The 144,179-nt window shown below is 34.8% G+C and overlaps 6 protein-coding genes across 9 annotated transcripts in view; 3 read left to right on the plus strand and 3 right to left on the minus strand.

The window, feature by feature from the left end:
- Positions 1–11,857, minus strand: part of LOC113514916 (glutathione S-transferase 1-1) — a 15,452-nt gene extending 3,595 nt beyond the window's left edge. Inside the window, exons 1-3 of the mRNA XM_052898561.1 lie at positions 11,700–11,857; positions 4,467–4,611; positions 16–216 (exon numbers count right to left, since the gene is read on the minus strand). Of these exons, the coding sequence (XP_052754521.1) occupies positions 16–216; positions 4,467–4,607 (342 nt within the window). The 5' untranslated portion in view covers positions 4,608–4,611; positions 11,700–11,857. The remainder of the gene's footprint in view (positions 1–15; positions 217–4,466; positions 4,612–11,699) is intronic.
- Positions 11,858–17,515: 5,658 nt separating this feature from the next.
- On the plus strand, positions 17,516–50,581 carry LOC113517762 (WD repeat-containing protein 44). 3 transcript variants are annotated; one of them, XM_052898495.1, is made up of 20 exons: positions 17,516–17,728; positions 18,758–18,899; positions 19,308–19,435; positions 24,449–24,537; positions 25,500–25,598; positions 26,383–26,583; positions 28,940–29,076; positions 29,736–29,850; positions 30,249–30,338; positions 31,060–31,156; positions 31,961–32,136; positions 33,471–33,594; positions 34,596–34,724; positions 37,921–38,037; positions 41,295–41,496; positions 42,006–42,137; positions 43,479–43,862; positions 44,675–45,271; positions 46,378–46,534; positions 47,058–50,581. In XM_052898495.1, the coding sequence occupies exons 1-19, from the start codon at positions 17,664–17,666 to the stop codon at positions 46,516–46,518; spliced, it is 3,165 nt and encodes a 1,054-aa protein (XP_052754455.1). In that variant the 5' UTR covers positions 17,516–17,663; the 3' UTR covers positions 46,519–46,534; positions 47,058–50,581. The 3 variants fall into 3 exon arrangements, with proteins under 3 accessions (XP_052754455.1, XP_052754456.1, XP_052754457.1); XM_052898496.1 differs by lacking the exon at positions 34,596–34,724; XM_052898497.1 differs by lacking the exon at positions 26,383–26,583.
- Positions 50,582–51,761: 1,180 nt separating this feature from the next.
- LOC113518984 (repetitive organellar protein) lies at positions 51,762–61,354 on the minus strand. Its single transcript, XM_052898536.1, has 9 exons — positions 59,858–61,354; positions 58,959–59,192; positions 57,992–58,246; positions 57,438–57,641; positions 56,830–57,056; positions 56,100–56,202; positions 55,329–55,488; positions 53,660–53,787; positions 51,762–52,784 (listed from the first exon to the last, which is right to left on the minus strand). Exons 1-9 carry the CDS (start codon positions 61,181–61,183, stop codon positions 52,602–52,604), a joined length of 2,820 nt encoding a protein of 939 aa, XP_052754496.1. The 5' UTR covers positions 61,184–61,354; the 3' UTR covers positions 51,762–52,601.
- A 512-nt stretch (positions 61,355–61,866) lies between these two features.
- Positions 61,867–63,477, minus strand: LOC113518880 (trafficking protein particle complex subunit 1). The gene is made up of 2 exons (XM_026903903.2): positions 63,213–63,477; positions 61,867–62,591 (listed from the first exon to the last, which is right to left on the minus strand). The coding sequence occupies exons 1-2, from the start codon at positions 63,309–63,311 to the stop codon at positions 62,253–62,255; spliced, it is 438 nt and encodes a 145-aa protein (XP_026759704.1). The 5' UTR covers positions 63,312–63,477; the 3' UTR covers positions 61,867–62,252.
- Positions 63,478–63,671: 194 nt separating this feature from the next.
- On the plus strand, positions 63,672–66,133 carry LOC113518868 (mitochondrial import inner membrane translocase subunit Tim17-B). Its single transcript, XM_026903891.3, has 4 exons — positions 63,672–63,825; positions 63,912–64,075; positions 64,148–64,325; positions 65,070–66,133. The coding sequence occupies exons 2-4, from the start codon at positions 63,932–63,934 to the stop codon at positions 65,243–65,245; spliced, it is 498 nt and encodes a 165-aa protein (XP_026759692.1). The 5' UTR covers positions 63,672–63,825; positions 63,912–63,931; the 3' UTR covers positions 65,246–66,133.
- Positions 66,134–68,612: 2,479 nt separating this feature from the next.
- LOC113513246 (filamin A-interacting protein 1-like) lies at positions 68,613–87,215 on the plus strand. Of its 2 annotated transcripts, XM_031907281.2 has the most exons (11): positions 68,613–68,781; positions 74,076–74,147; positions 74,406–74,477; positions 74,869–74,940; positions 76,357–76,602; positions 76,686–76,721; positions 81,999–82,097; positions 82,533–82,664; positions 84,961–85,125; positions 86,121–86,258; positions 86,975–87,215. In XM_031907281.2, the coding sequence occupies exons 1-11, from the start codon at positions 68,779–68,781 to the stop codon at positions 87,062–87,064; spliced, it is 1,125 nt and encodes a 374-aa protein (XP_031763141.2). In that variant the 5' UTR covers positions 68,613–68,778; the 3' UTR covers positions 87,065–87,215. The 2 variants fall into 2 exon arrangements, with proteins under 2 accessions (XP_031763141.2, XP_031763147.2); XM_031907287.2 differs by lacking the exon at positions 76,686–76,721 and having other exon boundaries at positions 68,615–68,781.
- The last annotated feature ends 56,964 nt before the right edge of the window (positions 87,216–144,179 follow it).

Consider the following 144,179-nt stretch of genomic DNA (forward strand, 5'->3'; position numbering starts at 1 on the left):
AGGATTTAGACTTACGAAATAATCAGCAAATCTCTGGTACAGGGTGCCAATATCGAAGTACAGCCTCTGGTCAACGAGCGCACGCGCCTTCGGGTCCTCAGGGTACAGCGTGGAGCCCTTGCCATATTTGTTGACCAGGTAGGTTATGATAGCACGGGATTCCCATAGGGAGAATCCATCGTCAACCAGTGTGGGGACTGTGTGCTGGGGGTTGATCTGAAATTAAAAGAAGCATTTCGTTAGTGTTTTTTTTCAAACTAGCTATTTGAATTATAAAAATATTGAAAGAAGGTATTATTTTTATTTAATAATTATTTTTATTTAATTAAATTTAAATTTAAGTATTTTTAATAGTAATTTTTCAGCCAAAAAGAACAGACATGAAACTCAGCTGTTGTTTATATGTTTTACAACCTGTCAATCGCAACCCCAAGGGAGGGCCCACTATTGTTCTTAGCAGGTTACGATTACCTATAAAAAGCTAAGTAAAACCACAGATAATGTAAAACTAACAAACGCTGTTTACTGGTGCAATAAAGAGTTAAATAAATAAATAAATAACAAACGCTGTTTACTCAATTAATACGAAGTGGTAGACAATTAAAAATGTCGACGTCGAAGTCATTGGTATACTGAGACTGGGGGTCATCTGATTTTATTTATTAGTAAACGCTTGTTGTATTCAAAAAGTTTGAGGAACACTGGTTTATTCGAAGTCGTTTTCAGATTGTTTACAGATACGTATACAGAATGAAGAAATATTTTATTATTTAAATAAAATAAATATTATACGGTACAAAAGTTCATAAAAATACCTAATTAGAGTTTAAATTGGTATGGCAGTCTGTGTACACGCTTAGGGTCACTAATAATAGGTACAATACTGTAAGTACTTAGGTCGCTGCGTACCGGGCGTGACGAGGTCGGAACTGAGTAATTACGTTTTGTAACTTTGAGAACCGGTTCAAGGGATTTTTGTTACTTGTGGTACTGAGATGCAATGTACAACTGCAAGAATGTTAGATATGCTTGGAATTGTATTTGATTTATAAGCGACTTCACAAAGAAGAGGTTCTCAAACTGATGGTATTTTTTTTATGTGAATGAATTACGTTGAATAACTTGATTTGATGCTTTTTTTATACTACTTAGAATGGCAAACAAGCTGACGGCCAAGCTGATGGAAATCGGTAACCGTCGCTTATAGACATGAATAGTATCATGGACTTAACAGAGTATACTGTTTCGCCCATGATACCCCCCATGCGTTGCCATTCCTGAGGACTCAGGTATTATTCCTCTATACCCAGTAAATTCACGCCATATCCCACCCTTCAAACTGAAATACAGCCATGCAAACACAACTGCTTCACGGTGGAAACACAAATGGGACAGAAGTACCCAAACAATCAACTTTTGTACAAAGTCTCCCTCTTAATAAATAAATAAAAATTCAAAACTAGCTAACTGAAAAAAACTCTCGCTCACTAAAAATTTAAATCGAACGAACGGTTAAATCATTCTAGCCATTATTATATGATACACTTTCACACTTTAATGTAAACAAACAAACAAACAAAACAACAACTTCAGTAACAAATATGAGACTAGCGCGGGAACAAACCAAAACAGTACCAAAATCGGTTAAATATTCACTAGACTTCATATAACATACACAGAAAAGAAATAACACGTGTAATGATAATTCCCTCTATTTGGAAGTCGGTTGAAAACAAACATTAGTAATAAACAGCAATTCCAGTCCCCTTCAAAGTTCAACGCTCCGCGGCACACTATCGACTGAGTTACATCATCAGCATTTGGCCTTCAATAATACAAATAAAGAATTTAGAATGCAATATCATAGCGAATAGAGTCAAAAATTGCGTAACTGTATATTGTTATTTGGTCGTTTCGCAGTTAAGTGTCGACGGGAAACTGGCCGAGTGCCATAGATTCCGGGTCTAGGAAATATCTATCTTGGTAACGATTTTAGTATCCGAATCGCCGAAAGCATTGAAGAAGTAATTAAATATAATTTTTAAGAAATTTATTCCTTTGCCGAAAAAAAGACTGGTAGAATTAAAAAGAACATATAATGGTATGCCAGGTTTCTTAAAGCATGCTGGTACATCTTTTATACTAGATAAAGTTGACCGAGTAGGTATTTTTTTTTACAGATGGGAGATTTTAATAAAAAAAGAAATTGTCTTCAGCATGTAAATAAAGGAAAGACCACTACCAGAGGGAGACTTTGTGCAAAAGTCGTTTAGGTGTACAAAAGCTGTTATGTTTGCATGGCTGTGTTTCGGTTTGAAGGTACGAGTATAACACCTTAATCCTCTGCAATGGCAACTCATAGGGGGTATCATGGGCGAAACTGTATTCTCTGTTAAATCCATGGTATTGTTCATGTCTATAAGCGACGGTTACCGCTTTCTATCAGGTGGGCCGTCAGCTTGTTTGCAATTCTAAGTTGCATAAAAAAATCTGGTACATATTTTTTACTAGATAAAGTTGATCTAATAGCTATTTTTTACAGATAGGTAGATTTTAAGGGGACAAAATGTAAATAAAAGAATGATAAAACAAATTAACAATGTTTAATCATAAAGTCATCGTTATATTACGTAAGGAAAATATTTTGAACAATAAATATTATTATATTAATCTCCTTCGTTTAATTAAATCCTTGTAACCATTAATTACAGTTTAGAAGTTTAAAATAAGTTTCCTGTTGTTTTGTGATATTATTTATTTTTCTATTAACTACTAGCAAGTAGAACTTAGTATGTATTATATAGGTATATAGGAAAATTCCGTTTAACTTTTAATTAATTTATGGGGTCATGGCAAACATTGCATGGAATTGTTAAGACTAATGAACGCCGTCGTTTAAAAGGGTTGTATTACTTTATCATTGCGAATTTATATAAGTTTAGTTTCCGATAAAGAGAAAATATGAGCGGGTCATCGTGCCTCTATTTACCAGGGGTACCATGACCCACACTTTGAGAAACCCTGGACTAGGACTTAGCTCTTTCTGTGAAGGGCATTTATATTTGAAATAGCACATTGTACCTACCATTAATGGCTAATAAATGAATCATTAATCGATTCTCTGAATATCTGTGTGTGTTTGACATCATTAATCTACAAAAAAACCCAAGATGTACAAGAAGATATTAAAAAAATTGCTATTAAAATAAAGAGTCTTTGACCAGATTATTAATACATTTATTATTATTTCTTTTCTATTGTTTATCGATCTTACTAATTTATTTTATTTATTTATTATATATATAATAAATACTTACATATATAATACAGTTGTAACCAAACGATTACTATACAAGGAAGATATTTAATAAAAAAATAAATATATGAGTGTATTAATTACATTAGAAACCAAAACTATTACATTAAACAATTTTTAGAAATTTTGTCTGTTTGTAAGTTTGTTTCGGCAACACGTAAAAAGTATTTCACTAATTTGGATATAGTTTTCAATGTTGTGTTATTGAGGGTCTAATAAAAAATAAAATTGTTGTTTTATCTTGCGATACGCTATCTAAAACTAATCTATTTTATTGATTTTCCTCCTTCTGAAAGCCACACGTATAACGTAGGAGTAGTGGGCAAAAGCCAGTACACACTAGACAGTTTGGTATTTTTCAAAAAAGGAATAAAGAGGGTCAGCAACGCGCATGTAATACCTCTGGTATTGCGGGCGTTCATAGGCTACTGTAACCGCTTACTATCAGGTGGGTCGTATGCTTGTTTGCCACCTCAGTGATATAAAAAACAACCAATTTAATAATAAACCACATCATGAAAGAATCATTTTCTAAAAAGACTTTCTGGGGTCATCAACTTATATGAAGAATCGAAATTGAATAATTCACCAAATTTAGACATAAAATACTCCAATATTTACTAAAAAATAATCCAATCAAGTTCTCGTATATATCGCAGTGTAGTTCCAACATAGAATCGGCCAACCCTTCCTGTCCCGTGGGTGTTGTAAGAGCCGACTAAAGGACGACGAGAGATGGGCAGCAGCGTCTCTCTTAAAACATTACAAATAGCTTGCGGTTGCCAACTCGCTTGCATAGGGGGAGGCCTATGTTCAATTGTGAAAGTGAAGTGAAATAGTGCTGCTGTGATGGTTTGTTTTTTATACAACTTAGAATGGCAAACAAACTGACGGCCCACCTGATGGAAAGTGGTAACCGTCGCCTATAAACATGAGCAGTACCATGGACATAACAGAATATACTGTTTCGCCCATGATACCCCCCATGCGTTGCCATTCCCGAGGACTCAGGTATTATTCCTCCGTACCCAGTAAATTCACGCCATATCCCACCCTTCGAACCGAAACACAGCCATGCAAACACAACTGCTTCATGGTTGAAACACGGATGGAACAGAGGTACCCAAGCAATCGACTATGTTTGACATACCTTCAGATACTCAGGCTTCAAATGCTCGCCGTGATGCAAGTCAACCAGTTTCAAGTTAAGATTTAGGTTGAGAGCCCTCGCTGTGAGCAAGACAGCCCTGCACGGCGCGGAGCCAGGCACGTAGTAGAGATCGATGGGCATTGTGCTGCAAATTATGTCCTATTAATATAATAATATTATTCATTTTGTTTGGTTACTTTTTTGTATTTACTGTGTCTGAATAGCGCCATCTACCTTTCTCTCTGTACTTATCTACTGTTTATGCCAGGTCGTCTGTAAGAGATTGCTTTTAGTAATAAGGCCGCCTTTTGTATATGCACATTCTGAGGGCCAACCATTAAATATTTTCCAAGACACCCCCGGATTAGACACCACGCCGGCATACACAGACCACCAGTGTATGCCGGCTGAAGAACCCAGTGACCCGGAGGTCGTAGCCTCCGGAGTTGAAGCCGGGGTAGAGGGGTTTACCCCGAGGCCCCTACCTCGCCCGCTTACACAACAAGGTGGACTAAAAGAGAAGACCACGTACTACTAATGTTTTCCAAAATTTCGGAGCCAAACGAAACAGAAATTTGATGTTGAAATTACATAATACATGCTATTTGGAAATATTACAAATGTTAAAATATTGTTCCTTTGGACTTTTATGATAGTATGTATGACGAACGAAATGTTAAACTCCATTTATTGGTCCGATTTTGGTATAAACAAAAACACGAAATTGAGGCCGAAATTTCGGAATTTCATTTCATAATAGACCCGCTGTATAAATACACCTTGTATACATCTCTACTGTGCGCAATAGTTTATTATTACTATTAATAGGTACGATGTACCTACCAATAAACATATAAATATGTATGTAAATAATACATATATACATAATATACGTATATATATCGCAAAACGTGCGTGAACAAATGGCAGTCGGAAATTGATGTCTAATATGGAAGGTTGTGGAACTTCTGGTAGTAATAGTGGTAGTCAGCACTACATTTTGGAAAAGGTTGGTCTATAAATAGTCATTGGTAAGTTCATTGCACTTATAAAGGTCAAACATTTACAAAACGTTATAATGTAATTAAGGAAATAGTTTATTTTAATAGCTATATTCGTGATGGACTGGGCAGATATTTTAATCGTGGGTTTTGGTACCTACTCTGTTAACTAGGGGGGAAAGGGATTGTTAGTAATGATATTTAACAGCCTCATTGCTAGCAATACACCCCATCAGGTCGACTTCCACACGGTTCCCCTTGAAACCATAGTGATTAATTCTTATTCAATTGGCCAATAGTCTATGGGCCAACTGATCTGCCTTCATCTTCACCTGTCACCCTTCACTGGTGCCTGCCAGCGTTATACTAATAGCGGAGGCGGGATTACCCTCCCATCTTTACCAATTAAAAAAAAACACTGTTTACTATAGTAACTAAGTACCTATATAACTATTTAAAGGTTCTATAATAACTACCTTTAACATTACATCACGTTGGTAATTACTTAAAAAGGTCATATTGAATAATTCGTTTTGTTATATCAAGAAGTACGTGCCAGTGTTGGCACGTTTATAACAGGTTTCCGTAAATATTTTTGTTTTTTAAATCGACTCCAAAATAGGTGATTGTCAATTGGGTTGTATTTTGGTTGTATTTTTTTTTATATTGGTTACGTCATAGGTGATTCCGTCAGTTATAAACAGATTTGAAAATTTCTTTTTCATCTAAAAAGATATGCCAGAAAAATTAATAGATACTTACTAGTATTAATACTTCCTATTACCAGCAAAATTAATTGTTTTATTTTTCTTTTTATTGTTGTTTTTTTTTTTTATTTTTATTACTGGTAATAAAGATTATCTATCTATGCTTTCAATTTGGTTTTCAAATTTAAATAACTGGTTTTGCCATAATTCAATTACCGGGTTTTATGGGACAAAACTTTTTATCACGTTTCCCATTTCTGTGTTATTTTTTTTTATATAATATAAAATAATTTAGTTAATATTTATTTATACCAATAAGTATTTACATATTTATATAGAATTAATGTGGTCGTGATTGTAAAAAAAAAAGTAATTTTGGTGTATTTTATTCATTTGTAAATGTAGTTTTTAGATAATAATAAAATTTTGTTAAAAAGTTTCCATATCTTAGTGTTAACACATGAAAACTTTTTTGTTATTTATAATAATTTGAATATAATAAAAAATAAAAAAAAAAATCATTCTTTTTCTAGCTGTCAACATGTATGTGTATTCATAAAATTTAAAATATTTAATATAAAGCAAAATACAGTTAGAACACTAACACTGATAACTATAAGTGTGTATTGTGTGCAGTTACCACAGAACCCTAAAAGCGGCTTGCATTTGTTTGAAAGTGAATAATGTAGAAATAGGAAGTAATTGGGTATTGAATTGTTTCTGTTAAATTGAGTGAAAAGGTCGCACTGACCTTCGATTTGGTGGACGATTAGAAGTTTTATTAGTGTTAAAGTTTTAGTTTGTCCATTCAATTATAATATATTTATATTATTGATTGTTTTCAATTATATAATATATATTTTTTCTCAAATATGCTTGGAAATGTGAGCATTATTTTAACAATCTTCTTGGAGATAAATCAAAATTGCCGTACTGGCCAGAAACAATGCGGGCAGCGGCCGGCAAAAGTTGTATGAAAATCCATATCTGTTGTTTTGCGGCCAGATAAATTACTATGTAAACTCATATCTGTCATAATGTCATAACTATTAAAAGGTTTTATTTAAATTTCGAACTGGCTTGCAAATAGAAAGCTGTTTATTGAAAAAAAAAAAACAAAGGAACATTATGGCGCGTGAAAAATTATTATTGTTCGTTATTCGTCATTGAGCTTAAAAAGTAAAATTGTGTTTTTGATTTCCGCGCATTGTTTGAGAAAAGTACTATACAAACCTTGGCCACAACTAGGCATCGATGGTCTCACGTTTGTGTGCCTCGGCTACGCCTCGGCCCACATTTGCACGTTCGTCCATTAATGCCTCAGTTGCTAACCACTGCAGTAATGTACTATAAAGTTTATGATCTAATACTGCTTCTTAGTTTGTATTCACACAAATTCATTATTTATATATTTAAACTTTTTGAAAAGAGCAACAGCTGAGTTTCTTGCCCGTTCTTCTTGGCGGAAATTACGTTCCGAATAGGCGGTAATGAAAAATTTACTATTAGAAAATGCTCAAATGTGATTTACTTGATTATAAATATTCCTTTCTTTCTTTCTTTTTATATATTTAGTAGTGTCAAATATTTAATCCTCACTAACATCATAAAGTAAGAAAATATGTTTGTTTGTTTCTTTGATTAGTTGCGAATTTACTATCAGGCTGAGTAGGCTCGTGTGGTCCCGGCATAGAACAGGCCACCCCTTCCTTTCCCGTGGGTGTCATAAGAGGCGACTAAGGGATGGCGAGGGATGAACAGCAGCGTTCCTGTTAAAACATCTTCAAAGCCTAACTGCGGTTGCCAATCCGCCTGCCATACGTGGCAACTATTGGCAATACAGATTAGATTTATTCGCAACATTGTATGTAATGCGAGTATTATTTTTTTATACAACTTAGAATGGCAAACAAACTGACGGCCTACCTAATGGAAAGCGGTAACCGTCGCCTATAGACATGAGCAGTACCATGGACATAACAGAGTATACTGTTTCGACCATGATACCCCCCATGCGTTGCCATTCCTGAGGACTCAGGTGTTATTCCTCTGCACCCTGTAAATTCACGCCATATCCCACCCTTCAAACCGAAACACAGCCATGCAAACACAACTGCTTCACGGTAGAAACACGAATGGAACAGAGGTGGCCAAGCAAACGACTTTTGTACAAAGTCTACCTATGGTAATTTTAATTTCTATAATTTTTAATTATAGAAATTATAATTAAATGGTTTAAAAAAACCGACTTCAAATGTGGTAAAATCAGAACTTTTGATTTAAAAACAAAATAACTGAGCGGATTTTGACAAAATATCTATTGGACCAATCTGTAAACGTAATCTTTAAAATAAAAAAAAGAAAAATCCAAATCGGTTTACATCTGACGGAGTTTTTTTTTGATGGGTGAAAATGGTATGATAACCCCCCACCTGCGCTAACGGTATACGCTTGCTGAGCACCAGTGAAGGATGATCGATGAGAATGAAAACAGGCCAGTTAGCCCGTCACTATGAATTCATCAGGAATTAACCATGATAGTTTCCAGGGAGAACCGCGAGGAGGTCGAACTGGTTGGGTATATTGCTAGCAATGGTACTCTCAGTCTCCATTACTAACAATCCCTTTCCCCTCAACTGACGGAGTTATGAGGTAACAAACATAAAACAAAATACAATCGAGTTGAGAACAAACGAAAAACGAACAATAGAAATGCTCACGTAATATTTTTTTATTTACATTATACAGGTGTATCGACTATGCTAAGCTTTCAATTTCATTTAAACTGCTAACCCATATTTATCCACCATTACGTTCACTGCCTTTTTTGCGGCAATTCAATGCGGAATTACAAGCGACTGGGTGTTATAGAAATGGCCTCAACTATAACCTACCTACCATTCAAGCAGTACCAAGGTCGTCGATCAGGCGATTCTGACAAAATTCTAACAAGTCACTGTTTTTTGTGGCGACTTTATCATCCGCGTTTGTTGCAACGAAAATTCTAGTTATATCGCTTGATTATTTATTGTCAATGTAGGTATATAAAAAGGAACATATGTATATATAAAAAAAATATTATAGAGGGGCTTTATGAACGCAATAGGACCCAAAACAATGATTTTTAGAATTTTTGTCTGTTTATCTGTACATTTGTGCACGTTAATCTCAGAAACAGCTTAACTTAGATGAGTGAAAATGGAATGGTTACCCCGCTTGCGCTAACGGGATACGTTGGCGGAGCACCAGTGAAGGGTGACAGGTGAGAATGAAAACAGTCCAGTTAGCCCATCATGATGAATTCATCAGGAATTAACCATGATAGTTTCCAGGGGGAACCGCGAAGAGGTCGACCTGGTTGGGTATATTGCTAGCAATGGGATTCTCAGTCTCCATTACTAACAATCCCTTTCCCCCCCCCCCCCCCACTGACGTGTGGTTTATCTTTACAAGTCATTTTGAAAAAAATATTTCATACATTTTTCTAATTACATTTATACACACGCGTATAATGTAGCAGGCAAAAAGTTCGTAAATAAAAATACAACAGGAGTCATTAGACATTTGATATTTCAACAAATATCGAGAATAACGTTAATTGTTAGGATTATAAATAAAAAAGAATAGACTCGTGGCCTTGTTCGAACAAAAACGATGAAATAATACATACTTAGTTGCAAATCTGTTTATAAAAGGTACAATGTATAAGTTTTATAAACGAATATTGAAAATGAAATAATTTGCTCCTGTAATCCTTATACAGCCACAAAATATATTACTAGTATTTAATGTCGAAAACAATTGTTTAGGAGTACCCTAACGATAGGGTCCTTTCCGACATCATAGTATAATAAAGGACCCTAGTCAGTTATTACCCTAACTTGTTTTTATTACTACAATTGCTATAAATAAGAGTATTATATCAAATGATAAATAAATTCTTTAAATAAGAAAATATTTACCATTCAAGGTAGATAAATAAAGTACCTGGCTGTCAACACACATTCAATAACAATATTTATATTATCACATTGTGTATGTACTTTAATAACTTGATAACTTTACGTGTCTTGAGTCGACTCAGTATATTGAACACGGCTATTAAAATGCCGGCCGGTTACAGTCATCAACAAATTGCAATAATTATTTTAGTGGCGTAATAGATTTCTTTTAAAGGGTGATAATGGAATGGTAAGCCCACTTGCGCTATGGGTATACGCTGACGGGGCACCAGTGAGGAATGATAGTGGACGATAAAAGTAAATCTTCTTCAGTTTCTAGGGGGAATCGCGTGGAAGTAGACCTGAAGGGTGTATTGCTGGCAATCCCTTTTCCTCCGCCATAATAGGTTAGGGTTCCATCTGACACCATAGTATCAAAAGGTACCCTACCCTATTGTTATATTATTCGTATACATAAGCTGCTATCAGTGGTAAATAAATTATTTACCATTCGAGATAACAAGGTAGATAAATAAGATACCGAGCTGTTAACACACATTCAAAATAACATATTATCACATTATGTAAACTATTATAAAACTAGATAACTTTGCGTGTTTCCAACTGAGTTTCTAGAACACGCCCATTAAAACGCCGGCCGGCTTGCATCAACAAATTGCATGTGTATGTATGAATAACGTTATCTGTACATACCTATTATTATTATAAATGCGGAAAATTCTAATTTTAGTTGAATGTTTGTTACTATTTCTAAAACAAAAGCTTCGGAACAGGTTTGAATTAAATTTGGAATCGGGATAGATTACATCCTAATTATATATATATATATATATATATATATATATATATATATATATATATATATATATATATATATATATATATATATATATATATATATATATTATTAACCACATAGATACACCATTCTTTTGGTGTTTTTTTTATCTATAGCGCTGTTGTTACGATATTTAAAATGAAGTCCTAGGTTAAATTCTCAGTCGAATACATTTAGAAACTTCTTTGAAAGATGTTCATTAGCTAGTTTCTCATACTAATTTCAAGCGTAATAACAATTAGATTCACTATTGTTATATTTTTCAGGGTCGGGTTTGATTGAAATATCGTACCTATAAGCAACTCACAATCAATAATTCCTAATTACATGATTCATTATGCACCTTTAACTGACGTGGGAAGCAGTTACGATTAAAAACTGGTTCGTTTGTAGGTAGTACTTAATTTTAACTAGTTCTTTGTTAACTTTCACTTTGTGTTTCAACTATTTGGTCAGTTATTTTTGTTAAACCAAATTTAAATTATGAAAGTTGTATAATGTATAACTGTAAATTGTTACTACAAGCATTTAATTGTAATAACAATAAGTATTTGTAAAATTCTAGATTATTCTATTATCTATTTGAATATAATGTATTTGCTTTAGACGCGAATGCAAAACGAGAACCAAAAATCTACAAACTGTTTGCACGTGTAGACATAAAACTGGCCACAAACACACCACGCACAAAAAATAATTATAAAAAAGAAAAGAAAAAAACTTACGATTTGATGTTTTAAATTTAGAAACTAAGGTACAGTGAGGCGTATGCACGAGTGTGGATGGAGTAACTGAGTAACTGCGAGAGGAGGGAGGTCATCTGTTTTATAGCTGCGCTGTATTCGTGACGCATGCCCACGAAACTAAGTTTTCCCACTTTAGAGGTTTAGTGTGTTTTAACAAATGCAAGTCACAATTATAATTAAAGGACTAATTAAATATTCAAGCAGTTGTGAAGGAATTGATTCCAGTTTTTTCTATTTATAAATAATAATTTATACGGGATAAATTAGGTAGGTATGTACGTCATAGATTAATATAAGTTTTCCCAAAAGACTCCATCATGGAATTCCTTAATAAAGAGTTAAAAAGAAGCTCTTTTTAACTCTTTATTAAGCCTGGTTTCGTAGATGTTTTTAGGCTACGACAACTGCTTACAATCAGGCTTGTTTACTATCTTAGCGGTAAAAAAAAAATATGACTAGTCACAATTTTTTTTTATTTATTTTATTAAACTTACTTAATTATTAAGTCTGTTTCTTATTGGGGTGGTAATGAAACAATTAATGGTCATAAATTTGTATTCAAGCGGACCTCTTTCCTTTTCTACATTCTTCACATTCATAAATCCATTTATACAAGCATGTTGGTTACAAATTCACCTGAATTATTATTTTTATTTATCTAAATAATAGACAGATAGAGTCTAGACTCTAGATTCTAGACTGATCACTGTTTGTTTGATTAATTTCAGATATATTGACGGCGTTTACTTATACAGAAAAATTACCTTTTAATAGGCTTCAAACCTGAGTATTTTAATAGGTTTCAAGCTTTAGAAAGAAAAAAAAAAGAAAAAAATGTACTATCGGCACCAAAGATCATACATCTGAGTATTTCAATAGGTCAAAAGCTTTATAAAATACAGAAAAAACAAAATCCCTCCGCGCATAACCACATGAAATTTATTAGGTTTGCTCCCCTGGGATTTGCCAAAATTCCCTTTTTAATGCTCACTGACGTTTCGTAACATAAGGAAACTGTATATTTTATTCGCGTTCGTACTCATCACTTTCGGCTATCCGTTGATTAGTTGATAAATCAGTCAGTTTTTCCTTGTATCTGTATGTTCATAGATTGTGTTAGTAATTGTATAGTTAATTATTAGGAACTTAATGGATTTATTTAAGACTTTTTTCTATAATAAAATAATAATATTTGATTGTATACATTAGTATCTATTTTTTTTCTCAATGTCCTCTACCCAAAGGTTATCTGGAAGAGATTGCTTAGAAATAAGGTTGCGCTTTGTCTTTCACATGTCTATTTTTTTACATAGAGGGCAAACGATCGCTCATGATCACTCGTAATACCAGAGGCATTGCAGGTATACTGCTGGCCTTTTAAAAAGGAAAATACTCTTTTCTATATATATATTAGTATTTATATTATAGTGCTCCACCTTCCCTTTATCTTTTTTCTCAATGTCCTCTACCCAAAGGTTGTCTGGAAGAGATTGCTTAACGAGCCGCCATTTTATATCACTTTATATTAATATTTATTGCATTTATTGTAATATAAATATTAAAAATAGACAAACTCACTTTCACATGTCTATTATCTGTGGTAATATTAAGGATTAGGTATACAAATGTCACTTATCGGACAAACTTAGACACAAAGTCAGATCACGATAAATGTAGGGACAACTTGCAAAAGTAAATATTTTTTTAGGAAAAATAATCTTTTATTTGTTATTTGAAATATCATCCTCATCATCATGTCAGCCATTATCCGTCCACTGCTGGACATAAGCCTCCCCCATAGATTACCATAAAGAACGGTCCTGAGCCACCTGTATTCATTGACTCCCTACAACGCATTTCAGATCGTCACTCCGTTTAGTAGGCGGTCGACCTACACAGCGTTTACCCGTACATGGTCGCCACTCAAGAACTTTTCTTCCCCATCGGTTGTCAGTTCTTCGAACTCGATTTGAAATATAATTACATCTAATTATACAATGACATTTTTTTGTACAATTTCAGAATTAGTCTAAATACAGGGGGAGAGGAGATTGGTAATAATGGGAATTACCAAGCTCATTGCTAGCAATATACCCTATTAGGTAGACCTCCACGCGGTTCCCCCTGGAAATTATTGTGATTGATTTATTCACGACAGGTCAACTGCCCTGCTTCATCCTCACTTATCATCCCTCACTGGTGCCCCGCCAGTGTATACCATTAGCGCAGACGGGGTATCCATTCAATTATCATCCATTAAATTAAAATCTAAAGACACTATGTGAACTTAACACGACGTCAATTATAGGTAAATAATAACTACATATTTTACTTTTATTGTCGACATTTCAACATGGATTGTACCGCATCGTGACTACGATACTATTTATTAATACACGGCACTATTATATGTATACGGTATTAAAAGGTACTTACATACATACATTTTACTATCTACCTAAATTTACGTCGTGTTATGTCCCAATCATCGTCAACATTATTTCAGTCGTCATCTGTTCATTGCTGAACATAAACCTCCCCTTGGAGAGTTTTGCCAGTAGTTGCCACGCTTGGCAGGCGGATTGGCTACCGTAGTTAGGCTTTTATTTAATGGATGATATTTATTTATTTACACTTTATTGCACCATTTATAAAATAGTAAATACATTTAACTCTAATAAGGAATGATACAAAAGGCGGTCTTGTCGCTAAGCAATCTCTTCCAGACAACCTTTGGGTAGAGAACATTGAGAAAAGAAAGAAAAACATGGATGATAATGGAATGGTAACCCCGCCCGCGCTATCGGTATACACTAGCGGGGCGCCAGTGAGAGATGATTGGTAAAGATGAAAAGGCAGGTAAGTTAGCCCATTGTAAAGAATTCAACGATAAATTAGTCATGGTGGTTTCCAGGGGGAACCGTGTGGAGGTCGACCTGATAAGGTATATTGATAGCGATGGGAACCAACCTTCCTATCACTAACAATCCCTTCCCTTCGCAGTTAGGCTTTAGAGATGTTTTGAGAGGGACGCTGCTGCCCATCTCTCGCCCTCCCTTAGTCGGCTCTTACGACACCCACGGGAAAGGAAGGGGTGGCCTATTCCATGACGGAACCATACGGCAATGTGCCAATAGTGTATTTATATGTCCCCAATAATGTATTTTGGGCGGGAAAGGGATTATCAGTAATGGAGACTGAGAATCCTATTGCTAGCAATATACCCAACCAGGTCAACCTCCTCGCGGTTCTCCCTGGAAACTATCATGGTTAATTCCTGATGAATTCATCATGATGGGCTAACTGGCCTGTTTTCATTCTTATCTATCACCCTTCACTGGTGCTCCGCCAGCGTATCCCGTTAGCGCAGGCGGGGTTACCATACCATTTTCACCCATAAAAAAAAATGTATAAATACATAATGCCTTTAAAAAATATTACAGCAAAAAATTCAATTCACACATTACGCATCAAAATTACTGCTATTTCAAGAAAACAGGCGCTTATTTCGTTGATTTTTTAATAGGTGAAAATTTAATGCGCGCCTGCGCTATCGGTATATACTGGCGGGGCACCAGTGATAGCTGATAGGTGAAGATGGAAGCAGATCAGTTAGCTCATCGTGAAGAAATCATAAAGGATTAACCACAATGGTTGCCAGGAGGAACCGCATGGAGGTGGACCTGATAGGGTGTATTGTTAGCAATGGGCTGAATTTTGTTGAAATCTTTTTTTTTTTATTCCACTAAGGTGACAAACAAGCATACGGCCCACCTGATGGTAAGCGGTTACCGTAGCCTTTCTTAAAAAGAAATACAATCATGGTCGTAGGAACTCGAGACAGGAGTTCGACCTAGCCTCTGTCAGTTCTGCCGATATTGCATTATATTGCTAACAATGTTGCTACTTCTTGTCATTATTAATAACTCTCCTTCCCTCTAATGAGGTTCATCTCCTCGTGATTTCCTGTGAAAACCATCTTGATTAATTCCAAGTGAATTCGCCACGATGGCCCAACTGATCTCACCACCAGCATGTACTGATAGTGAGCTTATTTCCATTTTTACTCATTTAAAAAAAAATAGCATGCAACCATAGAAAGATATATACTAGGTGACCAAACTGATCCTTCGAGATCTCAGGTGTCGGTTGACCTCACCTGCAAGGATGACCGGATACTGGCCGTGTTTAGGATCAGTACCCATGACGAATACAATTACGACGAGACTAAACTCTTTGAAAACCTGTCTCACATTCATGTCATATTATACATTTACAATGTACTTATAGATAGTTCGTTGATCTATAACGACCGCAGCGCACTATGGTCCTTTCTTAGATTATATAGATCGAGCATCGAGCCTCAAAAACGGGTTAACTTTTTGTTTTTGACAAAAAGTTACCTGGTTTTTTTATCATTGTTCTATATATTTACGCATGAAATGTATCTTGACGTATTAATTAACAAATAAAATTAGTACCCGTAACCGGCGAGCGTGTATGACAAGATTGATGAATGTGGAAGAAGCGAAAGAGGTTTGTTTGAATCGAAGCATTTGGCGTTCCATTGTTTCTGCCTACCCTATTGGGAGACAGGCGTGACAGATATGTATGTATGTATATAAAATTAGTATTTACACATTAAAAAGATGCAGAAATTTTAAAACAAAATAAATATATTATTACTACATAGTATATAACAAAGTCGCTGTCACTGTCTGTCCGTCCCTATGTATGCTTAAATCTTTAAAACTACGCAACGGATTTTGAAACGGTTTTTTTTAATAGATAGAATGATTCAAGAGGAAGGTTTATATGTATAATACATGTATAATATAGTAGAGGAACACTAATAATTTTAGAGGTTTCTAATGTGATGTCGTAATGTAATGGGGGGCCGACGACATTATTTAGTATCAGGTTTACACCCGTGCGAAGCCGGGACGGGTCGCTAGTAATTTATAGAGGAATCACTCATAACTATTTATCACCTAAAATTGTATGAAAAAGTTGACCCGCTTTTCTCGAAGCATTTGTATGAAGACACTATTTATATCATCTAAGGGTCTCTTACATGTTCATGTTATACATAGTTTTTATTTTTTATCTGATTATTTTTTTTTTAAATAATAAATAAAGTGGATGATAATAATGAGAAGTAATGCAATAACCGCCTGAGCCTTATTGCTAAGCAGTATTTTGTTTAGAAGGAGACTTTACACAAGTAATTATGGCTACCTCTGCCCCCCTTGTGATTAGGCACTATGCAGTAAAGGTATAGTCGAATGATTGTTTCGATTTGATGTATATGAATATGACAGTAAAATTATTTAAAGCATATAGGGCCTCAGGAATCGCTAACAGTTTAACTACAGACGTCACAGTGTAATTGATGAGTTAAGTATAAGTAAAAAATAAAGGTGTGTTCTGTGAAGCATACTCTGCTAAGTTTGATAATACTAAAAGGCGAAATACTTCAGGTTATATAAAAATAAAATTATAAAAGAGCACCAAGAATTCGGTTGAATAGTAGTCCCTGTAAATAAATATATAAAACAATCGTAGTTTTGTAATTGTAGTGTAGCAATCTCACAATTGCTGATAATTCTATCATTTACAAGTTACGGACTTTGGATTTTATACGGATATTTTATCCGTATAAAATCCAATTGGACATAAAGTTACATTAGTGTTGTAACTGTGTATAAAGAATTTAAATTCCTAGAACCCAAAGTTAAAAATATTTTTATGAACGTAACTGTCATTATTTGTTATGTCGACTGTTGATTTGATTTGATATGTCAAAGTTGTCAATTCAGTTGAACGGGTCGAGTCGATTTCAACTTTCTTTTGCAAAAATTAACTGCTCATCATATATGATAATGTAAATAAGTTGCCCAATATAGTGGTCAGTGATCGTCGCTACGCGTTTATTGTGTCACAATGGGCGACAGTAGCGATTCAGACGAGTTTTATGATGCCGAGTTCACACCCATTGACGGTTCAAAGTGAGTACGAAATGTTTACACAATTTTTTATTTTACGACCTTTGCCTTAATTCTATATCCGAATCCATTTCTTAGAAGATTTTCACAGTTTATGAAATAAGCTTTTTTAATATTCTTACTGCAAAGCTTAAATATTTAATGGTGAATCTATGTTGACGTCAGTCACCATATTTCGATTAATTACAGGGTCGTCCTTGACAATAGATAGTCGTATGGACAAAAACTGTCGTTGGTAAATTATAATTTAATACCCTGAACCTATACATTGTCATAATTTAGCAGTCATCGATAGACAAACCTTTTTATATTTTTTCTTATTGACAATTGTTATAGATAATTTAATGTTTAATTGTCTATACCTATACATATCTGTATTAGCTTTTACTCGCTGCTTCATCCATATACCAGGATCTGTCTGTTAACCATGATAAAAAGTAGTCTATGTTAAGATAATGTTTAAGATAGAGAAGGCTCTTAAATAGTACATATATACCAAAATTTATAACAATCGGTTAAACCATTGAAATACCAAGAGGTAACAAACTTACTTTCAAATATATAGTGTTAAAAATGTTAATTATAGTATTAGTAAGCATGTTTAATATATTTATCTTTCTTCATAGCTAGTAATGTATTATTAATGTAATTTTGGTTACTATCTCAGGGTGACAGTTAAAGGAAAATCATTTTTATCAGATAAACAAGTGCAGCCTAGTTTATTTTCTATTTATAAATGTCACATATCTGAATAACTTATGGTTTATATCTGTGTAACAAATCTCAAAGCTATTAAAATTATAAAGCTAAGAAAATAAACAGTGCTTAATAAGGCACAGTTATGGAAAATGAGTAATTAAAATATTCAATAAGTTGTTAAACATCTATGAATTTTAAAGAATGACAATATGAAATTTTTCTGCATGCACAACCTTGCATAGGTTTGTTATATAGGAATAGTACATCAGAAACTGATTAAAAAATATATAAATGTTAATATATATAATGTAATAATCATAATTATATTTTCAGTATAAAAGATCTGCCAGAGGGGTCTGAGAAAAACCAAAGGCAAAAGAATTCGGCAGTGAAGCCGGATTCACCATCTGTGGTATTGAGTGTGTCAGGCACTGAAGTTCCTCCAGTTGAGGATGACAGGACCACAGTTAAAAGTGTTTGTATTTTTGTTCTATTACCTTCTAATATAAGTTTTTTTTTATACAACTTAGGATGGCAAACAAGCTGACAGCCCACCTGATGGAAAGTGGTAACCGTCGCCTATAGACATGAGGAGTATATATATATATATATATATATATATATTCTTTTTAATAAAATGCCTTTATTTATTGTATCAATAATCAGTTTTTTATTAGTTTCACTGTGGTATAGAAAGCCTAATAGAGGTATGTGTTAGTAGGGTAGGATAGGGACTACTCTATTAAGAATAAGGTTGCAACCATATTAATTATATTTGTTTTTTTTTTTTTATTAAACTTAAACTGATATTTTTTATTATTAAAATGTTTTAGATAATATCAAGTGATAAAGAGATTGCACTATCTATAATAATTAATTGCAGGTAGTACAGGGCCGCAAAAGATTCCAAGAGTTACGGAGGTGCATGCAAACGGAAGATGAAGATGATGATATCCCAGATACTGTGGATACAATGGACCAACAAACATTTGCCTTGGAACACCCATTCAAGTAATTTTTTATATTTTATTTTGATAATTAATGCATGACTGTATTTACAATCTACAGAGTGTAAGGTATTGGTTGGAAAAAACTAAAACAGTGGATTCAGACCATTATTCTGAACTAAAAATCAGTGTAATTATTCCTGGAAAATTTCAAATCTTTTCCTATTTTTTTTTCAATTTTTTTTTATTTACAATCATGTTTTTTTTTATACAACTTAGAATGGCAAACAAGCTGATGGTCCACCTGATGGAAAGTGATAACTGTTGAAATAATTATTAGAAAGGAAAGATTTATTCAGAGAGAATTGTGTATTTTATATTAGAATAACGAATGACAGAACAAAAAGTAATATAGAACAATAATTTTAAAAATTATGTCAAAGTCTATATATAAAATTATTTCCAGCCATTATTATTAACACACCCCCCTTAATCTACAATGTAACATAGCATGTGAACGATAAAAGTACATTGGAGATTAAAAAACTAAGAGTTATACAATACCTATGTTTGTTATACATCTTTTAAACTTTATATTACATAAAGGTTTGGTAAGCATATCTGCCCACATTTGTTCTGTTGGGATAAATTGTACATCTATCTTCTTTTCAACTATCTTTTCTCGAATAAAATGAAACCGTGTGTCAATATGCTTGGTTCGATTGTGATGGACTGGATTTTGAGCTAATTTTATAGCAGACTGACTGTCACTATATATAGTAACCCTATCAAGCTTGCCCGTTATTTCCGAAATAAACCTGTGAAGATAACAAGCCTCTTTAGCAGCTGCTGTTAGCGCCATATACTCTGCTTCAGCAGACGATAAAGCTACTGTGGGCTGCTTTCTACTTTCCCAAGCAATTGGTCCACCTGCCAACTTCATATAAAAGCCTGTATAGGAACGGCGTGTTTCAACGCAGTTCGCCCAATCCGCATCTGTAAAACCATACAGCGGTTTTCTAGTACGTCTATACGTGATTGAATAATCTATAGTACCTTTTAAATATTGAAGTACGCGTTTTGCGGCCAACCAATGATTTTTATTAAAATTCGAATTGAATTGACCCAGATAACTGGTTGCAAAAGCAATATCAGGACGTGTATGTGTGGCCAAAAAAATTAGAGATCCAATGAGCTCTTGATAAGGATAAGAACAACATTCATTCTGATCATTAGGCTCTAGCTTTTTATTTATTGGCGTATTTACAGTTTTGCAATCTTGCATGCCAAATTTTATTAATAGCTTTTCTACAAAAGTCTTCTGATTTATCTTTAATGTTTCTCCTTCGTTTGAAATATTTATGCCTAAATAATACTTTAGTATACCCAAATCCTTTAGGCTAAAATATTTTTCTAAATTATTTTTGACAGAATTAAACGTCATGTCATTCTTATAAAAAAGTATTATGTCATCAACGTAAACTGCAAGAATTACTAGTTCGTCATTGAAAAGTTTCGTATACTCACATGGCTCAGAAGGAGTTCTTGAAAAATTCATTTTCGATAAGATATCGTTTAACTTTGTGTTCCACGCACGTGGTGCCTGTTTAAGGCCATATAGCGACTTATGTAGTTTACATACCATTACCTCGCTGTTTTCAGAAAAACCTTGTGGTTGTTCCATATATACTTCTTCCTCAAGGTCACCGTTTAGAAATGCTGTATCTACGTCCATATGGCGCATCTTTAGTCCTAGTTCGACAGATAACGCAAACAATGTTCTCAATGAAGACATTCTAACTACTGGTGAAAAAGTTTCATAGTAGTCTATTCCAGCAGTTTGGTTAAAGCCTTTTGCTACAAGACGCGCTTTATATTTTACAACATTTCCTTGTGCATCTCTCTTTCGTCTAAATACCCACTTACACGGTATCACCTTCTTCCCTGTTCTATCTTCTAAACTCCATGTATTTAATTTATGAAGAGATTTGAACTCATCTGCCATTGCTTGTTGCCACTTAACAGCATCTACAGCATTTATTGCTTCCGTGTAAGTGCTAGGTTCATCCAACTCCATGACTGAACTGCATACCTGATAACTTAAAAATTCAGGACTTTTCCTGTTTCTTAAAGGATACCTGCGCTCTGTTGTTACTTTGTCGGTTACTTCTATGTACTGATCAACTAAATTATTAACTGAAGTATTTTCTACTTCCTCATGCGATTGAGCATCCTCAAACTTGTCTTCCTCCAGTGTATCTTCTACTAAGGGAACTTCTGTATTAGTAGAAAGAATAACAGGCAAAGGTAAATTATCAGTAATGTCAACACTCGGTTCAATGTTTTTAAGATTATGAAAATTATTCTCAAAAAATGAAACGTCACGAGATTTTATTACTTTTCTCGGATATTGAGTGTTACGAAAATAATATGTATTAGAATCAGTAGCGTATCCAATGAAAATGTGCTCTTCAGCTTTAATATCTAATTTATTTCTATTACAAGAAGGAATATGAACTAACGCCCTACAACCAAATACTCGGAGATGGTTTAAGTCCGGTTTCTGACCATACCATTTTTCATATGGTGTATGACAGTTTAAGGCACGATGAGGGCATCTGTTCTTTAGATATACAGAAACTTCAAAAGCGTCTTGCCAATATGCTTTGGACAAAGAACTATCAGTCAATAACGAACGAGCTTTTTCTGTGATTGACCTATTTGTGCGCTCAGCCACACCATTTGACTGTGGGCTGTAAGGCGCCGTGGTTTGATGATGAATACCCTGAGAGTTAAGATACTGAATAAAATCATTGTTAATATACTCAGTTCCATTATCTGTTCTTAACTCTTTTATATGGCTACCTAATTGTTTCTCCACAAGAGCTTGAAAAATAATAAATTTGTTTTTCACGTCAGTTTTACTTGAAATAAAATATACGAAAGTCATTCGTGTGAAATCATCAATAAAGAAAAGAGCATACCTGTTACCCTGAAAAGACGCTTCAGACATCGGGCCACATAAATCAGAATGTATGAGTTGCAGTGGCTCAGTCGCCCTTTTAAACAAAACTCTTTTAAATGATTTTCTTGCCTGTTTCGCTTTAATGCATGTTACACAAGGCTCTTTATCTGCTATTCCAAAATTAATTATAGCTTGACCTTTTAATGACTGTAAGCCAAAACGACAAAGATGACCTAACCTTTTATGCCACAGTCGATATTGGGACAAATCTGCATTATCATGCGTCACATTAAGGCTTAATTTTGTAGAATTGTTAATAGTACAGTCCAAAGTGTATAGTCCATTACAATTCGTACCATGCAATATTGATTTACCTATAATACAAAGATCATTAGAATTATAAAAATTACATCCATTTTTATCAAAAATTACAGTATAACCTTTATCAACTACACTTTGAACAGAAATTAAATTCGCCTTTAGTTCGGGAACATAAGCAACATTAGAGATTTTGTCAATTACCTTGCTTTCAGTACTAATTGAGACAGTACCAATTCCAGTACAGCTGATATCTGCACCGTTAGCAATTGTAACCTTACCATAACTTTGCTTAAAGGAGCACATCCAATCTAATCTTGAAGACATATGTTTGGTTGCACCAGAATCTATCACCCACTTGTTCATTTGTAAGCCATCAGTTTCTCCAAGAGCTTGAACATTCAATGCAGAGGAACCATGTGACGACCTGCCTATATGATTCTTCTTAAGTGGACAATCTGGACGCTTATGCCCTGGTTCTTTGCAGTCATAACATATAATAAGTTTTTTCTTTTTATATTTTCTTGGACCTACATTCGTCTTTAAAGCTGATACAGGTTCCAGATGCCGAGATGACTCATTTAGAAGTTTAGTTTTGACTAAGTCTGAAGAAATATCGAAGTTGCTATTTTCTAGTCCCATAATAAGAGGTTCATACATTGATGTAAGCCCGCCTAACAAAATCGCCGCAACGGAAGGATCTTCAATTATTTTTCCTATATCTGCGAGATCTTGTACGGTACTCATAATTGCATTTATATACTCTTCTATACTACTGAACTCTTCTAAACTAATTCTATATAATTTTCTTTCTAATGCTAATCTGCGACTCATACTACGGTTTTCATATGCCTTTTTCAACTCATCCCATGCATCTTTAGCAGTTTTGCAGTCACGTACGTGAGTTATAGCAGGGCCGTCTAAAGTCAAACATATTTTCGACAATGCTTTACGATCATTACGGATTTTTATAGCTGCGGGAGTAACATCACCTTCAGTATATCCAACAATGGTTTCCCAAAGATCTTCATGCATTAAGTAATTACGCATTTTAAATTTCCACATTGAGTAGCCCTCTTTGTTACGTAGACATATTAAGTTACTTACGCTGGAGTTTGGACAAGAAATACCTCGTGATATACTGTCGCCTGCACTCATAGTATTCGTTTTGAATATGCACTAAAATCCCATAAAATTAATGATTCGTAAGAAGATCTTCGTGCTGATAACGTGTTGAAATAATTATTAGAAAGGAAAGATTTATTCAGAGAGAATTGTGTATTTTATATTAGAATAACGAATGACAGAACAAAAAGTAATATAGAACAATAATTTTAAAAATTATGTCAAAGTCTATATATAAAATTATTTCCAGCCATTATTATTAACAATAACCATCGCCTATAGACATGGGCAGTATTATGAACATAACAGAGTATACTGTTTCGCCCATGATACCCCCCATGCGTTGCCATTCCTGAGGACTCAGGTGTTATTCCTCTGTACCCAGTAAATTCATGTCATATCCCACCCTTCAAACCGAAACACAGCCATGCAAACACAACTGCTTCACAGAAAGAAGAAGCGCTATTAAGTGCGCAATACCTACATATTATGCGTCATGTGGGTCGTAAAATTTCAAATATATTGCGTGGCGTCAAAACTAAGAAACTTATTTTGATAAAATGTTCAAATTAATTACAAGAAGACTTCATTAAAAGAAAGATTTTTATTTCACCCTGTACAGTGTTGAATTTTTAAAATGAAATTTAATACATTTATGTAATATGTTAGGATTATAGCGCACGACACAATGAGCCTGCAAAGTATGACGTCACTAGGCAGGATCGGCAGAATACTGAGCGGCGCTGCAGAATCGCATCGTGAGTATATTTCTCTCTAGCCTGCATTTCTAGATACAAATAAAAATATGTACTCTCAGACATGTCTGTGTCTAGTTGAAAGCTTCATGCGGATCCTGGGGTAGGCACCAGACAGTGAATGAATGATTGAAAACTTTTTATTGTTCCCTTAAAAGATTGATACTGATTGTAAAGATTTTTTTTATACAACTTAGAATGGCAAACAAGCTGACGGCCCACCTGATGGAAAGTGGTAACCGTCGCCTATAAACATGAGCAGTACCATGGACATAACAGCGTATACTGTTTCGCCCATGATATCCGCCCATGCGTTGCCATTCCTGAGGACTCAGGTGATTAACAATATGTACACAAATAAATGCAGTGGTTTAAATTAAAATATTTTAATATAAGAACGATATCTCTCAAATATCTTGACAGTCTTCTGTGTATGTATTTAAAGTTCTTTTTTGTGTAATCAGTATTAATAATATAAAGAAGAAAGATGCTTGCTTTTATGTATGCATGTTTGTAATGGATAAGCTAAAAAAACTATACTGATTTTTAAAATTCTTTCACCTGTAGAGAGCTGCATGATCAGCAAATGTCATACATATTGTTATATCAGCTATTAACTGTACATAGCCTCCCCCTAAGGGGGTTTTGCTAGTAGTTGCCGAGCTTGGCAAGCGTGTTGGCAACACAGTTTGGCTTTTAGTAATGTTTTAAGAGGGACGCTGCTGCCAATCCCTCGTCCTCCCTTAGTCGCCTCTTACGACACCCACGGAAAAGGAATTAGCTTATTCTATGCCGGTACCTACAGGAGTTGCCTTCCAAAATTTCGACATAGTAACCCAATGTGTCAAAAGTTTGTCTATTATGGCTAATATAAAATACTAATTTGTTATTCTATAATCTATGCTTGCGAAGCTAGAGTGGATTGCTAGTAAAATATCCTTGTATATTTTGGCGCTTTATTTCAGCTAACATTCGAGACACAGCCCCACCGGTGTCGACACCATCCAGGGAGCCGTCGACGATATCCGACGACCCTCTGCCTGCAGATAACAGGAATCAGAATGGTGAGTCAATTGGCATTTTGATTTCTTAACAATACGCTTTCGTCTGTCTGTTTTTAACATGTGCAAACCCCATCTGCATGTCGCTGCTTGGGCTCGTTGGCTACTATATGTTGGGAAGGCGAAATAACAATAATGAAAAAAATAATGAATGTAATCTTACAAATTCTACATCTCGCGCGTGTATAATAATTATTTTATATTGTTTTTTTATAAATAAAAACAATGTAGACATATTTTGTCCTATGTTCGAATTGTAAGTAGTCGAGCAGGGCGACCCTACCGCCATCTCGCGGAATAATCTCTTTTATTTACGATATTTTTTACCACTTGAGAATTAATTTAAAATGCAACACGGCGTTTTTCGTCGGTCACCGTTACAGTATTTTCAATACGTTTTTATTTATATATACACGTTAACAACCTACTTAAAAAAAGCCGGTCAACTGCAAGTCCAACTCGCACAACGAAGGTTTCGTACAAAATTATGAAGTTTAAATTTTTTTGGTAAAAAATTACAAATGTACGGTTTTCGGATTTTTTTCTTTTATTTGTGCGCGTACCTCTGGTATTGCAGGCGTTCATAGGCTACGGTAACCGCTCACCATCAGGTGGGTCGTATGCTTGTTTGCCACCTCAGTGGTATAAAATATATATATATAAAAAAATTGTACATTGCGTTAAAAATCAAGACATACAAGTATGGTATACATTTGACAAAAACTTTACCTCCATCCCATCGGCAGTCGGGTAAAAGTGTCGCGGTTTAACCGTCGGTTGGTTGCAGCGCTGGTGACGGCGGAGCCCGACGTGATAGCGAGCACGAAGGCGAACAGCCTGAAGCAGAGCCGCGGCGCCGGCGCCATCGTGGCCGTGTCGGGCTCCCGCGCCGCGCACGCCGCCCACGGCAGCCACGCCGCCCACGGCAGCCACGCCGCCCACGCCGCGCACGCCGGGCCAGTCGCGCCGCCTCGCAAGAAGAAACGCAGTGAGTTCGCACGCCTTCCATCGCTCTCTACAAGTGTCCGCTCACACAGACCTGTTAAAGGGAGCAGATATTAATCGCGTTTAAAATAGAGTATTAAGGTCATTGGAATAGGGTTTATTTTTATATCTCACTACTTTAGTTATATGAGAATGCTTGAGAGCTATTAAATGAAGACCGAAGTCCTTACTAAGGTTATAAATGTGATTGTGAGTTCGATTGCTACCTTTTGTCACCTTAATCAAATTTATTATACATGTATTATGTGGGATAAAAGTTTTTTTTTTTTATTGTGGTGAGTCAACATATTCCAGTCGTGCAAACGAAGTCGCGAGTAAAAGCTATTGTACAAGTAAACTTTATTTCAATGATCTGAAATACTTACTAATATTATAAATGTGAAAGTGTGTCTGTTTGTTACCTTATAGCGTCTTAACGGTTTAATCAATCACTATGAAATTTTGTCGTTTAGGATGAATATAGGCTACTTTTCATCCCGGTCAGGAAAAATATTTCGATCACGCAAACGATGTCGCGGGTAAAAGCTAGTCTTATTATGAACGCGATTAAAATCTGCTTGAGCATGATCGTACACTAATCGTCAAATTTCAGACACGTTCAGTTGTGCACTGAAATTTTCATGGTATCGCTGCATGTACTTTGCAATTGTCCTAATTTTAAGAGGCTACTTGTACGCTGACTAACTTTCTCTCTGCAGTTCTTGTTGTAAATGTATAATGGAATGCTACTATGATCACTGACGAAAGCGGGATACGGTGGGGAAGAGATTTGCTCTCAAGAAATAGTGTTTCTAACATCGATTAAAAAATCTTACGATTTTTTTCTTTTCGTACGTTTCTGTTTCTGTACGTTTTAGCGCAATAAATTTGTCGCCCTTTCAGATAAGAAATAAACTATGTAAATATTGAAATGAAATGAAATTTATTTACTAGATACATTGTAGAAAAGGTGTTGCATTTATGAAGTTTATGGACATCTTCATTATGTTTCGCCACATCAATTGGCATGCAAATATTAATTATTGAATTTATTCATTGGCCATTTTATACAGGTACATTATATATTTAATTTTCAATTATTTACCACATTATACAATAAATCACTACTAGTACCAAGTGCACACTTTGGTCATGCATTATAAGTCAGTCAATAAAGCTATTAACAAATATTCGTTCAACAATATAAAAACATTTTATTCAATAAGTCATTAATGGCTTTAATTTGTAATACATTACTATAATAATATCATAACAGGAAAATATATTTTTAACCGGAATACGTATTTATTTATGCCACTGAACTGGCCGCTTTGATCGTTGCTACATGTGCTAAGACGTGTTTTATATGATAATTTTTTTATATGTAATTTATCTTGTGTTTTATATCTCAATATATCAAGATTGGGGGGAAAGGGATTGTTAGCAATGGAGTTTGACAGCCCCATTGCTAGCAATATGCGTTATTAGGTCGACCTTCACGTGGTTCCCTCTGGAAACCATCGTGAACAATTCTTGTTGAATTCGTCACGATGGGCTAACTGATCTGCTTCATCCTCACCTATCGTCCTTCACTGGTGCCTCGCCGGTGTATATCGATAGCGCGGGTGGGGATACCATTCCATTATCATCCATTAAAAAAAAATCAAGATTCGTTTGTAAATATAGATGGTATGTCCAAGAATACTGTGTTTGATGTTGCGTTGTAGCTTTTTTTTTATCAATATGATGTTTGTGATAGACATTTCATTCGGTCATATTTTTTTTTATTGTACACTTAAGTCTTATTTGAAATAAAGCAACAGTTGTGTTTCTTGCCCGTTCTTCTCAGTGGAAGTAGTATTCCGAACTGGGTAATAATTTATATAAAAAAAAAAAACTATTCAAAAATGCTTATTATTAAGTTTATTTAAATAAAAATTGTTTTTATTTATTTTATTTATTTATAGATATCGGCTAAAGGTTTCATCTAAATTATAGTAACTGAGTATTTAAAGAATTTTAACTTTCAGATTTCTTTGTAAATTACGTTTTCTTTAATATCCCAATCGCGGTCATATGTATGGCCAGTGAGTAGTTACTGCATTTCTTTTGTTTTAAAATAGAATAAATTTTTGAGCTAGCCTAATGGTAAATAATTTCTGTAAACTATTGTGGTGTTTTTTAATTAATTAAACTAATAGGTCGATAACTTCTGGTTTCTGATGTAATAACTTGTCAATTATATAGGATAGAGGATTTATTTTTTGGTCCTTCAAGCCGGATTGGATTCATTGACTTATAGACTTATCTCGTACGTAATGAGTAGCGATGTTTTAGTCAAACCGTTTTTGTTGTTACAGACAAACTGCACGGCTCACAGTCACTGTCAATAGCGGACAGCGACAATCTGAGCGTGTGTACGACGGATACTGACGAATTTCGGTACGTGCGGCGCGCCACCATCGACAAGCCGCAGCTCGACTCTTTGCTCGTTGAGGTATGTGCAACTTGTATGCATATTTCTCGCTAATGGGCATATAATAAATACGGGCAAGTTCTATCTGTACATATAATAAAACTGTAGAGGTCGAATGTCTGTGCATAGAAGAAGAAAAAAAACGCTCAAAATCGAATCACTATTATCACTTTCCATTTATTTCTTTATTGACCATATTAAAACAAATGTCTGGTACAAAAGGCGGACTTAATATTACATAGCCTTCTCTCCCAGTGAAACTTTGGCAAAACAGAAATGTAATTATGCGGTAAAAAAAATTCCATCAGACAGGCCGTCACCTTGTTTGCCATTTTAAGTTGCGTAAAAACAAATAAATTATTTCAGGCAAATGTAAAATGTGAATAGGACTATTTTCCGCGCTTAGCCTTTCATTTGGGCCGTTGTGCGTATGAGTCGTGGCTAGTAAAGCCAACCCAGCTCCGCCCAGAAGCGCAGAAGCTTCCTGGGTTCTTCACAGGCCTCACGGAGCGACCTCACCGTTCCGAGGATTTCTAAACGTTGATGGGCCACAGCCTCACATTCCAGGATTACGTGAGCAGCCGTTTCTTCGGCGTCGAAACAACCTCGACATAGAGGGCTGTCTGTGGACAATGGACAATGGCCCGTTATTGTCCCTATATTAATAATTATTATTTCAGGCTTCAGTATCGAATTCGTTGAACCAAACAATGTCGTTGCCGAGTCCGGCCAGCACGATTGAGTCCCTAACGAGAGAATTCCAGGATTCACTGGAGTTATCACAATCTAAATATGGTGAGTCAAATGCAATATTGTTTTTTTTACCCTTCACTTCGGGTGTACTGTCGCCCCTATCAAATAGCTATAATGAGACACCTACTTTAACTAAGTGTAACAAATGGGGGGGGGGGGATTTTTTGTCTTGTAATTGTACTCTTATTTATTTATTTATTCTTTATTGACATTATAAAAAAATGTCTGGTATAAAAGGTGGACATAGGGTCCTATACTTAGGGCTATATATCCATAGGGCTATATACTATTGTCTCCCAGTCAACCTTTGACAAAACAGAAATGTAATAATCCTTTAAGCCTTTAAGCCGACATCACAAGGCTGGTGTGTGTATGTCGGCGTGGCATCTTTGTATGTGACATGTAAATATACTTGTTTTTTGTACTGGTGTCGTCTGCAGCGGCCCTGGAGCTGCAGTCGTCGCAGGAGCGCGGCAGCCCGCCGCCGGCCCGCGCCGGCTCTACACTCGACGTGCGAGACCTGGCTAAAGGTCAGTCTTCATCATCATCATCATCATCATCATCATCACCATCATTTCAGCCATTATCCGTCTACTGCTAGACATAGGCCTCCCCCATAGACTGCTATAAGGAACGGTCCTGAGCTACCTGCATTAGAAATAGTAGTATCTCGTAGCACTATTGCTTTCTAATCTATAGTATAGACATATTTTTTATTTCGTACATGTATCTTCCCTCTTCTTTATTGTCTCTCCTCTTTTTCATCTTTGAGAAATGAGTTTAGGGTACAATAGGGCTGATATACCTGAAGAAGATAAAAGGCCTCAAAATAATTAAAAAAAAAAAAACAAAAATTCTTACCTCTCTTTCATATCTCTCCCTCATCTCTCTCTCCTCTCTCGCCCCTCTCATATCGCCCCTCTCTCATCTCTCCCCTCTATCTTGTCCTTCTCTTATCTCTATCAGTATCCAATAGCGGGATGTGGGGGGAAGGGATTGTTAATAATGCGGACTACCAGTCCTATCGCTAGCAATATATACACTCAGGTCGTCTTCCACGTAGTTCCCCCTGGAAACCATCGTGCTGAATTATAGGTGTATTCATCACGGTGGGTTAACTGACCTGCATTTTTATTTTCACCTATCATCAATCACTGGTGCCCCGCCAGTGTATACCGTTATCGCAGGCGGGGTTACCATTACATTAACATGCATAGCGGGATGTTAATAGTTATCACGATTTGTCGTCAGGCAGTGACATCCGCGCGGAAGATGACCGCAGTCGAGGCAGCGCTAGAACTCACAGCGAAGGTCGCGCCTCGCACTCCAGCCTCGGCAACGCGCACAGGTCAGTGCTGACAGCTTTAACCACATATTTTCAACCAAAGAGAAATAGAGTCCTCTATTCCTTTGACATTTACAGTTTCATCCACTTGCAATTAGTAATTTACATGTTTTTATATGATACTAGCTGTATCCTGAAGCTTTACTCGCGTGAATTAGTACATAAGGTTTTTTTAATGGGTGATAATGGACTGGTAACCCCACCTACGCTAATGGTTACACTAGCGGGGCACCAGTGAGGGTTGGTAGGTGAGAATGAAAAGGTAGGTCAGTTAGCCCATCGTGATGAATACGTGTGGAATTCAGCACGGTGGTTTTCAGAATGCACTACGCCGACCTAACCAATATACCCTATATTGCTAGCAATGGGACTGGTAGTCCACATTACTGTGTTAAATTAAAAATTTTGTTGAATAATTAAAAAAAAAAAATAACAAACATCCGTAAAGCAATTGTGTTCGCATGGCTGTGTTTCGGTTTGAAGGGTGGGATATGGCCTGAATTTACAGGGTACAGAGGAATAACACCTGAGTCCTCAGGAATGGCAACGCATGGGGGGTATCATGGACGAAACAGTATACTCTGTTATGTCCATGGTACTGCTCATGTCTATAGGCGACGGTTACTACTTTCCATCAGGTGGCTGTCAGCTTGTATGCCATTCTAAGTTGTATAAAAAAAAAAAAATTCATTGATATAACTTCCGCATTTAAAATATTAACATGATCCTCTTAAAGACATGTTCAATCAATGAATTTTTCTAAAGAAAAATGGGGCATAAAATGACAAAATAAATGATAACCTACAGGCGTGGTACGCTGGAGCGCAGCGGCGGTGGAGGAGCGGCAGCGGCAGGGTCCCGGCGGCGGTCGGCCGGCGACTCGCCGCAACTGGGGCTGGCGCTGCGCACGCGCACCACCTCGGGCCACCAGCTCTCCGACATCGAGATCCTCGAGCAGGTCACCGTGCTCAACCTCGACACCGGTACGCCCACTGATCAGCTTACCTTGTCTTACCACATGGGGTAAAGGAATTGTTAGTAATGAGGTTTAACAGCCCTATTGCTAGCAATACACCCTATCAGGTCGACTTCCATACGGTTCCCCTGGATACCTTAGTGGTTGATTTTTGATCAATTGGTAACTATGTGCCAACTACCTGCCTTCAACCTCACCTGTCATCCTTCACTGATGCCCCACCAGCTTATACCGGTAGCGTAGGTGGACCATAACCATTCCATCTTAATCAATTTAAAAATGTCTTATCAGACTGGAACTTTGTACAGAAGTTCCATGGTATGTGCATGGTAGGCATGGGTAATATAGATACCGATCCGATATCTTTATATTAGATTTCTCTGGATGTTGCAAAAAAAAAGTTCATAACTCGTTACGATAGGAGGGAAAGGGATTGTTAGTAATGGAGACTGAGAATCCCATTGCTAGCAATATACCCAACCAGGTCGACCTCCTCGCGGTTCTCCCTGGAAACTGTCATGGTTAATTCCTGATGAATTCATCATGATAGGCTAACCGGCCTGTTTTCATTCTCATCTATCACCGTTCACTGGTGCTCCGCCAGCGTATCCCGTTAGCGCAGGCGGGGTTACCATACCATTTTCACCCATCAAAAAAATCCATCTAGTGGGAGATCGTCCTACACTATTATATACAATATATAGATTTTACTATATATTACCTACCTTTACTGCTATGACTTATAATGTATGAATAATGTAAATATATAAATGTAAAATATACATTTATATATTCACATTATTGTACATATGTATATCTCTATATGTATTTAAAAAACGAACAGAGTTTCGTGCCTCCGGTGAAACTGTTTATAATTACTCCTCTCCATCCGAAGGTTGCCTGGAAGAGATCGCTTTTAGCGATAAGGTCGCCCATTGTTTTCTCATTGTGATCATTTCTTGTAATTGTTTATATTTATAATAAGTTTACTATTGTAATCTTATAGAGTAAACAATAAAGAGTATCTATCTCTATCTGTATAGTGTGTTGTCCTTTAACGGGTGGAATACAAAATAGATAAAAAAGCATTTTCTATGTATTTTACAAGAGAGATTCTTCTAAAATATATCTAATACATGTATGTATAATGTTCCATTTTCATTTTCATAATAATTACATTTAATATATAATTTACTCTATGGATTACAATATGCCATAATTTATTTAAATATACTTTAATACCGTCGCTATATAAATTACCGCCAAAATTTAAATATAGAGTGCTCAAATACTCCACTTTTATTTTTTAATTTATATTTGAACATCTCCCCTCTGCTGCAGGGGAGCGCGTCCCGCTGAGTGTAGCGGAGCACAAGTTGCCGCAGTGCATCAACCCGCTGAGTCTTCACATCATGCGGCTCACCTCCGAGTACATAGGGCGCGCCAACGACGACGATAATGCAAGGTCAGTGCTACCACCATTCCGTTATCATCCAGTGACAAAAAAAAAAGAACACCGATTAAGTAATCATTGTTATTTAAGAGTCGGCACTGTTCTTTATATTAACGAAACTGGAAAATAAATCTATGCAACCATTAGAACTGTCGACAGAATAAACGAATATTCATTGTCTGATTACACATTATTTATAATATGCCTTTATATTAGAGAAATATATCGATTTTAGTATCTTTAAAAAATATAGCGACTTTATGGTCTAAAATTTTTAAATTCAATTAACTTGTATATAGCCCTTATTTTTTTAGTGTGAATATATTAATTAAGTAATATCAAAATGTTTTTGCGTATATATTACGATGATTATTATTATCGTGATGTCTTCAAAAAATGGATAATAATATACATATATATATTATCTTTTCCATTTCGCCGATTTTAAAAATATTTTGAATATTTATTTTATAATTAACAGAGTTTACTCCAGTGTTGCTTTTATAAATTCTTAAGAACAAAATTTTAAATTATTAACTTTAATATTTATATAGATATCTGTGCTTGTATTCAAATTGTCACAGATTATATCGGAATTAATGAATAATATCGTAGATTTGACATCATTGGTCCTTAAATTTGTGAATTATATTTACATATAATTAATCTTAATTATTATTATACTTTTATTAAATAAATGCTTTCTATTTATTTATTTGTGATGCCAACATATAATTGATGTCGATTTGGCACTGATATTTTTTTTATAAAATTTAATTTACTCTGGCTCAATATTATTGTTGAGTGCAAGCGGGATGGCAGACAGCTTAGTTATTGTTTAGTTCTATCTGTGCGATTGGAACATAAGCAAGATGGAAGCTACGCGGAATGTTACAAAATTCATATTATTAAAAATATATAATATGTATTACTTTATTTTTATGTTTTCGGGAAAGTTTTCAGTGGGTTATAAGTTTTCTACTAACAGCATGATATAAAACTAACATTTTCAGCGAGGTCAAGTCGGTTAAAGTTAAGAAAACATGGCGGAGATATGTGTCATTGAGTGTTTACGCTACGTTCGGCCCCGTGAGGCAAACCTTGGCGATGCGAGGGCCTAAAGCTAACACCATGAAATATAGGTTTTTATAATTTTAGAGGTTTTTTTTTTTACTAATAATCATGAATATTTGGTATGGGATTGGTTACATAGAAAGTGTATCATTGTTATCATTTGACAATTTAACGAATTCATCATGCTATTAATATTTGAATTTGTTGTAATATTGATTCAATAAGGGTGTGGTTTTAGCTTTATTTATCGTTAACATAGATATACAAAAAAAAAAAAACTGAGAATAATTTTCTTGTAAAATGCTTAATTAAATTAATTATAAATTATAATAAATAAAATATTTAATTATGAAACGATGACTTAATGATAATATGAAGTGATTTTTGGACTTAAAATAATTATATTTTTATCACGTGTGCTAATAAATGTCATTGGTTGGTTAAAAATGAGTACCTAATCTAATTACATACGTTCCATTCATACACGGATGATGCATGATACAGTATGTTCCTACTGTAGTGCTGTTTTATAGTTTGTGTTTCGTATTTTTTTTTTTTTGTATATCAATGATCGTCAATCATCATCAATCAAAAGGTGTAAGAGATATTTATTAAAATTGTACATAAATAATATTTAATCTTTAATTTTAAATGGTTCAATAAATATATATGCCAAGATTTAAGATGGCTGTGAGTTAAAAAGGTACCCTACAGAGGAATAACACCTGAGTCCTCAGGAATGGGGGTATTATTCAATTCAATTCAATCATTTATTGCTATTACATGTTGTAACAATATTGGTCTTAAGTTATTATGGGCGAAATAGTATACTCTGTTATGTCCATGGTACTGCTTATGTCTATAGGCGACGGTTACCACTTTCCATCAGGTGGGCCGTCAGCTTGTTTGCTATTCTAAGTTGTATAAAAAAAGTCACGTGGCCTAAGGCGTGGCGTAAATAGTGTGGGTTCAGATGCCGCCTGTATCGAAATTTTCAATCGCACAACACCTTTTCCTTTCGTGCTTTTCGTGGTTATTAAAGTCAAATTCGTGTTTCCTTTGGCTTTTTTGTTGTTGTGAAATCGTTAGCAACCTAAATTCTAAAATAGATTCTAATTAAGAAAATAGATTTTAAGATAGATTCTAAATTCTAAGTAGGGTTTGGTATTATATCTCTTTCAGACCTGAACGATACGGGCGTGAGTTGTAACTTTAAAAAATTCTAAAATCGCGCGCAATTCATTTTTACGCACGAAGCTGAAATAACATGATAGTGAGATTCTAAACCAGCCAATAAGAAATCATTTTAGCGGTTAGGTGGTGCAGTAGTCTCGTGCGTGCCGGCAAGATGGCTCGGCTCCAAAACACGAAAATATATTTAATATGAAAGAAAAAAATCTTGGGTCTGAAAGGGATATAGCAATATCTAAATATTGTAGTTACAATATCTATACATATATTGGCTCAATAACAGATATAGTAGATATCGGTTATTCAATCTAAAATAATGAATATAGATAGAAAGAAAGAAAGAAACTTTATTCTACAGAAATATGCGACTACACCCACACAGGGGTTAAATATATATATATAAATATTAGAATTATAACAACGAAACTACACACAATATTTATATGTATATAAAAAAAGAATATAAAATTCTAAAAGAAAAAAAAAAAACAATTCGTATAATAACAGTTTCATCCAAAATGTGTGTATGTGTGCGTGTGTCGCAATACCTGCAAAATGAGGTGCGTGCTCAGCATTGTGCTGTAGTGTCAGGGACACTGCAGCGCTGATTTTCAGCACGAGCCTCGCCAACCCGCGGGCTCCTAATAATAACAATAATGTTTGAATAACCTGACCAACACAGTGGTGTGCTTAAAGTGTATTGTGTAAAAAAAATATAATAATGGTTTTATGTAATATTTTATTATATATTTCAATATTTTAATTAACTGTTTATTTGTTTATGTTTTAATAATTGTAGCACTTCAGCTGCCCGCTAACGAAATGCTTTCTTACTGTACTGGGTTGACTGGAAGAGATCTCTGTCAGAGATAAGTCCACCCTTGCTCACAACATTTATAAATACATTATTTTATATGTAACTTACAAGTGCAATCAAGAATATATATAATATATTTGTGGTGGGTATGTATTAAATAGGGTAGATTTCCGATTGGTATTGTTGATATCACTATGGGTCAATAATCAATGTCCAAAAGAACTCAATATATATATATATATATATATATATATATATATATATATATATATATATATATATATATATATATATATATATATATCAGATATTACACATCTCTACTTGTAAGGGAGGGTTTTTTTTTTGACGGGTGAAAATGGCATGGTAACCCCGCCTGCGCTAACGGGATACGCTGGCGGAGCACCAGTGAAGGGTGATAGATGAGAATGAAAACAGGCCAGTTAGCCCATCATGATGAATCCATCAGGAATTGACCATGATAGTTTCCAGGGAGAACTGCGAGGAGGCCGACCTGGTTGGGTATATTACTAGCAATGGGATTCTCAGTCTCCATTACTAACAATCCCTTTCCCCCCTGTAAGGGAGGGTTAAACTACTGAAACTTGACATTTTGGTCAAAGAAATATGATGGGTCGAAAATTGAGAAATAACTTTTGAGTTTTCCACAATGGTGGACTAAGCCCGTCAGGAGCTCAGAGCAGAGAAGCCAAATAAGACCCCTAGTTAAGGAGTTGATGTAATTTCATAAGCTTTTTAAACAGTTCACAAGTGTTTTTGTTTTTTTTTTAGTTTAAATTTTGCAACTAAAATTTAAATTTGACTTAAATAAACATACATTCCCGTGTGGTCCTGGCATAGAATAGGCCACCCGTGGCAACTACAGGCAGAACCCCCCAAGGGGGGAGCTTATGTTCAACAGTGGACAGTTAAAGGCGGATATGATGATTACACGTGCGTTAGCCATAGATAGAGGACAAGGGATGGGCCGCAGCGTCCCTCTTAAAACATCTCTAAAAACCTAACTGCGATTGCCAACCCGCCTCCCAAGAATGGCAACTACTGGCAAAACTCCCCTTATGGGGAAGACTTATGTCCAGCAGTGGACGGTTAACTAAAAAATGATGATTATGATGAAGGATAGCATGGGTGGGTTCGTAGTGTGGCCAGCGGCTAACGATTTGGGTTTGGCTGCGTCGTGAGCCGAGTGTTGCGTGTCGCGTGTCGCGTGTGTGAGTACGGATGCGCGTGCGCAGGGAGACGGACGAGGAGAGCGAGAGCGTGTGCGGCGCGGGCGCGGACGCCGCCCCGGCCGGCCGCGACCAGCGCGCCGCCGACCGCCACACCGCCGCCATCCGCAGGAGGACCGACAAGTGAGCCACGCTTATATTATTCATTTTTTTCAGGGCGGAGGGGGGGGGGGGTAGGAATGAGGTGTCGCAGTTATCGCCAGCGAGTCCGTGAGACAGAATGAGATAGCGATGTCCAATTCGAATACGAATTCAAGTCGTCTCTAATCAAATATACTTGTTTGTAAGCAAAAACTAAAATTGTCATTTTTTTAAACTACTACAGGATATTAATGTCTTAAACGAGGTTCTCGAGGAATTACTTGATTTATTTAATCGTTTTTTTTTTTTTACAATAAATAACATGCGGTGTTCTGAATGGATGGATAATTTTTGTTGACAATTGTTTTTTCTATTCCGTTACCATGGCAACGCGTGCATTTCTCGGTTGCCATAATGCAACTTTTATAATGATTGTACTGCAGAGTTTGGAAAATTGTTATCTTCTGAAAAGAACTGGCAAGAAACTCGACAATAACTAAATATAACATATATGTAGTACAGTACAGTACAGTAGATGCTTTTTAAATTATGCTGTTTTTTTTGGTTTGTTTATTTCTTTATGTATGCAACTGTACGAGTCGTGCGTAATTCTATAAACAAATTCTTTCTTTCAATCTCATTCTAGCTCATGGACTCGCTAGCGAAATACTGTTAAGAATAGAAAAAAATATATTATACAAATCATGCTAGTTTATATTATGAGTGTATACTATTATATATATAAATGTTCCTATTTGCGTAGCAATCGAACCCACAACTATTAAAACTTGAGGCAGTATGTACATCTACACAGTCAACGAACTAAATGTTTTTCAATGTCCATGAACTAAACGTTTATTTCGTGCACATAGGGAGCCACTGGGCATTGTGAAAAGTCACTCGCAGGGCGATATAAACGTGAAAACGAAGCACGATTCCAACTTCAGGTGATGCGACAAGTAACACTAACGAGTTTAGCTTCGATGCCTACAATAATTTACTTTTGACTAAACAAGTGTGTTGAGCGCAGAACAAAAAACTGAATTCATAGATAGAGGATTTTTTTTAATCTTTCGACCGTTTCACTTATCATATGAGGTTAAGTTTGAGACACCTTAAGCTTGTCTTGAAAAGGTTGCTCTCAGCAATAAGACCGCCTTACTGTACTTATACAATTGTATCGTCGCGTTTGTAAATTGTCTTGCTTATTCCCTATATTGTATAATGCAAATAAAGTATACTCATTCATTCATTCATTCATATCCGACAGCTCCGACATCGTATACTAATAGCACAGTCGGAGTTACCATTTCAGTTTCACTCATAAAAAAAATAGCGATAAAAAAAAAAATAGTGGCATACGTTTGTCCTTAAATTCAGGAAATCGATTCATATTGCTAATCCCATCTCATAAAACATTAATCTTACTTCCCACACGGAGTATTGTTGCCACTTATGGGCAGGAGCACCTAAATCGAGCTTGAATCCTTCGATTCAGGGGGGGGAAGTAATTGTTAGTAATGCGGATTATCAGTTCCATTGCTAATAATATACCCTAACAGGTCGACTTCCCCGTGGTCTCCCCTGGAAACCATCGTGCTGAATTCCAAGTGTATTCATCACGATGGGCTAACTGATCTGCCTTTTCGTCCTCACCTATCATCTATCACTGCTGCCCCGCCAGCGTATACCGTTAGCGCAGGCGGGGTTACCATTCCATTATCATCCATTAAAAAAAAATCCTTCGACTCAGTGCAACAACGAGCTATGAGAATTGTTGATGATCCCAGGCTCACAAGCGGTATCGAACCCTTTAAGTCTTAGCAGAGATTTTGCCTCACTCTGCTTGTTCCATCATTTGTACAGCGGATTGTGCTCAGAGGAATTGTCCAATTTGATGCCCACGACCACTTTCTACCATCGTACAGCTCGCCATCGACAGGTAGTTCACTCACCATACCTTAGACTGTAGATGATCACGTACAGCGCGGTTTCAAAAATGTTTCCTCCCACCAATGCTCAAGAATCAGGATTGGGCTCCCTGCTGAGGTTTTTCCAAGACACTACTGCATGGGGTTCTTAAATAAAAGGATTAAAGAGGTTTATTCAGGGTCGGCAACGCGCGCGTAATACACCTAGTATTGCAGGCGGTCATAGGCTACGGTAATTACTTACCATTAGGTGGGACGTATGCTTGTTTTCCACCTCAGTGGTATAAGAAAAACATAGGGACGTAGCGTTTAGCTATGTAGCGACTTAACAAACTGTTTAGTTTTTTGTTCTGCGGTCGAATCTAGTTGAGAGAGAGCATACTAAAATTGTAAAATATATTGGCTTTGTTTCATAATAGCGTATCGTTTTTTTTTTGATGGGTGAAAATGGTATGGTAACCCCGCCTGCGCTAACGGGATACGCCGGCGGAGCACCAGTGAAGGGTGATAGATGAGAATGAAAACAGGCCAGTTAGCCCATCATGATGAATTCATCAGGAATTAACCATGATAGTTTCCAGGGGGAACCGCGAGGAGGTCGACCTTGTTGGGTATGTTGCTAGCAATGGGATTCTCAGTCTCCATTACTAACAATCTCTTTCCCCCCACCCATCCAAGTTAGATATTATAACCCTCTAGAAAAGATAAATTACCTTTCAAAAGGCCGGCAGCATACTTGCAATGCCTCGGGTGTTGCGGGTGATCATAGGCGACGGTAGTCACTTACCATCAGGCAAGCCGCATGCTCGTTTACCCCTGTGTTATATAAAAATGTTTTATTATTACATACACAACGGGTCCATTTATACTAGAGGAACACATATGGCCAAATGATCGAGTGTTCATAATGATCTGATTATATTTACACGATAAGGGTTTAAAAGGTCAATGACCTTTATTTACCTATCCGAAAATTTATTTTTACCATTACAGTAGTTGTATAAGTTTGTAATAAAATTGCATTGATAATCCAGTTTAGTACCTAAGGTTAATAACAGATGGCGCTGTCAAAAAGTTAGTTGTAGTTTTATTTGTTATGTATGCTAGATAGGTGTTTTATAATTGAATAAAAAACTCTCATGTACAACGATCCGACATTATCGGCATTAAGTCCGCCCTGTATACATTTTACAATGTGTGCAAAAGAATAAATAAATAAATCACTGATTTATTTTATTTCGACACCAGAGGACGCTCGTGCATAGTTCAGTGCTGGATTGTGTGTACAATAGTTGCCCCGCTTGACAGGCATTTAGTAATTATGAAGTGCATCTCTCTAATGTTACACGTGTGCCCCTCGGACGGCAGACTGAAGCGGTTCTTCGGCAGCACGATGAAGCGCACGGTGGAGGCGGCGCGGTCGCTGGCGCAGGAGGTGTCGCAGGCGCGGCACAAGGAGGACGTGGCCGACATCGCGGACGACGTGCGCGGCGACCACAACATCAAGCTCAAGGCCTCCAACTCGCACAAGGGGCCCTACGACTTCGACGGCTGCGTGAGACACGTGCAGGTGCGCACGATTGCGATCTATACAGGTTTTTACAAGAGTACCGAGGAAAAGTCAAACAAAGTCAACAAATATTCCGCCCCGTAACGGTTTGCAATAGTTACCAGTGGGAGACTTTGTACAAAAGTAGTTTGCTTGGCTACCTCTGTCCCATTCGTGTTTCTACCGTGAAACAGTTGTGTTTGCATGGCTGTGTTTCGGTTTGAAGGGTGGGATATGCCAGTGAATTTACAGGGTACAGAATGATAACACCTGAGTCCTCAGGAATGGCAACGCATGGGCGGGTATCATGCGCGAAACAGACTTATGTCCATGTCTATAGGCTACGGGTACCACTATCCGTCAGGTGGGCCGTCAGCTTGCCATTCTAAGTTTTATGAAAAAAGTTAATTTTAAACTTTCGTGTTACACATATTTTAAATACATATTCGGGACTTAACGCGATATAAAAGCTTCAAATTTTCAAATTGTGAAGTTGTCTTCTGATTGCGTTTGTGTGTGCGCATGCGCAGGAGATGGGCAGCGGTCACGCGGGCGCGGTGTGGTGCTGCAAGTTCAGCGTGTGCGGCCGCCTGCTGGCCACCGCCGGCCAGGACCGCCTGCTGAGGGTCTGGGTCACCAGGGACGCGCACCACATGTTCCAGGTACGTGCGAATTGCCCACACATACACACCTACGCATACATACGCAAGAACCTGCACGCACTCACACATGCCCAAATACCCATCAACCTCCTCCCTTCAAACAGTCACACACAGTCCAAGGGGGGGGGGGGAAGTATTGTTAGTAATGGAGACAGTAGACCATTGCTAGCAATATACCCAACCAGGTCGACCTCCTCGCGGTTCCCCCTGGAAACTATCATGGTTAATTCCTGATGGATTCATCATGATGGGCTAACTGGCCTGTTTTCATTCTCATCGATCACCCTTCACTGGTGCTCCGCCAGCGTATCCCGTTAGCGCGGGCGGGGTTACCATACCATTTTCACCCATCAAAAAAAAAGAAACAGTCACTCACATATTATTATCATACATTAAAGATATTTCTCGTATTTTAAACTATTTATTGATTACAATGACTATTTATTGGTCGAATATTGAAAAATGGACAAGATTAAGAATGAATGTTTGTCTGAAGAAGCCTAAAAGTAGCGTCAGTGAAAGAAAAGTCAAGAAATAAGCTATCTTGGACATGGATAATGGACATATGATACGCAGGAACATAAAGGTATTTTAAGAAAAGTGTTAACTATGAATGTAAATGGCTTTAAAAACAGAGGAAGTCTTTGACATGGATTAACCATTAGAAGATATGGGCAGAATGAGAGTGAATGCGGAAATTACTGTGAATGAAAGAGGATAACGTATTACGCTGAGTTCTAATAGATAATTAAGACTTATCTCTATTATTTATTAAAACATTGGTATTTGGCCTTAGGCAAGAAAATGAAATATATGTATGTATGTGTACATAAAAGCGTTCTCTCTCGTTCAACATTAGGCAAGTGTCAGAATACTCGAATGTGGTATTAGTAATAATTGATATATATACATACTAATATTTACATATATAAACATATAAATATATATATAAATAACAAATATACTTACACATATATAAGATATACTGTATTATACACGAAAATGCGAAAAATATTTAAGATGAAAAAATATATATATATATATATATATATATATATATATATATTTTACCACTGAGGTGGCAAACAAGCATACGGCCCATCTGATGGTAAGCGGTTACCATAGCGTATGAATGCCTGCAATACCAGAGGTATTACGCGCGCGTTGCCGACCCTGAAGAAACCTCTTTACCCCCTTTTGAAGAACCCCATGCTGTAGTCTCTTGGGAAAACCTCGGCAGGGAGCTCATTATTATATGGTATAAAATTATTATTCCATGTACCACCTTCATATATAAGCTTCCATTGACTGGTGATTCCAAAAGACCAATTCATTCCCCAGGATATGAGAACGAAGTACAATACGGAGCAGAAATCCTCACCGACGCCGTCTCAAGAGTCGCTGGCGACGCTCGGTGCGGCAGCCAGCACTTCTACCTCCGAAGCCCTGCCACCTTCAGCACCCTTCCACCCTCGACCCTTCTGCGTCTACGCCGGACACACGTCCGACCTCCTAGACGTTTCCTGGTCGAAGAACTACTTCATACTGTCCTCGTCTATGGATAAAACAGTCAGACTTTGGCATATATGCAGAGGGGAGTGCCTATGTTGCTTCCAGCACATAGATTTCGTGACAGCCATCGTGTTCCACCCCAGAGACGATAGGTACTTCCTCTCGGGCAGTCTGGATGGCAAGCTCAGGTTGTGGGATATTCCAGACAAGAAGGTATGCTGTATTATTTTACACTATATATTAATGAATAGAGTTTGTTAAAATAATTGTTCTAAATAAGGAATTTTTTAATATCACAAAGGTGACAAATTAGCATTTTTTTTAATGCCACTTGGAGTGGCAAACAAGCTGACGGCCCACCTGATGGGAAGTGGTAACCGTCGCCTATAGAGATGAGCAGTACTATGGACATGCAGAGAATGTTGCTAGCATTAAGTGCGCCTTTTGTACCATATTTTCTTTTTTGATGTTATTTAAATAAAATAAATCTATTGTGATTGTGGTTGGTATGAACCTACCTCCGTCTCCTCAAATTATTGCATTGATATATCTTGTTTAGGCGTCTAGGTCCCGGCATAAAATAGGCCACCCCTTCCTTTTCCGTAGGTATCGTGAAGGGCGACTAAGGGAGCTTATGGTGGAGGGACGGGCAGTAGAGTCCCTCTTAAAATATCCATATAAACCAACCCGCCTGCCAAGCGTGGCAACTACCTGCAAAACTCTCTTTATGGGGGAGGCTATGTTCAGCAGTAGATAGTTGTTTTTTTATACAACTTAGAATGGCAAACAAGCTGACGGTCCACCTGATAGAAAGTGGTAACCGTCGCCTATAGAGATGAGCAGTACCATGGACATAACAGAGTATACTGTTACGCCCATGATACCCCCCATGCGTTGCCATTCCTGAGGACTCAGGTGTTATTCCTCTGTATCCTGTAAATTCAAACTAAATGTACAGTTAATGACTGGTTCAACATTTCTAGTTTATACATATATTTTTTTTTATTTTTATACTCAAACCCCAGGTAGCAGTATGGAACGAAGTGGACGGCAAAACGAAGCTGATAACAGCAGCGAACTTCTGCCAGAACGGCAAATTCGCCGTCGTCGGCACATACGACGGCCGCTGCATCTTCTACACCACAGATCAACTCAAGTACCACACGCAGATCGACGTGCGATCCACCAGGGGGAAGAATTCGACAGGACGTAAAATAAGCGGTATCGAACCCATGCCTAACGACGACAAAATACTAATAACGTCGAACGATAGCCGCATAAGACTATACGACTTGCGAGATTTGAACTTATCGTGCAAATACAAGGGTTACGTTAACGTGTCCAGTCAGATCAAGGCGTCGTTCTCACACGACGGGAAATATATAGTGAGCGGGTCCGAGAACCAGTGTATATACATATGGAAGACATACCACGACTATTCGAAGTTCACATCGGTGAGGAGGGACCGCAATGATTTCTGGGAGGGCATAAAGGCGCATAATGCAGTGGTCACGTGTGCAGTGTTCGCCCCCAACCCCGACCACATGATACGAATGATCGCCGAGAGGGAGCAAGAGGCGCGGTCAGCCAGCGGGGAGGACAGCAGGGAAGATGAAGAGGTGGTGAGTGCATCTTTTTTAAACGTCTCCCAAAGGGGGGGGGAATATCTCATTTGCTTGTAATTTTAGTTTATATGTGTATTGCGCTTTATATATATATATATATATATATATATATATATATATATATATATATATATATATATATATATATATATATATATATATTATTATTATTATATATATCAGCCGCTAACAGAACACTGCTGAACGGAGACCTCCTCCCATAAGGGGTTTTGCCAGTAGTTGCCACGTTTGGCAGGTGAGTAAGCAACCGCAGTTGTGTTTTGCTGATATTTTAAAAGGGACGCTGTTGCTCACCCCTCGACCATTCCCTTAGTGGCCTCTTACGACACCCTCAGGAATGGTGCTAGAAATGCTAATGAACCGATTTTGATATTTCTTTTTTACAGTCTTCAGGGTTTATTCCAATGTTAGTACCATATTATCACGATTGCTTTATAAAACATTATACTTATAACTAACGGCTGACTTTGGCTAACTTACAAAATTATTAGCACTATCACTTTTAAACTTTAGTCTTCCTACCACCTTTATGCAGATGATCTCCAAATTTATTCTCTGGCACCTTTTTTTTTATACAACTTAGAATGGCAAACAAGCTGACGGCCCACCTGATGGAAAGTGGTAACCGTCCCCTATAGACATGAGGAATACAATGAACATAACAGAGTACACTGATATCGCTGAAGAGATATCGACAAAAGGGAAAGGATATCAACAATCACCAGAGGGAGACTTTGTATAAAAGTCGTTTGCTTGGCTACCTCTGTCCTATTCGTGTTTCTACCGTGAAGCAGTTGTGTTTGCATGGCTGTGTTTCGGTTTGAAGGGTGGGATATAGCAGTGAATTTACAGGGTTCAGTGGAATAACAACTGAGTCCTCAGGAATGGCAACGAATGGGAGGTATCGTAGGCGAAACAGTATACTCTGGTATATCCATGGTACTGCTTACCACTTTCCATCAGGTGGGCCGTCAGCTTGTTTGCCATTCTAAATTGTATAAAAAAAAAAAAGATTTTAACATGACACGCATCGTTCGAAATTCAAATGTATATACAGTGTAAATGTTCTGTGTGTTGTATAGAAGGGCGCCGAGGGTGGCATGGTGTCGTCGTCGCAGACGGGCCACGTGCTGGTCAGCGCAGACTTCAACGGCTGCATCAAGGTGTTCGTACACAAAGCCAAGCCCAAGCACAGCTCGCTGCCAGCGTCCGCGCTCGCGTAGCATCAGCACGCGCACGGTGATTACCTCATCAATCGATCAATCATCTTTATTCATGTACATCTGTTACAGACTCTCATGATACGTCACTTTATAATTAAAATAATTACTATATAAAATAATATTAATTATATAAATAAATAAATATATACGGACAAATCACACAGATTGAGCTAGCCCCAAAGTAAGTTCGAGACTTGTGTTATGGGATACTAACTCAACGATACTATATTTATAATGGATACATATATAGATAAACATCCAAGACCCAGGACAATCAGGAAAAGATCGTTTTCCATCATGACCTGGCCGGGGATTGAATCCGGGGCCTCCACGTCGCAGGCAGGCGTGTTGACCGCTGCACCACAGAGGACGACAATTAAAAAAAATATTACAATAATTCTAATTACAAGGCAATTCTCACATTAATACTATATTCAAATCCATGCATTTTGAGTAACAAGTATATATATATATATATATTTATTTATTTATTTATTCTTTATCTAAGTATCTGACAGAATATTTGTCTTTGTCCACAGATTCTGCCAGAGACTGTAAGTAAAATGTATTCCGCGGCTCTGGTATCAGTTGTGCCCAATAGAAGGAAACAAATTTTTCGAACTGTCAAATTAGAAAATGTAGTAAGGATCTTTTGTAAATGTTAAATAAATTACGTTAATAATTATTTATGTAAATGGCAGCTTTGTTTCTGTCCACTACTCGTATAATAATATTGAATGATATTTTTGTTACAGTTAAAACTGTTAACCAGTCTAAAGTACTTTTTTTTTATTGGTGAAAATGGTATAGTAACCCCGCCTGCGCTAACGGGATACGCTGGCGGAGCACCAGTGAAGGGTGATAGATGAGAATGAAAACAGGCCAGTTAGCCCATCATGATGAATTCATCAGGAATTAACCATGATAGTTGCCAGGGGGAACCGTGAGGAGGTCGACCTGGTTGGGTATATTGCTAGCGATGGGATTCTCAGTCTTCATTACTAACAATCCCTTTCCCCCCAGTCAAAAGTACTATTGACTAGCAAAATCAGTCAAAAGTATGGTTAAAATTACTTTTGACTGTATGCTTTAGACAAATAATACTTTTGTTTAAAATAACAGTTAAAAGTACCTAACCTGATCGCAAATTTGCAGTCAAAAGTGTTAATACTCAGGAATGGCAACGCATGGGGGGTATCATGGGCGAAACACTATACTCTGTTATGTTCATGGTACTGCTCATGTCTGTAGGCGACGGTTACCACTTTCCATCAGGTGGGCCGTCAGCTTGTTTGCCATTCTAAGTTGTATAAAAAAAAAAAACATAACCAATAATTTTCAGTCAAAACCACTTTTGACCATCCCGTTCAGTCAAAAGTACTTTTGACTGGTTAAGAGTTTAGACTGAAACATTTCTATTAATTGGCGTGCCTGCATAGATCTAATGGTATGACATTGGGGGGAAAGGGATTGTTAGTAATGGGGTCAAATAGCCCTATTACTAACAATATATCCTGTCAGGTCGAACTCCGCGTGGTTCCCCCTGGAAACCATCGTGTCTAATTCTAATTGAATTCGTCAGGATGGGCCAACTGACCTGCTTGCATCCTCATCAGTCATCTATCACTGTTGCCCCGCCGGTGTATACCGATAGCGCAGGCGGGGTTACCATACCATTATCACCCATTAAAAAAAAAAATGGTATGAAATATGTAGGTGGTATATACTAAAGCAACATTATACATGTACCTTGTTTTAGCTAACTAGTGGCATAACGAAATATCATTTATATTTTATTATACATACGTACATACATATCTGTCACGCCTGTCTCCCATTAGGGTGGGCAGAAACAATGGAACGCCAAATGCTTCGATTCAAACAAACCTCTTTCGCTTCTTCCACATTCATCAATCTTTTCATACACGCTCGCCGGTTACGGGTACTTTTAATTTGGCCCTTCTTCAGCACGTCGCATATTTGGTCGACACACGTCCGTCTAGGGCGGCCCCTACCGACATCTCCATTCATTTTTGCTCGATAAATCTCTTTCGTAATTCTTGTTTCATCCATCCTCTCTAAATGACCAAACCAATTTTTTTATTATTATGTTATTTTTTTATACATATTTCACAATTTGTGACTGACAAGTGTAAATAACTAATATTTATTTTGTGTTAATTGTATAAATCATATCAGAATTATTTGTAATATATTAAAATTGTATTTTCAAATATTGAAAAGTAACAAGTATTTAGTGTAAAGAAATGTATTAAATTAACATATATTTTACTAGCGTATGAACAAAGTGTAATGCTGTAGGTCCAAATATTAAAACTAGATCTACGAGTGACTTCATTCTTCTATTAAATTTGAAGTATTTAACTCGTATCTCTTTTTAAAAATTTTATAAATTTTCCATAGTGGCCTGGTGCTTCAATGTACCTACTCCCAAGTCGTATATATATATATATATATATATATATATATATATATATATATATATATATATATATATATATATATATATATTTTATGCACTGTTACTTTGAAAGACACCCCCACAATAGATTATAAAATATACAAAGTAAGAAAAATAGAGAGAAAAGAGATATATATATATATATATATATATATATATATATATCTTCATATAAGAAAAATACCTTATTTTTTTAAGATTGTTAACTACAAACATCACTGGCAAAGATAGCGTGTTTAGTCAGAGTGATACATTATGATCTTGTTTAAAAAGTCCATATGGGAAAAACAATTGTTATAGGCCCAAGCGAACCCTCGAGCTGTGGCTTGGCGCTAACCAAGACAAACCAAGGCCACTATGGAATCCCAGAATCCTACTAGTAGGATGTGTACGCGGCTGCTATTACTATTTATTGATGAAATCATGAGATAATTAGCTATTTCGCTCATAGGTAGTAGCATAGGCGTATGGGTACCTCTGTATTTATATTTCTGTCACCGAACATTAGGATTGTTTAGGAATGGCAATGCATTTTTAATACATCTTTTAATACATACATTGTTCACTCCACTTTGCATCAGTTGAGCTCTCAAATTGTTTATCATTACAAATTGTATCAAAAAATATATTTTATACCATCACGCCTATGCCACGACTGGTGTATGAACATGTATGGATTCATATTTATCGTAGTTTCAATTAGATAATCAAGAGACCATAAACACTATGTACAGGAATTAATAACTCTACGGAGTAGGTATTAAGACTTATTTTATATTCATGTTATAATTTGCGTCATATTTTTTTTTTTTTTAATAGAAGGGAGCAAATGATCATACAGCTCATCTAATGGTAACTGATCTTCATCCCATAGATATTGGTAGCATTTTTAAAGATTGTCTCTTAGTCCACATTTGTATATGTCAATAACTTTATTACTAAACGAGATTCGATTATTCTCTATCAGTCAACCTTTGAGAGCTCATGTTGTACTTACAACTGATTGATTGGAGTTGACTGGAATAGGACTGAAATATAAAATATATAAAATGTATCTAAATATTTATTCAGATATACTTATATATATATATATATATATATATATATATATATATATATATATATATATATATATATATATATATATATATAACTTGTTTATGTATCATATGAACTCACCATTAGATGGAAAGTATGCTTGTTTACCAAAACGACAAACGGACGCTGTATCAGTACGCACGGTTATGTGAAATTGTGAATATACCATAACTAGGTCATTTTGTAAGACCGAATTTCTTTTTGTGAATTATTTTTAGTCTTTTTTTTTTACATAATATAAATAGAATTGTTTTAATTTTCTTTTGTAGGCTGTGTATTTTCTTTTTACCATTTTTAATATTTCACAATTAATTTGGGCATAGTCTTGCCACTTAAAAACAATGTGATTAATTTATATAATAAGTGTAAATCAATTATTTAGTGTTGTATAGAATTTGATGCCATTGTTACATTGTAAAAGGAAAAAGATAATGTATATTTTTAATTCGCATTTACCCCCATCAATAAATTGTTATATTTAAATATGCTTTTTTTTAATGTTACTTTTCCCCTAACAAGGAATCAATTCTGAAATCTTTGTTTATTCCTTATTTATGTTGTCAAAAAACTCGTTTTAACGCTTCTTTGCATAATGTTAGAAATTTCCATCATAACATTGAACGCCACAAAAATTATATAAAAGACTTCACTTTAAGTTGATCGTTTATGGATACCTTTTTAATGTTTATTGCAGAAAAAAGAACATAGTTGTCAAATATATTTCTTTAACCATTTTTACTTTCATTTTGAACATGAAATATATCACCTTGATTTATTTCACCAATAACAAAAATGCAAAGAAGGGTTAAGGCGTATATTTTATTAGGAGAACCAGACGAAATAATGTCGGTGATGGCAGACTAATTACCGCATTGTCATTCTTGTAACATGCATATGTTGGTCGCCTTGTTTTTCACGATCCAAGGTGTCTATCGTAAGAATTAGTTCGTAGTAATGTGTTTTAGGGGTAGGTTTTTTTATGGGTGAAAATGGCATGGTAACCCTGCCTGCGCTATCGGTATACACTGGCGGGGTACCAGTGATAGTGGATTAAAAGGCAGGTCAGTTAGCCCATCGTGACGAATTCAACGATAAATTAGTCACGATACTTTCTAGGGGGAACCGCGTAAAGATCGATCTGATTGGGTATATTAATAGCAATGGGGACTAACCTTCCCATTACTAACAATCCCTTCCCCCCCTTAAGCATATGTTGTATTAGCCGTTAATTGTCCACTGCTGGATAAAGCTTCCCCCTTAAGGGGGATTTTTTTGCTGTTTTAAGAGGGACGCTGCTGTGCATCCTTCGCCCTCCCTTAGTCGCCTCTTACAACACCCACGGGAAAGGAAGGGGTGGCCTATTCTATGCCAGGACCACACGGCTAGGTTTTTTTTATGGGTGAAAATGGTATACGTAACGGTAACTCCGCCTGCGCTAATGGGATACGCTGGCTGAGCACCAGTGAAGGGTGATAGATGAGAATGAAAACAAGCCAGTTAGCCCATCATGATGAATTCATCAGGAATTAACCATGATAGTTTCCAGGGAAACCGCGAGGAGGTCGACCTGGTTGGGTATATTGCTAGCAATGGGATTCTCAGTCTCCATTACTAACAATCCCTTTCCCCCCACGGCTAGGTTTAGGCGTATTTAGGTTTATATTAAAAAAAAGGCCTTTATAAAAATATTACAATTTATTAATATCAAAATATGAAATTCAATTTACAAGGAATGTCGAATTAAACACCATTTGTACGTTACAACAATAAAAAAAAAATTATAAAAATATCAGAAAAAGGCACTCGAGATTAGATTAAAAACTAACAATTTATTAGGTGGTATTAAATACACACTTCTATAAGCATTATTATATTTTTTTATACACATACTTTATTAAATAGAGACCAGCTTTGAAAATCACTGCTTTACTTACGGCCGTAATAAGACTAAGTTATGCCATTGTAGGCCATTTCAATATAAAATATACTTATAATAAAATACATCATGAGTCATTGCGTAAATACGCAGTTCTATTTTTTTTTTTTTTATACAACTTAGAATGGCAAACAAGCTGACGGTCCACCTGATGGAAAGTGGTAACCGTCGCCTATAGACATGAGCAGTACCATGGACATAACAGAATATACTGTTTCGCCCAAGATACCCCCCAAGGTTGGCAACGCGCACATGACACCCCTAGTGTTACAGGCGTCCATAGATTATATATATATATATATATATAAACTATATAAAAATGCTTCTGAGTATTCACTATTCACATAAATCGTCTAAAAATGCTTACAATATCAGTAGAGTATACTGAGTCCTTCTGAACATTGATGACCAGCCATTGTAATATCGCCGATACCAGCCCGATATCTACGAGTTATCACAAACGGATACTTGTTTACGATATTATATATCGAAAAATATTTAATATATCACTTACTGGGCCAATATATGTATATAAATAACTAAATAACTTAATCATTAAATAATCTTTTAGGCTTTCCATGGCGGTTTGGCATTATTGATACTCCGTCGCGACTTATCCTTCTTGTCGTGGCGGTCGAACTGGTCGAGTTGGTCGGACCGCTCGGGTCGGTCGCTGGTGGGCTCGTCGTGGTCGCGTTGCGGCAACAAACAGTCGCCGCTGCCGTCCAAGTTCGCTGGCTTCGTTAAAAGCTGTGAATTGTGATTTATTTTTAATGTATATTTGTTGTTGTTCAAGTCGTAAACTGTCTCACTGCTGAACATAGGCCTTGCTTTATCAGTAAAAATAACACAGACCAGAGACTTTAATACATATATTAATTTTGCAGCCAAGCAGCTGCTACTAACATGGTTGTTTCAAAAGGGGGGTAAAAAGGTTACTTCAGGCTCGGTAAAGCATATTGCGGGCATTTATAGACTACGATAACTGCTTACCATCAGGTGAGCCGTATGCTTGTTTGCCATGTCAGTGGTATAAAAAAAGTGTTCAAAATACTGGGTATGGAAGCATAAAACCATAGCCATCAGGAATAACAAATATGAGTACCACAGGCGTGACAGTACATACTGTAAGATCAGAGGGCCTACCATGAAATGTATTCCGAAATTTCGATGCCAAACGAAACACAAATTTGATATTAAAATTACGTAATACTTACCGTTTAAAAACATACCAGAGGGAGACTTTGTACAAAAGTCGATTGTTTGGGTACCTCTGTCCCATTCGTGTTTCAACCGTGAAGCAGTTGTATTTGCATGACTGTGTTTCGGTTTGAGAAAAAAAACATTAAAAATATAAAAATATTATTTTTTTGGACTTTTATGGCAGGATGACGAACGAAATGTTAAGCTCCATTTACTGGTTCGATTTAGGTATGAACGAAAACACGAAATTGAGTCCGAAATTTCGGAATTTCATTTCATGGCAGGCCCCCTGTATACAATTCGGTCGTCAACAGGGGGTACTATTCTATTCCAATTTCATCAAATTAAAAATCACTAACAATACAGAAATCTTTTTTTTTTCTGTTATAACCAGTAAGAAAAAAACAATTGTAATATCGTACCAATTTGACGTACTGTCGCAGTTCGTTGTCGCTGAGCCCATCGAAGTTGAGCGCCTCTCCGCGGCGCCCTCTATGGGGCGGTAACGGCGGTTTACTGGGCGGGAATTCGGGCACCACCGGGGTCGCAACTGGAACCAGATGGACACTTCTTAATTTCTGACTAACCATGTTATGTCAAGTAGGATCTGTTGGGTAGACTATTTGACATTATGTACACTGTGGCATAATGCTGCATAATCTATGGTAGTATTTTCTTTGTCATTGTTAAAGTCATATGTAAAACAAATGTGCAAAAAAATGTTGATTTTAATAAGAAATTTCGAGAGTTTTTCAGTTTGTAAAAGTTATTTTAGGTTATTAATATAGAGGATTCAAAAAAAACATTAAAATTAAAAAATATTCTTAATAGGATCAAGCTATTTTATGTCAATTTTCAAATACAATTCAACAAACAACAACAAAATCCAGAGGGAGACTTTGTACAAAAGTCGATTGCTTGGGTACCTCTGTCCCATTCGTGTTTCAACCGTGAAGCTGCTGTGTTTGCATGACTGTGTTTCGGTTTGAAGGGTGGGATATGGCGTGAATTTACAGGGTACAGAGGAATAACATCTGAGTCCTCAACAATGGCAACGCATGGGGGGTATCATGGGCGAAACAGTATACTCTGTTATGTCCACGGTACTGCTCATGTCTATAGGCGACGGTTATCACTTTCCATTAGGTGGGCCGTCAGCTTGTTTGCCATTCTAAGTTGTATAAAAAAAAAGTTTTATTCAATGTTTCTGATCGATTATTTAAAAAGTGCATTACTAGCGAAACTAAAACGTTAAATATATAATTTATAAGATTTGTAAATCTATGACTAAAAACTGCATCTATGTATTTATATTTTACTTTGGAATTTTTGTCATCAAAATCCAAATTTTTGTGACAACTTAATAATAATATTATTGCATGAGTAATTGACAACTTTTTAAATAATCAATTAGAAAAAATAGAAAATCTTCAATTGTTTTTGAAAATTTACAAATAATAGTGACGTTGCCAAACTATGGTAAGCTAAATTCATGAACGCTCTTAAAATCCTCACGTGAGAAGAATAGACACCGCGCAAGTGATAAATTTTTTTGCAAACATCATGAGTAAGGCGACAAGCACTTTTTGTTCCACAAAGAAAAAGGGAAGCTTCGATCATTATTCAAAATTGATATTGAGATCAACAACAAAGAATAATATGGGTCTATCTTCGGACACACTGTGCAGACTGTGCGGGGAGAAATCGGAATCCATGGAACACTTGATGTGCACTACGATTCGTTGGCAAGTATGCGTCTACTGGGAACGGCTTATCCAAAACCAGGGGACTAAAGATATCTTAAACCGCGGGATATCGTTAGGGTAACACACAGGTTCTATGAAATGATGGTATAAGGCAGGGGGAAGCACGAAAGATCCGTATGGGTCGACGTGCATCGGCTTAGCTGACCCCATATGCGAAAAAAAAAAGATAAGATGCAATAAAAAATTATGAATATCAATCGATATTTCAACCAATCAACTATGAACCCATAGTCATTGTCACAAAAAATTACTCTATTAGAATCTTCATCTTGTGGCAGTCGCATAAAAATGTATGTATGTATGTATGTCTGCTATCTCTATTTACCCGTGTCGGGCGCGGAAGGTGCGAGCGAGAGGTCGAGGTCTGCGAGCGCGGCGGGCGGGCAGGCCAGGATGCGCAGCGCCTGCCGCCACTGCGCCTCCATCACGCCGTGCAGCTGCGACGCGATCTGTCCGCGCCGCCGCCGGTGCGACTCCAGCTTGCCCTGCACGCGCAGACATACACCGATGACCAGGTGTGACAATGTCACAAGTCAGTGTGACAATGTCACGAGTTGGTGTGACAACGTCACGAGTCGGTGTGACAATGTCACGAGTTGGTGTGACAATGTCACGAGTTGGTGTGACAATGTCACGAGTTGGTGTGACAAAATCATAGACGATCGTGGCAATATGTTTGATATGATAATGAGCTCGATTCTAAGGCGCCATTTCTATAAACCTATCTCTTAATCTAATTTTTTTATTCAATAATTTCACAAAATTACTGTTTTATAGATCATTATAAATTTATAATAATTTTGACTTAAATTTATTACATTACAGAATGATTTAAACAAGTGGCTCCTCAGAATCGACATTATTGTCACAAGTTGGACTAACAATTACAAATACAAATGACAAAGTCTCAGACGATCAACAAAATGTGATGTGACAAGGAATAAAACACAACCAATATAACAACATGACAAAGTCTCAAGTAACATGATAAAGACACAAGGGCTATCAACAAAAAATATCGATAGTATCGATATTTTTTAGTACATTGGATTTTTAAACTAACTTAACAATCTATCTTAATAATTATAGTAGGTACCTCCAGTAAACTGATTTTCTCACTCGCTTGCGCTAGTTGCAAACGATACAATTTTATCTCTTCTTTCTGCTTCTCTTCTAGTACTTTAACCTCCAGTTTGTGTCTGGGAAGGACAAATTAATTGGTCATAAGTAAAATTAATTTTTATTTTGCTTGAAATACAATTAAAAATAAATAATAGTGTTTTGGATTTAGTTAAAATTTAATTATATATTTTTACATATTTTTGTCAATTTTACATTTCTAATAACTATGACTGCAGTGATGACATAATTTATTTAATACATTATTTAAAAATAATATTATTTAAAATAGTCATTTTGTTATGTCATAACTGTCTCAGCCTGACTTGATCAAATATTGAGAGAATGTAATTTTTAAACTCCAATGTGTCAATGTCAAATTAAACACACGCAAACTTAAAAAAAAACTGGGCCTTACAGATAAAAGATGTATTAGAAGATGGAAGAAAAAGATGGGTCGAGTAAATCATGGGAGTGGCAGGAAAGAATTGTATAGATGTTGATGTGGATGGATGGGTAGAATATAATATAGGAGGCTTTTACCCCATACACCAAAATGCAAAAAAAACTTTAATATTAAAAAATTTATCCTGTAAAGTATGGAATAAAAGCTGTAATAACCTTATAAAAATCACAAAGTAGACTGTTCTTTATGATGTGATAGGGGAGGTATGTATATAGTAGCATTAATGTAAATTGCAACTCACTGCTCTTCGATCCTGGTCATCTGTTTATTGAATGTGTCCACTATAGCGTTCTCCTTACTTCTGGCATCATTCTCCATTTCTCTCTCAGCGTGGTCAAGCTGCTGCTGGAACTCCTGCAGTTTAGCCAGTACAGCATCTTCTAACTGCTTCTGGTAATGGACTTTTAATTCATTTTTTTGGAGTTCCAAGTGTTTGCGGAGCATCTTCACCTCATTGTCTAAGGTGTCCTAAAATAAATGTGTAACTTTTAAATTTAATTCTTACAGAGACAGATTTATAGATACTCATTATAACCTTGTAAAAAATTTGTTGCTCTGATTGGAAAGGGATTTATATAGGGGACTATCAGTCCCATTGCTAGCAATATACCCTGTCAGGTCGACCGCCATGATGGTTATTATTTGGCTCATATTGAATTCCAGGTTCAATACATCACTATGGGCTAACTGACCTGCTTTTTATTCTCAACTATTATCCCAAATTAGTGCCTCGCCAGCGTATACCGTTAGTGCAGGTACTACCCCATTATCTTCCATTAAAAATAAATATTTTGTGTGCATTATGTAACATGATCTAATATTTAGGTATGACAAGTAAAGAGAACATACACATTTCTTCAACAGCTCACTGTTCTGATTCTCCTTGTCACATAGCTGCCGTTCGAGCAGGTTGCCTCTGGACCGCTCTTCATTCACCTTATCCTTTAAGAGACTTCTCTCTTGCAACGCAAGTGAGGTCTCTTCATCAATTGTTTGTAATTTACGAGTCAACTCATTGACTTTGATTCTTGTCACATTGTGATCAGATTTCTCCTGCAAAATGAAATATATCCATAAATGATTATTTTATCTAATATATGAAGGATAGCATTACAATTTCAGTTAAGACATTTAAATTTTGTTACACCAATTAATATAGTATTATATTGTCACATTGAATGACAAAGTATATTTTGTCACACTGAGTGACAAAGTAGTATTTTGTCACACTGAGTGACAAAGTAGTATTTTGTCACACTGAGTGACAAAGTAGTATTTTGTCACACTGAGTGACAAAGTAGTATTTTGTCACATTAGGTGACAAAGTAGTATTTTGCCACACTAAGTGACAAGGTAGTATCATTTATAGTGACAAAGAGATACCAAATTTATTATAAGCTTACCTTCTCTAACGCATCTTCTAAATTTTTAGCACAGTCTGTGGACTGTTTGTTCAGTCTCATTACTGTCTCATAATTTTCTTTTAGAACCTCAATTTCTTTCTCTTTACTGCTGATTATATCCTGTTTGCTGGCAAGTGTTCTCTCCATCCTATCCTGAAGTTCCTTCTGTTCTGATGTCAGTTGTTTGCACTTCTCTTGATAATCATGTGCTAAATCCAGAGCTTTATACAACTCACTTTCAAAATGATTTGTTTTCTGAAAATGATTAGAAATTAGTGTTAAAAAATGTATGTTAGAATTGGAATAAAAATGTATTTACAATAAAACAAAAACATTTCTACCAACAAATCCAACCTTTATTTGCTTATCATCAAAAATCATTAAATATAAGAGACGTCATTATTATCATTTATTAACCTTCATGGCGCGATAAAATTTTTTTTTATACCACTTAGAATGGCAAACAAGCTGACGTGCCCACCTGATGGAAAGTGGTAACCGTCGCCTATAGACATGAGCAGTACCATGTACATAACAGAGTATACTGTTTCGCCCATGATATGCGCGCTCCGCATGCGTTACCATTCCTGAGGACTTAGATGGTAAGATATATATATAAAAAGATTCTCTGTACTAAAGCATATTGACTATTTAAATGACAAAAATCCATGGAGAATTAGAACATTGTATAAATGTGAAGTATATAATTGTTGTACTATTTTTAAATGACTATTGATTAATTTATAATTTATTATTATAATTATAAAAGTGTATTCTAGCTTGAAGTATAGGCAATTTTAATTATGTCGCTTTTTAAAAAAAATTATGCATCTACATACACATCACTTTCAGACTCTCCTTATTTCTGTCTTAGACAGAACAGAGACCTTAACATTGACAAATACAATGACAGCCTAATTGCTAATGGCTTTTAAAACAATCGTAAATTAATAAATTCTTTATAAACCTTTTGGGCGTCACTAGCAACCATCTTGAAACTTTCCACTTCTCTCATCATCTTCTCCAGCCCAGTTTTATGACGTTCCTCCACTTTATCCAGACTGCTAGTAATTTTCAACCATGCCTCCCTTAATTTTGTGATAGCTGCGTCCTTGGCTCTGTCCACTTTGAGCGCCACTGCTAATTTCTCTTGTTGGTCAAGAATTTTCTTTTGAAGCTGTTGGATCATTGATTCACAATGCTGAAAAAATTATGTGTTAAATTCTTAAAATAAATAAATTTTTAAGCAAAAAAACATAGATATTAAGTCTACTTTTCATTCAAGAGTTTCCTTTTGTTGGTGCAACTAAATTATGATATATGATATATATGAAAGATGGCCAACCAGTGATCAATTGATAACAATTACTTCAATCAATCATGGCAAGGCAAAAAATATATTTTGATAATCTAGCTGCAGATGCTCAGATGCAATGGTCATGTTAACATAAGTAGTTATTATGAATGAAATTTTCAATTTTATGTTTTCCTTCTTAATAAAATAAAAAATACAACATAATTGTGTAATGAACTATGTTGTTTCATTTGAAATTTCAAAAAGTATGTAATTGCATAGGGTTTTGTTAGTAAACAATAGATCTTGGGTTTAATCAAGTCGCCCACCCCTGCTATATATGATATGATATTAAAAGTATTGTTTAAATAACTGATTTCTTTATTATTTTTTATTATCGTCTTCTAAAAAAATTTAATATTATATTTTCTTTTTTGTTAAATAACAGGATACTAAAGATTTGACTATGATCTTTTTTAAATTTTACTGGGAGGAGGGTGTCCTACTCTTAACTCAAGTAATTAATGAATATCCCCTGGTATCAAAACATTGCTAAGTGAGTTGACTATTACCTCTCTTTTAAGTTTTTCTTCCTCCAACTTGAGACTATCTCCCCTCTCTGTCCTATCTCCTTTATCAGCCCCATAACCCCACAACTCACTCAAGCTTAACAAATCTGTATCAATAGTTTCTATTAATTTATTCTGATAAGCTGCCAACTTCAAAGTTTCCTTATTGTCTGATATATAAGGTCTCATTTGGGGCATTTTAAATGTCTCCTTTTTAGGTGACTGCAAGTAGCTCTCAGGTGCAGAATTTTGAGTATTACGGCTATTATTAATTTTATATTGTTCTAATACTTTTGAAGCTCTATCATAGATTTTATTTGATGATGGTCGAAACGAGTCCGTGTAACTTGTAGACTGTGCTGGTTTTTTAGGTGTAGATGTAGGTTGCACATCCTTCTCAGAGAAGTTTAGTCTACGTATACTCAGTGATTTTGGGTCCATTTTCGTGACACTCTCTTTACTGTCATCTGCTGGACGAATTGTGGAGTCTTCATTATACTGGTTTTTATATGAACTAGGTGGCAATGGCTTGTCAGATTGTGAGACACTTGACCCTGAATTACTTTTTACCAAGTAAATATATTTATCCAAGACATTACTTGTCATCACTCTCCCACTTGGTAATTTTATATCATCATTACTTTTTGATTCTATGCTGTGTGATATGTAATCACCAGTAGCTTTTATAACATGCTCTGGGCTTAATGTTTCTTGCTCTTTAAATTTAGAATCTGGACCTTCGTATGCTTCGACCTTCGTCAAGAATTCGTCAATTTCGTTCAAGAGTAACTTGTCATTTTTCTTGCTAGGCGTCGAAACTATACTGCTAATATCACCATCCATGCTTGGCGTATCATCGATAAAAGCTTTTTTCGTGCTAGAAACTTCCGAAGTACTCTTTAAATTCAATAAAGGAACTTTATTGCGGGTCCAGAAAGAGTCGAGACTGGTCAATGACAATTCCCGCTTTTTTTCTCGTTTACCAGTTTTGCGTCGGCGTCTCCGTGGAAATGTAAAGCATCTACGGTCTAGACTGTGTTCAATACTATCACCGGTATCCCACGAGTTCCGATTCGAATTTTTAGACACAGTATCACTTGTGCAAACTTCTAAACTTTCCAACCTCGATTCCAGTGAGTGAACTCGATCGGCAAGTTTGTCCAAAACCTGTGCTGTACAGGAAACCGGTTTATGCACAACGGTCCTTGAGGATTCTAGTAATGAATCATCGGAGATTGAACTCTCCACGAGGAAGAAATTTGGTGGTATCAGCAAAAGAACATCAGTATCGTCAGTTTCACTCATTACAACAAATGTTTTGGTTAACATGAAATAATAAAGCCATTATAAAAATATATGAGAATCGAAAGTTATAACAATATATGTATTTAAATTAATTAAATTAGGAAATTATGTGAAATTATAAAAAAATTCGTTAAAAACGTTTGTTTGTTTGTATTTGTTTTATTTTTAATTTTTATTTGATTGTGAATGATATGAACGAATGAATGAAGAAAATATGAATGACATTTTCAATCTATGATGGAATTAAGCTCATTCTCTACCTATCTGCGGTCTACAAACTTTATATATATAATAATAGTAACTCTTAGACAGTAACTAATGTTACTGTCTAAGAGTTACTATAATAAAAAATAATATACAAAAAGAAAAAGGTTCTCAATTCGGTTGTATTTTTTTTTATGTTTGTTACCTCATAACTTTGTCAGTTGTAAACTGATTTGTAAAATTCTTTATCTGAAAGGATATACATACAGATAGGCCTCATAAAAAATTTAACATATCGATTTAGTAGTTTAGGTTTTAAATCAAAATAACTGGTTTTACCACAATTAAAGTTGGGTCATTTTTGTGTGTGAGACAATTTAATTGTTATCAAAAATAAACTTTGTAACAAAACAAAATATAAGTAGATACCTATTTATTACTTTGCTTTCATGGTATCTATTAGTGGTTTCAATTTACATTTTGGGAATGAATAATAAAACATGTTGAGTTGGAAATATTGTTTACTTTATTAGCATACAAGACTTAGGGATGTACTAGGTACTTAAAATAAAATAATTACTAAAATATGTCTTAAGACAATGTAAAAGCTAAATAAATAATATGTTAATATCATATTCTTAAATTCTTAACATTTTACTATACATATCATTTATACAATTATTTACTATATAAATTAACTGCAATATTATTTTATAATAACTTGGTATACTGCCTCTTTATAAATCCTCTATTTATAATCATCCATAAAAGATGAATATAGATTAATAAGTATATGTATTTATACAAAATAAAGACATGCCATATAATATATAAAATTGTTGCATTTAATTAAAAAAATTGCACATATTCAGTGCAACTTGACTACTTATCAGGATGCCCTGACTGCATGTATTGGAGTTTGTTTTATAAATGCATCCAGTTTATTCTTGAACAATTCACTATTTATTGGCTCTCCAATACCACAGAGAGGATTCCTAACTGCATACTTTACATATATTTCTGCATAGATTTTTTTGAGTAGTTCCCGGACTCCTTGAGCTTGGTTGTCTGTGTTCATGACAAACTTTAATCCTGACGGTGTTTCTAGACAGTGCAGAGTGTATTTTGATGTTTTGTAATGTAAAAAACCATCTTTGGGGTCTAGTGGTGATATTTTTGCAACAAATGATTTTATTGAAAATAACATTCCATACATGAGCTTGCATTCCTGAAAATAACAACAAATTGTTAATAATTTCTGATAAACATATTAAAGTCAGAAACAAAATTTGGATAGACTATTTGGAGATAGTCCAGCTGTGTAAATTTATGAATTACATTATCATCTTTACAAATCTGCAGTTATAGTAGGAAGCAGTATTATTGGTATTTGTGGAGTTATAAATTTGGTGAAAATGAACGTCAATACTGTAAGTCTACTAAAATTACCACCATTATCATAATTTACCATACATTTTTTTTATACAACTTAGAATGGCAAACAAGCTAATGGCCCACCTGATGGAAAGTGGTAACCGTCGCCTATAGACATGAGCAGTACCATGGACATTACAGAGTATACTGTTTTGCCCATGATATTCCTCATGTGTTGCCATTCCTAAGGACTCAGGTGGTATTCATCTTTACCCAGTAAATTCACGCCATATCTCACCCTTCAAACCAAAACATAGCCATGCAAACACAACTGCTTCACGGTAGAAACTCGAATGAGACAGAAGTACCCAAGAAATCGACTTTTGTACAAAGTGTCCCTCTGGTATATATATATACAAAGATAGATAAAGCAAGGGAATGAAAGTAGAATTTGATGAATTAAATGTAAAATTACCTCTTCTCTAGACATTCCGGATTGTTTTGTTCTATTCCATTCACCATAATATAAGAGGGTTCCATATCGATCAAAAATATATAAATTATGTATTGTCATTTTTGCTTATTTGAATCTCATTTAGTTCTTAGTTTTCTATATAGATAGATAAACAGAATTATAATGAAATTAAATCAAAGACTATATAATTAATATTTAAGGAAGTGTGTTTATAAAATTTTTCTTTGACAGTAAAGATCAGACCACAGATGAGAGAGACTACGTCTAGAGAATAGGTCGAATCATAGATTAAAAAATAGTACTTGAGAATTTAAAATTGTTATTATTTTTTGTCTTTGTATAGACAATTACTTTATTAGGCTTGGTATGGCATTCTCCTTCCATAAAATTAACGATATGTGATTTATTCCAACTTCATTTCAATAGTATTCAATCAATCATTTGACATTCATTGATTCGGATTTCATTCATTCTTAAGTTCTTTTTGATTGAAAAATGTTTGCGGAGTGAACATGGTGCAATATTTATAAAAAATTAAAAATAAATTATTCATTATTAAACTATAAAATCAGGATTATAGTAGGTTATACTTATTAACAATATTTTGCAAGAAGTATGTGTGTGTTTATTATTTTGATATAATATGAATATAAATTTTAAGGTTATATTCTTCTTACCTAATACCTATTGAATTTACAGGGTAGTAAAATTAATTAAATATGGATGAATATACAAGAGAACCATGCCCTTGGCGTATCCTCGACGATTCAGGTGGTGCTTTCATCATGGGAGCCATAGGTGGTGGTATATTTCACTCGATAAAAGGTTTCAGAAATGCTCCAGTCGGATTCAATAGAAAAATGGTATGAATTAATATTTGAATACTTTTTTTTATTTGGATTATTTATAAGTTAACAAATTAATGTTGTTTCTAGCTTGGTAGTTTAGCAGCTATAAAAGAGCGATCACCAGTTGTAGCAGGAAATTTTGCAGTCTGGGGTGGTATGTTTTCCACAATTGATTGCTCACTAGTGTACCTGAGACAAAAAGAGGATCCATGGAACTCAATAATGAGTGGAGCTCTCACTGGTGGCATTTTGGCCGCCCGAAATGGTAAGATATTAGTTTGGAATTACTAGTTTTAAATTTTATTTAATGGGTGATAATGGAATGGTAAATGGTGCCCCGTCTGCGTTATTGGGATATGCACGGGCACCAGTGAAAGATGATAGGTAAGGATGAAGCAGGGCAGTTGGCCCATCGTGACGAATTCAACAAGAATTGTTCACAGTGGTTTCCAGGGGGAACCATGTGGAGGTCGACCTAATAGGGCATATTGCTAGCAATGGGGCTGTCAATTTTCATTGTTAACAATCCCTTTCCCCCCAGTTCTAAATATTATAAGAAAGTTGTTATCTGTGGTTGTTTTCATTTCCTTTTTAACTATGTAACAGTTTTTACATGTTGTTATGGAAGGATTGTATAAAAAATCAGACCATGTTGTAAACACAGCCCGATTTTTCTATGTAGAGTGGATTGCTAGTTATATGAGTAATTATATTTCTAATTCATACATTTTCATGAATAAACTGATTGTGTGTAGGTTTATAAAAATAAAAATTAGGAATTAAAACCAAAGACAATTTAGAAAGTGGAAGATTTCCACTAGATATTGTTAAAATACAAATAATGACATAAATCAATTTTACTTCTATTGCTATTTAAATTTATTTATTTAAAATAGATATAACTCAAAACCTGAAATTAATAGTATAAAAGATTGTACTGTACCAGTGAGATGATAAATTATTGTTTGTAATAATAACACGTTAGTTAGTTAATAATTTAATTTTACAGGTGTACCAGCAATGGCAGGGAGTGCTTTAGTAGGCGGTATACTCCTAGCTCTTATCGAAGGAATTGGCATCATGTTCACACGGCTTACAGCCGAACAGTACCAGCCCCAACAGCCCATATTCGAGGATCCCTCTGTATTAGGACAGAGTCAAAGCCAAAATCCTTCTTTCCAGTAATATAAGTAAGCTAGTAATGTTATATTGTACAGTTTTAAACTTAATAACTTGCACACATGTCTGTGTTTTCAATAAAATTCATAACTGAAATAAGATTTTAAAATAACTAGCTACATAATAAGATTTTAAAATAAGATATACACAATTCTGTGTCTAATGAGACATAGAGTTGTGTAAACTTTAAATAAATTCTCAGTTTAATAATTTGTGTACATAAATTTAAAGCCTGCAATTTACTGTTTTGTTTAGTTAAAGATAATTATTTGTTATACAAATGTTTAACGTCAAAACATGTTAATTACTTCCAATGCTTGACGATTAACATTAAGCACATTTAAAAGAAGCAAACAATCATATAAAATTTAATTGTTGTTTTAAATCCTTATTTAAAATTGTACAATATGGCACCAGAGCCTTGGAAATGTAACACATTTCTAACAAATGACAAACAAATTATATGATTCCTTGAAGTTTGTTTTAAGTGAATTATTTGCACCTGTGATATTTTCAGTTCCCTTCTGATTGCTTATACTTCACTTCACAACATAATTGTTCCTTTTGAAAAATACAAACTCATTATTTATTTTTGTTTTCAATGTGTAAACAATACAGGATTAAAATAAATTTAATTGTGAATATTTGATAAGTTATTATCTGCAATCATCACTCTCAGTATTTATTTGTTGCCATATAGCTGAGAGTGATTTTGATGTGCAACTTCAGAATTGGTCAATCAATGGAAACCTGCTTTTTCCGTCTTCCGATTGTTCTTGCCTCGCTGGAGTTGCACTAATTGGTCTGATATTTTTTCTGCAGGTAATAATTTATGTACAATGTTCTTTTTCTAAATATAGAATCTATTTAGGAAATAAAGATTTTTTTAACATATTTTGTTGTATATTTATAAATTACCTATAAACAATAATTATACATATTTAATAATGTTTATGTTCATACATGACACCAAGGTATGCATTTTCTAGAAATTTTATATTCCAACTACAGAATAGTGCTAGTTAAGTATGTATATTTAGAAAATTGGGAATTAAAAATTCATATTTTTTTAATATTGAATTTAATTATGAACAAAGTATTAATTACTTACAGTACAAAACTTAAGTAATATTAAATTAGGTACATTATTTCTATATCAAATATTGAACATTTTATGAAGTACTTTATATTGTTAATAAACCATAGTGAGAATAAAGTACTTAGATTTTTATTAGAATATGTTAAACATAATTTTAGGTAAACAATAATGTTTAGGTATTATTTTACACATCCTTATAAATAATACTTTCAGAAGCTATCTGAAATATAATATCAATTATATAGCTATTGTTGGTTTTCATTGTGGTAAAATGGCAGGTTTGTTTTGTACAGTGTTTTCTCCCATTTTTCTAATTTCCTTTATAACATGAGCTAACACTTCAGGGTCCACTCCTAGCTCACACAGCCGAATGCAGATAGACAATGTTTCAGTATCTAAACCAGTAGACAGAAGTTGCGATATCTGGTATAACATTTGGAATGTTTCCCGAGCTTGCCCCACCTGGGCATTCTTCTCCGACGTCATTTTAAATCCTGTAATTAAAATAAATAATAACGGATCACTTGGACTGTGAATTTTGTTTGTTTATAAACACAATTATTAGAGTAGTATTATAAACAACTAACCTACCTTTTGACGTGTTTTTTTTAATTTGTGTTTTAGATAATTATTTAGTGCTGAGAGAGTTCAATAATAGGTACCTGTATATGATTATAAATTGTAAACAAGTAAATACAGTACAACTTGAAAAATTTAAAGAAACATTAAAACACTATGAAATGTCAATGTGACTTTGACGTCACGGAAGTATTGAAATTTACAGACTACTCAATTTGAAGTATAGATAAAGGATAGTACCTATTGTCCCAAAAAGATTATGAACATATATAAAAAAAATAATTTTCTTGCCAGTTGAGTCTTCAAATAGATTAATTTTTTTCCTTGCTTCTAATTATTTTTTAATTGTTAGAAAAATATTAAATTATAAAAAAAAAATATAAGTTATATAAAGACACGATGAGACGTGGACGTTATTAGATATACTGTGACGCTAACAGTCCTTTTCTTAATGATTAAGACAAGGGTATCCCATTAAATGCTAATCGAAATATAATCATTCAAGCAAAATTTAGCATAATTGGCAGGTATAAGGTTATTAATTTATAATATATTTACTCTGATACTACACAGAGATTAATGTGCTTACGTATTTAAAAAAACTATTAAATACTAGTTGTTTTCAATGTGGATCAGCACATATAGTATCATATGTATTAAGTTACGATATAACTTATCCGTGTAACAAATTTAATTAAAATCTAGTTAGTTGTTTATGCATGATTGAGTATCAAATATACAAAAAAAAAAAAAAATTATAAACTTTTTTGATTAGTAAAAAGAGAAAAGAAACCCTACTTGTTCTATCGGTATACATTGGCGGGGTACCAGTGAGAGATAGGTGAGGATGAAAACAGGGCAGTTAGCTCATCGCATCGAATGAATTCCATTAGAATTACCATCAACGGTTTCCAGAGAAAACCTGGTAGTAGGTATGTAAGTAATGGAGTTGTTAGACCTTATTATTAACAGTCTCTTTCTTTCCCTTACATTTTTGTATGGATCTGGTAATTTTCTATATATATAGAGACAGTAAATAGTAAGTGTTTACGAAAAAAATGTTTTATATATGTATATTATATATTATTTAATACATAGTACACTTCCTATTTGCCGTGTGGCCCGATATAGAATAGACCACATCTTCCTTTTCCATAGGTGTCGCAAGGGAACTTAAGCAGTGGACAGTTAACAGCTGATATGATAACGATACTGTCTATAGTAATGATTGCGGGCAAAGCCACAGGATATAGGACATTGGTTTTTATATATATATATATATATATATATATATATACTAGACTAGTGATCAGGATAGAATTTTTTAAAACAATAAATAGCTCAACTAAATTATTCTTTATTAATAGCGATTGATGGGCAGCAGCGTTCCTCTTAAAATGTCTCTAAAGCCTAACTGCGGTTACCAATTCCCCAAGGAGGAGGCTTGTTTAGCAGTGGACAGTTAAAGGTTGATATGATAATATTATGATATTATTAGTATATATTTAGAATAATAGCCCATCTGTGTATTACATTTCATTCATCAAATCCAGTTAGCCGTTAAGAGTGATTGATTAACAAACACTCTTATAAACTTTCACATAATTATAATGTCAGTGAGATTGAAAATTCAGCGGGAAAGTCGATTCATTTACGCGCTCCCAAATCTATTTTTAAAAACGTGTGCACTCCAGAAATAGATCATCAAGTTTCAAACAACGTTTCAGTAGTGTTCCTGGATGCTTGCTATTTGAATGTTTATTAATTTGTAATTTATTATTAATACATCCCTTTATTATTGATACAATCTAATTTTTTTTTCTTGTGAATTTAATATCTTTAAATACTAAGGAGTTTGAATATGGTAAGTGTTTCTTTTTTCCTATTGTTCTAATTTTATTAAAAAAAAAAAATCTAGTTTGTGTTGTGTCATTGTTGATAACATTCCACGTGTGTGAATTATTGAAAATAAATGGAGAATTAAGGAAATAAATGCTGTAGTTTTAGATTTTCTGATATAAACGGCGATGAAAATTTCATTATGAAATCTATTACGACGAGAATAATAGGTTTTGATAAAGGAATTTGGGTAAAAATGTATTATATACAATATTAGGACAAAATCTTATTGGGTTAGACAACTAAATACATACATTTAATTAGAGAAGTTGTCCGTAATTTTTAATAAATATGTATCTAATTAGACTAACTACAAGAAATACGTTGTAATTCTAATGTAACTGAAGAATAATGGATACTTACAGTCCCCTAATTACGAATTATATATGCCGGGTTTACGCAGCAGTGATTTTGATTGCTAGCTATTTGAATTTGCTGTTAATGTTCATGTCTATAGGCCGATTTTAAAGTCGCCAGTGAGTTGTCGATGGCCATAATTTTTACTAATGTTCAAGTCCATAAGATGATTTGGAAGTCGCTAGCGATTTGCCAGCGAGCAAATTCGCTGTCGCTTGGATCAGGTAAGGTATGAAAACATGTAATATGATAGTATAACGTGATAGAAACATTTTATTTTATATTTTTAATTTAGTACCAAGAACTGCTAGTTTTTTTTATGACAAATGATTCTATATATAATATTCACTATCTATAGTATTTAGACGTAATCAGTAGACGTAATTTATAGAATTTGTTAAGCACCTATAAAGAAAGTGTTAAGAGAAATGGGTTGATAAATAAAATGCTTAATATTGAAGTTGTCTTTAACTCGTCTTCATCGGTAGGAAAACATAAAGGCTATCATAACAGAAGACTATTAAAACATAAGACAATAGAAAATCAATATAAAAATATAAAAGATGATGGTCAGTAATATAAAAGGCGTATTATGTTGGCCAGTAATACGCCATAAGTGTAATTTCTGAAATATTTATGTACATGAAGTTATTTATCATAATTAATTCCTATTTCATCATCATCATATAAGACTAACTATCCTATGACTAATTGTCCACTGTTGAACATAGCCCTGCTTAATGGGTGATGGGGGGGGGGGGGGGGTGATTGTTATCGCAGACACCGCAGTTAGACTTTGGTGAATATTCAACACTAGTGTAATTATATTCTTGCCTCGTTTTTTTTTTATTGCATTGCTAGTTTGTTAATACAAAAATTACGTTATACTTACTTTGTCTATGCGTGTAACAAAGTGTGTTTAAAAAAAAAATCAAAACGGCGGGAAAGTGATGTTCGCTTAATATTACAGATTAAAGTAGAAATTAATTTTGTTTGCTTTATAACTTTGTTATAACACAGTGGCGTTTCGCATTGGGACAAAACAGCTGAAGCTTGCCCATTGGAATACATGAATTTCATTAGATGTAGTTCATTTGACCAATAAAATTTATGCATCGTCACGTCATGCGCCATAAACAAACTCTGAATGTGTAATTTCGGTGTTATTTGCAAGTAGGTAGATAGGTATTTAATTTTGTTAGCTGTTTGATTCCGTTTACTTTGTTTATTGATTCTAAAATTTGAAACTTGGATTTCTGTTTATTATTGATATGTCTAAACCTAAAGTAGTTCATACCCAATTGGCGTAGTTATATCAATTCCGAGTCTTTTAAGACAAATATGTTTCTTTAATATACATTGTTATTTCTTATTAATGAAATTTATTAGGTTATAACTCAAAATTGTTTTCCATAAAAAAATCTACATTATTGTTTTACAGTATTGGCGAGATCACTTATCTTGATTTAAAAACTAAATTATCAAACCGAATTTGATAAAGTTTCTATGAAACCAATCTGAAAGTACATTATATTTCAAATAAAAAAAAAAAAAAGATTTTCCAAATCGGTTTAAGAGTTAAGAGGCAACAATATAAAAAAAAAAAAACTACAACCAAATTGAAATCCTAAAACAAAAATATAGCTTATTTTGACTTCTTTCATATTAATTAGGAAATTTATGATCCCCCAAATAATTCCCCCCAAACTTCGTACACACCTCGGACCCCCCCCCTCCACTCACACAAATAGCACGCACATTCACCAAAAATAGAAATTATAAATATAACGTAAGACTACAGTTTCGTCATGTAAAATGATTTGCATTTCTGTAGTTCCTTTGTTTAAAAATATCAAGTATGGCTTCCGATTGTAAAGGCGGCGTAGCTGCACGTGACGCGCGCGACTGAACTATTTACTCCATTTCAATAGAACTTAATGAGAAGGAAGCCAAGTTTGTTTATCTTCAGATAACTCCATTTATGAACTCGGAAGTCTTCTTATTTCTTGGATACGGAAAAATACTTAGATCAATATTATAAATATATATTAATTTATTTCTGAAATGCTTTATTAAAAATCTACATTATACCAAGTATTGTATTATCTGTGATTATACTAAGACGCCGTGTGTGCTCCGGCATAGAATAGGCTACCCCTTTCTTTCCCGTGGGTGTCGTAAGAGACGAGTAAGGGAAGGCGAGGAATGGGCAGCAGGGTCCGTTTTAAAACATCTGTAAAAGCCTGACTGCGGTTGCCAACCCGCCTGCCAAGTGTGGCAACTACTGGCAAATCTCCCCTCATGGGGAAGGCTTACTACTATTAATTACTATTGTGATTTGTCACATATGATATCATAGTGAATAAAATCTATACATATAAATAAAATTGGAGTGTCTGTTTGTAATATTGAAATAACTATTTTTTACTACATGTATATGAATATATATACGGTACATACACCAAAATAATATTTCTTACAATTTTTGTCTGTCTGTTTGTTCTTACTAATCTCTGAAATGGCTAGACAGATTTTGACGGGACTTTTATTGGCAGGTAGCTGATGTAATAAGGAGTAACTTAGGCAACGTTTATTTTAGATTTTTTATTTTTATTTTAGAAAAATAAAATAATGTTGTAATGTCTAAGTACTGTCCAGTTTGGGGGGAATGGGATTGTTAGTAATGGAGACTAAGAATCCCATTGTTAGCAATATACCCAACCAGGTCGACCTCCTCGCGGTTCCCCCTGGAAACTATCATGGTTAATTCCTGATGAATTCATCATGATGGGCTAACTGGCCTGTTTTCATTCTCATCAATCACCCTTCACTGGTGCTCCGCCAGCGTGTCCCGTTAGCGCAGGCGGGGTTACCATTCCATTATCACCCATAAAAAAAAAGTATTGTCCAGTGCCGCGCGCAACTCACACGCATGCCACCACATTAAAGAATCGACTGTTAGGCGGAACGAAGTTCGCCGGGTCAGCCAGTTAATAATATTTTTACATAATACATACATACATACATATCTGTCACGTCTGTCTCCCATTACGGTAGGCAGAAACAATGGAACGCCAAATGCTTCGATTCAAACAAACCTCTTTCGCTTCTTCCACATTCATCAATCTTTTCATACACTTTACATAATAATGACTTAAATATACCAATAATTACTACGCCTAATAAAAGTGCGTGATTATAGTTAATAAAGATTTTTTTGCACGGAAACCTCGATAAACAAGATCAACTTACCAGTTGCACTTGACAATTCTTGTTCTCGTCACCCGTTTGTTGAATTTCCATGTTACTTGGCCGTGTCTGAATGGAATGTACAATATTGTTGTACTGTGTAAGCGACCCGCAAGGGCGACCGGGAACGAGGACGGAATAATTGTGTATTTGTATCACGAACAGGACGAATTCCCTCTAATGCCCGATTCATAAGAATATTTGACATGAAAAATGTTAACGTTCTGTTTATTAAAGTACCCACTTGAATGTTTTTACTAGTATTTGTATGCATATATATCAATTTCCTAAATTTTATTATTTATTTATTTTTATTTATTCTATATTGCACAATAAAACTTTGTACAAGTGACCAGCTTTATGCCACATGGCATTCTCTACTAGCTAACCGTATTTTTTTTAAATGGATGATAATGGAATGGTAACCCCACCCGCGCTATCGGTATACACCGGCGGGGCACCAGTGAAGGACGATAGGTGAGGATGAAGTAGGTCAGTTAGCCCATCGTGACGAATTCAACAAGAATTGTTCACGACGGTTTCCAGGGGGAACCACGTGGAGGTCGACCTAATAAGGTATATTGCTAGCAATGGGGCTGTCAAACTCCATTGCTAACAATCCTTTCCCCCCAGCTAACCGTTAGGTAAAATCAGATAGCGTATGAAGGGCAGATGTGGTGAAAAATATGTGACATAATTTTCACATATTTATATTTTATTATTATACCTAATGAAACTATATTTATATAAATATTTAAATAAACCATACCCTTTTATTCGTTAAAACTAAAACCATTTGCAAACCTATTTTAATTACGAGTATCTATTATCAACACTGTTTTGTCACTTTTATTCAAACTGAGAATTTAGAGGCAAAAGAGACAAAATACTTGATATTCACAACGATAGTCACTCTGTATTCATGACTAAATTAAAATGTTGATATACCTCCCCATTACATTATATTTATTTATAATTTATAATAATTTAAATACATTTTCCATTATTTATATTATATTATTATTCATATTGTTAATATCTTTACTCATTTAATAATTTAATTCTATTTTAATCACAAGGCATGCTGTGGTTGCCTAACATATAAACGTAAGAACAGTTAGATCTCTCTAATCTACCAGTGTATTGTATTAAAATGTTTAGCTGTATCTTATGTTGGTAATCCCATAAATAAATAGTTCAATAGCTAAAATAAGTTTATGATAGGTTTGATTTTTTTATATATAAGGGGGGTTAGCCTTGATGTTTTAACAAAGAAATAAAATACAAAAAAATTTGAAGCTTGCCATGTTACTGGCGGGGGATTAACCACGGTAGTTTCCAGGTGGAACCACAATCTGATAGGAGACGAGTATTTTTTCTAATGGATGATAATGAAATGGTAAACCCACCTGCGTTATTGGTATACACTGGCGGGGCATCAGTGAGGGATGATTGGTGAGGATGAAAAGGCTGGTCAGTTAGCCCATCGTGACTAATTCAACGATAAATACGTCACGATAGTTTTCAAGGGGAAACCGCGTAGAGGTCGACCCGTTAAGGACTAACCTTCCCATTACTAACAATCCCTTCCCCCCGGAGACGAGTATTAGGCACAGCATGTTTATTAGAATTTATAATGTTCTCGTTTTCCAGGCGGACTCGGCACAACCTCAGGTTTCAGGCGGTGGGGAAGGTACACCGGTTGTTAGCGGCGATGCTAAGCAGGTAGGTATCATTAGATTTAACTCTTTAATTAAATAATTTGGTTAAATATAAATAATCTGGGTGATAAATACATTATTATTAAAAGAAAGAAACTTTTTTCTACAGAAATATGCGACTACACCCACACAGGGGTTAAAAAAAATATTAAGAAATTATAACAACGAAATTTACACACAATATATATATATATATAAAATTAAAAAAAAAGAAAAAATAAAACAATTGCATAATTTATGTTACTTTTTCTTATTTTTCTAGGCGGATTCAGCACAGCCCCAGGTCTCGGGTGGTGGGGAAGGAGCCCCAGTTGTTAGTGGTGAGGCTAAGAAGGTAGATATTATTACGTTTGATTCTATAATTTTTTTTTATGCAACTTAAAATGGTGAATAAGCTGACGGCCCATCTGATTGAAAGTGGTAGCCGTCGCCTATAGACACGAGCAGTACCATGGACATAACAGAGTATGCTGTTTCACCCATGCGTTGCCATTCCTGAGGACTCAGGTGTTATTCTTCTGTAACCTGTGAATTCACTGCCATATCTCACCCTTCAAACCGAAATATAGTCATGCTGGTTCACGGTAGAAACACTAATGAGACAGAGGTGCCCAAGCAAACGACTTTTGTACAAAGTCTCCTTCTGGTATTAAATATTCTTGACATAGGTAAATGTAAACATCCAAATATATGTGGAATTCATGGTATGGGGTTTGTTTTTATAGGCGGATTTAGCACAACCGCAGGTCTCGGGCACCGGAGAAGCCGTACCAATTGTTAGCGGCGAGGCTAAACAGGTATACCTAAATTATTATAATAATAATAAATATATAAACATCTTTATATTATTTTTCCTGTGTGGTCCCGCCATAGAATAGGCCACCTCTTCCTTTCCTGTGGGTGTCGTAAGAGGCGACTAAGAGATGGCGAGGGATGAGCAGCAGCGTCCCTCTTAAAACATTAATAAAGTCTAATTGCGGTTGTCAATCCGCCTGCTAAGTGTGGCAACTACTGGTAAAACCCCCTAGGGGAGGTTTGGTCAGCAGTGGACAGTAAAAGCTGATATGACGATGACGATGAAATATTTTTATTTACTTTCACATTTAGCTATAATATTAATAGGATATTAATATTCTTATGATCTGAATAAAATACTAAATTTCTGGTAGATTTTTTTTCTTTTAATGGGTGATAATGAAATGGTGACACCACCCGCGCTATTGGTATATACCGGCGGGGCACCAATGAAGGATGATACGTGAGGATGAAGTAGGTCAGTTAGCCCATCGTGACGAATTCAACAAGAATTGTTCACGATGGTTTCCAGGGGGAACCGCGTGGAGGTCGACCTAACAGGGCATATTGCCAGCAATGAGGCTATCAAACTCCATTACTAACAATCCCTTTCCCCCCATTTCTGGTAGATTATGCCCTGGTTATTGTTTGTCATATACCACTTTGTTTTAGGTAGGTCATTTTCGATAGCTCGTTCAATTGTACAAACCGCTGTTAGAGTAAATTAATAAAAAGATGATTAGAAATTTTCTAGTCTCACAATAAAATAAGCGGATTAACTTAAATTACAATAATAGTAAATGTAAATAAAATAGTTACATGACAATTTTTCTGTCATGGTGTACCTAAGTACCTAGCCTGCGTGTTAGAATTTTTAAAATCAACGAAATATATTCGGTCCCAACGGAAATCATCGAAGTGTTTAATTTATGGCAATGGATTTAAGAGCGTTCACACCGAAACCTACCGTAGTGTGGCAACGTTAGAATTTTCTTCTTTAATTGGTTATTTAAAAAAAAAAAGTATTAATAATAGAAAATTTCATAAAGCTGTTACTGAAATTTTGAATTTTATAGCAAAGACTAGAAGTAAAGAATAGCTGTAAAACTTTTGATAAACTTATTCTATTCAATTATTGTTTTAGTCCACTATCACAGCACTTTTTTAATGGACAATGCAAAGTAGTCGACATACTTCAGTTGGTTTCAGTATGAACCGTCTTAATCAAGTTTTAATTCCTTTCCTTCTAGTTACATTCTAAACTTAAAGTCGAAATGCAATTGGTAACCCGCCTGCCAGGCGTGGTAACTACTAGCAAAGCCCGTCTTATGGGGGAGGTCTTTGTTCAGCAGTGGATAGGTAATGGTAGATAGAATAATAAATTAGCATTTCATATGCTAATATAAACATTTTTACAGCCTGATCAGCCTGTCGCAGAGGAGCAGAGCGAAGTGAAGAAAGTAGAACAAGTCGTAGAAGGAACAAAAACTGAGGCACCTCAACCGGAGCCTGTGAAACCGGAAGCTTTAGTGTCGGAACAAATAAAAAATGAAGAGCTTCCTCCAACACCAGCAGTTGAAGAGACGAATAAAGAAGAAGCTAAACCAGCTCAAGAGCCTGCCAATGAGGCGAAAGTAGAACAAAATGTGCCTCCCAAAGATATTGTAAGTATGAATATCAAATTCTGTTGAAATTTTCTTTTTATAATTTACGGTTTAGTTATTTATTATGGTTACTTGCTTTGTAGGCCATGCATTTTAACGAGCATGCAGCTCACCTGATGGTAAGTGACTACCGCCGCCCATGATCACCCACAACACCAGAGGCATTGCAGGTGTGCTGCCGGCTTTTTTAAAAAGGAATATGATCTTTTCTTGGACATTGGCTGTTTTTGATCTCGCTGATCTATCTAATAAAAATATATCTAATAAAAACAATTATTAACTAAAAAATGTTATTACGATATAGATGAATATTTAAATAATAAAAATTTGTAATAAAAAAATAACGCGTAATATATAGATATTACTGGTTTAGTTAAAAATACTAAAATTGATAACGATACTAATAAAAAGATATAAAAATATAAACAATTACATTAAATTGTATTCAATTAAAATAAAACATATGTAAATAAAAAAAAAATGTTAAAATCATTAACTTAATTTGGAATTTAATTATAATTTAATTACATCAATGAAATTAAAATTGAATTATTTAATTACTGAAATCTTTATGAAAATTTAAAGATCGACGCCCTCCTCGTTTCTAATTGCTGTGCCCGACAGGGTCTTCAATGTACTACATCAATTTTTAACATCTTTCATAATAATATTGTAGAATGCAAAGTTGTAGTTTTCACCAGAGGGAGACTTTGTACAAAAGTCGATTGCTTGGGTACCTCTGTCCCATTCGTGTTTCAACCGTAAAGCAGTTGTGTTTGCATGGCTGTGTTTCGGTTTGAAGGGTGGGATATGGCGTGAATTTACCGGGTACGGAGGAATAACACCTGAGTCCTCAGGAATGGCAACGCATGGCGAATATCATGGGCGAAACAGTATACTCTGTTATGTCCATGGTACTGCTCATGTCTATAGGCGACGGTTACCACTTTTCATCAGGTGGGCCGTCAGCTTGTTTGCCATTCTGAGTAGTATAAAAAAAAAAGGCAACAAATAAATTGGATTGAATCTCGGTCAGACAAAGTATCGTAAAAAACTAGCAATACTTAATATCCTTATAAATATTATAAATGTGAAAGTGAGTTTGTTTGTTACCTTATAACGTCTTAACGGCTTAACTAATGAAATTTGGTATACATGTACTATATGAGAGAGCGAGATACATTTTAAACCTATTAGAAAACATATTCCTGTCACGTGGACGAATTCGCGGGTAAAAGCTAGTATTTTAATAAATAAGTAGTAAGCATGAAAAGAGAAGAGAAATAACTGGACAAATATATATGTATTTTATGCTTCTGAGATTTTCACATCGTATTTTTATACCACTCAAATGGCAAACAAGCATACGGCCCGCCTGATGGTAAGCGGTTACCTTATCCTATGAACGCCTGCAATACCAGAGGTATTACGCGCGCGTTGCCGACCCTGAAGAAACCTTTTATTCTCTTCTGAAGAACTCCATGCTGTAGTCTTTTGGAAAAACCTCGAGTTTATTCCATAACTTGAGCGTTCGTATTTTTTTTTAATATTATTTTTTATTTGCTTCTATATTTTATTATACTTATTCTTGTACTGATTATTTGAGTGAATGATATTTTTGAATGTACAATATACAATATTAGACACGTACGGATCCTTTTCGCGTGATATAACACGAATACTGTGTTTAATGTAGCGTATGGCGGATGGTGTACTAAGCGGATACATAATCGTATTATAGGTATATGATAAAATGAACAAAATTTCAGTTAATTTTCCTCTCTTAGAATAAAAAGAAATAATAATAAAAAGACATATCTACATACATAATAATGTAATTAGAGTTTAAACTTCAAGATTGTAACATATATATACAACGTGAAATTTCACTGGTTGATTATCCGCAGCGAAAAGATTTGATCTCGATGGTACAATCGATTCGTAAACCCTTTTTTCCTAAAAGTCAAATAATAACAGATTTATAATTTTGAAAAATGAAACTCGAAATCTTTATCGAATGCTTTATCAATTTGATTTCACACGACACATCATCGGTACTTTGTGTTTATGAATGAAATACGCGTGTAGTAATACGTTACGTCTAATGAGTTACTAATTGTTTCTCACGCTTTCGAGTTGGACAATTATTTTTTTGATTATACGAAAAAAAAACATGTTACTTTTAAAATTTTACTTTTGGAATCGATAGTACTACTGAGACCAAATCTTTTCGCTGCGGATAATCAACCAGTTAAATTTCATGTTGTATATATATATATATATATATATATATATATATATATATATATATATATATATAGTAATTAAAAAAACAGGGTTTAAGCGTGAAAGGGTGAAAATTTGAAGTTGTATGTATTTTTCAACGTTAAATCACAATAAAATAAAAACAAATTGTCAAAAAAAATATTTAGGAGTGGGTCATCTTTATCATTGAGGGGTATGAAAAATAGATGTTGGCCGATTCTCAAACCTACCCAATATGCACACAAAATTTTATAAAAATCGGTAAAGCCGTTTCGGAGGAGTTTGGTAACAAACACCGCGACACGAGAATTTTATATATTAGATATATATATCACATTACGCCTATCAATCGGTAGGCTTAATGTGGACATGGAGGAGAATGGAAAGGATAAGCTGGATAGAAAAAGTCACGAATGAGGAAGTCTTGAGAAGGGTGAATGAGATAAGAATATTAAAAAAAAAATAGAGAGTAGAAGAGGCAAAATGCTAGGTTACCTTATACGACTTGATGATTTTTAAAAACCATAGTAGAAGGAAAAATAGATGGCAAAAGAGGAAGAGGAAGACCGAGGAATAACTCAACACATTGGATAGATAAAGGAGACACTGTTTTTTTTTATACAACTTAGAATGGCAAACAAGCTGACGGCTCACCTGATGGAAAGTGGTAACCGTCGCCTATAGACATGAGCAGTACCATGGACATAACAGAGTATACTGTTTCATCCATGATACCTCTCATGCATCGCCATTCCTGAGTCCTCTGATCTTATTCTTCTGTACCCTGTAAATTCACGCAATATCCCACCCTTTAAACCGAAACACAGCCATGCAAACACAACTGCTTTACGGTAGAAACACGAATGAGACAAAGGTGCCCAAGCAAACGACTTTTGTTCAAAGTCTCCTACTACTACTAGTCGAGGGGAAAGGGATTGTTAGTAATGGGGTCTAACTGACCTATTGCCAGCAATACACCTTATCAGATTGACCTCCACGCGGTTCCCCCTGGAAATCATAGTGATTAATTCTAGCGGAATTAGTCACGATGAGCTAACTGACCTGCTTGCATCATCACATATCCCTCACTGGTGCCCCGCCAGCATATACCGATAGCGCAAGCGGGGTTATCATTCCATTATCACCCAGAAAAAAAGTACTTTTAGTCTAGTTGGGGCAAAGGTTTATTACAATTAGTTCTTACAGGCCACTAGAGGCCTGCAGACTCCAAAATATAAATCTCGATGTGATACGAACGTTTAGGTAACCAACTCCTTGTGGCGTGTTATTACGACTCCATAGGGAGTGCGCGGCGCGACCGCTGGAGCATGATAACGATGTCTTTAGCAGTCATTCCCGACATCATTCCGGTTAATGATCTGCGAAATTTTCGCTGTTCCACAGGGATTCTGTGTGATGTTATTTTTTGTTTAATGTAAAATATGTCCTACCGCGTTGGAAAGACGAGTATGTTTTGTTTAATACTTTAACATATTGCTTGTTTTTATTTTGGCAATTAAAATATTTTATGAGACATGGCAGGGAAATTACAAAGTACGGAGGCATTACTATAGTCTTCAGGAATGGTAACATATGATCGGTATTATATTATCCCTTATAGACCTGAACGATACGGGCGTGAATTGTAACTTTAAAAAATTCTAAAAACGCGCGCAATTCATTTTTACGCGCGAAGCTGAAATAACATGATAGTGAGATTCTAAACCAGCCAATAAGAAATCATTTTAGCGGTTAGGTGGTGTAGTAGTCTCGTGCGTGCCGGCAAGATGGCTTGGCTCCAAAACACGAAAATATATTTAATCTTAAAGAAAAAAAATCTTGGGACTGAAAGGGATATGTGGTGTCCATGATGCTGTTGACCTCTATAGGCGACGGTTATCACTATTCATCGGGTGGGCCGTCAGATTGTTTGCCATTCTAAGACTAAAATAAATGTGTTCGTGAAGTACCTACTTTTTCACCGAGAACAGAGGAGTGAAAATAGTCTCCTCGGCTACTTTCCTTTGTAATTGTCACTATTGATCGACTGACCTGTCTTTACCCTTATCTATCTTTCCTCATTGGTACCCTGCTAACGTATTTTTTTATGTATACAATACCTTTGCCAATTTTGTTTAATCTTTTTTAATAAAAAATCAGGAGTAAATCCTGTAGTAGACCCATTTTCTTGTGATTCGAAACTTAAATTTATTTATTATTTCTCAAGAATTCATATAAGACAACGCGAGGAACAAAATAATAAACACGAGTCTAAGAGAAAAAGAAAACTCAAAATAAAGTCCTATGCTGTGTTATGGTAGGTGGAAAAGATTAGGAGTTGTCAAATATCGACCTTTACATGCTGAGGGGAGACGTGTTTTAAAAGTGGGACGTAATTATAATTATGACAGTAAAAGTGCCCTAATATCGCACCGATCGCTGGCTTCCCAAACTAGGATATGAGGAACCTGTGTTATGAGGAACCAAGAACATCTAGAGGTATAACTCAGTACATCGAGACCCAAGACAATTCAGCAAATTCTTTTTTTTTACATTGGCCCAATCAATGGGTAACCCTATTTAAATAAATTTTAATAGATTGTTATTGGAATTGAGACGTTTTGCACTCTCGTATTGTAACACTAACGACATAATGGTTCCATATTATTCTAATAGATGTATACTAGTGTAAATTGCCAATACAATATTTTGCAATAAGATCCCAATTTTATATAATTCTTAATTGTTGTTTTATGAGTATAGTATAAAATTATCATTGGAATTAGTTTAGTTTGATATCGATATTGGATTCCAGAGTAGGTCTGCATTTATGCAAAGGGGGGGGGGGGGGTGAAGGGATTGTTAATAATACGGACTAGCAGTCCCATTGCTAGCAAGTCCCTGTCTGGTCCACCTCCATTCCTTCCATCTGGAAACCATCGTGCCGAATTCCATGTGTATTCATCACGATGGGTTAACTAAACTGTAACTGTAACTGCCCCGCCAGCATATACCGTTAGCACAGGCGGGGTTGCCATTCCATTATCATTTATAAAAAGAACATAGTCGAGACTTAAATAAGCTTATTAAATATACTTAGCCGCTTACTGATAATCTGTCTTCATCTACAGAACTGGCAACAGAGAGAATTGGAACTTTTGAAAAAGATAGACGAGTTGGAAAAAGTAAAGAATCAAAGGAGCGAAGACGGCCTGAAACTTGAATTAAAGGTTTGTGCATTATTTTTTTTAATCTTTTTTCGCTAATACCAGTAAAGTGCATTATAGTCCCTAAGTATAAGATATAGTCCTAAACTCCATATTCCCAATAGTACTGCGTTAAAATTAACTACTAAATAAAGTCCATCTCTTAAAACCATAAATAGTATTACGAGAAAGTTTGGAGGGAAGGTGTTATTAAAAATAGGGATTGGTAGCCTCACTCTATTAGGTTGAGCTCCACGTAGTTCCTTTTACAATCGTGAATATTTTTTGATGAATTCAAGTCACGATTGGACAACTGACTTGCTTTCATCATCACTTATTATTTACTGGTATCCCGTCAGCGTATGACGAGTGTGCAGATAATGTTATCATTTCATTATAATATATGAAATAAAAATATTGCAGAAATTTCAATAAATCAATTAAATGGGAATACTTTAGGTCCGTGAAGAAGAAATCGACCTTCTAAAGGCAAGGGTTAGGAACCTGGAGACGGAACTGCAGGCAGCACTGTCGAAGCCCAGTGGGAAGAATCATGAGATGATAGAAAACATCAAGCAGCAACACGAAGAGGTAAGGATCAAAGATTTTTAAAGAGTTTATCTTAATAGGAGATTTTTATTAATAAATCAACCATATGCTGGACATAGGCTTCTCCCATAAGGGTATTTTGTAGTTGCCATGCTTGGCAGGCTGGTTGGCATTCGTAGTTAGGCTTTGTTGACGTTTTAAGAGGTACGCTGCTGCCCATCTTTCGAACATTAGCTTCTCTTAGTTGCCTTTTACGACACTCAAACCGTCTAACTTCTGACAAAAGAGGGTATGCCCCATTTTATGCCAGAATCACACGGCAAAACTATAGGGATTTGCCATCATCCAATGTATTGTTTATCTATGACGTTTATTATCTGCAGGGAATTGTTAATAATTTTGATCAGATAGACTATTGGCTTTATTGTAATTTTAAAGGAATCATCATTATCATCTCAGTATTTAACTGTCCATTGCTACACATAGGCTCTTCTATAGACTGCTACTAGGAATAATCTCCAGTCATCTGCATCAACTGACTTCCTGCAATAAGAAAACTTTCAATATTACTTAACTAAAACTGAACCGTTAATAATACTCTCTGATTGGCAGAGAATATTATAAGGTCCTATCTTTATCATCGTCATCAGCATCATCACAACTCATCTATTGTTCAGTGCTGAACGTAGATCTTCCTCATATTATGCCACAAGTTCGATCTTGTCATAGATTCAATTATGTCCTATACGTATTAGTTTTTATAACATACCTTAGTCCTCAGGAATTGCAACATTATTCATGTCTATAGGCGATGGTTCCTACTTCCCATTAGATTTGTAGTCAGTCTTCTCTTATTTAAGCATAAAAATGTACCTATTTGACTAAAGACTATGTATAACGATATTGTAAAAACCAAGCCTGAACTTGATATTCATAACGATAGTCACTCTGTGTTCATGGCTAAATTAAAATGTTGAAATAATTACATTACAATTTCTATTATTTATATTATATTATTATTTGTATTGATTACTTATTTAATGACATTTAATAATTTAATTATATTTTAATGTTTATCAAACACAAGGCATGCTGTGGTTGCCTATAAATGTAAGAACAGTTAGATCTAATCTACCAGTGTATTGTATTGAAATGTTTAGCTGTATTTTATGTTGGTAATCCTATAAATAAATAAAGGAATACAGTTTTGGAATTGTACCGAAAGTTCTTCATATTCCAAATGTCAGAAGTTACACGGGAATCAGAAAATTACTAAGGTAATAAAATGAAGCCTTTACAACACGGTCCCTTACGAGTTGCGAAGTTTTCGGAATATTGATAGGGCTTCCATGGAGTTCACAACTAAGATAATAAAAGCTAACAAAATAGATAAATTAGTGCCTTGAAAAGTTAGAAATTACGCCCTCAGACAATTGTGGCAAGTTTTTATGATCAGCCGAAGATTACCATGGGGGCGACCATAAAACTAAATAAATTGCTTTATAAACATTATTTAAAAATGTGTTCGGTAGTTGTTTGGTATATTAACAATCTATATAAATTTAAATTTAGTTTCACTCGTATGAATTTTGGATGGTTGTTCGTGTGACAGCACCTTGTTCTTCTTGATTGCTTCTGGTGATGGAATTCGAGGTAACTATTGAGTTTAGAATCCTTACTGATATTACTAAACATGAAAGTGAGTTTGTTTGTTACTTTGTAGCGCTTTAACAGCTTATTTAATTGCTATGATTTTTAGTTTTACATACTATAGAGGATAAAGAAGGATATAAGCTATTTTTTGTCCCCGTCAGCAAACATATCCAATAGGGATACGAAGAACGGCGCGGATGAAGTCGCGGGTAAAAGCTAGTATTTATTATTTATTTATAGTATTAATTATAATAATTACTTATTCATTTATCAATTAAATTCTTTCAAAAAGTTATTTCTTGATGGATGCATGTTAGTGTCACCATTTTCATGTTAGATGGGGCATGCATGGTTTCTGGTTTAAAGCGTTGAAGCAGCTGGGAGATTTTGATACTCGTAATGTGCTTTGTTACCAACTACTATCCACAGTCTATGAAATGAGGCAGGCAGGTTGGCAACTGTAGTTAGGCTTTGATGATAAAAAGTTCCTCCCATCCCTTGACCATTAAGTAGACAGGTTTTCAAATTTATTTTAATGTGTTTGGATTTAAAATTGTAGAAAGATAGACAACCAAAAATATAGATAGGTCGATAAATTTTAACGTTTAGATGTTGAGAGCGGAAGTAAATTATATCAGCGATTTGGAGTACGTTAATTTTTTAAAAATACACTTGTAATTCCCAGCTGCTGAGCAAAGCTCGCGGCATGATATTCGACAAGACGAAGATGGTGAAGAATCAGGAGCTGCAGATCGAAGCCCTCACCACCCAGGTGCAGTCGCTGAAGGACATCAATCTGATCACCAAGGACCTGCTCGAGATCAGAAACTCCGAAGTCAAGGCTATGGAGGTATGGAACGAGTTTTTTTTTAATTACAAATTATCAATATTTGCGATGTGGAATATGGGATGGCATGTGTTAAAGTCGAAAGAGCAAAGCGGGAAGAGTAAATAATCATCAAAGAGTAAATAATTGCCATTCTAAGTAGCATAAAAAAATATCTAGCTAATAAATAGCATTCACAAAACTGAATAAATTTCTCTACGGGAGATGGATTGGAGGTGACAATTTTAGATGCGGATTTGAAAAAGTGCTGACTTTTTTGGGGAATTCGAGCGTTCTTTATGCAATTTATCCAAGGAGCAGTCCTTCGATGCGCATATATTTTTTTGTTGTGCTGTCTTCGTCAATTTTGCGTGTCGTATTCACACTTCAAGATCACTAAGCTCTCTTTGAACGGTTACGATATTTTGACACGTGATTTCGCGAAATATTTTATATTTACGGGAACTCTCATCATTCGTTGGTTTGTTTTATTTGTTCTAAAATAAGAACGGTGAGAATAGAATAGAGTAGAAATAATCTTTATAAGTTTTTTTATGATTGTACTGTTGTGTTCGGGAGATTGTTATCTGCTGAGAAGAACTCGCAAGGAACTTAAAAGTTACTATTTTGAAATTATTATGTACAAGATAATAATAAAATTGACTGATGTCAATCATCATCGTCATCATCATATCAGTCTTTAACTGCTCACTGCTGAACATAAGCTTCACTCTTGGTGGGTTTTAGTTGTCAAGCTTGGCAGGCAGTTTGGCAACCGTAGTCAGGCTTTGGAGATATTTTAAGATATTTCCAAAGCCTGCTGCCGCTGCACATCCCTCGCTCTTTCTTAGTCACCTCTTACGACACCCACTCGAAAGGAAGGGGGTGGCCTATTCTATGCCGGGATCACACATATAGGATATTTTATACGGGCAAAGCCGCGGGAAATGGCTTGTACTAAATATGTTATATGGAAAAAACTTAGGATTATTTGATCTTATGGATTATGTGACAAATAGGATCGGCTGCAAGCTATGGAGGCGCGGTTTAAGGCGGAGAAGGACAAATACGGGCTGGTGCTGCAACGTGCGCAGACCAGCACCAATATCAACGTCGACCTCCGCAAGGAGTACGAGACGCAGCTCGGCATATTCAAGGTAACGATTTGTTCGGAAGGCTTACAAACCTCGTCTGCTTAGGTACTTCTTTTTATACCATTGTGGTGGCAAACAAGCATACGACTCACCTGATGCTAAGCGATTCCCGTAGCCTATGAACATCTGCGATACCAGGGGTATTACGCGCAACGCGCGCGTAATACCCCTGAAGAAACCTATTTACCCGCTTTTTGAAGAACCTCATGTTGTAGTCTCTTGGGAAAAAATCTTCTGTTCCACTTGCGTTTTTGCTTTTTTCTTAATGAGCGAGAATTAAATGGTAATCCCGCCTGCGCTATCTGTGTACGCTGATGGGGCACCAGAGATATGAGAAATGATAGGTGAGAATGAAAGCAAGTCCGTTAGTCCATCGGAACGAATTCCATAAGAATTAATCTGGAAAATGGACTAAACTGAGAGTTTATATAATTAAAACATGATAATTAAATATTAATTATTTTAACCAACTTCAAAAAAGAAGGTCCCCAATTCGGTTGTGTTTTTTTTATGTTTGTTATCTTATAAATTCATCAATTGTAAACCGATTTAGAAAATACTTTTTTTTGTCTGAAAGAATATACTTATAAATACCGATAGATTTTTTTTTAAAATCGCTTCATTAGTTTAGTTTAGAAATCAAAATAACTGGTATTACCAAAATTAAGGTTGGTTTTATTTGTGGAACCAAATTTTAAATCATGTTTTGATTTAAACAGGAGCTGAGGGAAAAGTATGAGCAAAGGGTCCAAGCATTAGTGGCAGAAAACACAAGGCTCAAAGAGTCTGTGAGAGGCGGCACATCCTAAAAGGAAATTATATATTTATATATATAAAGACTGTTTCGGAATTTGGCCGATACATTTATATTTTGTACAATTTTAAATATTTTGGTAGTGTACATTATTTGCGTTTGTGATGTACGAAATATTTTAATCTTAATAAAAAGTTAATACTGAATTGTGTTTTTCTATTTATATTTTGCCTGCACATTCGTAAAATTTGATTTTGAACCAGTAAAATAGATTAGATAACTCTAGATGGCGTATCTAGGTGAGACATATTTATGTGAAAAGGAATATAACTGAGAAAACTGCATCCAATTTGATACAGTCGTTTATGCGTAATACCACAACAAAGTTATAGATAGACAATAATAAAATAAAATACAAATGATTGTTTATGAATAAATAAAATTAAAAAAAAATGATTCTTAGTTATTTTGGTTTTTACTGCTTTTATTGGTTTTTATCTCACGTATTTTTTTTTATAAATATTTCCTATATATACTAATATATAGTACATTTAAATTATATATAGTCTCCATAGAAATGCTTCGAGAAAAACGGGTCAACTTTTTCATACAATTTTGCGTGATAAATAGTTATGAGTGGTTCCTTTATAATTTCTATATTTATTTTGGATTATAATTTCTACATATTTTTGATGCTTAAATACTCATTTTATTTATTAAATAATACATCAAGATACGTTTTATGCGTAAGTATATAGAACACTGACAAAAAAAAAAACAACGAGTCGGCTAATTTGACAATTAGCTGACAAAAAGTTGACCCGTTTTTGGAGCTCGATGCTCTATTTATATAATCTAAAACATTTACATATATAATTATTATGGAATTATATTCCTATAAAATTTTTCTTTAAGAATTAATTAAATGTTAAATGTCCGACGAATTGTTATTTACCTTTAAACCGCCATTTTGTTTACGCGTCCGCCATTTTGCGAGCGCACGTCACGGTGAACCTGTTATTTATTGCTTGATACGGTGTTCCGTTTGCGTTTCCGTTATAACGCAACCGTATTGTCCAACGTACCTATTAATTTCCCTCTGTACCAATGATTCATAGAGAAAAATGAAACATCGTTTTTAATCGGACATTCGTGTAGAAATGTGTAATATTTCATACAGACACATGAGTTATATTGTTCTGATAATGTTATGAAAAATGGATTAGTAGATATGAAAATGTCTCGACAATTGTTTTTGTTTATTTCGCAACTTTTTGATAGTAAAGTTCATTATTTTTATCACACTTTATCGACAATAATTTGCAGCACTCGCAGTTGCCTTTATTAAGATAATTTTAATAAAACCTCGTCTATATTTGCCAACCAAGTCGACTGCGAATATTCACAACAATATCAGGTTTTTTTTATACAACTTAGAATGGCAAACAAGCTGACGGCCCACCTGATGGAAAGTGGTAACCGTCGCCTATAGACATGAGCAGTACCATGGACATAACAGAGTATACTGTTATACCCATGATATCCCCCATGCGTTGCCATTCCTGAGGACTCAGGTGTTATTCCTCTGTATCCTGTAAATTTACGTCATATTCCACCCTTCAAACCGAAACACAGCCATGCAAACACAACTGCTTTACGATTGAAACACGAATGGGACAGAGGTACCCAAGCAATCAACTTTTGTACAAAGTTTCCCTCTGGTAAAAAAGGTTGTATTGGAATTTATAATTTAAATCACAAATAAGGAGTAAATAAAAAATAAAAATAAGGAGAGGATAAAAGCAAGTCAGTTGGCACATAATAACGATAAAGGATTAATCGAGATGACTTCCAGGGGGACTCGCGTGGAGGTCGACCTGATAGGGAATATTGTTACCAATGGGGCTGTTAGGTCTCCAATACTAACAATCCCTTTCACCCCTTGCTATATTATTGATGGCATAGGGATATTACTATCAATTTGCACATCCAATCAGTCCAATCTCTTGGCTCATTGTGTGAATAGTACCTATTCTGGCTATTTCTAAATCACGTTCCAATTTTAAAGGGGACTTATGTGAGAGTATTGGACCAGCAGATTGCTAGCGGAATTGAGTAAATTTGCATATGCAAAAGGCAGACTCGGCTGCAGCCTTTGTGTACAACCTTAAAAAAGAAAATGAGTAAAATGTATTAGTCTTTTAGCTAAGTTACAATATAGATTGTAGCCAAAAATAGTACTTAGCGGATTTTTAATGAGATTTACCTTTGTGATTCACAAATTTAATTAGTTACATTTTGGGGGAAGGGATTTTTAGTAATGGGTGGGTACCACCACTTGGAAACTATCGTGGTTAATGCTAGTTGAATTCGTCAGGACGGGCTAACTGACCTATTTTCATATCTGTTATCTCCTACTGGTGCCCCGCCAATGTTTACCGATAGCGCAGGCGGGGTTACCATATCATATCTATTAAAAAAATGGTATATTTTAAAATACTACACTTACATTACAACTTAGTATCGCTATTATTTTTTTTAAGTATCCATTAAAAAAAACACGATATGAATAAGTTTGTACTTATATTTTACTTGTATTTTTTAACCACCCAATAGCATTTTCTTTTGATTATATTGTATATCAATGTTCAATAAATATCACTACACATAATAAAACAAAGCCACTTGCTGTCTGTCTGTCCCTATGTATGTTTAGATTTTTAAAACTACGCAACGGATTTTAATGCAGTCTTTTTTAAATAGATAGTGTGATTCAAGAGGAATGTTTATATGTATAATACATGCATAATATAGTAGAGGAACACTGATAAATTTAGAGGTTTCTAATGTGATGTGATGTATATATCTATATGTAAATATTACCAGTGCCTAGTATGTATATATATGAATTATATATATTTGTAAAAACGCACCCATATATATTTGAAATTAACTGTAACGTATCTATAACTATCGTAGAAGATTCCCAGTAGTGACAGCTGTTATCCAATGGCAATACGGGTATACAATAAGTTACCTTCAGAAATAAAGGATCTTCCGATAGAGAGGTTTAAATCAAAGTTATTTCACTTTCTCTTAGAAAAATGCTATTATACATTTATTGAATATTTAAATGACAAAAAATGTAATAAAAGATGTAATGTATTAAAAATTACTTAAAATATAAACCATAATTTTATATGATAATTTGACATAAGGAATATTGAAATTTGGAAAATGTTTGCACTTTATAATTGTCATTGTTCACTTTAGATGTAATAATTGCATGGCAACATTCTCGATAATTCATAAAAACCTTTTATTCTCGTATGTGGCAATTAATAATTTTGATTGGAGGTAGTAAGATAAAAAAAGTGGTTGGTGTCTGCTTTTAAATACAGAAACAGAACAGTTTTGTCGTTGTCGCTCATAAAGCATTTAATAAGTATAACATTTAATTTCACAATCGTGAGACTTTAGTTTTTGAATTTAATATTTTTGTTTTATAAAAAGAACTACGCAAAAGATAATTTCTCGTGTTGTTCTGAAATATTTAAAAGGATTTAAGATTGAAACGTCTGTCGGAAGATTCAAGATCGAAACCTTTAGTACTTATAACATTTTCGAGGTAATCTCAGGTAACTTTAGCATGCTTTAGGGAACTGAGTGATCTGAGTATGTTGTAAAAGGAATTTTCGCTAATCAAAGGGTACGTCATTTGAACTAAGTTTGAATCTAGGTAGCTAAACTACCTTTACAAACTAGTACTTTTAAAACAACTTGTCGGTTTTCGCATTCTCAAATCTTTCAAAAAGCTTATCGTACATACAGTCCACTTATATTCTCGCACAGTCATATAATGTAGACTAAATACAGTTTAACATTTGCATATCTCCGCGGGGTGCTGCATGTTATGTACCTACTTGTATATGTAACTTCTTATTGTACCATGTAGCAAGCGAATAAATATGATTTGATTTGATTTGTTGTGTGCACCCGTGCGAAGCCGGGGCGGGTCACTAATTAAAATATAATTACATAATCTGTACATATAAATAAATTTTGGGTGACATGATTATGAAATGATGAGGTTTTTATATTAATATTTCCTTTTTCGTTCCGTTCACGTCAGGAACAAATTCCTTTGATCTTATTTCACTTAATCGCGAACGCTTTTGCAGGTTTGTTTTTTTTTTTTTCATAATTTGTCTAGGTAAAAATAAGAATTCCCTTGTAAATATCAATTAGTAAAGATTGCTACTTGTTTGCCATTTTAAGTCGTATAGAAAATTTTTTTTTTTTTTTTTTTTTTTTTTTATAGAACTTAGAATGGCAAACAAGCTGACGGCCCACCTGATGGAAAGTGGTAACCGTCGCCTATAGACATGAGCAGTACCATGGACATAACAGAGTATACTGTTTCGCCCATGATACCCCCATGCGTTGCCATTCCTGAGGACTCAGGTGTTATTCCTCTGTACCCAGTAAATTCACGCCATATCCCACCCTTCAAACCGAAACACAGCCATGCAAATACAACTGCTTCACGGTGAAAATGATAGACATGGGAGACTACCAGAGGGAGACTTTGTACAAAAGTCGATTGCTTGGGTACCTCTGTCCCATTCGTGTTTCAACCGTGAAGCAGTTGTGTTTGCATAACTGTGTTTCGGTTTGAAGGATGGGATATGGCGTGAATTTACTGGGTACAGAGGAATAACACCTGAGTCCTCAGGAATGGCAACGCATGGGGGGTATCATGGGCGAAACAGTATACTCTATTATGTCCATGGTACTGCTCATGTCTATAGGCGACGGTTACTACTTTCCATCAGGTGGGCCGTCAGCTTGTTTGCCATTCTAAGTAGTATAAAAAAAAAAAAAAAAAAAAAAAAAAGATATTTAAAAAAAATCGATATCGGCAAAGCAATAATTTTTAGAATTCTTATTTGACTCTATGTTTGTTTTGGCATCTTATACTAGAAATTGATTGCAGTTTTCCCTATTGTGTTCCAGAAGGCGTCACTTAACATTTTCTATAAGGTTTGTGATGGTCCCCCCCTTTGTGCACCCCTTATAATAATAACCCTCTAAACTAACCTACACATGGAAAACCTACAAAGCCTAAGAAAAGCCTACGAAGGCTTTACCTAATGAAATCCCATGAAAATCTAATGAAAACCTACCCTAAAGAATGACCTAACATCCTCAATATAATCCCATACCTATATTGCCTTATACACCCCAAACATCCTATGAATCATATAAACCCTTACAATAAACACTTAATATTGAACAGATCTTATAGTAGAACACTTGATCATCTGGCCAGATAAATAAATGTGTGATCGTCTAGTAATGTAGGACCCGTTGTGTGTGTAATAACCAAAAGGTTCTTTAATTGGTATATGATAGGAGTTAAATAATAAAGATGATTGATAAATCTTTAAGGATTAAGAATAATTAATGAATTATACTCATAATTCATGTAACTAGGAAGTTATGTTAATTTAATAGTAAATTACAGAATAACTGTAATAATAAAAAAATGGGGGAGCGGTCGGGCCCCTCACACGCCCGGACCAGTGGAAGACTTTCCAACTATCTATAACTCTTCCTCCTAAAAGGTAGGGAAGGGTATTACTATTTATTAATGCACTCTGATGGTAATAAGGGAATGAGTATTCTCAGTTCCAAACCAAACATAAGTACATTTACTTCAACATTACAGTGGCTCCACCAGCCCCACGATGCTTCCAATATAAATTAGTGTTTGCCAGAGGCAAACGGATCGGAACTGAAATCTCAGGATCACTCCGACACGAGAGCTTACTCATGGGCGATGACCCTTTCAGTCCTATATGGCGACATAGAGATCACCCACTAACAGTACGAAACTGTTTCCCAGCGTCACCCTGTTACGAGCTTACTCAATGGGGGTTTCCCTTCGGCTCCACAAGAGATCAGACCAAGAAGTGAGATCACCCAGACACCAGAACTTACTTTGTTGGGACATAACCCTTCGGCCCTATAATGTGACATTAGAGATCACCTGTGAAGACAGTCCGATAGAGATTAAGATTTGTGTGATAGGGGATACCTTCCACACCCTGGAATTGGCCAAGCCATATAATGTTGATAATTGCTATATCATAACATAGCATTGTCAATTTAATATTATTTACTTAATACCAAGAATACTCAAGGTTCAAGTTACATCTGTTGATTAGGCCAGAGCCTAAGAACGAGTAGTCCAACCCATAGGTCGAGAGCTACTAAAAGTAATGAGTGCTATTGAATGAACTATAAGTCCAGTCAATTATATATAATATTATTGTTGATTAACCACATTGTGAATTAACCAATTATTTATTCAGAGAGATATATCTAAAGGAACTATAAGTCCTTTAAAAGACACTGATTAATCACAAGTTAACAACGTCTCGTGAAATAACCAGTTGGGTTTTCTATAAGTTTGAGGACACTAAGTCCAACAAGCTATTATTGTGTTGAGAGTAATAGAGATCTTTTGTAATATTTGTAGAGGTTTGATTAATCACATAGTGAAATAATCAGATTAAATAATTATGTAGCTTTATAGAGAGGACTATAAGTCCTAATTGGTTGTTGTCATAAGTACTGATAAATTACACATTAAAGTGCCAGGTCAATTATTATATATAGGTATATAGGAAGGACAATAAGTCCTATTTGTGTATGTTGTAGTAGTAGAGGCAATATATTGCATAATTATAATGTGAAAGATATAGATTAAATATATATTTGTATAGAAAGGACAGTAAGTCCCATACAATTATTGTAGCTGTACTATAGTTATACTATATCTACTTCCTTTTAGTGTCTTAGTAAACCTATTTACTAAGAGGATTTCTCAGATAAACAAGTGTTTTAGTGTTTAAATCATCATGATTAAATCCCTAAGAAATTAGGTCTTTAAATAATTATCATATCATTTAAGTGAAATTTCTCATATAAATAATTCCAATATTTCCCCTACAGTTATTATAAAATAACAGAAAATTATATAAATTTTCTATAGACTTAGATATAGAATCATAACGTGTATAATCTCCTTTTGTTTGACATCTGTCACATTAATGACGTATTGAATGACGTATTGATGTATTGAATTGAATTTTGATTATCTATCGAAACTGTCAACGCAACAAATACTATCAAGTTTGTTTATTTGTATTTGTTTAATATAATTAAATATAAAATCATCATATATCAACCGTAATATACAACTAAATTATCAGTGACATAAATAATCATGGTTTACACCAGAAATAATTAATAGTATCCAGTAATGCTGCAGTTTTATATTCATATCAGTAGCCAAGCTTACTTTCAAATTCAAGAATGAACAGAAGATTAGAAGTTTAACATTCTTATTGCAATTGTACTTGCAATAATATATACATACAGTACTAATTATCAAGAACATTCCTTAAATACATGTGTGGTGAAGATTTTCCCAATATGCTATCTATTTGATTTCTAACCTCTAATGTAAATTTATTAAAGAAGTGAATAATCAGTGTCAGTGTTTGCTTTATTAATATTTAAAGTAATTGTCCTAACTTGATATTAATAGGATCATATCTCCTTGAATACAGTCCGACATAAACATATAACTCAATAATTAAATTTATAAAATACTAATATTATATTTTACTACTTGTATATCTCCATACTATTCCCATAAAATATTCAAAACATGTATATTAAATATAAATCCAGTAAATATTCACTAATATTAACCCTGTCTGAACTTGTCTAGTCAATATAACATGAACAACCAACACACATACAAAACTTATCGCCAGGACAACTTCCTTTCTAAATATGAGTAAAATACATAGCTTCACAAGTGTCATACAGTACCAATTTTATACTGAACCTCATATCTAGAGTAACTATAGTCAGAGAATCTTTTAGTACTTTTATTACCATTAGGAAATAAATCCACACCTATAATATCAGCATAATTAAATATTATTAGTAATCAGTAATACACACAGAATTGTTATTATCAGCTTGCTTACTACAACAAAATCAATATTAAAGTTTATAATAAATCAAGACAAAATATCTATTTAAACAATACAAGCTTGTTTACCATAAACACCCCACAGTCACATGAATTTATCTAGTAACACAATTAATAATGTATTAAAAGTATTACATTCACATAATATCACTTGCAACAGTTAAGCTGTCTCTTTGTACATCTGGTGTAAAACAAATCCCCACATGTAGTCATGGATAATCAAATATAGACTAAGAATCATTAATCTGGTCGACCGAGTAATGGTATAAAAACACTTCACCATGAAGCGTTAAGTATGAACAGATATTCCAAACCAACACTGTAATAGTGTAATAAATACAAATATTTCATCATCATCATCTTCTCAACCATCACCAACCCACGACTGAACACAGGCAATTTCCACCGACTGACACAAGGAACGGCCCCACAATACACATAAAACAGTCACTCCAAACAATGGAGGTAGCCCACACCGCACTTGCATTTACAGGGTCACCACTCAATAACCCCTCTCTCTCATCAATGGCTGTTTCCCCAGCAATGAGACCAGACCATAGTCACTTTAGTCTATTATCCTCAATAAATAAATACTTTATAATAACTAGATATGAAACTAGTTAGTATTGTAATAGTTCAATAGTTGATTCAATAAGTATTTTCCAAAACTGGACAATTAGAACATTGAATCAAATTGATGAAGTTCTATCAAACGACCATATAATTGGATTTTGTATATGAGTAGAATAACGTAAGTACGTAAATTATATTGATGTAAACTTTGTTCAAATGTGATTGCATTTAACGATATACGCATTACCTAAAGGTATATGGACTCGACTAAATACGTATTTTAATAGTTGTTGGGAAAAATATTAAGTATAGACTTTGCCTGTGATCACAGTCAAAAATCTAACTACGTAGTAATAAATGGAACAAGCTCACCGGATTCTCCAGTCTTCTATTGATTAATTTCACACACTTAATCCATAGTGATACACTACGATCTCAACCCCTTCATCGAACCAGTCCCTCCTAGATCTCTATATCCTAGTTATTTTTTTTATTTTATTGCGCAGTTCCTTAAAACACGACTCCCGCGCCATTTTTTTTCTTTTCCTTTTTTTTCTTTTTCTTTTATTGCGCAATTCCTAAAAAGCGACTCCCGCGCGCCCGCCGATCTGCCGTCTCTCTTTTTTTCTTTATTTCTTTCTATTCTTTCTCTAATAACGTCATAGATTATGTCACCGAAGGGTAGATCGTTCAATAATCAGATTTAGCCTATTATTCGAACTGTACTTTTCTTCAAATTCAATTTAATTATATGTTAACGTATTTTGGTATTTTCTATTAATTTTATTATCGAATTTATAAAACTTTAAAGGCTCTCATAAACCTTATTAAACTGTGTTGTATGCATCCTTTTTACACTTGATGATAAAAGGTAAACTATAATTTGGTTATATATAAAATATAATATATTTTTGTTTAATTTATTTAATTTTCTTGTGACATCTACTACACTTTGGAAACACATCAAAAGGAGTTTCCCTTCTGTGTCAATATTTCATATATGGTAACGTCTTCTCTGTACGCTATTGTGAACCTTGACTTTAAAGTTTGTTTATATTAAATAGCTCAGCTTTCGCAGCGGTCACCCATAGGAACCCCTGTTTCTTTTCTATGTACTTATGGTATTAAACCTATTGTACTATAGGCGAACCGTCACATCCGGCCCCCTAATTATCAAGGAGTTTAGCGGATTGATAATTACAACAAGATAAGTTTATTGTTACAATTTTTTTTTTCCAACCCTAAAAATGTACTTCACATATGTGTATATAATTTAACTTTACAGAGCTTAAGATCATCATTTAAATTTTTCATTGATTCATCGATACTAGCCTAACACTCTGACATTCTTAAGACTCAAAACAATAAAAGTATTAAAAAGATCTTTAAACCCGAAGTTATGTGTTGTTGAATGTTATGTGTATGAATAGCCTTAAAATTTCTACTCAATATATTAATAATTAAGCATAATATTTATTTATGAATAGACTTGTAAATAATTATTTATAATTAATTTGCATACGCTGTAATGATAGAGTGAATCCATTAAATTTTATAATTAAAATTTTTATACTCGTTCATTATATGTAATAAATTCAATGCATGTAATTACAATGTCATAAACAGCATAAATGAATACAATCCTAAATGTGTGTAAAGGAGTCTATAAAACCTAAATGCTTGAAAAGCCTAAGTATGTGATGAGTCTAAATGTATAAAACCTGAATATATGAAGAGCTTCAAGTAAAGAACCTAATAGATACTCTATTTGTATCAGTAAATTTAGATAAAGTATCTATCTAAAAGATACGAGTTAAAACATCTAAATGGAAGTTCATAATTAAAAGCTTAAATGTATGAGTATAACATATCAACAAGCGAAAGAGCCTAAGTAAAAACCTAAAGCGAAATGAAGTGAAATAATTTAAGCATTAAAATGTAATAAATGCAAAAAGGAATCCTAAAATAATTGTCTAAGTGTAAATAAATGATTAGATAAAATTCCAAGTTAATTAAATATTAAAATAAAGATGTTCAAATAAATTTGTTAAAATAAATTTAAACAATACGAATAAAACTTTATAAAGCGTCTAAGTAACCACAAATACATATTTCATCTAAGAAATAACCTAGTGTTCATTGAATAAAAAAATAATAGTCCCTAACAAAATTCAAATAAATTTAATTTTTATTTATTAATTTTAATCATAGAAGTAAAGCTTATATAAATAATAATTTATCACCACTGGCCCCCCTGTCTGACAAATTTTGCACGGCCCCCCAATTTTAAGACTCCTATAAATATGTTGCATAAAATAATACAAACGACCCCCATAGTTTAAAACTCTTATCTGTCTGACAAATTTTGCACGGCCCCCCAATTTTAAGACTCCTATAAATATGTTACATAAAATAATACAAACGGCCCCCATAGTTTAAAACTCTTATTATAAGAAATTCTTTTAATATACTTACATTACCAATGACTATTTCTCAATACTCTCAGAAATAACATGATCAATAAGTTTTATAATAAAATATTATGTAACCCCATTAGATAGGTAGATAAATACCTCCCATCGCTTCCACCAAAAGATCACAACAGACAACCCAATATAAATATAAACAATTACATTAGATACATCAGTTAATTTATTTTGTATAATAAATTATTATTTCAAAAGATACAAATATTTTGTGTTATGTGCAACTATAAAGGACTAAATAAACTAAGTGTGCGCAAAATCTAAGTATGTAAAATACTTAGGCATGTAAAGAGTGTACTTGAATAAATAACCTACAAAATCTCCCTCTGATATAAGTATAAGGGGTTTTTTTTTTTATATAATAAAGTGTCTAAGTCAAAATAAGTAAATAATCAAATAAAATCTGAACTATAATTGTAAAGTGAAATAAAGAAATTATGTGAAGAAAACTAAATAAAATATTTATAATAGCATCCTAATAAATTGTTGGAATTAAATTTAACAATATGAAAATACCTAATTAAATTTTCAAATTTAGGTAATCAAATAAAGTAACTAAAGGCCCTAACTAACCTTAATGATCTTTTATGAAACGTCTAACTTTCAATTTGAAACCCCTATAAAACATTGTATAAGCTATTTAAACATCCTAAATTAAAATCAAATCATAATTATATAATATTTGATTTTTTTTATATATATATAAAATCAATGTCACTGCATCATAAAAGTTTATGAAATAAAAATCAATTGGATATTTCCTCAGAAATAAATAATGTCATTAATTCATCTTAATTTATTTCTTTAATAATAAAATGAGATTAATAAATTTTATGTATAAGTCATTATAGCATAATTATTGTTTATAAAATTAATATAATGTTAAATTAATAGTTCAGTAACAATTGAGAATTAATGAAGCAAAAGAATAATAAATGTGTCCTATAGCATAAAATTAGATCAGTGTGAACTGAGTATAACGTAGCAAGCTATCTTTGCTGCTATTGTTATGTACCTATTAGTGTAGTTCTTAATATAATTTATTCAACTGATATAGAGTAAATGAGAAAAAAAAAACCAAATTATGTAATTTGTTGTACAATTGACTTCAATAGGTAACGATTGAATGAATTTGATAAATTAAATCCTAATAACATAAAATAACAGTAAAATAGGCTATTTACCTATAGACATAGAGATCATGAAATTAGGTCCAAATCCTAGATCTATGACGGTATAATTATTTAGTCATAATCATCAAAGTTGGTTTTGAGTTATACTATTAGCAGATATTACTGTTTAACTTTATACTCCTTCATTTTTTAATAACCAATCCCTGAAGTCACAAGCTCCAATTGTGACCAAGTGCTCTTATTGATCTGATATGTGTAAATAGCCATGAACCAATTAAATCCTGGTCACTACGGCACCAATTGTGATGGTCCCCCCCTTTGTGCACCCCTTATAATAATAACCCTCTAAACTAACCTACACATGGAAAACCTACAAAGCCTAAGAAAAGCCTACGAAGGCTTTACCTAATGAAATCCCATGAAAATCTAATGAAAACCTACCCTAAAGAATGACCTAACATCCTCAATATAATCCCATACCTATATTGCCTTATACACCCCAAACATCCTATGAATCATATAAACCCTTACAATAAACACTTAATATTGAACAGATCTTATAGTAGAACACTTGATCATCTGGCCAGATAAATAAATGTGTGATCGTCTAGTAATGTAGGACCCGTTGTGTGTGTAATAACCAAAAGGTTCTTTAATTGGTATATGATAGGAGTTAAATAATAAAGATGATTGATAAATCTTTAAGGATTAAGAATAATTAATGAATTATACTCATAATTCATGTAACTAGGAAGTTATGTTAATTTAATAGTAAATTACAGAATAACTGTAATAATAAAAAAATGGGGGAGCGGTCGGGCCCCTCACACGCCCGGACCAGTGGAAGACTTTCCAACTATCTATAACTCTTCCTCCTAAAAGGTAGGGAAGGGTATTACTATTTATTAATGCACTCTGATGGTAATAAGGGAATGAGTATTCTCAGTTCCAAACCAAACATAAGTACATTTACTTCAACATTACAGTGGCTCCACCAGCCCCACGATGCTTCCAATATAAATTAGTGTTTGCCAGAGGCAAACGGATCGGAACTGAAATCTCAGGATCACTCCGACACGAGAGCTTACTCATGGGCGATGACCCTTTCAGTCCTATATGGCGACATAGAGATCACCCACTAACAGTACGAAACTGTTTCCCAGCGTCACCCTGTTACGAGCTTACTCAATGGGGTTTCCCTTCGGCTCCACAAGAGATCAGACCAAGAAGTGAGATCACCCAGACACCAGAACTTACTTTGTTGGGACATAACCCTTCGGCCCTATAATGTGACATTAGAGATCACCTGTGAAGACAGTCCGATAGAGATTAAGATTTGTGTGATAGGGGATACCTTCCACACCCTGGAATTGGCCAAGCCATATAATGTTGATAATTGCTATATCATAACATAGCATTGTCAATTTAATATTATTTACTTAATACCAAGAATACTCAAGGTTCAAGTTACATCTGTTGATTAGGCCAGAGCCTAAGAACGAGTAGTCCAACCCATAGGTCGAGAGCTACTAAAAGTAATGAGTGCTATTGAATGAACTATAAGTCCAGTCAATTATATATAATATTATTGTTGATTAACCACATTGTGAATTAACCAATTATTTATTCAGAGAGATATATCTAAAGGAACTATAAGTCCTTTAAAAGACACTGATTAATCACAAGTTAACAACGTCTCGTGAAATAACCAGTTGGGTTTTCTATAAGTTTGAGGACACTAAGTCCAACAAGCTATTATTGTGTTGAGAGTAATAGAGATCTTTTGTAATATTTGTAGAGGTTTGATTAATCACATAGTGAAATAATCAGATTAAATAATTATGTAGCTTTATAGAGAGGACTATAAGTCCTAATTGGTTGTTGTCATAAGTACTGATAAATTACACATTAAAGTGCCAGGTCAATTATTATATATAGGTATATAGGAAGGACAATAAGTCCTATTTGTGTATGTTGTAGTAGTAGAGGCAATATATTGCATAATTATAATGTGAAAGATATAGATTAAATATATATTTGTATAGAAAGGACAGTAAGTCCCATACAATTATTGTAGCTGTACTATAGTTATACTATATCTACTTCCTTTTAGTGTCTTAGTAAACCTATTTACTAAGAGGATTTCTCAGATAAACAAGTGTTTTAGTGTTTAAATCATCATGATTAAATCCCTAAGAAATTAGGTCTTTAAATAATTATCATATCATTTAAGTGAAATTTCTCATATAAATAATTCCAATATTTCCCCTACAGTTATTATAAAATAACAGAAAATTATATAAATTTTCTATAGACTTAGATATAGAATCATAACGTGTATAATCTCCTTTTGTTTGACATCTGTCACATTAATGACGTATTGAATGACGTATTGATGTATTGAATTGAATTTTGATTATCTATCGAAACTGTCAACGCAACAAATACTATCAAGTTTGTTTATTTGTATTTGTTTAATATAATTAAATATAAAATCATCATATATCAACCGTAATATACAACTAAATTATCAGTGACATAAATAATCATGGTTTACACCAGAAATAATTAATAGTATCCAGTAATGCTGCAGTTTTATATTCATATCAGTAGCCAAGCTTACTTTCAAATTCAAGAATGAACAGAAGATTAGAAGTTTAACATTCTTATTGCAATTGTACTTGCAATAATATATACATACAGTACTAATTATCAAGAACATTCCTTAAATACATGTGTGGTGAAGATTTTCCCAATATGCTATCTATTTGATTTCTAACCTCTAATGTAAATTTATTAAAGAAGTGAATAATCAGTGTCAGTGTTTGCTTTATTAATATTTAAAGTAATTGTCCTAACTTGATATTAATAGGATCATATCTCCTTGAATACAGTCCGACATAAACATATAACTCAATAATTAAATTTATAAAATACTAATATTATATTTTACTACTTGTATATCTCCATACTATTCCCATAAAATATTCAAAACATGTATATTAAATATAAATCCAGTAAATATTCACTAATATTAACCCTGTCTGAACTTGTCTAGTCAATATAACATGAACAACCAACACACATACAAAACTTATCGCCAGGACAACTTCCTTTCTAAATATGAGTAAAATACATAGCTTCACAAGTGTCATACAGTACCAATTTTATACTGAACCTCATATCTAGTTAAGAGTAACTATAGTCAGAGAATCTTTTAGTACTTTTATTACCATTAGGAAATAAATCCACACCTATAATATCAGCATAATTAAATATTATTAGTAATCAGTAATATACACAGAATTGTTATTATCAGCTTGCTTACTACAACAAAATCAATATTAAAGTTTATAATAAATCAAGACAAAATATCTATTTAAACAATACAAGCTTGTTTACCATAAACACCCCACAGTCACATGAATTTATCTAGTAACACAATTAATAATGTATTAAAAGTATTACATTCACATAATATCACTTGCAACAGTTAAGCTGTCTCTTTGTACATCTGGTGTAAAACAAATCCCCACATGTAGTCATGGATAATCAAATATAGACTAAGAATCATTAATCTGGTCGACCGAGTAATGGTATAAAAACACTTCACCATGAAGCGTTAAGTATGAACAGATATTCCAAACCAACACTGTAATAGTGTAATAAATACAAATATTTCATCATCATCATCTTCTCAACCATCACCAACCCACGACTGAACACAGGCAATTTCCACCGACTGACACAAGGAACGGCCCCACAATACACATAAAACAGTCACTCCAAACAATGGAGGTAGCCCACACCGCACTTGCATTTACAGGGTCACCACTCAATAACCCCTCTCTCTCATCAATGGCTGTTTCCCCAGCAATGAGACCAGACCATAGTCACTTTAGTCTATTATCCTCAATAAATAAATACTTTATAATAACTAGATATGAAACTAGTTAGTATTGTAATAGTTCAATAGTTGATTCAATAAGTATTTTCCAAAACTGGACAATTAGAACATTGAATCAAATTGATGAAGTTCTATCAAACGACCATATAATTGGATTTTGTATATGAGTAGAATAACGTAAGTACGTAAATTATATTGATGTAAACTTTGTTCAAATGTGATTGCATTTAACGATATACGCATTACCTAAAGGTATATGGACTCGACTAAATACGTATTTTAATAGTTGTTGGGAAAAATATTAAGTATAGACTTTGCCTGTGATCACAGTCAAAAATCTAACTACGTAGTAATAAATGGAACAAGCTCACCGGATTCTCCAGTCTTCTATTGATTAATTTCACACACTTAATCCATAGTGATACACTACGATCTCAAACCCCTTCATCGAACCAGTCCCTCCTAGATCTCTATATCCTAGTTATTTTTTTTATTTTATTGCGCAGTTCCTTAAAACACGACTCCCGCGCCATTTTTTTTCTTTTCCTTTTTTTTCTTTTTCTTTTATTGCGCAATTCCTAAAAAGCGACTCCCGCGCGCCCGCCGATCTGCCGTCTCTCTTTTTTTCTTTATTTCTTTCTATTCTTTCTCTAATAACGTCATAGATTATGTCACCGAAGGGTAGATCGTTCAATAATCAGATTTAGCCTATTATTCGAACTGTACTTTTCTTCAAATTCAATTTAATTATATGTTAACGTATTTTGGTATTTTCTATTAATTTTATTATCGAATTTATAAAACTTTAAAGGCTCTCATAAACCTTATTAAACTGTGTTGTATGCATCCTTTTTACACTTGATGATAAAAGGTAAACTATAATTTGGTTATATATAAAATATAATATATTTTTGTTTAATTTATTTAATTTTCTTGTGACATCTACTACACTTTGGAAACACATCAAAAGGAGTTTCCCTTCTGTGTCAATATTTCATATATGGTAACGTCTTCTCTGTACGCTATTGTGAACCTTGACTTTAAAGTTTGTTTATATTAAATAGCTCAGCTTTCGCAGCGGTCACCCATAGGAACCCCTGTTTCTTTTCTATGTACTTATGGTATTAAACCTATTGTACTATAGGCGAACCGTCACAGGTTTACCTTGATACGCCATCTAATAGTACCAACTTTGAAAATGATTACGTGCGAAGTAAGGGGCAATAGCTAGTGTTTATTGTTATCGGAATATAAGTTATATGATATTATGTAGAGAGGTTTTAATAGTTAATAGCGGTTTAGGAATATTGTAATATAATATTCTATTAAATTAATTATAAGGGACATAAAGTACCATATTCTGTAGTAACACACAAATGCAGTTTAAACTTCAAACAGATGCGCGTTTATTAATGATAAATTAACAATTAATGAAAAACCAGATGGAAAGTTTGTAATTTGAAGTTTGAAGGGTGGGATATGTATGTGAATTTATAGGGTACAAAGGAATAACAACTGAGTCCTCATGAATGGCAACGAATATCATGGGCGAAACAGTACTCTATTATGTCTATGATACTCTCATCTCTCTCGCTCATGTCAATAGGCGATGATTACTACTTTTCGTCAGGTGGGCCGTCAGCTTGTTTGCCATTCTTATTTGCATAAAAAAATAGTTCAATTAATGTACAACATACAACTAATATACAAGTTATAGTTACCCAATTAGGGTAGGGACGTAAATGTAACCTTAAATATTTCAATTCTTTTATGAAACTGCAATTATTAACTTTAAAAATAAAGACTATATTTTTTTCCGTATGGCAACTTTTTCTTCTGGTCCTTTGAGCCGGATTGGAACTAGAGACATAAGGATATGATAATTTAATATGGAATTTAAGTATTAGCTTAATTAAATATATTTAAAAGATTGTTATTTGACGTGCAAGTAAAGTTTGTGGATTTGCTATTGTGTCCCCGGTGTGTTTAGAACATTAACTTCGACCTTTGAAAGTGTTGCCAGATAATTGTCCGCCTTCGACGCTCTTCTCAAGTTCGCTTTACCAACTGTAGACTGTACTAATTACTAAATAAGCGACACGCGATATAAAACTTACCTTCATTACCTCTAATGTTTTTTTTTATTTTTAGAAAATAGGCGAATCAGTGTTTTGTTTCGATTTCTTTTTTTAATTAAATACGACCTCAATGGTGCAGTTAGCTAGTTGGGTATAAGGACACATTGCATTTCGGAATAAGGTCCCGGATTCGATTCTCGGTTGGGTCAAGTGTGGAGACGAACTTTCCTGAATTGGCAGGGGTCTGGGTGTTCTGGCTTGTATCCCTTGATGCTCGTGACCTGGTTTCTTATAACACAGGATATCCTTGAATGGGCATCAGACGATTGGTGCGATTGAGTGGTACTTATTATTGTTATAATTTATATTAAATGGCGGTTACTATATGAATAGTGACTTTTATTATAAACACAAGAGCTTATCGCTTCTTTTTATTTTAATACTGCTGTAGCGGCAAAGAAGCATACGGCCCATCTGATGGTAAACAAGGTTACCGCAGCTTATGGATACTTATTTATCATTATTATTATTAGTAGTAGCTTATTACTAGGGATGTCACACATAAAAAAATCTTGATACTTTCTAGTAGGCGGGTAACTCGCTTACCGTTTTCCATAATAAAATGAAAATTAAGTAAATTAATAAATATAAAATATTATTAGATATTCAATGATTTAACATTCATTACTATTTTATACGAGTAAGCAATGCAATAATGTAATACTTTTCCTGTAACTCATATATCTAACTTATATACATTTGCTTGCTTCAGGTTCGTTTGAAATTTAATTTGGTACAATTACACGCTGTCATTATTAATTATTCATACGTATCTATCTCTATCTATGTTTATTCATTATGTAAACATACAATGTTGGTATAAAATTAGAAACTATCACGGCAAATAATATAATGCAACGCATGGGGGGTATCATGGGCAAAACAGTATACTCTGTTATGTCCCTAGTACTGCTCATGTATATAGGCGACGGTTACCACTTTCCATCAGGTGGGCCGTCGGCTTGTTTGCTATTCTAAGTTGCATAGAAGTATATATATATATATATATATATATATATATATATATATATATATATATATATATATATATATATATATATATATATATATATATATATATAATATAATAGAGAGGTAGGTTATGAAAGCAAACGGTGTAATGACCCGTACACAAAGCACACTTTAGCAAGTCGCGTCACATAAAAGGAGACGTCTACTGTGGTCCTCCAACTAGTTGCAATTAAACGAACTTTGCTAAATTGAGTTCACACCGCTAAATTACTTTGCGACTTTGCCACCGTTTCCACTGTTCACTCGATTATAAGTTCTATGACATTTTTTAGGATCACCGATATCATATAGTCCAAACCGTCTTTAAAAAAAAATACGTTTATATTCACTTTTTTACATTATCCGAGCAGTAAGTACTTGATATTATTCTCAATTTCGTGTATAATATAGTATATGTCATATATGTGTAAGTATATTTGTTATTTATATATATTTATTCGTTTATATATGTAATTTTAGTATGTATGTATATCAATTATTACTAGTACTGCATTCGAGTATTCTGACACTTCCCTATGGTTGGCTGGGAGAGAACGCTTTTAGCATTAAGTCCGCCATGTACACATATTTGTACTAATGAATAAATAAATAAATATAGCGAGACTTTGCCTCTCTTGTGTGTTCTATCGCTTGTATAACGGATTGTGTTCTGAGGAATTGTTTGAAATGATGCCTACAGCCAGTTTTTACTATTGCACCGCTTGCCATCGGTAGGGAATCCACCCTCACACGCTTGAACCTAAATGGCCACGTACAGTGCGGTTCCAGAGAAATTTTCTCCCACGAACGTTCAGGTTGTGGAGTGACTTACCTGCCGACTTTTTCCCTAGAGATTACAGTATTGGGTTTAAAAAAATGTTTTTTTTTTTAATGGATGGTAATGGAATGGCAACCTCAGGAATAGTCCTCAGGAATGGCAACGCATGGGGGGTATCATGGGCGAAACAGTATACTCTGTTATGTCCATGGTACTGCTCATGTCTATAGGCGACGGTTACTACTTTCCATCAGGTGGACCGTCAGCTTGTTTGCCATTCTAAGTTGTATAAAAAAAAGCTGACGGGCTGTATGCTTGTTTGCCAACTGTGTGGTTTAAAAAAAATCATACTAGCGTTCAAAGTAATTTGCAGAGTGCGCACTACGTAGATTGTAAAATGAAGACTGCAAAACCATAAATTTGAAGGTAATTACTGTGTAGCTTTATGGCTCTATTAGGAAATATTGGAAATTTAAAATTGTGTTAATATCGACTGAGGAACTTTTTGGTACTCAGTGAATTTTATAGCCATGTTGGAATTATATACACATACATAGGGATGGACACATAGGGATGGCTGATATCCGATATCTATATATGGAGTTCTTCTGTATATTAATTAATTTATTTATTTATTGGAAAACCAACGTGCGTGCGTGCGTGCGTGCGTGCGTGCGTGTTTGCGTTCGTGCGTACGTGCGTGCGTACGTGCGTGCGTGCGTGCTTGAGTGCGTGCGTGCGTGCGTGCGTGTGTGTGTGTGTGTGTGAGCGTCTTTTAATGGGTATATGTATAAGGAATTCTTAAAACTCCTTCCTTTATCAGTGCATAGCAAAGGTTATATACTTGTATAACTTTCGAAAATTGCTTCCACTCGCGCGAAGTCAGGCGGGGTCGCTAGTTATATTATAAATATGAAACTAAGTTTGTTTGTTTGTTCCCTCTAGCCGCTTTAGTAGTTTAACCAACAGTTATGAAGTTTGGTATACATGCACTATTTGTTATGGAGAACACTGCTTTTTATTTCGGTCGCGTGGACGAAGTCTAAAGATTAATATTTAATAAAATATTGTAATAATATGTATAAAAAATGCCACAGTTTTGATATAACAATCGTGATCACTTTTTTTAATCAACAAACGCCAGATATTCGTCATTTCAGCCATTATCCGTCCACTGCTGGACATAAGCCTCCCCCATAGACTGCCATAAAGAACGGTCCTGAGCCACCTGCATCCACTGACTCCCTGCAACGCATTTCAGGTGGGGGATAATGGATTGTTAAAAATGGGGATTGGTAGCCCCATTGTTAGCAATTCACATTGTCAGGTCGACTTCCTCGCGGTTCCCCCTGGAAACAATCGTGTTCTATTCCAAGTGAATTCATCACGGTGGGTTAACTGACCATCCTTTTCATTGCCACCCATCACCTCTCACTGGTGCCCCGCCAGCGTATACCGATAGCGCAGACGGGGTTACCATTCCATTATCATCCATTAAAAAAAAACTCATTTCAGGTTGTCATTCCATCTAATGGGGGGGGGGGGGGGGGGGGTCGTCCTACACTGCGTTTACTCGTACGTGGTCGCCACCCAAGAACCAGAACCAGTCCATTGCCACTTCAGCTTGCTTATCCTTTAGGCTATGTAAGTATGCCAGATATTCAAAAGCTACAAATAAAAAACTCTTAACTTAAATTGCATACTTAGTGTCCTCTTTTATTTTTTTTTATTAATCAAAAGACGCCAGAAATGTGAAATCCGCAAACTCGAAACTCGAGTTGACATCTCATTCAAGTTGAAATTACATAATTGAAGGAAATGTATTCCACCATTGTTACTGAAGCTCGAGTTATTCCGAGTGTTATAAGGCGGGCACGGATTTAATAATGAGATTCTAAGCCGAAGTACTTTATTGCGTGGGTCAAATCTGTTAAGGGAACATGCTTAAAGAAAGTATTTATTTACTAACTAGCGGACCCCGTAAACGTTGTTTTACCACTTATTGCAAAATATAAAAATTGCGATTAAAATACAGGGGTTGATCGTAAAACGATGAAAATTTAAAGTTGTATGTATTTTTCAATGCTAAATCATATTTAAAAAAATAAAAAAAATTGTCAAAGGAATAAAAAAAAAATTTTTAGAGGTGGGTCACCCTTATCATTGAGGGGTATAAGAAATAGATGTTGGCCGATTCTCAGACCTACCGAATATGCACACAAAATTTCATAAAAATCAGTAAAGCCGTTTCGGAGGAGTTTGGTAACAAACACCGTGACACGAGAATTTTATATAATAATAAATAATAATAATAATAAAGTTTATTCTCTTCACAATACCAGTTGTACATCTATTATACTCTAATACATTTATTTTTGGAGGTTACATAATTTAATGTATTGTGAAGAACCGGTGTCTGAAGTAGGATAAACCTGTGTTACAGATCACCAGGTCCTCACCCCACGGTGTTGGCACTATATTACAATTTGTTCTGGTTATGAATATAATAACAACATTAATACATATACACATACATACACACATACACATACATATATACATACACATATATATATATATATATATATACATACACACATACACACACATATACATACACACACACATACATACACATATATACACATATATAGTTAAGGTTATACAACCGATATATCCTACACACACTTACACAATATACATTATTTTAATAATATTTTCATAAGTTGTAATTTAATACGTAACCTTCAGTAATTTCTCCGTGTCATCGTACGTCAGACTCAATAACCATGTTTTAAGTGCAGTTTTACAATTGAAGTGTGAATATGAATATATGTTCAAAATACGGTTTATATTATTATAAAGATGGCTGCCGAGGAAACAGAAAAATCTTTGTGAAAGTATTGTTCTAAAGCGATGTTTTTTGTATATAATGTCTTTACGTCTTTTTGAGGTATCAAGATCGGTGGGTAATATTTGATGTTGTTTTAAAGTTATGTATAAAACAAATAGTTTTCTAACTGAAAGAATTTCACAATCTCGGTACAATTCATGTGTCGGGTAGTAGATGAAGTGAAATGTGCATACCTTGAGAAGCGCACGCTGTGCTCTTTCCAGGGTGATAAGGTGTGATTTACATGCTCCGCCCCATGATGTAATGCAGTAAGTGAGAATTGACTGACACAGAGCGAAATAAACCGTTTTTAGTAATTTAAAATTCGATACATGTCTTAATTGTTTAAATACGTAAATCAACTTTCGGGTTCTACTAGTAAGCAAATTAATATGTTCGCGGAATTTGAGATTGCAGTCAAGTAATATGCCTAAATATTTAATTGTGTTTACTCTTTTTAACTCGGGACAAGAACAGGGTTTTTGATCTGAAATTCTACAGCAGTGGGCAAACAGACGAAAAGCATTAGAGGGTGGAGTGTTGCGTATATAGAAAGGAATCATTATGGTTTTATTAGCATTTAATGTAAGTGAATTATTAGAAAGCCAATTTAACACTGTGTCAAATCCCGACTGAGCCAATTTAAAAGTATCTTCCCAAGTATCACCCCAGAAGATGACCGCAGTATCGTCTGCAAAGAGGGTCATTGCTCCATTTTGTATATCGAGGTGACCAAGTTCGTTAATGTAGATCAAAAACAAGGTGGGAGAAAGAACACTACCTTGAGGAGTTCCATATTCCAGGACTAGCTCATCACTAAGATGGGAACCGAGTTGAACACATTGAGTCCGATTGCTCAGGAAATCTCTGAATAGATCTAATTGAAGGCCTCTAATGCCTATATTTTCCAGTTTCTGATTAGATTTATTTTATTTGGAAAACACAATAGATAACAATCAAAAATGTACATAGTTAATTATAGATATACAACACATTAGACAAGACTGATATCCTAAAATGTGTTAACACAACATGAATTATAGTTAAGATGCAGTTTCATTAACATTAACAATGACAATTATTAAAACGTAATCTTACATACAATGTAATAATGTATTCTAGAAAGTATGGAGCTGTAGATCGTATATATTATATACTTGTTTTATTTAGTATATATACCGCTGTGATTATATATACAGATGTGATTATTAATAGGTACCCAAATTAAAAAAATCTCCGTTTTGCTCGTTTTTCACAATTTTTAGATCAAATATTTGTATCGGTTTTAAATTTTTTTTTTATCATGTAAATACTACGTCAAAGTGGAAATAGTACATTACTGCAGCGGTCAGGAACTGAGGCATTGATGGATGAACGTGCAAATGTGGGCCGAGGCGTAGCCGAGGCACACATACGTGAGTCCATCAATGCCTAGTTGTGGCCAAGGCTTGTGTAGTACTTTTCTCAAACAATGCGCGGAAATCAAAAGCACAATTTTACTTTTTAACTTCAATAACGAATAACGAACAATAATAATTTTTCACGCGCTATAATGTTCCTTTGTTTTTTTTTCAATAAAAAGCTTTCTATTTGCAAGTCAGTTCGAACCTACCAGTGCCTACTCCTTAGTAGGCATGTTTCGAAGTAAAAGGTCATTCCATTTTTAAATTACAGGACAGATATGAGTTTACATAGTAATTTATTTGGCCGCAAAACACGACAGATATGGATTTTCATACAACTTTTGCCGGCTGCTGCCCGAATGTATCTGGCCAATTCGGCAATTTTGACTTATCTCAAAAAATATTGTCAAAATAATGCTCACATTTTCAAGCATGTTTGAGAAAATATAATTACCGTACTCTACGCTGACTTATTCACTTCATTTTGTTTGTTACCTTCATTGGTATATTCAATGGATTTATGTTTTATAAAAACCAAAATTCATAAAAATGACGCTCTAATTCCACCACGCCTATTTTACGTTTCTTTTTACTTGATATATAGATATTGGCAGTATATAGCAACCACCTTACAATAATGCAAATAATATTAATGTAATAAAAATATGCAAATAAACAGCATAATTTCTAGCCTATGTAGTGTCCGGCGAAGATTGTTTTAATTTTCCGACGACGCTGACGTCATACCAATAGAATTAATTCGCACAATTGCATAAATTTCGCTTTTTTATTATACTCTAAGAATAATCATTTTTCTTTATACAACTTAGAATAGCAAACAAGCTGACGGCCCACCTGATGGAAAGTGGTAACGGTCGCCTATAGACATGAGCAGTACCATGTAATGTAATCATGTTGTGTTGCGTTTTGCTACGTATTGAAAATTCATACTATATGTATATATATATATATAATTTTTTTTATAGAGGCTGGTCAAAGTGACTACATTTCAGTAAGCAGGTAATATGGTCCAAAGGTGAGTCTCCATCACAGAAAATTATAATACTGTGTTGGTGATCACCTTCTCGAAAGCCCTACAAATGCATCTTTTCACGGCTCGCTTAAATGCCGCAGGATTATACGAGAAGGTAGGAGAAAACACGTGACCGAGAAGAGAATTCCAAAGTTTAATAACTCGACAGAGGTATGACACCGCGAATCTTTAGGTGCGCGAAGTCAACATATGTGCGACGTGTTTTTGAGCCTAGCACGTGTTGTTTTGGAAAGGAAAGGGGATTCCCCGTGGTACAAACGGTGAATGGTACTTAAACTGCCTGTGACACGACGCACTTGAAGAGATTGTCTGAAATGATGCCCACAGACACCTTTTATCTAATTTATCACTCACATTAGTGCGGTGTCAAAGGAAATTTACTTCCGCTCAGGTTCTGAATAGAATGTCCTGCCGATATTTTTCTAGAATCTACAGTATGGGTTTCTTCAAAAAGAGTATATTAAGGTTTCTTTCTTTAATATTTATTGTACACAAACGTAATGATAAGAACAATTAATTTTAAATCTAATGTTCAAAGGCGAGGTTATCACTAATAAGAGATTTCTTACAGGAAACCTTTTCAAGTTTCTTCATTTTCGGCAAGGCGTAGGCGTCCATAGTCTACAGCTACAGTGACCTTGTTTGCCACCTTTGTTGTATAAAAACTGAAGATTCAGGTGTGATAGCAACGTCTGGATTATTAACAAAGCGGATGACATGTCATTGCAGATTGTTGAGAGCGTCCAGATGATTTTTTTTAATGAGTGACAATGATATGGTAATCCCGCCTGCGCTATCGGTATACACCGACGGGGCACCAGTGAGGGATGACAGGTGAGAATTAAAGCAGGCAGTTAGTAACATCCTGACGAATTCAACTAGAATTAACCACGATGATTTCCAGATGTAGTAATGGAGCTATTTGACCCCATTACTAACAAACCCTTTCCCCCCCGTCCAGAAGATATCGGGTCATCCCAAAATGTGAGTAATACTCCATACACGAGCGCACTTGCGTCTTATATAAAAGACAAGTTTGTGTGCCTCGGGGAGTAAATGTACTCCAAGATGTCAATATCTGAAGTAGCGATAGTCTCCCGAGTGACCTGAAAACACCGAGCTATGTAATGAAATTGTCTGACAATCTTCGCTATTGGTCACAATGAAAAGCCGCCATGTCAAATTGATAAGATTGAAAAGGTATACTTATAGAAAAAACATTTTGCCATACAGTAAAAGTAAATGAACTGAGATTAATGGGATGTTTTAAAAATAAACGACGGTTTTGATAGCAAAAGATATTCGATCTTTTCTATAAGGTTATGACATCGATAGAAGAGTGAGAGAGAACGACATAGTATCATGGGCGAAACAGTATACTCTGTTATGTCGATATATAGGTCGATATATAGGCGACGGTTACCACTTTTCATCAGGTGAGCCGTATATATATATATATATATATATATATATATATATATATATAAAATGAATTTGTGTAAATACAAACTACGAAACAGTATCAGACCATCAGATCAGTGATTAAATATTGTAAAATCAGTATACCTATACTGACTTTACAATACTAAAAATACACTTGTATTTTTATTAAATGTAAGATTTCAATGAAACTGCAAACACGTTCCATTTCTTTATTTTTTTTTATGAGTGAAAATGGTATAGTAATGGTTGATGAGTGAAAATGGAATTGTAACTCCGCCTGCGCTAATAGGATACGCTGGCGGAGCACCAGTGAACGGTGATGGATGAGAATGAAAACAGGCCAGTTAGCCCATCATGATGAATTCATCCAGAATTAATATATATACATGATAGTTTCCAGGGGGAACCGCGAGGAGGTCGACCGGGTTGGGTATATTGCTAGCAATGGGATTCTCAGTCTCCATTACTAACAATCCCTTTCCCCCCCGTTCCATTTATTGAGACCACAATACTAACAAATTCCGGCGATGTTAAGTACGTTACAAATATCACTTAGACACAGTGTTTAATTTAATTAGGACAAGCATATTTCGTTGTAATAGATCTGAATAGAAGAGAAACGGAAACGACTTAGTAAAAGCTTTATTAATGTTCACTCGAACGTGAATAATTAAGTAATTTAATAAAATTAAGATTGGAATTCTTAAGCTATTAATGCGTATTTATTCCATTCCGTGTGGTCCCGGCATAGAATAGGCCATCCCTTACTTTACCGTGGGTGTCGTATGAGGCGACTAAAGGAGGGCAAGGGTTGGGCAGCAGCGTCGCTTGCCATGCGTTGCCATTCTTGAGGACTCAGGTGTTATTCCTCTGCACCCTATAAATTCACGCCATATCCCACCCTTCAAACTGAAACACAGCCATGCAAACACAACTGCTTCATGGTAGAAACACGAATGGGACAGAGGTACCCAAGCAATCGACTTTTGTACAAAGTCTCCCTCTGGTCATTATTGATATAATTAAAGTTTTTGAAAAAAGCAACAGCTGAGTTTGATCCCTGTTCTTTTTGGCTGAAATTGCGTTCCGAATGGGCGGTAATAAAACAATGACTATTTTAAAATGCTTAAATTTAACTTTACTTAAATTAAAAAAAAAATTTCTTCATTTAGACAAAGTTTTGTTGAACACTGTTTAGATAAACAACTTTTATGTTTTTTTTTTTGTGGTAAGATGGGAGAAATTTTAAGGCCATATTAATATGGATACAAATATATTCTGATTGGAATTATGATTTGCCAAATAGCTTCCATACGCTGACCCACTATAATAAGTTGCGTTCTCTATTGTACCCGCAAAATACATTTTTTACCTTTCGGTTAAAAGGGTTCGCCTATCTATATGCGTAGAGTAATCTATGTCGTTGTGAATTTACATTCAATATTTGCAAAAACCCAATGACCTTTTTCCTACAATGTTTGATACGAAGATGCACAAAAAAGATATTATTTATCATTGTGATCATCATCATCATCATCTATCATCATATCAGAAGTTAATATATGTATAATGTCATATAGGATGGAAAAGGAGTTAGGCTACTTTTATCTCGGTCAGTAAAACAAGTTTTTTTTGTACAACTTAGAATGGCAAACAAGCTGACGGCCCACCTGATGGAAAGTGGTACATGAGCAGTACTATGGACATAACAGAGTTTACTGTTACGCCCATGATAACCCCCATGCGTTGCCATTCCAGAGGACTCAGGTGTTATTCCTCTATACTCAGTAAATTCACGCCATATCCCACCCTTCAAACCGAAACACAGCCATGCAAACATAACTGCTTCACGGTTGAAACACGAATACCCAAGCAATCGACTTTTGTACAAAGTCTCCCTCTGGTAAGTCAGTAAGTAAATCAGTCATCATCAGGTGGATCGTATGCTTGTTTACCACCTCAGTGGTATATAAAAAAAAAAGTAACCCGATCACGCCGATGAAATCGCGAGTAAAAGCTAGTATTAATATAAAGCAAACATAGGAGTACACTCCATTGATTAAAAAAACAACAATTGGAATCGGTTGAGATCTGGTGAAGACATTGTGTAGATTTATGCCATAGGGAGCAATCGAGCACGTAAAGCACTCGCGTCATTAGAGAAATCGCAGGTGTATTGATGGTCTTTTAAGGACAAATATGCTCTTTTCTAATTTTATTTTATTTGGGATAACAACAGCTTTTTACAAAATTCAATACATATTACATTACATTTACTACATGCTAGCCAATTATAGTTATCCATAGCGTAAAACACAAGCATCCGTTAAGCAAATAAAAACATACAATTTTTTTAAAGGTTTCAATGCCATATGTGTTTGGAAATACTGCTGCTGGGAGTTGGTTCCAAACTATGGATGCGCGTAGAAGAAAATGTCTATAGAAATGCACGATGGCGGACGACTGTAATGTAAATATGTATTTAATTGCAGACATATAGAAAAATAAAACGAAGTGAATAGAGGTTTTCTTTTTTACAACACAGGGGGCAAACGAGCATGCGGCTCACCTGATGGCAAGTGACTACCGCTGTCCATGATCACCCATGACACCAGCGGCATTGCAGGTGTGCTGCCGGCCCTTTTAAAAAGGAATATACTCTTTTCTTTAAGGTTATGTTGTTGTATCGGTTCGGAAATACTGCTGCTGGAAGTTGATTCCAAAGAATGGTTGTGCGTGGAAGAAAGTGCCTTGAAAAACAAAACGGTGGAAGACCGCCACTCGTCCAGATGATTGGGATGAAACTTTGAATTTGAAAGCTTTGTAGTTATAACCTTTTATTATACTTGTATACTTTGTAGCACTTCAGCTACCCGCTAACAACATGCTTTCTAACTGCATTGGGTTAACTGGAAGAGATCTCTATAAGTCCACCCTTGCTCACAGAATTTAGAAATGCATTAACAATGTAATTTACAAGTGCAATAAAGAATATATAAATACTACCTTGATTTATTCTTAGGAAAGACAATGCATGGAAGGTACTAGACGTCACAACGCATTCTGAATACAAAATGTCTTAGACTATAGACATGAACAGTACTATGGACATAAGTCCATGGTACTGTTCATGCCTATAGGCCATGTTTACCTCTTTCCATCATATGGGCCATCAGCTAGCTCCTTTGCCATTCTGAGTATCACATAAAAAATCAATTTACCTGCTATATCAACTGTCGTATTATTGTATCAAATAATTGATAAATTTTATTTTACTATTAGCTTATTAGCTTTTCACCACAACAGAATATCAGTGTTTTGCTCTTTTGAGGGCAAAGCAATAAACTGAGTTGTAACCATTTTATGTTACTGTTGCATACGCACGAAAAAAAAAGTTACTTCTTTAAGGTAATTTTCTTTTTGTTTTATATATCTAATGTAAGTCTGTTATTATTTGTGTGTTGGAAGTAATGCAAATAAATTATATATATAGTTTATATATATATATATATAAATATATATATTTATATATATGTTTTTAAAGAATGAATTTTAAAATCTTTTTTTAAAGAATGTTTTTTTTATTTTAGATATTTTTTTTTGTTATTTTATACAAAAATCCACAGCTCTTAAAAAATAACTTACATGCTAAGTCTCTTATGAATACAGCCAATAACGGATTTTATTTATACAAACAAAAATTTTGATTCCAATGTGAGGTAGGCAAGTTAGAGTGGGTGTCTGCAAGTAATATAAGCACATGTATGACAGAAACCATATATAATAGTGAGTGTCCATAAAGATAAGTTAATTGATATACAAAATAATTAAAATCCATGTTGCTCAAGTTCAGATATTGACAGCAATGATTAAATAATACAAATTAATACAAATTATTAATATATATCTAAAATAAAAAAGAAATCTGCTAAATACCTTATTTTGCCGTACTAATGGAAAACAATGGTTATTCATGGAAATTGTTTTAGGCGTAGATAAAGCCCAGTAAATAGAGTGGCAACTACGCCGTTTGAATTATAAATTGGCAACATTCAAAAAGTTCCCCCTTTCGGTATTAGATGCATATCATCAGACTTAGTGGACGGCCGAAGGAGGCCTTCAAAGAAAATTATTGCTTACCATTTCTAAGAAATAATTTAAATTGTAAATTTATACCTGGAGCGTGAATCATTTATCAAATATCTGTGAACTAATTGCGAACCGAAGAAGGGCAGGGCTTAGTGGCTATTTTGTTCTAAAATTACCAAATAATTAACATCGGGAATAGTGTTGTGTTTCGGGGAAGAGGGAAGCGAGTGGATTGGATCGCAGGTTTCCTTGAATGGGTATAAACAAGGGGTGGCAGTATATTCAATGCTGATTTTTATTTTACTAAAGTTTCATTTATTACTACCGGATTAGAACTACAAGTTGTAATAAGTACATATGTAAATTTTCAGTGTAAATATGTTAGAGAAGAGGATTTTTTTTCTGTTTATTCCAAATAGAAAGGCAAACGGCTTAGCCCATGCAGCTCTATTTATCGTAATGATTTTTTCAAATGACAATGATTTTTATTATATAATGTATATATATATATATATACATACACATATGTTAATACATAGCGGAAACTGCAATTTAGAATCTAGAAATTTTGCAAATAATTTTTTTTATATAGCGTAAGTGAACGATAAGAAAAGAATTTTGGAAATTCAACCCCTAAAGGGGTAAAACAGTGGATGAAAGTTTTTATGTAATTTCGTCATTTAAAAAGTTAGATAAATGAAATTTTAGCTTTAGATTCTGGTTCATAACAATAATATGTCTATTGACTTTTGAAGGCCTATAAAGAGATGAAACAGGGGATGAAAGTTTGTATGGGTTTGTATGTTGTGAAGTCGCGAACAAAAGCTAATTAAAATTACAAATATTAAAGTAATTTTTTTTGTTTGTTTGTTATCTTTTGACGATGCCTTCAATAGCACAAACAATCGAAATGCAATTTGGTATCATGTACTATATAAGAAAGAGAAGGACATAGGATATTTTGCAATCAATACTTCCAAACTACAAAGACAAAGTCGCGAGTAAAAGCTAGTATTTTTTGATTAGCTTCTTTGTATAATAGTAAAAGTAGGTACATGACTAGTCTATGGTTTATAATTTAATATTAGGTTACTATAGAAAAAATATCAGTGGCACTACCAGGTACTTTTTTTAATGGCTGAAAATGGCATGGTAACCCCGCCTGTGTTATCAGTTATACACCGGCGGGGTACCAGTGAAAGGTGAGGATAAATAGGCAGGTCCCTTAGCCCATCGTGACGAATACAAAGATAAATTGGTCACGATAGTTCCAGGGTGAACCGCGTAGAGGTCGACCTGATAGCGTATATTGATACCATTGCAGACACATAACCTCCTCATTACTAACAATCCCTTCCCCCCACTACCAGGTACTAGCTAGTTCCATACAACCTTAAAACATTTATAGAGGGCATGTGTCATCAGTCCTTAAATAAGTATCGGGAAAGAATATCAATGAATATTGGAAGGAAACCCAACCTTTGAGTTTCTACTTCACTGCGTTTCTCATTTAAGTAGTTGGCAGAAGTCACATATAGAACGGAATTGTGCATGAAATATATATGTAAAATATAAGTATGTATGCGATTTGACATGTTCCGATTCCGTTCGTGTTTTATACAATTTTATATACAATATATAAAAAAATATATAATTAAAGTATATACTTTCCTGTATATGGTATAATGCCTTATATATATATCCACCAGAGGGAGACTTTGTACAAAAGTCGTTTGCTTGGGCACCATCGTCCCATTCGTGTGTCAACCGTGAAGCAGTTGTGTTTGCATGGCTGTGTTTCAGTATGAAGTGTGAGATATGGCTTGATTTTACAGGGTACAGAGGAATAACACCTGAGTCCTCAGGAATGGTAACGCATGGGGGGTATCATGGCATTAAGTTCGCCACTTATACAAAGTTTTATTGTGCAATAAGAAATAAATAAATAAATATGTCGGTATACAATAAAAAAATTTAAAACGATTTCTGAAGTAACGACGTAATCATATAGCTACAAAAATACAGGTAGATCGAGAACTTTCCCTTTTTTAAAGTCTCTTAAAAATATACTGTGATTGGCTATATCGAAGAGACATCACAAATATTTGATGAGCAATAATTTGACGAGACAACGTTGGTGGTTTGTTTAAATTTTGTTGGGACAAATAGACCGGCAAATCGATAGACAAACTTTTTTTTTTATACAACTAATAATGGCAAACAAGCTGACGGCCCACCTGATGGAAAGTGGTAACCGTCGCCTATAGACATGAGCAGTGCCATGGACATAACAGAGTATACTGTTTCGCGCATGATACCCCCCATGCGTTGCCATTCCTGAGGACTCAAGTGTTATTCCTCTGTACCCTGTAAATTCACGCCCTGTAGACTTGCACCTGTTCCCAGTCTACGAACATATGAGTGAGTTACTTTTGTCACCATATAAAGCAGATATACTCATTGTATATTTTAAGAAGTAGACAGATAGTTACGACCTCATATAGTAAACGGAGTATATGACAACTGTTTTCAAATAGGTAGTGTAAAGATGACGTCATGTGTGCAGGTGGCTCTAGGCTATTTTCTCTATTTGTATGCTACCTTATATAGATAGAGCATCGAGTCTCAAAAACGGGTCAACTTTTTGTCAGCTATCAAATTAGCAGACTTGTTTTTTTAATAGTGTTCCTTATATTTACTAACATAATGTATCTTGATGTATCTTTATATATTTATTTAACAAATGAGATGATGTTATGCGCATTAGAAACGTGCAGAAATTATAAGACAAAATAAATATTAAAGCTGTAGAGGAATCGTTCATAACTATTAATCACGCAAAATTGTATGAAAAAGTTGACCCGCTTTTCTCACAGCATTTGTATGGAGACACTCTATTTATATAATCTATTAAAACCTCATTTTTATCACATTCCTTCTCTAGCAATAAAACAAAAATATAGTTCAATTTATTCGAGAGCAATCGACGAGAGTGAATCCGTAGTGTGACCTGTAAAATGTACTGATTAATTTGCCCTGGTAACAATTTTTGTACGAATAGCACATAGATACATACGAGTAGCTTGCGGTAACGCACTTCTGTGATTTGCACATTCAGCAACTTCCTTGAGGCGTTTTTTTTTGTCATGAGGAAATCCGTCATTCGTCGCCCGTCCCGAGGGAGCTGAGAAGGCACTGCTTGGCTCCTTCCACCTAATATCCGACAGTGTACCGCCTCTTCGTTAGAGTGCGTTAAATTTTTAGTTACGGGTTCAATTTTGGATTCTTTCTTGAAGACCAGATAATAATAATATGCGAATAATGTCAGCATAGTTAATTTTACACTTTCGCGTTGTTTACACATATTTTAAATACATTATCGGGACTTAATGCTGTAAATAGCATGTCATGGTCATGGTATATGTGTATTTAAGTGTAAGATAATACTTTTACACTAAAGCGCTAGATTTTTTCTGTTGAAATTATAGGTTAATAATACAACTTGTCACTAATACAAGTCTCCCGTGTGGTCCCGGCATAGAATAGGCTACCCCTGCCTTTCCCGTCGATGTCGTAAGAGCCGACTAAGGGAGGGCGAGGGATGGGCAGCAGTGTCCCTACTAAAACATCTTCAAAGCCTAACTGCGGTCGCCAAACCGCCTGCCAAGCGTGACAACTACTGGCAAAACTCCCCAAGGGGAGGCTTATGTTCAGCAGTGGACATTGGAAAGGCTGATATGGTGATGATGATGATGATAATGAATTTAAGTTGTTACAACAATCAATCATATAAAGTCTTCTTTCTTATTCTGCACTATACGCAATCCAATTGAAAATTTTCTAAGATTATTTTAAAAATGCAATGGGACTGTTGTAAAAAGTAATTTGTAAGTAATTTAAGTTGACGACTTTGTAGAGTCTCCTCCGGTGATCGATACCAACGACTCACAGATGGTTTTCAAATTAAACGCCCAATTCACGTAGACACTGTAAACACAAATTGCGTAAATATTTCTTAGAAAAATCACTTTCCCTTTAAGCTTCTCCTGCTGGTTGCTCTGTTTGAGTCATAGATTACTATTTGCTCTTCTATTGCAGTTGTTTTATTTATTTGTTTTATATAAAAATATTTTATGTATTTATTTATTTATTTAATATATTATGTGTATGTTTATATTATATGAATTTATTAAGTATTGCTTTCTTTTTCCTCAATAAAAAATGCACCGCCTACGTATTTCTCTGTTCGCCCAATGGTTGATTGGTAGAGAACACCGTCCGGTGTTAAATCCGCCAAATGTACATAGAATTTTACTGTGCATTAAAGTTTAAATAAATAAATAAATAAAACACTGTAATGTGGATGTTGGAATTTTTTAATTTATAACCTTTTTTTGTTTCCTTTCCTTTCGTATCGTATTCTAAATACATCGTTTCTCTTTTACTAGATTTATATTTATAATATAACTAGCTGATTCGGCAAACGTTGTTTTACCATATACATTATTTCTAGAACTATACATGAAAATTTCTCGTACTACAATTATTATTTTCGATTGCCATCTTGCAACCCTTTTTCGGAAAATAAACATCGCTATTATAGAACAGGGGTTGATAGTAAAAGGGTAAAAATTTGAAGCTATATGTATTTTTCAATGCTTAGTCCTAATAAAATAAAAAATATATATTTAGGGGTGGGTCACCTTTATCATTGAGAGGTATGAAAAATAGATGTTGGCCGATTCTCAGACCTACCCAATATGCACACAAAATTTCATAAAAATCGGTAAAGCCGTTTCGGGGGAGTTTGGTAACAAACACCGCGACACGAGAATTTTATATATTAGATTACTTTTTTTAATAATAATTATATTTATTGATATAAATCATCATCGTCATATTAACTATTAATTATCCACTGCTTAACATCTGTACTTCATGCTACTGTATTTAAGTTGAATTGTTTATATGTCATTGTTTATTTTCATGTTTTTGGTGCAATAAAGAGATAAAACCGTTCACGCTCACTTTTTTACATTATCCGAGCAGTAAGTGCTTTATATTATTCTCAATTTCGTGTATAATATAGTACATGTCATATATGTATAAGCATATTTGTTATTTATATATATCTATTCGTTTATATATGTAATTTTAGTATGTTTGTATATCAGTAATTAGTAGTACCGCATTCGAGTATTCTGACACTTCCCTATGGTCGACTGGGAGAGAATGCTTCTAGCATTAAGTCCGCCATGTACACATAATATGTACTAATGAATAAATAAATAAATAAAAATAGTCCTCCACCATAATGGAAGGTTTTGCCAGTAGTTACCAAACTCGGCAGGCCGGTTTGCAATCGCAGCTAAGCTTTGGTGATATTTTAAATGGGACGCTGAAGCCCATCCTTTGACTAGTAAGTTCCCTTAGTCGTGTTTCACGACGTTCATGGAAAAGGAAGGGGTGGCGTATTCTACACACATAATTATAATTTATATACTGTACCCCACGACAGATATAAGGAGAGAGACTTTGTATAAAAGTCGTTTGCTTGGGTACCTCTGTCCCATTCGTGTTTCAACCTTGAAGCAGTTGTGTTTGCATGGCTATGTTTCGGTTTGAAGGGAGGGATATGGCGTGAATTTACAGGGTACAGAGGAATAATACCTGAGTCCTCATGAATAGCGACGCATGGGGGGTATCATGGGCGAAACAGTATACTCTGTTATGTCCACGGTACTGCTCATGTCTATAGGCGACGGTTACCACTTTCCATCAGGTGGGCCGTCAGCTTGTTTGCCATTCTAAGTTGTATAAAAAAAAGACAGATATAAATTATACAGCAATTACACTGTAAAGTCTCTGACGTTGGAGTTCTGTAAAACCTGTGTTTCAGAAGTCAATGTCCTTTTCCTTTTGAGATATATATAATATAATTTATTATCCAGTAACAGAGAAATTTACAACTACAATGTAACTCATACAAGTAGATGATTGCATAATTAACAAATTTAAAACTATTTACAATTTAAAACATCTTTTATTTTATACAACTTAGAATAGCAAACAAGCTGACGGCCCACCTGATGGAAAGTGATAACCGTCGCCTATAGACATGAACAGTACCATGGACATGACAGAGTATACTGTTTCACCCATGATACCCCCCCATGCGTTGCCATTCCTGAGGACTCAGATGTTATTCCTCTGTACCCTGTAAATTCACGCTATATCCCACCCTTCAAACCGAAACATAGCCATGCAAACACAACTGCTTCACGGTTGAAACACGAATGGGACAGAGGTACCCAAGCAATCGACTTTTGTACAAAGTCTCCCTCTGAAGGGAAACAGATATGGGGTTTGTAGCAGTAGATGTATGAAACATATATGTGTTTGCTTGTGCAAGAGTGTGTTTTTTTTATGCAACTTAGAATGGCAAACAAGCTGATACCCACCTAATGGAAAGTGATAACCGTCGCCTATAGACATGAGCAGTACCATGGACATAACAGGGTATACTGTTTCACCCATGATACCACTCATATGTTGCCATTCCTGAGTACTTAAGTGTTATTCCTCTGTACCCCGTAAATTCACTTTGACGCAAAATTGTATGAAAAAGTTGAGCCGTTTTTCTCGAAGCATTTTTATGGAGACACTCTATTTATATAATCTAAGGGTGAGACATTCTTGAGCTCGGAAACCCCTTTATTTCACGACGATTTTGGATATATACCGAAAGCAACAGCTTTGTATTAAATCGCCTCCGTAAACAACGTCGTTGAGGGAGCCACCACTGTTTGCTAGAGATTTGGCACGCACGGATGCATTTACAGACCCCTTATTTATGTACTTATGTATGATAATATAATATATATATATTGTATAATATATGACTTGTAAATATATTTTATTGTAGAAATATTATTACGTCTACCAGAGGGAGACTTTGTACAAAAGTCGATTGCTTGGCCACCTCTGTCCCATTCGTGTTTCAACCGTGAAGCAGTTGTGTTTGCATGGCTGTGTTTCGGTTTGAAGGGTGGGATATGGCGTGAATTTACTGGGTACAGAGGAATAACACCTGAGTCCTCAGGAATGGCAACGCATGGAGGGTATCATGGGCGAAACAGTATACTCTATTATTTCCATGATACTGCTCATGTCTATAGGCGACGGTTACCACTTTCCATCAGGTGGACTGTCAGCTTGTTTGCCATTCTAAGTTGTATAAAAAAAAACGTTGGTAACAGGTATTTTTAAGGCAGAAATCCTAGTGTCAGAATAGACTTTTTAATAATTTACTCGTCACTTTTACTTTATAGATAATTTAAAACATGCCCGAACAGAGTGGGGAGGGGGGGGGAAGGGATTGTTGGCAATGGAGCTTGAAAGCCCCATTGCTAGCAATATGCCCTATTAGGTCGACCTCCACGTGGTTTCCCTTGGAAACTATCGCCAACAATTCTTGTTGAATTCGTCACGATGGGTTAACTGACATGCTTCATTCTCACCCTTCATTGGTGCCCCGCCGGTGTATACCGATAGCGCGGGTGGGGTTGCCATTCCATTATTATCCACTAAAAAAAAAAACTACCTGAACAGAGTTTAACAAAACTTTGTTTAAGTGATTACGCCCTGTTTCGTTAGTGTCTTAATTTTAATTTGTACTTTTATGAGTCAAAATCAATAAACTTTTATATTAAAACTTATTAATATTTACTAATATTATAAATATATATCGTTCTTGCGATCCCAGTCCAGAATAGACCATCCCTTTCGATCCTGTGGATGTCGTAAGAGGCGACTAAGAGAAAGCGAAGGATGGGTAGCAGCGTCCCTCTTAAAACATCACCAAAGCCTGCGGTTTTTTTTTGATGGATGAGAAAGGTATGGTAACCCCGCCTGCGTTAACAGGATACGCTGGCGGAGCACCAGTATAGGATGATAGATGAGAATGAAAACAGGCCAGTTAGCCCATCATGATGAATTCATCAGGAATTAACCATGATAGTTTCCAGCGAGAACCGCGAGGAGGTCAACCTGGTTGGGTATATTGCTAGCAATAGGATTCTCAGTCTCCATTACTAACAACCCCTTTCCCCCAATGCCTAACTGCGGTTGCCAACGCGCCTGTCAAACGTGGCAACTACTGGTAACCACCCCTAGGGGGAGGCATAAATTCAGTAGTGGACAGTTAAAGGGCGATATGACGATGACGACGAAACTTCGATTTAAGTGTTTTTAAATAGTTTTTCTTTTATTACCGTTTCATTGCTAGTAAATAAATAAATCGTTTCTATACTAATTGAGCTCGGATTCAGTCACCAATTACTAAGACATATAGATATAGGAAAGAAGAAGAGGAAGACCGAGGATTAACTACATGGGACAGATAAAGGAAACACTAGGCGTCATGTCGTATAGGGAGATAAAGGATATGGCCTGGGATAGAGCTGGCTGGAGGAAGATGCATGAATTAGTTGCACCGACATGAGGAAAACTTTAAATGAAAAGAAGATAGATATGGTACAGGATATAGGCAAGTCTTGCTTATTTATTGATTTTATACTTTATTGATTTAATTTACGTGTCTATTCAAGTGAAGCGATTTATTGCGTACTAAAAATTAGTCTGACGTTCTAATGGCGGTATCGTATTTTATAATTTTACTAAGACTAGCTGTGCTCGCGACTTCATTTGCGTAATTGGGATAAAGAGGACTACTCTTGTCATGTCCGTAACACAAGTATTACGTTTTTTTTATGCAACTTAAAATGGCAAACAAGCTTTTTTTTTTACAACACAGGGGGTAAACGAGCAAGCGGCTCACGTGATGGTAAGTGACTACCGCCGCTCATGATCACCCACAACACCAGCGGCATTGCAGGTGTGCTGCCGGCCTTTTAAAAAGGAATATACTCTTTTCTTGAAGGTTATGTTGTCGTATCAGTTCGGAAATACTGCTGCTGGAAGTTGATTCCAAAGAATGGTTGTGCGTGGAAGAAAGTGCCTTGTAAAACGCACGGTGGAAGACCGCCACTGACGGTCCACCTGATAGGAAGTGGTAACCCTCGCCTATAGACATGAGCAGTACCATGGACATAACAGAGTATACTATTTCGCCCATGATACCCCTCATGCGTTGCCATTTCTAAGGACACAGATGTTATTCCTCTGTACCCAGTAAATTCACTACCACACCCCACCCTTCAAACCGAAACACAACCATGTAAACACAACTGCTAGGGGGGAAAGAAATTGTTAGTAATGGAGACTGAGAATCCCATTGCTAGCAATATACCCAATCAGGTCGACCTCCTCGCGGTTCTCCCTGGAAACTATCATGGTTAACTGGCCTGTTTTCATTCTCATCGATCACCCTTCACTGGTGATCCGCTAGCGTATCCCGTTAGCGCAGGCGGGGGGTTACCATACCATTTTCACTCATCAAAAAACACAACTACTTCACGATAGAAACACGAATGGGACAAAGGTGCCCAAGCAAACGATTTTTGTACAAAGTCTCCCTCTGGTATGTTATATTATTTATACACGCGACGGGTCTTATACAAAGCTTCAATTCATCATTTTCAGACGTAATATAAAAGGAACAATAGTGAAAAAGCTTTCATATTTATAATGTTAGTATATAGGATCATTTAATCCGACGTTTACATTAATTTTCTACATTCATACACGAATAATATAAAATAATTTAATACAGTGGCCCACAAAAAAAGGGAATAAAATTTTGTTAAAACCTTTTTTTTTCATTTTGATTGAAAAACTAAACTACTCGTATTGAACCGATTTTTATTAATATTTTTAGTTATTTATTTATTTTAATAAGGTACACATATAACAAATTTATTTTATTTCAAAGTTTATTTTATTTCAAATTATAACCATGTTAGGTTTATATAGATTTGTTTTATATCTGCCCTAGACGGACGTATGTCGACCAAATAGGCGACGTGCTGAAGAAGGGCCAAATTAAAAGTACCCGTAACCGGCGAGCGTGTGTGACAAGATTGATGAATGTGGAAGAAGCGAAAGAGGTTTGTTTGAATCGAAGCATTTGGCGTTCCATTGTTTCTGCCTACCCTAATGGGAGACAGGCGTGACAGATATGTATGTATGTTTATATATAGGTAGTTATGGTTTTTATACTAGATTAATTATAATTCAAAAGTATGTGTACATAGCATGGTTAACATTTAGACATAACATTTGAATTTCGAAAAGTGGAAAACATAATAGTTAGTAAACAGCTACCCATATGTGTATATAAGATACTTTTAATTTAATTACTTTTTTACTGTATATAACATTTGTATGGGACCAAAGTATATCTATTCAGATAAAAAAAAAACAGTTTTCCAAATTGGTTTACAACTAACGGAGTCATTCGGTAACAAATAATATCTCCTTCTATTTGAAGTCGATTGAAAATAAGAATAACACATTTGTTTACCAGAGGGAGACTTTGTACAAAAGTCGTTTGCTTGGGCACCTCTGTCCCATTCGTGTTTCAACCGTGAAGCAGTTATGTTTGCATAGCTGTGTTTCGGTTTGAAGGGTGGGATATGGCGTGAATTTACAGGGTACAGAGGAATAACACCTGAGTCCTCAGGAATGGCAACGCATGGGGGTATCATGGGCGAAACAGTATGCTCTGTTATGCTCATGTCTATAAGTGACGTTTACCACTTTCCATCAGGTGGGCCGTCAGCTTGTTTGCCATTCTAAGTTGTATAAAAAAATGTAGGTATAATCTTTTATTTTTAAATATTGTAGTAAAAATAGCGCAAAATATAGTTACAAACTCTTATTAAAATTGTTGGGTTCATATCAATAAAAATAAAAATAAAACACTTTTAGGTATTCACGTATGTCGTAACAAACTATTGTGACACGTCAAAAACTATTTTCAGATTTATCTGAAATACCAGGCGAAAAGATTGGGTAACAAACTTGATTATTGGTCTTTTCACACGAAAGTTGAATAGACAAGTTTAGCAAAATACCCGTATAGAATATTTATATATAATTTATACACACAAATATATATATATATATATATATCTCAGGCTATATAATACGGCATACAAATAAAAAGGCTCAGGACATTTCATGGATTTATGGCATTATTTCAAGAATTATGGCAGTCCGAGCATATTCCTATTTAAAAGGCCGGCAGCACACCTGCAATGCCGTAGGTGTTGTGGGTGACCATGGGCGGCGGTAGTCACTTACCATTAGGTGAGCCGCATGCTCGTTTGCCCCCTGTGTTGTAAAAAAAAGTCTATGGGGAGGCTTATGTCCAGCAATGGACGAATAATGGCTGAAATGATGTTGATGATGATGATATATATATATAAATTTTACGTATCATCCGTTAACTGTCCACCGTTGCTAGACATAGGCCTCTTCAATAAAGGGGTTTTTGATAGCAATAGCCATGCTTGGCAAACGGATTGACAATTAGGCTTTGGTGATGTTTTAAGTGGAACTGCCCATTCCTCGACTATTAAGTTCCCTTAGTCACTTCTTACGATACCTACGAGAAAGAACGGGGTGGCTCTTTTTGTGCCGGACCACACGCCTTTATGTATATATCAACAAAATTAAAGTTAAGCAAAAATATGAGTACACCAGTGTTAGTAAATTTGAATAGCATCCGTTCTCGAGTATGACGGACGAGTAGTAATTATTCTAAATTAACACCTATCCCAAGATACTTATTACAATCTCGTTATATTTGCTTCATCATCTTCGCACGTGACTGGAACTTCTTCTGAAGGTGCACAACTTGAAACTAATTACAACTCAATTAAACTAAGTAATAAGGCAATCAAGTAAGTGACGAGAGACTAGGGTGGCACCGTAACTGCAATTACAAACTAATGATAAGTGCATTGTTTTGCAGACCTTGTTGGATATCATTATTAGTACATTACTGCAGCGGCCAGCAACTGAGGCATTGATGGATGATATTTGTTGAGTTGCCAACACCAAGTAAAAAATAATAAATACAGTAAATATTGATGAGAGGTGATATAAAAGGCGGACTTATCAATAAGCAATCTCTTCCAGACAAGCTTTGGGTAGAGGATGTTAAGAAAAAGATAAAGGGTAGGTAGCGAATTATTATATAGATATTATTGTATACAAACGTACATAGACACACGCACGCACGCACGCTCGCACGCAATTACGCACGCACAGACGCGCGCACGCTTGCACGCACGCACGCACGCACGCAACCACACACTCTCGCACGCACGCATGCACGCACGGATGCACGCATTGACGCACGCACGCACGCTCTCACGCACGCATGCACGCACGCACGCTCGCACGCACGCACGTACTCACGCAATACCCAAGCAATCGACTTTTGTACAAAGTGCCTCTCTGGTAATAATAATGGTGGTAAATGTTAAACACTGCCCGGAGCGTAATATAGCAAAACCAATCAACTGATATGGGAATTGCTGTGAACTAATAATTGCCTCGATTCCCGTAAACATGTTTAGTATTTTACATGCATCCCAAAAATAGATGCCAAATATTGATTGACCTACATAAAAAAATAGACTGTGTCCTTGTCTATGCCAAATACTACACGCGTATGCAAATTTTATGAAGACTGATTGAGTCTTGACGGCTCAATAGATAAACAAACACATGTTTACCCGACTTCAGAAAAAAAGATGCTCTCAAACGAGTTTAGAATATGATGGATTTTCACAGCTTTTTTTGTCACATTTTAATATTTAGATTGAATTAATATATTATTTAATTTATCAAATCAAATCAAATTAGAACAGACTAGAAAAGGCAAGACCGAAGTTTCTTCTTATTATTTTAAGGACATTGATAGTAGGTAATTAATGCTCCTTTCCACTCTGAGTTTTTGGAAGAGAACTCTGAAAGAGATAAACTCGCCTGTTTGTACATTGTTGTTCAAATTAATTTATAATAATCTTCTTATATTACAGCAGCATACTGAGCACGGATCTTGTTTTGACAAATATTGCGACGTATGCGCACACAGACACGCACACACATTTTTATTAGACTGCTGTAGTAGTCTTTTTATTACTATTTGGAGGTTTTAGTTATTTTGTAAACCCTGTATGGGTGCTGTCGTATGATCGTACAAAATAAAATTTCTTCCTTTCTGTCTTTGTGTGTAATAATGTATAAATAAATAAATCGAATTAAATCATTATTTGTACTTTGTTTTTCACTTTTTTAGCAAGTAATCTTTTTAAAATGTTAATTAATTAATATAATTAATGTTAATTCTAATGCCTTTATTAAAAAAAAAATACTAGAGCCTACAAATCTATTTTAACTATTACACTGTTTTATCGCTTTCTTTCAAATTGGGAATTTAGCACAAAAGAGAGACACAAAACTGTTAATATAATAGCTAAAATGAGTTTTAGAGAAGTTTGACGTTTTATGAAAAAGGTGGTGAGTTAATAAGTTACTAAAATCATTCTCATTCCACTAGCTGTGGTAAAGACGTGAAAATACAAAACTTCACATAGCAATCGACGTTGTAAACGTAGTTTCACGTTGTCAGCGTAAATTCGAGTAGTTTCCTCAATAAAGTCTCATACTCAAACCTATAAATTAATTAGTTGCCACATTTGGACTGGCGTCATCTCGCATTATTGCAAAACGTGATACTGTTTCGAAATTAAGTAGTTACTAATTTTTATTTATCTTTGAGTATCGATCACTTTAACGCTTTGTGGTTTTTTTTTTAATGGGTGATAATGGAATGGTAATCTCGCTTGCGCTATTGGTATATATTAGTGAGAGATGACAGATAAGAATGAAACCAGGTCAGTTAGGCCATTCTGACGAATTCAACTAGAATTAACCACGATGGTTTCCAGGGAGAACCGCGTTGAGGTTGACCTGACAGGTGTTATAGCTAGTAATGGGGCTATTTGACCCCATTACTAATAATCTCTTTTCCTCTTTCGCTTTGTAGTTGTCGTGCTCCTAGCGTTCCACACATATCCACAATTTTATATTGTTTTGAATTTTTCTTATATTTCTGCCTACTCTAATGGGAGACAGGCGTAACAGATATGTGTATATGTATTTCTATGACAAGTGATATTAAAACATTTTGAAGTTTTGTTTTCTATGTTTTTTATTTATACTACTTAGAATGGCAAACTAGCTGACGGACCACCTGATGGAAAGTGGTAACCGTCGCCTATAGACATGAGCAGTACCATGGACATAACAGAGTATACTGTTTCGCCCATGACACCACCCGTGCGTTGTCATACCTGAGCACTCAGATGTTATTCCTCTGTACCCAGTAAATTCATGCCATATCCCACCCTTCAAACCGAAACACAGCCACGCAGACACGACTGCTTTACGGTTGAAACACAAATGGGACAGAGGTACCCAAGCAATCGACTTTTGTACAAAGTCTCCCTCTGGTATATGTTGTCCCTATTTTATAACTGTGTTAGTGTAATAGACAGTTAAATGAAGGGGATAAAATAAATATAGAAAGACACGTTGTCTGTCTGATAAAATCGACACGGTCGCTATGGGCGTGACAACCTTTGCCATATAAATAATACTGGGGCAGTTAAAAGATTAACGGTTGTGTAGGAGTACGTATATAATACTGTACAATAGATGGACCTTTTCAATTATTTCTGTTGTCTGTGACTTAAAACTTATGATGATAATGATTCAAGATTCAAGGTACAAGATTCGAGATTCAAGATTCAAGATACGAGATTCGAGATTCAAGATTCGGGATTCAAGATTCGAGATTCTAGATTCGAGGTTATTTATTTGTAAAACATGCGTATAAATACATGCAGGTGTTGACAATACAATCGCGTCCGACATGTTTAGCCTGTAGAACATACAAACATATGTACTTACACAGACAGTTCAAAATTATACATCATGTCAATTTCATACAATTAATAATAACTGAGGCAAGAATAAAAGAACAATGAATATATATAAGTACCTAATTGTTGTAAAATTCTTTTTAATTCAGTTATTTTATATTTATCATGTTATTATTTGTAAAATAACATGTTTATGTACTGTTTGTACCAATGGTAAACAAATTATACCTAACTATTTTATGTGCAAAATAATTTGAACCTTTGATTAAACCGTACGCTCTCCAGAGACCGTTCATCGTATAGACCATTAATCACCGAGTTTCATCCATAAGATAAAACTAACTTTTACAAGGCTACATAATACTATCACGTAGTAAATACGTATTGGGTAAAACGGAGATAAAATCTGATTCTCTTACAAGAATTTGTCTATTTACATACCTAATATTTTAATAGCTACCGGTTTTTGGTTGATAAAACTCGACTAGTTTCGGGATCATCCGCGACCCTTAGTCTGAAGCGAGGATGGAACAGGTCTGTTAGTCCACAGTGACAAATTCTTAAACAATTAACTAAAATGGTTTCCAGGGAAACCGCGACGAGATGACCTGACGATTTAAAAGTGTTTGTAAACAAGTATATTTGAATAACGATGATTTCAATTTGATTTTTTTTTATTAATTCATAGCAACACCAATTCAAATTTAATTTAAACTTAGCAACAGGGCTATTAGATCCTCATTACTAACATCCTTTTTTCTCTAGTTAGTTTTTTTTCACAGGTGAAAATGGAATGGTAACCCTGCCTGCGCTAACGGGATACGCCGGCGGAGCACCAGTGAAGGGTGATCGATGAGAATGAAAATAGGCCAGTTAGCCCATCATGATAAATTCATCAGGAATTAACCATGATAGTTTTCAGGGGGAACCACGAGCAGGTCGACCTGGTTGGGTATATTGCTAGCAATGGGATTTTTAGTCTGCATTACTAACAATCCCTTTTCGCCCTCCTCCAGTTAGTTAGACTCATTGTTAGTATGTTGTTTCAAAATCATTATCAAATTGGCCAATGATTTAAATTTCTAACAGTAATTATTAATTATAGGAGAAAACAAAAGATTTATCAAATTAGTTTTTTATTTGGAAACACAATATCCAAACACGAATACGCAAGCTCATTTAAAATGTTTATTTTCGCAATCGACTCCCGAAAATCAAGGCTAAAAGATTCGATTTATGGAAAAAAGTATTTGCCAGTCTTACATTATATAGACAGAGCATTGAGTGTTGAAAACGGGCAACATTTAGTCAGCGATGGAAGCAAAACGTGCTTCGACGAAATGTCAATCGGACATTGATAGTTAATGTGGAATAGTAGTTAATCTTCAAAAGCTGGCAATCGCACACATACACACACAATGATAGCGGAATTAAACAAAATCATTCTATTTTATTTTAAAAATTACCGGTTTAACTTTACATGTAATTAGATCGTAAAAGCTCGGCTAATTTCGGGCTCAATTCGTGATTTTTAGTCATGAGCAACAGTGACACGAGCGTGAGCTAAACTAATATAAGATCGAAACTAGTCGAGATTTTTCGATCTAATTACATGTAAGTGTACATTAAAATATAATGTGTGACGACGAAACATTTAAAAATAAAATAATTCTAATCGAATAACTAGCAAATAATGTTATGTCAGATAATTTGACGTTTGGTTGAGTAAATTAGACACACTTTTTTTTATTAAAACAAAACACGCTCTTTTCAGTGTTGCAAGGAATTGGATTAAAAATTTTCCAGGTGAGTCGATAATAAGGTTTAATTTGAATTAGGAACTGTTTTTTTTATATAATAGAAATATACATATGTAAGTATTATTTACAAATGAATACAATTACAATGACTAATTAATTAAAATGACGGCCATTTTTTTAAGATTCTAAAACAAAAGCATATTTTTTGTTTATAGGCAGATTTAAATTAAAGTATTCAATAAGGATAAGACCATTACGCACGATTTATGTTTTTCTTTCAAATATATTCGTAAGAATTTTGTATCGTATTGATTTTTCAATTTAACCTTACAAATAATTTTCCCTACACAGTGAGTAATTAATGTATAATATGGCAACCTTACGCACATGTGATTAAAAAAGGTAACCTGTTTTTAGCGAAGCATTTGTACGACGATACTATAGAATCTAAGTTGGAAGTGTTTCACAGTACTTGTTAAGGGACTGTTCGAAACGGAGAGGCTGTTTTCATTTCAAGTAATATATACTATCAAGATGACCTTTTCACGGTCTGGCCCCCTGGGAACCATTATAGTTAATGCCTTGTGAATTTGACAAGAGGGGTTAATTAACCGGACTTCATCCTCATTGCTTCATTTTACACTGTTATTACCAGAGGGAGATTTTGTACAAAATTCGATTGCTTGGGTACCTCTGTCCCATTCGTGTTTCAACCGTGAAGCAGTTGTGTTCGCATGGCTGTGTTTCGGTTTGAAGGGTGGGATATGGCGTGAATTTACTGGGTATAGAGGAATAACACCTGAGTCCTCAGGAATGTCAACGCATGGGGGGTATCATGGGCGAACAGTATACTCTGTTACCTCTGGCGACGGTTACCACTTTGCATCAGGTGGGCCGTCAGTTTGTTTGCCATTTTAAGTTGTATAAAAAATTTTTAGCATAAACGCTTGTGCCATTCTTTTTTCATCAATAAATAATAGATTCTTTATTAAAAAAATACTCATTTCAAAAGTGGCGAAACCAGATATATTCATTTAAAAACTAAACTACTCAGCTGATTTTAGACTTTAGATAAAAAAAGACTAGACTAGACTTTCAGATAAAAAAGATTTTAATTCGGATAAACATATAAACAACGGAGTTATGAGGTAACAAACATAAAAAAAAAACAATCAAACTGAAAATTTCCACGTGTTTTCGAAGTCGATTGAAAAAAGCCTTGGTAAACTTAGATCGTAACATATATTGGGATACAAATATTGAAAATCATACAATTTTGATATATCTTTTATCTTTTATTTGAAATCTCAGAGAAGTCAACATAAAGTTAAATGACATCCCGTGGGCATAAATGAAGTTATTTGTTCGGAATTGCGATGTTTGTGTTGTTTTGGATGTACAGTCGAATATATAGCTTTAATTTAGCAGATTGTACTATACAAGATGGGTCCATCTTCTGACACACTGTGCAGACTGTGCGGGGAGAAATCTGAATCCATGGAACACTTGATGTGCAACTGCGATTCGTTGACAAGTATGCATATGAGTCTACTGGGGAACGGCTTATCCAGAGCCAGGGGACTACAGATATCTTAAATCGCGGGATATCGTTAAGGTATTTTATCAATAAACAAAAGGTTTAACTTAATTTTTTTTTATTTATTTTATAACAATAAACATTTATTTACAATAATTTTAGATATATTTATGGTTTATTTTGAAGTCCGCTATTTACACTTTTCAGTTTCATTAAAGTGTAATAAATAAATAAATATTATTTTTTGAAACTAATGTTTATTTTTGATCCGCTATCTAGATACATACCTATGTATATAAAGGGAAATTAACTATCCGTGTTTTGCCATTTCCGGCAATTGTTTCCACTTGATCCGCAAGTCTTAATTAAGTACTTCTTAATTTCCCATTGTATATATTATATTACATATATTTTATACATTATTATACTCACTGTGTGTGTATAATAATGATTGTTTAGTGACAACATTTGTTTTCTAAAAATAATATTTTAGTAAGAAGTGAGAGTGTACATACATGAGTTTAGTACATAGTTACATAGCCGTATTGTTGAGCCTTTTGTTTTGTAATATAATTTAGCTTTGACTTTTTATAATAACGATAAATGTCAAGTCAAGGGAATGTCGATATAGGTACATACCTTACATTATATAAATACGTGTGTCTCCATACAAATATTTCGAGAAAAACGGGTCAACTTTTTCATACAATTTTACGTGATAAATAGTCGATGTTAATGAGTGATTTGTTTATGACTTCTATATTTATTTTCTCTTATAAATTCTGCACATTTTTATTTTATTCGTTAAATTATTTTTTTTATTAAATAATTATTTTATTATTAAACAATTATTTAATTATTTATATTTATAGATACGTCAAGATACATTGTGTGCGTAAGTACTCGTATATTAGAACATTAATAAAAAAAAAAACGAGTCAGCTAATTTGATAATAAGCTGACAAAAAATTGATCCGTTTTTCAGGCTCAATGCTCTATCTATACATATAATCTAAGGTACAGACGTTTGTCTATGTAACTGTATGTACGTATAGTAAATTATATGGGTATGTTATTTGCCCTTGGAAAGCCAAGGCTTTATATGCCGATGGGTTGATGTCTCTCATGTATTGAACTAAATATCTCAGGGATGGTTTTTTTTTATACAACTTAGAATGGCAAACAAACTGACGGCCCACCTGATGGAAAGTGGTAACCGTCGCCTATAGACATGAGCAGTACCATGGACATAACAGAGTATACTGCTTCGCCCATGATACCCCCCATGCGTTGCCATTCCTGAGGACTCAGGTGTTATTCTGTACCCAGTAAATTCACGCCATATCCCACCCTTCAAACCGAAACACAGCCATGCAAACACAACTGCTTCACGGTTGAAACACGAATGAGACAGAGGTACCCAAGCAATCGATTTTTGTACAAAGTCTCCCTCTGGTATCTGGATTGTAATAACTTAAAAAAAATATATAATAACTCAATGATATTTTGAGCCGGCAACCGAAATTTTACGTATTTGCCTCCAACTTGCTGGAGTTACGTCGGATGACCACAGAGTGTTTGTGTTCAGAGATTTAGGCTCTAATGTTATGTCTAGCTAAGATAAATCTTTTTTTTTTTTATTCCTTTTAATTATGTGTATCATTTCTTTTTATATGTGTAACTAGCGGCCCGTCCCGGCGTCGCACGGGTGGATCTTTTTACATTTTAAAAAGTGGCCATTAAGGCTGCACACGCGACGGATGCTTAAAAATGGAGTAAGTTCTGTCGTTTTCCCAACATTTTCCTTCACTGCTCTTCTCCTATTGATCGTAGCGTGATGAAAAGTATACTATTCTTCATACTCCTGGGCAAGTTGCCCAGGAGTATGAAGAATAATTGTACCAAGTTTCGTTAAAATCCGTCGAGCAGTTTTTGTTTCTATAACGAACATACAGACAGACGGACAAAAATTTTACTGATTGCATTTTTGGCATCAGTATCGATCACTAATCACCCGCTGATAGTTAATTTGGAAATATATTTCATGAACAGAATTTACCTCTCTAGAGATTTATTATAATATGTGTACTGATGCTTTTCTGGGTGAGCGTATTGGGAGACTGTAAAGCTATATCCAGTTGATGAAATAAATAAATAAATTACTAAATAATATATAGTGATTGGTTTGCACGCGTGCTATCGCGTTTCTTTTATTAACCGACTTAAAAAAAAGGAGGTTCTCAATTTGGTTGCATTCTTTAAATTTGTTACCCCATAACTCTGTCAGCTGTTAATTGATTTGTAAAATTCTTTTCTATTTAAAATTATCTAAAAGAATGTATTAATCAATTTGTCCTATAGAAATTTTATCAAAATAGGTTTAACTTTTAAATTAAAATAACTTGTTTTACCACAATTAAAGTCAGTATTTTTGATGGAACAGAATTTAGAGTTGAAATTTTCGTAAATTCTTTTTTATCGCTTAGTTACGTTATAAAATAAACCTATATTACAAGTTTCAGTTTTCTAAACTTAAGTAGTTTTAACTGTACCTTTAAAGTCAGTGAGGAGAAATGACTTTATAAATTACTAGCTTTTATCCGCGGCTTCATCTGCGTGACCGTGATACGTTCACTCTCAAGTCTGCCAAAGGGTGCTGCTATTTGCCATTTACATACAGACGTTACAAGCAAAATAAAAGTATCCAATAGTAAATACAGTACTGTGATAGAAAAATCCAGAATATACCTGTACAGATGTCAATAGTATTCGTCGGAACACGGAGCGAGCTCTATTATTTCCTCTAATAAGCCCAGGGGACTTCTGCGAACAAGCCCGTAGCTGTATTACGTGGGGTTTTCTGCCAAATTAGTTGCCCAACGGGGCACGGTCGCAAAATAAAAAGCAATTGAAATCTTAGTTCTCGGCAACTTATTAACGCGAAAGCAACAAAATAAGGTGTATAAATGAATTTTTTTGCGGTAGAAATGTAACGAAATTTATACGACACGAAATACGAAAAAATTACTTGTTTTAGAGACTTAAAATGGATGAAGACAATTAATACGTATTATTGTTAGGGCTTTGTTAGGAGTGAACTCATACAGAGTTAAGGTCGCCTGTTGTACATCTTTATTTAATATAAATTATGTGATTGTAATTTTTTGTGTTTTTTTTTGTTTTTATACAACTTAGAATGGCAAACAAGCTGACGGCCCACCTGATGGAAAGTGGTAACCGTCGCCTATAGACATGAGCAGTACCATGGACATAACAGAGTATACTGTTTCGCCCATGATACCCCCCATGTGTTGCCATTCCTGAGGACTCAGATGTGTACAATAAAGTATAAATAATTATATATATATATATATATATATATATATATATATATTTATATTATTACATGTATCACATCTCCATAATTAGAAATAATAGAATTTTCATCGTGCCTCCGATCACATTGTTTATAATTACTCCATCCAAAGGTTGCCTGGAAGAGATCGCTTTTAGCGATAAGGTCGCCCATTGTTTTCTCATTGTGATTATTTCTTGTAATTGTTTATATTTATAATAAGTTTACTATTGTAATCTTTTGGAGGAAACAATAAAGTGTATCTATCTAAATATTATTATTGCTCTGAAAGAAATATACGTAGAAAAATAACAGTATTACACGAAGCAAGTTAAAGATGCACCAATGGATGGCTTTATCGTTAAATATTTGCCATCTAGTCCTGGCATAAAATGGCCCACCCCTTCCTTTCCCGTGGGTGTCGTAAGAGGCGGCTAAGGAAACTTAATGGTCGAAGAATGATTAGTAGCGACCTATATAGATATCATCAAAGTCTAACTGCGGTTGCTAATCCACTTGCCAAGTGTAGCAACTACTGGCAATTTTTTTTTATACCACTGAGGTGGTAAACAAGCATACGGCCCACCTGATGGTAAGTGGTTACCGTAGCCTATGAACACCTGCAATACCAGAGGTATTACGCGTGCGTTGCCGACCCTGAAGAAACCTCTTTACCCCCCTTTTGAAGAACCCCATGCTGTAGTCTCTTGGGAAAACCTCGGCAGGGAGCTCATTCCACAACCTGAGTGTTCGTGGGAAGAAACATCTCTGAAACCGCGCAGTACGCGACCATTGAGACTGTAGGACACGAGGATGAACTCCCTGTCGATGGCGAGATCCTGGCAAAATCCCCCTTATGGGGGAGGCCTATGTTCAGCAGTGGAGGTTAAGGGTAAAATATGGTGATGACGATCGCTAAATAATAATTACTTATTTCTGAATTGCACCATTAAAGTTCTAGGTATAAACTTCATCTTTTAGCGTCAATATTGGAAAGAATTAGAAGGAAAACTATCCGCGCTGAACACCTTTTCCTTTTGTTTCTAAAGGAATTCCCTGAAGTCCTTCACTGCTCACTTCATTAACTTTACTTAGCTTCTCGAATATTTCCTTTTACGTGTTGACCTATTGAGATCTCGCTTCGCCATGCTTTATTATGCTATCCTGTGGCTTTATTTAATTTTATGGTATCTCGCTGTTTAAATTTCTGGCTTCAAAAGCCATATTTTTTTATACAACTTAAAATGGCAAACAAGCTGACGGCCCACCTGATGGAAAGTGGTAACCGTCGCCTATAGACATGAGCAGTACCATAGATATAACAGAGTGTACTGTTTCGCCCATTATACCCCCCCAGCGTTGCCATTCCTGAGGATTCAGGTGTTATTCTGTATCCAGTAAATTCACGCCATATCCCACCCTTCAAACTGAAACACAGCCAGCAAACACAACTGCTATACGGTTGAAACACGAATGAGACAGAGGTACCCAAGCAATCGATTTTTGTACAAAGTCTCCCTCTGGTATCTGGTATTATAAGCTGGCATAGCGTGGATCGCAGGTTAGATGCAATCTTTCATTGGATCTGGAAACCATCATGGTGAATTATTGATGAATTCGTCATGATGGGCTAGCTGTCCTGATTCATCCTCACTTATCATCATCACTCACTGATGTCCCGTCAGTGAATACCGTTAGCGGAGGCGGGGTTTTCATTCCATTATCGTCCATTAAAAAAAACACATTTCCAATCATTTTAATAATTCCAAAATGAAGTCACACGTTTATTTATTTACACTTTATTGCACCATTTATAGAATAGTAAATACATTTAATTGTAATGAGAAATGATACAAAAGCGCGGCCTTGTCGCTAAGCAATCTCTTTCAGAAAACCTTTGGGTAGAGGGCATTATGTGTAATGTATTCGAAAAAAAAAATAATTCCATGGTCTAATTTAAAAATAAAAAAATGAGAAATTCACCGAGATGAATAATATAATCTTCTTATTCGAGCCAAATGATATTTAAACAATTTTAATCGGCACTGAGAGCTTGTTAAATGTTTATTTGTAAGTTTAGTAAAAACATTTCAACATTCCTTTTGAAGATTTCTCTAGATATTTTATCTGTCGAGCCGCGTACCTTTCCGCCCGTGAGGAGACCTTTACACAAAATATTCCTGCCTTTTTCGCCGTTTCTCATCAGTATCTAACGTTTTTCGTTCAGTCGCCCGAATTATAATTGCTACGTTAGGCATCGTTAGCGAACGTAAAATGGGTTTGACAGCTTTCCAAGTTATATTTTACTAATGATTCGGAATCGATGTCTAATTGGTCGTGTTGTGTATTTTTTCACGAATTCTGGATAATTAACCCAATGTTTGTGAACTCCGGATTTGAAGATTCATTGCATCCATTGTGTTGGTTCTGTTTTAGTGAATCGATCGATACTGTTAATGTATAAAGTGTATTTTTATTTTTTTATTTAATTCTTTATTGTACACACTAGTTATAAGAATGTGACAGAGGTAATCAAATGTACAAAGGCGAGCGTAACTCGAAAAGAGTTCTCTTCCAGCAACGCCCAAAGTGTAAAGGAGCATCAATGTCAGCGGGTAGAGCGGTGTACAATATTGTGACAATTTTTAAACAAACTAGACAAAATTAAATTAATTACATTTAATCGTATAAATACACATATACATAAATATATACCTACATCTATACATATACTTACACGTATCATATGTACATATGTTTGTCACGATTTCGAATCCTATTTGTGGAATCTGTATGGGCTAACGGCTGGGTCATGCTCCAGACATTTAATTTATCCTGATTCTCTGCAGTATTCTAGATTTAGTTTTGTTTTTGTTTGTTTATTTCAGAGAGAATTGTATAAATCCAACTGATGTTATAAATTTGAAACTTTGTTAAGATATTTGCAGTGGATTTTGGATGGTTTAAAATCGTCACCACCATATCTGTCTTTAACTGTCCACTGCTGAACATAAGCCCCTTCATTTGGCAGGTTTTGTCAGTAATTGCCGCACTTGGCAGACAGATTGGCAACCGCAGTTAGGCTGTAGAGATATTTTGAGAAGCACGTTGCTGCTCATCCCTTGCTCACCCTAAGTCGCCTCTTACGACACCTACTAGAAAGGAACGAGGTATCCTTTTCTAGGACATCCCGTTTTTCTTTAGTTTAGTTCAGTTTTTCTTTTTAAGGACCACGAGACAAATTGTTCAAAATGATGACGATAATTTAAGAAGATGCATAAATAATAATTAACGATATGCTAAAAACTGAATAACTACGTTTTTTTCTTCGCAAATTTGATCTCGAACTCACTTGATGGAAAGTGATGATGTAAGATGGAGCGTGCAAGTCCACGAATAGACTGTTCACATTTGCTTTAGTTTCTCTAATTCAGCTTGCATAACTTTTCATTAGACAGTGTTAATGGATGGTATTCTTATCCCAACTGTCAGTATGCACTGGTAGGGTACCAGTGAAGGGTAATAGGTGAGAATGGAAGCGGATCATTTGATCTATGGTGACGAATTAAACAGTTACTAACCACGATGATTTCTAGGGAAAACCGCGTGAAAGTATGTTGCTAGCAGTGGGTTTTTTTTAATGGATGATATTGGAATGGTAACCCCGCCTGCGCTATTGGTATACACTGGTGGGACACCAGTGAGGGATGATAAGTGAAGATGGAGCAGGTCAGTCAGCCCATCGTGACAAATTCATCAATGAATCAATCACGATAGTTTCCAGGGGGAACAGCGAGGAGGTCGACCTGATAAGGTATATTGCTAGTTATAGGGTTGCTAATCCCCATTACTAGCAATCCCTTTTCTCCTCTCTAGCAGTGGGGTTACTAGTTTGCATTATTAACAATCCCATCTTAAATTTTACTAAAATTCTCATCTCCCCTCTTAAGGAGAGGAGATAGCAACTAATCCCCGGCAGAAGGACAGTCGGCCGAGGTTCAGGGCCCCAGGGAGAGAAACCGGCGTACAATGTGAGCCGCCTCGGAATCCCAACTGTCTGAGATGTTGTTCCAGACTGGTTGGGATAAGATATTATTATTTCTTCAGACGGACCGATTTAATTGATATTCTAACCTCTATAAAGGATTTAAAGATTCAAATCACACATTTGTAAAATTATTGATGAGTGATGTGGATTTGGATGACTTTATTTTTAGTACATAGATAGATAGATAGATAGATACTCTTTATTGTTTCCTCCAAAAGATTACAATAGTAAACTTATTATAAATATAAACAATTACAAGAAAAAATCACAATGAGAAAACAATGGCCGACCTTATCGCTAAGAGCGATCTCTTCCAGGCAACCTTTGGATGGAGAGGAGTAATTATAGTATAAAGTATAATAAGTAAGTATAGTATAAAGTAAAAAGTACATAGTTATGAATTTTAAATTCTTGAATTGTGTGTTAAAGTAATAAATGTCTATCTATCTAATTTATAAAGCATACAGTCAAATAAATCAATGAAAACAATACGAGTATACCTGGTAGAATATATTTAACACTGTCCCTTTCGTGCTTCTGCCTTAAATCCCCGTAAGCTATGCTTAT

The sequence above is a fragment of the Galleria mellonella genome, unplaced genomic scaffold (genome assembly GCF_026898425.1).
Source record: "Galleria mellonella isolate WM207_F2 unplaced genomic scaffold, CSIRO_AGI_GalMel_v1 utg44, whole genome shotgun sequence".
In the NCBI taxonomy this organism is placed as follows: Eukaryota; Metazoa; Arthropoda; class Insecta; order Lepidoptera; family Pyralidae; genus Galleria; species Galleria mellonella.

Coding starts and splice junctions, on each gene's coding strand:
- LOC113518984 (XM_052898536.1), bottom strand. CDS start 61,183: ATGTTAACCAAAACATTTGTTGTAATGAGTGAAACTGACGATACTGAT. Junction 59,193..59,857: donor AAGAAAAACTTAAAAGAGAG/GTAATAGTCAAC, acceptor TAATTTTTTCAG/CATTGTGAATCAATGATCCA. Junction 58,247..58,958: donor TTGCTAGTGACGCCCAAAAG/GTTTATAAAGAA, acceptor AATCATTTTCAG/AAAACAAATCATTTTGAAAG.
- LOC113517762 (XM_052898495.1), top strand. CDS start 17,664: ATGGGCGACAGTAGCGATTCAGACGAGTTTTATGATGCCGAGTTCACA. Junction 32,137..33,470: donor CGTGCTCAACCTCGACACCG/GTACGCCCACTG, acceptor CCTCTGCTGCAG/GGGAGCGCGTCCCGCTGAGT. Junction 45,272..46,377: donor GCAGGGAAGATGAAGAGGTG/GTGAGTGCATCT, acceptor TGTGTTGTATAG/AAGGGCGCCGAGGGTGGCAT.
- LOC113518880 (XM_026903903.2), bottom strand. CDS start 63,311: ATGACAATACATAATTTATATATTTTTGATCGATATGGAACCCTCTTA. Junction 62,592..63,212: donor CCGGAATGTCTAGAGAAGAG/GTAATTTTACAT, acceptor TGTTATTTTCAG/GAATGCAAGCTCATGTATGG.
- LOC113513246 (XM_031907281.2), top strand. Junction 74,478..74,868: donor TTAGTGGTGAGGCTAAGAAG/GTAGATATTATT, acceptor TTGTTTTTATAG/GCGGATTTAGCACAACCGCA. Junction 76,722..81,998: donor AGCATGCAGCTCACCTGATG/GTAAGTGACTAC, acceptor CTTCATCTACAG/AACTGGCAACAGAGAGAATT.
- LOC113518868 (XM_026903891.3), top strand. CDS start 63,932: ATGGATGAATATACAAGAGAACCATGCCCTTGGCGTATCCTCGACGAT. Junction 64,076..64,147: donor TCGGATTCAATAGAAAAATG/GTATGAATTAAT, acceptor TGTTGTTTCTAG/CTTGGTAGTTTAGCAGCTAT. Junction 64,326..65,069: donor CATTTTGGCCGCCCGAAATG/GTAAGATATTAG, acceptor TTAATTTTACAG/GTGTACCAGCAATGGCAGGG.